Source organism: Thermobia domestica, chromosome 11, assembly GCF_964235325.1.
Source record: "Thermobia domestica chromosome 11, izTheDome1.hap1.1, whole genome shotgun sequence".
Lineage (NCBI taxonomy): Eukaryota > Metazoa > Arthropoda > Insecta > Zygentoma > Lepismatidae > Thermobia > Thermobia domestica.
The window spans coordinates 193,848,467-193,992,645 of record NC_137464.1 but is presented as its reverse complement, the minus strand read 5'-3'; the positions used below and the strand labels follow the sequence as shown (position 1 = coordinate 193,992,645).

The 144,179-nt window shown below is 36.1% G+C and overlaps 2 protein-coding genes and 1 long non-coding RNA gene across 4 annotated transcripts; 2 read left to right on the top strand and 1 right to left on the bottom strand.

The window, feature by feature from the left end:
* Positions 1-70,712: 70,712 nt before the first annotated feature.
* Positions 70,713-128,556, bottom strand: LOC145664633 (uncharacterized). 2 transcript variants are annotated; one of them, XR_014127503.1, is made up of 7 exons: positions 128,302-128,556; positions 119,224-119,395; positions 105,776-105,884; positions 88,597-88,693; positions 77,199-77,400; positions 74,174-74,237; positions 70,713-71,047 (listed from the first exon to the last, which is right to left on the bottom strand). It is a non-coding gene; the product is annotated as an uncharacterized LOC145664633 (long non-coding RNA). The 2 variants fall into 2 exon arrangements; XR_014127502.1 differs by lacking the exon at positions 128,302-128,556 and adding an exon at positions 127,641-127,756.
* A 1,941-nt stretch (positions 128,557-130,497) lies between these two features.
* On the top strand, positions 130,498-132,003 carry LOC145665404 (uncharacterized). The gene has a single exon (XM_081732710.1). The coding sequence runs from the start codon at positions 130,498-130,500 to the stop codon at positions 132,001-132,003; it is 1,506 nt and encodes a 501-aa protein (XP_081588836.1).
* A 63-nt stretch (positions 132,004-132,066) lies between these two features.
* LOC145665403 (uncharacterized) lies at positions 132,067-134,940 on the top strand. Its single transcript, XM_081732709.1, has one exon. The coding sequence runs from the start codon at positions 132,067-132,069 to the stop codon at positions 134,938-134,940; it is 2,874 nt and encodes a 957-aa protein (XP_081588835.1).
* The last annotated feature ends 9,239 nt before the right edge of the window (positions 134,941-144,179 follow it).

Here is a 144,179-nt window from a genome sequence, read left to right as displayed (position 1 = left end):
TCGACAAAATTCACAGACCAACATTATCCGCTAAAAGCTCAAGTGACGTGAGATCGAACCAGATCTTTCATAGATTAGAAGGAAACGCTCTAAGCCTACCGAACATATTCCGCTTCTGATTTAATTCTTTCTAAGATTTTGAATTATTACTGTATTCGACTTGGACACAAACACAAAATATTTGAGGACAATAAAAATCGCCAATGCCTCTCAACGTCTCTTACATTCAATCGTATATCATCAATGGCGTAACGATAACTATGTGGGACAGCCTGCAAAAATTAATTATGGGCCTCCTAAAAATATAATTTTAAAAACTTGCAAGAGCAAAATGAGTTACAATTCTATCTCTTGAATGCCAAGTAACCTAAGTCCAAAATTGAAATTCTCCAGCAAAGAAATTTCAAGTTCAACCCTGATGGAAAATTCATATTTATATTACGTTGGAAACCAAAACCATAATTATGTATCTTATGGTCTAACGAAGTTACTGTTTAGAAAAATCTTTTAAGAAAGGTACCCATGTATAGAAGTGAATAATGGTATTGGTCGATTTTTTTCATTTTCTGGACCTTAGCCACTTGGCATCCAGGCGGCCCAATCAATTACGGTATGTTTCATCAAACAAACATGCTACCTATTGCACTATCACTACATAGTAAAATGACCTAATTCAATAGAATGGCTTTGTCACCCGAGCTGGGATATATTTTCACACATTCCTGATGCTACTTCAACTTCATTGCACTTTGGAAAAGTGTTAATATGGTAGTCGTTAAATCAACCATCTGGCATGAAGAGGAGTCATTTTAGTAACACATCATTGGTATTTTATATAAAGTTATTAAACAACTACTTTACGAAAGATATTTTCTTTTTATTAAACGGACATAATTGCTATCAGGGACAATGAAGTGTGGCGTAAATTATTTATAACTGATTACGAGGAACCAACTATATTTAGTGACGAAAAGGAACATAGTGAACATAAGAACAACAGATGGCAGCACAGATCACAGAAAATACATAGTATCACAAAACTATTTTCGTGACAGGTTACAGGACTTAATAATACGTTGTTCGTTACTTGGTATCTATATCTAATATAGCTTGTAAAGTTTAAATTACAACAAAAAGTAAAAAGTAATACAAATTCTCAATATCAGTTACTAGAAATGTATGATATCCTTGGAAATCAATGTGCACGTTTAAAATTACAGTATCTGATATACAGGATTTGACAGTGGCTATGGTGCCTTTGTAAATCACTATTCTTAGCACATGAAAGGTTTCACTGACCATTGACAAATAATATAGTTATTAATATTGGCATTTCAATGGCTTCTGTTCGTCATGCTAGCTGAAGTGTTACTAACAACACTGGTTATGTATAGAAAGCTCATCGTAACAATTCCTGTATCTGCATTGCTTCGTTCTATCGGCTAGTTCTGTAACACCAGACTCTTGGCGTTAAATGAGGAGATGAAATGATAGTTATGCTTGAACCACTGGACTGTGCTAAAAATGACTTGGTTTAGCACCATCATTTTTTACTGTGTAATACGTTGCAATATTTGACGGAATTGTTCACTATTTAACACATAAATTAATAATATTTTTTATGAATATATAGGACAAAAATTCAATTTTCAGTGGTCATGTACGTATTTTTGTCTGTTGTTCTACGAAAAAAAAGAGCATGAAATATAAATATTTTTCTCCCTTCAAGATAGAATTTAATAAGTATTAATATTTGAAATGATTTATCGGTTTTCAATGAATGGAAATTGGCGTGACTTGGGAAATTACATTTGACGCTCAAACACTTTGAATATAGAAGTTTCTCTATCGCGGTTCCAATATATATATATATATATATATATATATATATATATGAGATATGATGCTATGAAAGTTTATTTTGTGCCTATTGAGTCCTATTCATTTCAGTGCTACAGGATAACTATTTTTAAAATGAAAAATTGAAAGAAAACGAAGTAAAGCACAAATTAAGCATAAAAAGTATGAACGTAGGCAGATGGTGAGGTTTTGGAATTTGGATCAGCGAAATCCGACTTTTCTGTAAATTTATTCTAATTTTAGGGGTGATTTTACAAAGTATAATATAATTTATCCTCCTATTGAACTTTGATCTCTACGAAATAAATTCCTGTGTATGTGCCTGAAAAAAGAATGTGTAGACTTCTGTATATGGAAAGATTGTTTTTTTTTTTTTAAAAAAAAAAAAGAATCCATTGTCATTTTTTCACTGTCACAAATTATTTCCGAAATTAGATTACAAGTTACTCTTACGACAGTGAAAAATATTGACGAGAGGCTAAGTCCAAACTTCTTTGGATACGAAGGAATATCATAAATGTTGAATTTCTTATAATTTTGGGCATCGTTAGGTCTATTTTTATTTCAGTTTTTTCACAATAGACATATTTCCTGCTTCTTCATGTTGGAATGTCCTGATTTCACAGATGGTACCCATATGATATTACTAAAAGAAAGGAAACTCTTTTGCTTACGAGAAAGTCGATATACCATCGACAAAATAGGTCAGATTTTGAAACGGTGAACAAATGAAGATCCTTAATAATTGCATTGCATAAAATACCGAATTATTCTTGATACTGTAATAATTCTCTTTTCTTCCCATAATGAACACCAAGTACTATCCTAGAAAAGCGTAGCACAGATAAGATATACTATAATCGGACTTTTCTTGTTTAGAAAACTAGAAAGTCCACTGGGCCCCAAGCCTTGACGGGCCTGCCTATATTGCAGGCCCTAAGGTTTTGTCCTGGGTAGCATATTCTCACTGTCATCCCTATTAAACAATGAGGAATCTATCAATAACTTCCTAGTCAAACGGTATTCAGAGCTTTGCATTCTTTAAACTTACTTACTGTCCATATCCACTTTGTATTTGGCTTCATTGCAGTCGGGTAATTAAATAAACACACAATGAAACCATTAATTAATGGACTTTCAGAATTTCAAATAATATTGTGCAAAATTATGGGGAGTCTTATGGAACAGCCATGTCAGCATGTCTGTCTGTCCACGGGTACCAGAGTATAAACGGCAAGAGTTACAGAAAAAAACACTTTTAAATATACGTATAAATTAGGCTGCTCACGAAACAAGAGTTGAGGCTGTCTCGTCTCCAAAAGGTGTGGTAAAATATGTATATGTCTCGTCTCGGAAATTTAAAGTAAATGTTATCATATGATCCCACATTTTCTCTAGCAGCCGTTTCTTTATGATCCTCTTCCAAGCCCCACTTCTTAATTTCCAATGTGATTTTCATGTTTTATCCTAATTCTTAAGAAACGTTTGTTTGTTTAATAAATTTCCAAATACAGCCTGAAAAATACTACTGGAATCATTGAAAATCATTATACGTAAGAATATTATAAAAATGGAAAAGGAAGATGAAGAGAGTCGTTAAGCTCTATATTTAAAGGTACTATGATGGCATTTCACGACAGAACTTATAAAAACCCATTGTAAACTGCAGTTATGATGAGTTACTGGAGTTGAGGCCGGAACCTCTCAGTTGTAAAATAAGAACCATAAACACAAACCTACGTTTGCACAAATAAAAATTAACTTTATAAATTGTTCGTGTGGAGTTTAAGGCTCCTTTTTGAGTACAAACACTACATGAGACGTGAATCTGCAGCGAAACAGAATCCGAGCCATAATGTGCTCCGACTGAAGACAAACGAAACATTTAATCACGAGAGACCTTTTAAGAGACATGCTACAATGAAAATTATATTTTTATAAGGGGCCTAAAAAGTGTGTCTTTTGGGATTATTATTATTATTATTATTATTATTATTATTATTATTATTATTATTATTATTATTATTATTATTATTACTGTTGTTAAAATTTCGCCTTTAGGGAAAATAGAGAAAGATTTTTTACTTCTTCTTGTTATATACATTTTCTGCATTATGCAATCAACTATAATTCTCGATTTGATTGTTAGATCACAAAACTTAGAAAATTGTGAGATAATTTTCACAATACGTTTCGATAATTTAGAACACCCCAAAATTTAGTATGGACGAGACAGCTTTATGGGTAATGCTGAAGCTATAAGTTCGAACATTTATACAACATAATTTTTGAGATATGGAACTACTACCAAATATAAATGGGAGCAAGGTGGCTCAATGATAAAGTGCTTATCTATGATGAGAAGGAAGATCATTGGTACGATTCCAGGACAAACGAGTTGATGGTGGTCCACATTGTATCTGTGACTCTTTCAGAATTTTTATGCTTACTTCCACTTCTTTGTCATTCCTTCCAGTTCTTCCCTCATAGTACACTTGCACTATCATCAGTACCCTTCACTCTACAAGGTATAAGCGTGGAACTTTAATTATTAAATATATAGTGCTTAAGCCTGGAGGGTAGAATCCCTGTTTCGATCCCCGGTCAAGTAAGTTTGTGGTGGACATCGTGTCCGTCTGATTTCTCAGAGTTCTCCTGTTTCTTTCCACATTCTCATTCCACCAATTCTTCCATCATCAATCAATTGCCTTAATCATCCATATCTCTTAGCCTAAAGGACGTAATCGAAGATCGTAAAACTGAAATATCTCATTTTCCAATAAATACATAGCAAACCATTAACAAATACCAAACATTTGCAGGAAGCAACGGTGGCTCAGTGATAGAGCGCTCACTTCCGCCACAAACTCACATGTCCTGGCATCGAAACAATAATAGTGTTAGTGTTATTGGTTCGAAGCCAAGGCATATGAGTTTATGGCAGACAACGTAGTCCATATATATTTCATCGAAGTTCTTCCGTTTGCTTCCATGTTCTCATTTACATTTACTTTCAATTAAGCATTTGTTTCCTTTTAGTAAAGGGTATATAACCATGGAAACATTCACACTTTTCATGCCGCAAAGACTGAAAGGTTAAAGCAAACGTTAATTGATGTTGAAGTTTCAATGAATACTCGGTATGCTTGAAAGTTTAAGGGAAAAACATGGCGTCTGACTGCTTGATTACATTGCCAAGTAACTGATTCTATGAAGCATAAAAATTTCACTAAATTGTTACGTATATATCGCAAATACTACAGAAATATCACGAGTAAGACGGCGCCAGCGATGAAACAATGAATAACACTGCCTGTACAAGTCAAAACTAAATGCTATTGATTTTTACCATAAAGGAAAGGGGAAGCGAAGCACAATCAATACCCATGAAAGCCTTCAAGTATTTCGTGCTTTGTGTTGGCTTTAAGAATCATTAAAACTTTTGTTTAAGTTTATGCGTGGGAAAGAGGAACAAGGCATGGAACTACGATGACCCTTTCATAACTTCGGAAATGATTGTTATCTTCTGACACAAGTATTTGTACAGATATATAAGATCAGTTTGTTACAACTTTAAAATACTCATACTGTATATTTAATATAATATTAAATAGTCTTTGAGAGTTGCAGTAGCATAATCGTTAAAGTTTATACCTGTCAGATGGGCGACTCAGGTTTGATCCTTGGTCGTATCAGGAATTTTATCTTGCTCTATCCTTATTCCAATGCGGTAACCCGGCTGTTTAGAATGAGCACTTGGGTAAATAAAGCGGGTAGAAGTGTGATGTTGATTATATTACCTGACAAATAATTTACATAGGAAAATACAAACAAATATCAATCATTTAGTGGGGTCAACGGTGGCTCAGTGGTATAGCGCTCACTTCTGGTGTTACAGATCACTGGTTCGATCCCAGAGTATGTCATTTTGTGATGGATAAGATCGTAAATGGGTCTTCTCGTGGTTTTCTGTTTCCCTAAGTCAAGTAAGTGTGGAGCCTTTTCCTCCATATAGAATCCTAGGTGACCTTTACCTTTTTCAGTTAATATCCTTTCTAAGAGATTATAACAAGAACCCAAAATTTTCGTTGAACACTTACTTTTTCAAAGACACGAGAATAAAATTGATGCAGTTACATTTGTATCATTCATTACTTGATAACATGTCTAGTGACATTTTCTTAAAACGTTTCTTTCATTAACTCTGTTATTAGACAAGAAAATGAATTCAAAATTAATATTGGGATTAATACAATGGTGCTCAGTGTTTCTTCCAGACATGCTTTTGGGGGACACTGCTCCCCCCTGGAGCTCTGAGAGTATCCCCGGAGGAGACCAAAATAATACGTCTATAATATAATAATAAATAGTATAGTACAGCAGTGCCCACCGAAAAACTAAGTGTGCCTCCCCCCCCCCCCCGGAACATTCTTTCTGAAAGAAACTCTGATCGTGCATGATGTTACACAGCACAGCAGGCATTACTAGTCTCCAATTTCTTTCAACATAAACTTCTGTAATCTTACAGTGGTCCATAAATAAGAAAACAATGATACAAGTGTAAACGCATCTAACCAAATCAGTAACATAATTTCTGCATGTTAGAAGATAGGATAGATAAAAGAAAAACTATTATGGAATTACACAAAAATCGTAAACGCTCTCGTCTTTGGTGCAAGCGGTCCCGGGTTCGATTCCCGGTAGTCACACTCGGTCGAAAAAGAGTAAAGGCCTTTTCAGGCCAACCACCCTAGGTGAGGTTTTCTTGGGATTTCCTCATTCCCACCAGGCAAATGCCGGGATGGTATCTAACATACAAGTCCCAGGCCATTTCCTTCTTTCCCCAATCCTTTCTTCCTTTCCTTTCCTCGGATAGTGTGATCGCCAAGGGACATCATCCTTGATATTTGACGGGCTAACATGGCCATAGATGCGGAAAGCCCAGAAATCGAATTCCTATCTAATTCCCAGAATTATTAATTGAATTACCTAATTTGTTCTAATTTGGCTAGATTTCTTTCTATAAATTTACATAATCGTATGTATTTGTGGTACCACTAAGAAATCTAAAGAAACTTAAAATAACGATGCTAACAAGCAAGACATTTAGTGTATTTGAAAACATAATAAGCCTAAACTTAATTTATTGTGCGCAAAACTACAATGCTTCCAAAATCAAATCCTAAGGTAGAATTAGTTGATTTTATTTCGAACCAAAGAAATGATAACAAAAGTGCTCTCTCAGCTTTACTAATGTACACCCAGCCACAAAAGTATCCCCCCCCCCCTAAGTGCTCTAATTCCATTACTTGGGGTTCAGGTCATTTGCAGTTGTGAGAACGCCTAGACAGATGCAACCCAACTTCCACGTAACTTTTCTCGGCACTGTCAGCAGTTGGTAGCACTGAGTATGTATGAAAGTAAAATTGTGAGTAGATGACGCACGAAACATATCTCCATTCAGAGATCAATCTCTCTGGTTCAGAGCGTTTTGTCCAATGAACATCATATGTTAATTTCAATATTGCTGTATATTTAATGTATTATTTCATTACATAGGGGTCTACTATAGTTCAAAGAAACAAAAACACTGATCACATACCCATCAGAAACTGCTTGAAAGTAGCTTAAAATATCAAATCAAGAACAACTGTTTAAAATAACTTTGTAAATGATTGCCTTCATTGAGAGACCTTCTCCAATTCTCCTCATTCCAACATCTTTTTTCTTTCTGGAGGAGAGAAGATCTTGTTTCTCACACTGAGTATGCATAGAAATTGAAATTGAAGCAGAAACACTTGAAAAAGTTTCAGCCTGACCGGAATTTGAACCCGGGTCCACCAAATAGAAGTTCAATGCGCTAACCACTCACCTACCACGCCATTTAAGCTTACGCCCAAACTAATACCTAGTCAAAGTCGTTTCATGGAAAAATATAAACAAGATACTCAAATATAACAAAAACAAACAAATATAAACAACATATAAATAAAAATATAAATAAGAAAATATAAGCAACTTCTGTGAGTGTCTTAATGACTTACTCGAGATTTCCTTGTTTAACTCAAAAGCAAGTTATATAAACGTTGCTCAATGAGGAAAATATCACGAAATGTTCTTTAAGTGAGCCTACATCATCGGCAGAGCCGTAGCTCCGCGCCGTTCGAGAGGGCCCATTTTGAGACAAAATCCATAGAAAATTAGACATGAAATTAGAAATGAAGCATCAAATAGGGTCACTATATTACATAAACAAAACAGCACACAAAAGGAAAATAGAACAGAAATGAGTCGTGGACCAATTTCAGTAATATTGATTCGTATGGATTTGAGATTTATCAATATTGTCCCCTTAATAACTTTGTCATGTATGGAATAGGCCCAGGAGGTAAGTAGGGGAATGGCAGATCTTGCAGCGCGGGAAGGACAACAGGCTCCGGGGGGGCATAAAGATTAAGAGAAAGTTGGAGAGGGGACAATAATTAGAAAATCAACTTTTTCTAGGGGGCCCAAATAAGTTTATTAATGCTTGCTACTAAAAAAATAACAAAAGAAGAATGTTTTTAATATATGTAAAGAAATATGCATTATTGTATAATTCGTTGCTATGTAGTTGTTTATAGATACCTAGTCAACATGTATGTTTGCAAGACAGTTTGAGTGAAAATACGTTAAAGGAGTATCAACTAATAAACCATTTAATACCGATCATCGACTTGTAATTTCGATAGAAAAGGTGAGAATAATAGTGTATATAATTATTGAAGATATTTTTATGTGTAAACAATTACTACCACTCAAGATTTACTTATATCATTAGCCGAACCAGGTTGACGACTACCTTTGGTGAGTCGTTGTAAAATTTTTGGTGCCGAAACCCGGGAACTTTGTAAATTCTTATCCTGAAGTATAAAGTAAGGGTGAATTTACTTCTGTAATAAGGTTCATGACTACGAACTTTACTATACTTCGAAGTGGTAAAATAATCACAAGAAAAATGATGATCGGTGAGGCAATGGAGAAAGAAACTGGTGACAGTGATAACGAAGAACAAAGTACAGCTCCTGTTGTACCTGAAGTGTTGACCTTTGAAGATAAAATCTTAATGGCTCTACAACGACAAGAACAAAATCTGGCTCAGATGTCCAATGAACTAAAACAGACGATGGAGCGGAAATCTGAAGAATCCAGCAAACAGTATGAGGAATTAAAACAGACGATGGAGCAGAAATCCGAAGAATCCAGCAAACAGTATGAGGAATTAAAACAGACGGTGGAGCGAAAATCCGAGGAATCCGGCAAACAGTATCAGGAATTAAGTAAACGATTGGAGCAGACATCCGAAGAGACCAAACAATCTATTATCCAGGCGATAAGTGACATCACCTCACAGTTCGATGAAAAGCTTAGAAGGGTATCTGAAGATTGCCAGGATAATTACAACCATACAATTCAAGAAGTCAACTGTGTAAAAAAGGATTTGGAAGTAATAGAATCTTCTGTACGGCAACAAAAGATTCAGGTCACGGATAATTCTACCAAAATACGTGCGAATACTCAGTTGATATCTGTATTACAAGAGGAAATCAGGATGCTACAGATTAAGGACAACGCATACCACAACAACATGGTTAATGATCATTTGGAGTTCCCTTGTTCACAGGAGATGACCTCGCGTTCACCCGTAGCAGATCAACGTGAACCTCACATTATCTCATCGTTAAGTAACCCATCCGATGAGGACATTATTTTGGAAGAAATTCATCCAAGGAATACAGATGGGCGTAAAAGAGATGGTAGAACTACACATCATGCAGTAGATAGGAATTGTCACTCAACACGAACACGGAAAGGTGAAAGAAAGGTAAAGTTAAGTGTAAAGATGAGTGAAATACGTGCTATGAGTAAGTTCAGTGGTAAATGTAACGAAAATGCTACCTCTTTCCTAGAAAAATTTCAGGATGAGTGCAATATAATGTGTATAGATAAATCGCAATATATGAAACTAATCCCTCATTTATTACTCCCACCATGTTCTTTATGGTTTAAAGCAGTACAAGATCACGTCAATACATATGATGAATTTAAAGCTGCGCTGATTGCAAATTACGAAAATGACTTTTTGCTTGCAAACAGAGATGCCACGATTAGAAATCAACCTTTCAATCCTCGTTTGCACAAATCTGTTGTCGATTTTGTTGTAAATACATATAATGAATTAAAAGTCGTAAATCCATTGCAATCGGAATCTAGAGTAATTGCATCAATTCGAAATTTGCTACCGTTTAAACTACAACAGATCCTGTTTTCTACCCAGTGTATGAGTTTTAATCATTTATTAATGCTTGTACAATGTTATGAAACTCAATACCACGCTCAGAATCATCAAGCAGGAGTAGGCAAAATTAAAAACAATTCAGATCACTTTGTACCTGTTCGTAATCTAAATATCCGTAATGCGAACGATACGGAACACAATCTAAATCAAGTGAATTTAAGCAATCTGAACGAGCAAAATAGGCAAAGATATGTTGGGAATCCACCTAACCTAATCAACCGTGGCAATCCCTATGTTAAACCGTATAACCAAAAGAGATTTAAAAATAGACGTAATACATGGCGAAATTCAAGGAATACAGTAAACTACATGGATAGACATAACCGTAGTTCAAGAGATGGCACTTCATATCAAAATCAAAGTCATGACGCAATTCATGTACAAAATAGTGTGAGACATAATAACGATTTGTGCAGTACAATGTACTTTATTAGAATCATATGCAAGTACGAATGTAAACTGACTGCAGTTGATGAAATAAGAGTTAAACCCATATCAGCTACTGATTCTTATGAATATGTTTGTGTAAAAATAGATTTATTTTCTTTCTTTTGTTCGTCTGAACGTAGGTTACGTTTAATTTTTGATTTTTACTTAATTTAATTTTCTTTAATTCTCATTAACCAATGATAATTTTCAAATGATTTTAATTCTCTCTTGTTAATGTGAAGAATTATAATTCGATTTATAATTGATCAAAGGCAAAGGTTATTTATATTATATGGATTTGTGTTGAGAATTCGTTGTCAAAGATTATGTTAAGAATAAGGTTCATTCTATTAAGCTATTTATCCGACGACTGTCTTTATGCGCTACTTTATAGGTTACCCGAATAAGATTCTTCTATATTCTGATGCCTTATGGATACAATGTATATTTTAAAACATCATCTAACGTAGTTATCATATAATGCGCCCTGGAAAGATCAAATATTATTTCCATAACTTAACCGTTTTAATAATGATTGAAACTGCTAATCATTGTGACTTATGTTTTTAAAAAGTAATTTGCCTCTTACGATTTTGACTTCGCACCCTTCATTAATTATATTATTAAGCGACGACGTTTTTTTGTAATAAAAGATAAATGAGAATGGATTAAAAGATTTATTATAAATGTATTTATATATATGAAGCTTAATGAAGATATATATATACGAGGGGCGATCAAAATGTAAAGGACATAAGTAATGTAACATCATTATTGTAAACGGACCAGTGGTTCTTAAATAAAAAAGCCCAGCTCGCTTATAACTTTTATATTCAGTCCCATCGTCGGGCGACATTTTTATACAACGAGATACTTTGTATCGTTTAATAATTACCTGTACCTTGGGCAGAAAGTGCTTATACTCAAGTACTATACTTGATATAATGTTAATTTAAAAAAATAACAAAAGAAGAATGTTTTTAATATATGTAAAGAAATATGCATTATTGTATAATTCGTTGCTATGTAGTTGTTTATAGATACCTAGTCAACATGTATGTTTGCAAGACAGTTTGAGTGAAAATACGTTAAAGGAGTATCAACTAATAAACCATTTAATACCGATCATCGACTTGTAATTTCGATAGAAAAGGTGAGAATAATAGTGTATATAATTATTGAAGATATTTTTATGTGTAAACAATTACTACCACTCAAGATTTACTTATATCATTAGCCGAACCAGGTTGACGACTACTTTGGTGAGTCGTTGTACCACCGCCCTCCCCCCAGAAAAGAATCTAAGTTACGGGGCTGGTCATCGATTGCGGGGATAGTCACGATTTACATTACATTACAATAACTTTTAATTTCCAAAGAAGAAAAAACATCTTTCCACATTATTTGAATTGTATCAACACATATAGAAATAGACAGTTGTATGATTATGTTCCATAACTACTAGTGTCTTTTCTTATATTCATATGAGGAGTTTGTGGCAAATTGAACCGGTGGCACTAACCGAGATCCCGGGCGTTCCGCTTCTGATCATGAGGCGCAATCCACTAGGGGTTCGAATTCTTCTGAGCAAGGTCGGAATTTTAATTGTCTTCAGCATTTCTGTGTTCGTGTTCCTGTAGTGTTTGGAAAACGTCGAAAGGACATGAGGTGGCAGTGGCGAGCAATACTCCGGTTGGGGCATTTGTTTTTAAAAAAATGTGAAAGCAGGAAACTCCTATCGCGGCTACTTGGGTTCAAATCCGGTCGTGGTAATTAGTAATTTTTCTGAATAAGAAGGTAATGTTTATGTAATTGGTATTTTAATTATGTTATTCCTTTATTATTATTATTATTATTATTATTATTATTATTATTATTATTACCAGAATGGAAAGAAAAAGTAACATAGTCGAAGGTATTCATAGTAACAGAAAAGATATAGAGTATGTAAGATGTTTCTTAGGTTTACACATGAACGCAGTAATATTATTTCGTTTATGGATTTACAGATAGAATTATCATTTTATGACAAGAAATGTAATATAAAGATTTGTTAGCTGATAACAATAATGCATTTTGTTTCGCCCTTCTTCTAAGTAGAAAGGTGAGGTGACATCTTAAATAGGATTATTCTCGTGACTAGCGGTCCCTATTGTAAGTTCGAACACTATTTGCAATTTGTGCACAGCTAGGAATAATTCCTTGGAACTCATTTTTGGCCCATACTACAGCAGTAAGAACGTGTTTAGCCCTTATGTGTTCATCAATTCTTGTCCAAACACGTTAATTGCCAGACAGTTACGAAGGTTGATACGGATGACGTAATTTTGTGTTGTTGGCCTTTCACCTGTAAAGGAAGTAGTCTCAATTCTTAGACCCAGAGAAATGGAATATTTTCATGTTAGTATAATCAGAAGTATCAGTTTTGTAGAATATAAAAAACTTCCTGAATTGCCACGGCCGGAATCGAACTCGCGTTCCCAAGATTGTGAACCTAACGTTTAAGCCACTACTCTAAGACATCACTGTTCTGGGAGAAGGAATAAATTGAGCTGCAGTGAATTCAGTAAAGACACACTTTTACGATTCCAATTCAATAATGCTGAAACCTTCTGATTTCAGTCATGATGGAATAGTAAAGTATTATGCAGAAAGAATAGTCCGGAGAAGTCAACTTTAAATTGACAACCAATATGTACGGAGGCGATGCCGTATGCTCTTGCCTCGGGCCCTGATTTTTCACGGCACCGCATTGGACAAATACTTATATTGATTGGAATCTGGTGTTTCAGGGCACTGGATTATTTTTTAATTAATTTAACTAACCTTCCTCAGTACCTTGTATAATATTTTGACTCGTTTTACTCACTTTTACAGTTTTTCCACTAACTCTTTAAGAACAGGGACAAAAACACAGAAACATGGAGGACAGTAAAAATCACAAACTCTATTCGTGCGTTCTTCCCTTGCCTGAAGTAAAACAATAAAATAAAGTGAACTTGCAATTTTTGGTCTTCCATTTCCTATAAGCTTTCAAATCCAAAGTTGGAGTAGTTCAATGGGTCAAATTGATCGAGCTTTCTGAGTGGGTCAGTGGGTCAACAGCATGAAACCACTGCGACCCATCATCCACCGTTACCCACTGCAATGCACCACCCACCGTGACCCACCGACCCTCTCTGCTCACTTCATTGTAGACAGTATTTTCTGACGCAACAAAACGCCAATGAACCACAAAATTACTCCCCCAAAATATGTTAAATCGCCTATATGTATGATTTGTTTACATTAAGTTCAGTCTGAAAATCACTTTAAAAAGTACCAAAAAAGTACCCCGGAGGGGGATCGAACCACCAACCTTATGATTACTGGGCGAGTGTTCTTCCGACTTCGCCACGGAGGCGATGAAGGAGACGTCGCTTGTAAAGTGATAAATGTTGAGATCTTTTTAATTTGGTCAATCAGAGTGCTCTTTCAACCGTATATATGAGACGATAACTGTTTGTGATAAGATAAAATGCGTTCGCCATGTTATTTTATAACAAAATTACGCGTGTCTATTTACTTTATTTCATAGCTCTCCCATACTCACTTTCTAATGATCGACGACAGTTACCATCTAAATTCATACAATTATCGCACTCAAGATTTGTCACTTCATAATGTTGAGGCAGAGGTTATTCTTAACCCCCGGGCTCACTTTAGGAACAATTCGTCATGAAAAATAATATATAATAATAATCGCATGCACATGACTGGCGATAGTTCGTGTTGGTCCCTTCGCGATTCTCTGCGACGAATCGAAGGAGCGCGGACCAAAACGTAGTCATCGCTGCTATGCAGTGATAGCTTCAACACCCTGACACGAAATATCTGTTTCGATTCAACTAAACCCTGCCGGCAGTGGGACACTAGCGGCAATCCTTAGACTCGTCTCTATATTGACGATCGACGTTTACACGCAAGTGGGCCACTAGGTGTTGGCGACGTTTACGGCATGGGGTAGGTGCATGCTTCATATAGCCTCGCTGCTGAAAGGAACGTTAAACTCAAAATCAACTCAACTCAACAAAAATACAGAGCCTCGCATCATATATCCATACATGCTTACCATGCGCTTTATAATAATTGCTGAAGCTTGTTTATTATATGGAGCGCTTAGAGCACACGGCAATCAACTAATAAAGTTGTGAGAGAAATAGACACAAAATATGTAATGTAAGCTTCTGTATGTTGATCTACGTATCTTGATTTGAAACTTTCAAATTTCATATGTTTTTTCCACTGAAAAGTATCAATAATTCAACAAGGAAATAATTAGACCATGATAATTTAATTGAAATTCATCGTAATTTTGCCCATGACGAACACCTTACCATTTTATATCGTAAAGGTCAGATCCATCGTTATTGTAACAGAGCGGAACTTTAGGGATTGACCGTAGAAATTCAAACTCAGATTAGTTAGAATTTGACAACCTGGTTTTATTACAAGTATAAACTCTTTAATCTGCAGAAAAGAGGACGTGAATTATGTGTGAGAGTTGATGACGAGGTGTTTTGGTGGGTCAGTGGTACATGGTGGGTGGTGAGTCGGAGTGGGTCATGGTGGGTAGTGGGTCAGAGTGGGCCAAGGTGGGTAGTGGATCATGGGTCAGAGTGGATCGCGGTGGGTGGTGGCTCAACTTTTCATTGACCCACGTCATCTCTGATCAAATCTGTAAAACCAAACAGAACAAAGAGCAATATTACTGCACAAAACGTTCAACATTATAGCTATTCAAGACAAACTATTGCATGATTCGAATAACTCTAGTATAATCACAAACCATCATTTGTCATATTTTACCGAAATACGTAATGACTTTTCTTTCAACCTGAAACTTTAAATGTTGTTAATATGCAAAGTTCATTCATCTGATTACTTATTCACTTATTCTCTTATGATCGTCACAACATTTGGGCTACTTCCCATATATATAGAAAGGTGAAATATAGTATTGAGGCTTGGTGTAGCGTGCAAGTAAACCAACGAAAAGCAACAGGATAATATTTCCCTCCTCCAAACCCCCTAAAGTGGAATGTTTTGATTATTCAACAAAAAGACTTGAAATCCAATCTGAAAATTCATAAAATATTAAATATGTAGCCAAGTCTCGAGTTTGCAATAATAATAATAATAATAATAATAATAATAATAATAATAATAATAATAATAATAATAATAATAATAATAAAGGAATAACAGAATTACAAAATCAATTACGTAAACAACACCTTCCAATTAAGAAAAAATGATTGCCACGACGCAGGGCCGTAACTTGTGGAGGCAGGAGGGCTACTGCCCCCCCAGGTGGCCACTGCCGTTCGACGGGTTCCGATTTTGAGACAAAATTGTCTTACTATATATATGATACGAAAATGAAATTATAAGTGAAGCATCAAACAGATTCACTACATTACCTAAACAGAACAGCACATTAAAGGTAAATAAAACAATAATGAGTCGTGGGCCCATTTCAGTAAAAAAAAAATGTGTACGTACTATTAGGGGCACTAGAAATAATATATATTCGTATATTATTGTCAGATTTGTCAATATTGCCGCCTTAATTAATTTGTCGTGAATGGAACGGGCCCAGAGGCGTAACTAACGACCCCGCAGACCTTGGTGTTCTGGAGATTCCAAAAGTTTCAGATATCCTCTGATCTTATTGGCCGATACAGATAGAACATCAAGAGTCATGACCTACATATAGCGGAAATTAATACCAACTGCTGTCGGCCCTCGTGACCTAGCGTTCTAGGGCAACGTTCTACTAATGAAAATTGTTTTTGACGTGGGTTCAAACCTTGCACAAGGATTTTCTAAAATTTTCATAACACTTTTTTCATTAAAATAAGCTTGCAGGTTTACTATACGGATCCATAGTAAAAGTAATAATAATAATAATAATAATAATAATAATAATAATAATAATAATAATAATAATAATAATAATAGTAATAGTAATAATAACAACAATAATAATAGTAGTAGTAGGAACGGGTTTGAAGCCCCGCAGTGATTGGTTAGGTTCTGTTTTCTTGCTCAAATTTTTCTGTACATTTTACATGACCAACTTTAAACAGCTGCCTAGAGTAGCCCGCGAATACTGAAACTCTTGGGATCGGCTTAAATGCTGCTGGCTCTTCTTCTTTGGAAATTAGAAGTTACGATGAGGAAAAATAGTAGTAATGTAAATCGGGAGCAGTTAAAAACAATGAGGTAGCCTCAACTTGAATAACGTTTCGTTACATTTTCCTCATTGACGAAGGTCTATATAACTTGCTTTTGAGTTAAAGAAGGAAATCTCGAGTGTCATTGTGACACTCATAAGGAACGTCTTCTCATACGAGCATTAGTGGTGTGTATAGTCTTGCATGTAACGATTTTAACTAGCTAAGAGTTTAAATAAAGGGTTAAGTGACGCGGTACGTAAATGGTTAGCATTTTGAACTTCTGTTCGGCGGCCCCTGGTTCGAATCCCGGCCAGGTTGAAACTTTTTCAAACGTTTGAATTTGAATTTTAATACATACTCAGTGCAACAAGATAGATTTTCTCTCCTCCAGAAAGGAAAGAGTGTTGGAATGAGAAGAATTGGAGAAGGTCTCTCAATGAAGGCAATCATTTACTAACTTATTTCCAGCAAGTTGTTCTAGATTTGATATTTTCAGCTACTTTCAAGCATTTTCTGATTCATGCGTGGTCAGTATTTTTATTTCTCTAAACATACAGTATATAAAGAAATATTACATTACATACACAGCAATATTAAGATAAATATATGGTGTTCTTTGGAAAACACGATCCGAACCATAGAGATTCATCTTAGAATGGAGAACTGTTTCGTTAGTGACCTACTTTACAATTTTACCTGGATAAATACGTGGATCAGAGCTACCAACTGCTGTCAGTGTCGAGAAAAGTTACGTGTAATTTCGGTTGCATCTGTCTAGGCGTTCTGTCAACTACAAATGACCTGGACCGCAAGTAATGGAATTAGAGCACTTAGGGGGGAGATACTTTTGTGGCTGGCTGTAGTTTCTTAAGCGTTAGTCTCATAATCTTGGGGACGCAAGTTCGATTCCGGCTGTGGCAATTCAGGAAGTTTTTTTTATATTCTACAAAACTGATACTTCTGATTATACTAACATGAAAATATTCCATTTCTCTGGGTCTAAGAATTGAGACTACTTCCTTTACAGGTGAAAGGCCAACAACACAAAATTACTCATCCGTATCAATCTTCGTAACTGTCTGGCAATTAACGTTTTTGGACAAGAATTGATGAACACATAAGGGCTAAACACGTTCTTACTGCTGTAGTATGGGCCAAAAATGAGTTCCAAGGAATTATTCCTAGCTGTGCACAAATTGCAAATAGTGATCGAACTTACAATAGGGACCGCTAGTCACGAGAATAATCCTATTTAAGATGTCACCTCACCTTTCTACTTAGAAGAAGGGCGAAACAAAATGCATTATTGTTATCAGCTAACAAATCTTTATATTACATTTCTTGTCATAAAATGACAATTCTATCTGTAAATCCATAAACGAAATAATATTACTGCGTTCATGTGTAAACCTAAGAAACATCTGACATTCTCTATCCCTTTCGGGTACCTGGGTTTTGGGGGTATTTTTTATACTTTCAGTAAAGCAGCTACTGCATGGTCACTATTTATCCTAGGATCATGGTTCATACCTCATTCCCTTCACAATGGAGATGGCTTTCAAATGGTTCCACTCGCATGCCCATACCATATACCAGGAGAGGGAAAAGTGATGTCAAAAGGAAAATTTCTGGGGGTAAATTTTTTTCAGACATTAGACCCCTCTGGAACGGCCCTGTGTGAACGTAGAGATCTCAAAAAATCTGATTAATAGTAATTGGAAGACTGAATGTGTGTGCCAAATTTCAAGTTTCTATCTTGAATAGTAATGGCGGGAGAAATTTTATCAAGAATCCCCACAATGCCGCAAATTAACGCAAAAGACCATGATCTCAGGTAAAAAAAAAAAAAAAGAAAATCCTGAGATATATCTATTTACCCTAGGACTATAATCCGCCAATCATTCTCTTGAGAATAGAACTGCCTTTCAGACTGTAATATTCACACGTCTCCATCATGTATCGAAGGCGGGAAAATCCCGAAAAAGGGATTTTTTGGTCAAATAGCCTCCTTTTTTAACTTTTTGCCCCTCTGGACCCTTCTGTTTTAACACAGAAATCTGAAAAAAATCTGTTAAACACTACTCGGTGGACTAAATGTTTGTGCACAATTTCTATCTTCTACGAGCAAAAATAAGCCCGCCAAAACATAATGAACATAGGGTTAATAAAAGAAAATATATATTTTAAAATTCTGACATCATCACCTCCTATGTCTCGACGCAGGAAGGTGTGAAACCATACGTGAGGTCTTCTACAATGCCTCTGGACTTGAAGAACAAAAAAAAACGGACGAAAAGCTCAAATAGAAGAGTTATATCGGAATGTACCATGAAACACCCGTATGGTACAAACTGTACCATGAGTTCCCCAAAGGGCTATATCTTATCAGTTCCTATGAATACCTTCTACTATGTTACTTTTTCTTTCCATTCTGGTAATAATAATAATAATAATAAAGGAATAACATAATTATAATACCAATTACATAAACATTATCTTCTCATTCAGAAAAATTACTAATTACCACGACCGGATTTGAACCCAAGTAGCTGCAATGGAAGTTTCCTGCTTTCACATTTTTTTTTTAAACAAATCGCCCCAACCGGAGTATTGTTCGCCACTGGCACCTCATGTCCTTTCGACGTATTCCAAACACTACAGGAACACGAACACAGAAATGCTGACGACAATTAAAATTCCGACCTTGCTCTTCAGAAGAATTCGAATCCCTAATTGATTGCGCCTCATGATCAGAAGCAGAACGCCCGGGATCACTCGGCTAGTGCCACCGGTTCAATTTGCCACAAACTCCTCATATGAATATAAGAAAAGACACTAGTAGTTATGGAACATAATCATACAACTGTCTATTTCTATATGTGTTGATACAATTCAAATAATGTGGAAAGATGTTTTTTCTTCTTTGGAAATTAAAAGTTATTGTAATGTAATGTAAATCGGGACCATCCCTGCAACCGATGACCAGCACCGTAACTTAGATTCTTTTCGGGGGGTGGCAAGCATTAATAAGCTTATTTGGGCCCCCTAGAAAAAGTTGATTTTCTAATTATTGGACCCCCTCTCTCCAACTTTCTCTTAATCTTTATGGCCTCTCGGAGCCTGTGGGCCCTCCGGCACGGCAAGGTCTGCTGTTCCCTTAGTTACTCCCTGGACCCATTCCATGACATGACAAAATTATTAAGGGGACAATATTGATAAATCTCAAAGCCATACGAATAAATCATATATCATTTTTGTTTTATTTACCTTTTGTGTGCTATTTTGTTTATGTAATATAGCGACCCTATTTGATGCTTCATTTCTAATTTCATGTTCGTATCGTATATGGAGTAGGAAAATTTTGTCTTAAAATGGGCCCCCGCGAACGGCAGGGAGCTTCTCTGAGGGGCAATTGCCCCCCAAATTACGGCTCTGCCGATGACGTAGGCTCACTTAAAGAAATATTTCGTGATATTTTCCTCATTGAGCAACGTTTACATAACTTGCTTTTGAGTTAAACAAGGAAATCTCGAGTAAGTCATTAACCCCTTGCCATATTTTGACGCGCTGGACGCGTTGATTTTCACTTTTCACTTAAGTATTTTGACGCGTTTCACGCGTTCCGATTTTTGAGCGGCTGTTTTCGCTTGCTGTCAATAGACGGCAGAAGGGTACAGGTTTCCTGTGTTTTGTGAATCTCTATTAGTTTAAGTAAGCGCCAGAAGAGGCACAGTTGTTTGTTTTTGTTATTTACGAGACAAATTAAACAAGTGAATGTGTCAAGTGGAATTTAAAGATGGCTACGCGCAAGAGACCATACAATAAATCATACAGCATTGCAAAGAAATTCCGAAAAAAGTCATATGTGAAGGGGTTAAGACACTCACAGAAGTTGCTTATATTTTTTATTTATATTTTTATTTATATTTTGTTTATATTTGTTTGTTTTTGTTATATTTGAGTATCTTGTTTATATTTTTCCATGAAACGACTTTGACTACGTATTAGTTTGGGCGGAAGTTTAAATGGCGCATTGAACTTCTATTTGGTGGACCCAGGTTCAAATTCTGGTCAGGCTGAAACTTTTTCAAATATTTCTGCTTCAATTTCAATTTCGATGCATACTCTGTGTGACAAGCAAGATCTTCTCCCCTCCAGAAAGAAAAAGATGTTGGAATGAGGAGAATTGGAGAAGGTCTCTCAATGGAAGCAATAATTTACAAAATTATTTCCTACAGTTGTTCTAGATTTGATATGTTCAGCTACTTTCAAGTATTTTGATTCATATATGATCAGTGTTTTTATATCTTTGAATATACAGTATATAATGAAAAATACACGACATACACAACAATATTGAAAGTAACATATGATGTTCATTGGGCAACACGCTCTGAACCAGAGAGATCGATCTCTCAATGGAGATATGTTTCGTGCGTCATCTACTCACAATTTTACTTGCATACAGAGTTGACTCAGTTCTACCAACTGCTGTCAGTGCCGAGAAAAGTTACGTGTAAGTTGGGTTGCATCGGTCTAGGAATTTTCACAACTGCAAATGACCTGGACCGCAAGTAATGGAATTAGAGCACTTAGGGTGGGAGATACTTTTGTGGTTGTGTGTACACGCCTCTTGACGATGAAAACGTGATTTTGACGAAATACTGAGTGGTTTGTTCACTAATTCTGATTCCTTTAATAATAAACTGTTTTGCATAAGTATTCATTGTGTTTTCACGCTCGTAAAACTTCTCTCATGGACAGGGCTTGGAGAGGATATGGACATGGAGAGAGAGAGAGACTGTTCCATAATTCGTGTAATTTTCTACAGCACTGGAAGAAGATGAAGTTTTCATATTAATGTGAAATTTGGCATTCTTATTGAAAATTTTCTGAAGTTTTACAATTTCGAAAATAAATTAGAGAAAATCACTGTTTAGCCCCCTTTTGGAAGTGTAAACACAAAAGTTCATTTTACGTATGGGAGATTCAATGTTAAATTTTGGAAGCGATTTTCTCCAATAATAATTATTCCTTAGGATTTTAGGGCAAATGAGTATTACGTGTTACAAAATGCAATAGCAATCATCCACAATACAAGTGCAGTCATCTCAAACATAATTCTGGGTAAAGCTCTCTCTCTCTGGGGGACAAAAGGCGTAAAAAGGAGGTGAGTGGAGGGTTACCAAAATCCCAAATTTAATTTTGGGAACGCCAGTAAGCATCAGATTATTCACAAATGTCACACAATTAATATTCCGATGCTCCTTGCATGTGTCAGTGACTGATATGGGGCTACAACCTCCTTCCAAAAACACATTAAAAATTCGCCATAAATATCCTTAGCAGTTGCATACCAGAAGAAGCTATTTTTTTTAATCAATAAGGTCTAAATTTGTTGTTATTCTGTTAAAAAGGTACATGTTTTTAATTTGGGATGTTACTTTGGTAACGCACCGCCTTAGGGGGCCACATATAGCGAAACGTAAGATGATGGATGTTTATATAAATTTCAATTTTTATTCTCGAAATGCCAGTGAGCGTCAAATTAATCATAAATTTCGCAGAATTAACATTCCGATGCTCCTTGCATGTGCCAGCGATTGATATGGAGCTACAGCCCCCTTCCTAAATATCACATAAAAATTCTCCATAAATATCTTAGCAGTGACATACGAAAAATCTATTTTTTCTCAATTAATGTGAAATTTGTTGTTATTGTAGTAAAAAGACATGTGGCTTTGAAATCTAGTTCAGTAGAGCGTTGATTATCCGAAGTAATTGGGGGACATGGGTGTTCGGAAAACTGGTTTGTTCGGATAATCGAACTGTACTGTACTGTACTGTACTGTACTGTACTTCTACAGCCAGTGCCAAACCGACAGAAGTGTGCTGATTGTTGAAACATAGCGACTGGCGGCTTGGCCGGTCAGCAGCGCCTTATGAAGGCCCCATTAGAAGCAATGTTCCGCCAACGGTGGCTCAGTGCGGCGACTACTGTGGGAAACTTGGTTTGGGAGTGAGGGGGATGATGGACGGTAGGGTGGGAGAGTAACAGGTGCGAGCGAGTACACAGTTCGGTTAAGCGGTCGTTCGGTTGACCGACGTTCGGATAATCGACGCTCTACTGTATGTTATTTGGTAACACACCGCCTTAGGGGTGCACAGAGGGCGTAGCATAAGTATTTGGATCTTTATAAAAAATCCAAATTATATTCTGAAAATGCCAATGAGCGTGAAAATAATCACAAATGTCACAGAATTAGTGCTCCAATGCTCGTTGCATGTCCCAGTGATTGTTATGGGGCTACAGCCCCCTTCCAAAAATCACAAATATTTACGGTAAATATCCTTAGCAGGAACGTACGGAAAGAAGATAAATATGTCATAATATGTAATTTGTCATTATTACAAAATAGAAAAATAAATAAATCTCGAATCTATTGTAAATGAATATCTTTTGACAGTGTAACTGATTATTCGTATAGTTTTGCTGTTAGAGGGTCACTGGAAAAAATGAAATCTTTTAGATTTACGTCCCACGCTTATGCCGGTTAGGCTAAAGGAGACGGCGATTATGAGAAATGAATGAAATGGTGGAATGAAGAAAGCGGGAGAACCCCAAGAAAACCCAATCACACGGTGTTTGTCCACCACAAAGTTCACTTGGCGGGAGCAGGGTTTGAACCCGGGACTCCATACACCATACATTGAACGCTCTACCACTGAGCCACCGCGTCCCCATAGTGTCACAGGAATATAATCAAAGAATTGAGTCGCCTAGTGTCAAAAGCCGCCAAATCCATTTTTTACCGAAATTGAGTTATATATCGCTTGTTATATGTTTGATCTAAAGGAATTCAATGGAAACAGAATTTTGTTTAAAAGCTTAATATTTCACACTAAAAAAGCGAGTTCAAATATGGGACTTTGTACGAGTGTATATGGAACTTCACTGCATGTTTTACGAGATTACTCGAAACTAAGCAAAATGGATGTCGGGGATTTTGATACTAGGCACCTCAATTTTGTATTTTTAAAGATCCGTTGGGAGTCTTTTTATAGCAGAAAACTGGGGGCGGATCCAGGACGGATTTCTCGGGGGACGGTGGGTTGTAGTTAGAGCTACTTTTAAGAGCTCCAAACTCTGGGCTGGGTTTTATTTATATATAAAATAAGTTTCCTCTCTGGAGGCGATTGCCCTGGATCCGCCCCTGGCAGAAAATCACACACACAAATCACCCATGTATTTTCTACACACTTACGCAGAACTAGCTTCAACTAGAACACAAAATGACAATAGACCATCTCTATTCCTGTTGATTTCTTTAAATGTAAAATAACCTATCACACACAAGGCAAGATATTTTCTTTGTCTTTTGTTCGTATATAACTATCGTGTTTCAATTTTGGACAAACATTAAATATATATATATATATATATGATAAATTCCGCCAACTAAGCAAATATCACTTCCAATCGCCTCGAGCTGTTTCTAGCGCTTAACCTTCTTAACCTGCATCGTACGTTTCATGACAAATTAGTTTTTTTTTTAATCTCTTCTCAGAGAATATACAACAGCAAACGTACAATTGGACAATTACATTAGTTTGTGGAAATAACATATTTGATGTTGAGCATGAAACTGAGCGTGTTTTAAGCTCAAACTCAGCTAGGCCCTATATTTCGAGTTAGACTCATCTCATGCTCACATTTTTCAAAACAGTTAGCTCATGATAAAACTCACGTAAACCGAGCATTCTAGTGAACACTGGTTATAACCTATACTTACAACTAGTGAACACTTACAATACTGGTTATAACCTATCACCTTTATTACAATATAGTGTAATAATCACCGTATTACAGCATTATTATTATTATTATTATTATTATTATTATTATTATTATTATTATTATTATTATTATTATTATTATTATTATTGAAGTGAAATCCGACGAAGACAGGTAGTCCTTAATTAGAAATATAGGGCCTTATGCAGAGTCGTTCTGACAAGTGATTAGTGCAATACTAAAAAGCTCGACTAACATATGTTTCCTGCAGTAGTCAAACCTTTAGTATGACGCTAATCATAAGTCAAAACGACTCTGTATAAGGCGGATAGTGACTAATAATATGGAACGATGTAACCAATGTAAAGTAAAGGTTCGCTAAAACTTTTGTATTCAATGAATCAATATAAGACTAAATTTCCTAGTTTCTAATATCAGATTTGTGAAATATTGACGCTTCGAAAAGTATGGTATACTACAGGACGCAAAATGTCCGGTCGCCATTGGCGACTAGAAATTTAGAGCTGGCGGCCAGTGTTCAGTAGGCATGATTTCTGCCTAAGCTCAGTTCAGTTTCTGTTTGCCACGAAAATAATTGTCCCTAAAGAAAAGTCCTTGAATTTGGTGTGGAAGAAATAACATTGCTTTTTAAGTACTTGCAACCAGATTTATACAGTGAAAAAGTGGACCTTGTCTTAGGAGAGTGAGCAGAATACAAACTTTTGTTTTCTACATTGACGTTGAATCAGACACTGTAAAAGGTTTAGAGTGAAAACTTCATTACGAGATTCCCAAATTTGCTTCCAATTGTCATATTTTGTGCAGTTTTACCTGCGAGTACTGCTTCATGTGACACAGGCTTCAGCACTCTCAAGAGAGTTAAGTCTACCCTGAATGATTTGCTGACAATTTCCATCAATGGCCCTTCACTTAAAGACTTCGATCCAAAAACTGTAATCGACAACTGGTACTTCAGTGCAGAGAGAGAAAGCGTTACAGAAACGTGAAGTCTTGAGGTATTTTCTAACATCAATATGAATTATCTAATTCAAAATTGATTTCCTTAATCTAGTTGTCGGTTTTTAAATTTTATGCCCTGATCTCTTTCTTTGTCTAACCAAAGGCTGTGTGTGGGGGGGAAACGACCTCTAACAGACACGTAGCCAGAATTTCGTAAAGGGGGGGTCCGTGACATGAAGTGCTGTAGTCATCACACCAGGGGCTCGATTATTCTAATTGGTTCGTTTAGCCAGAATTCCGTAATGCGGGGGGGGGGGGGAATAACATGAAATACTGAAGGCCCAGAAGCTCCATCAATCTAAACTACTTTACTGGAAACATGTATTCGTTTGTTAGAACAATAAAATGAGGATATGTTAGTAAGTATTTTAATAAGAAACTATGAAGAAGTCTCGAGTAAAGGAATAAAAAACATTGAAAAAGATTTTACGATATTTACGTTCCTTCCTTTGTTCATTCAAATATAATTTTTTTCTTTCATTATGACGTCAACTATTATAAAAAGTACATATTCACTATTATAAAAAGTACATGTTCAATAATGTCTTGCAAAATATTTTACAATATTTGCGTTCCCTTTTCTGCTGAATCAAATGTTAACAGAACTTTCTTTCCACATTTTTTTTTTTTTTTTTTTCATTATTCCGTCAACTACTATCTGCTCCAAATGACAGGTTGAAGGAGCAGTAGAGAACTGTTTCTGAAATAACATGTTTGATACTGCAGAGAAGCAATGGCGAAACATTATGATTAATAAATGTCTAAGCTGTTACAGAATGGTATTATGCTTTCGAAAGCTTGAAATTTCCCTGACTAGTAGTAGGAATTCTGAAAATTCCGTAACTTTTCTAGAAATTTCAAATTCCCTGACTTTTACAGGACACGTTCATTAGCCACCATGTATTGCGAGTAATACAAATCTCTTCATAAGAAAGAGATTGCTTGGTCTATCTTTTTATTTTTAACGTTTATTCTTCTTTTTCTCCTTTCTTTTTGTTTCATCCTTCCTTAATTTTTTGCATTTATAGTCTCGAAAAGGAAGGTCCGGACCCCCGGACCCCCCCCCCCCTTGGCTACCTGCCTGCCTCTAATAATTTGTACGTGAGAAATACTGGCGACTGTCATTTTTGGATTGGCGAGTGCGTCTGACTTGGAAATTTTGAGCCCTGGTAAACCGTACATACTATTTCCAACAATGAACAACCAGACTTGAATTATAGTGTGGCAATTACAGTTACAAAATTGACTCAAAGTGACACTAACAATCTCCCATACAGATCGAACACTGAGAATCTAAATCTAATACTTTTGTATAACGTATATGCGATACAAAATACTTGTTTACTATGGACAGACTATTATATGGTTATGTCCAAGGAGAAGAATAGATACCTTATGCTGTTTTGTTCGAACCATTTTGTAGTTTCATTCTTTCACAAAATATCGTATAATACATATAAGAATGGTAAATAGATTTTATTGAAGCTGGAAGCATTCTCGTCCTTTCCACATTTATTGACAATAAAAGTCGAATGTTTACAACCACTTTTTTCTTCATCTTGAAGCAACGAAGTAGCTTAGCTATAAAGAGATAGTGCTATATAACAGATAGAAGAAAATAGTAATAGTCAATAGATCAGCACTGTGTAGTTACTGAAAACATTATCCAGCTTTTCTTTTTGTCTCATCTCTTTTGAGTGATATATATACAGCAGCTATCTTCACACAATAGAAATGGCATACTATATAACTTTATTCGATTGCTTCCAGCTCTCGCCGATGGAAAAGTGGATTTTCAAGGGAACTGAACCTTCATTTTTCTTTTTCCTTTTCATATCTGTTATGTGTATGCCAAAATGTAACTTTTTGCGCTTCAGAATTGTTGATTTTCCTTTTTTTTCGTAGTCCCGTAGGAGCGTATATATACTGCGTATCTATTCGAGGTACTGCCATCTCGCGGCACATTCCGGAAACAATAATAATCGTTTATAGTTTTTCCCGTTGTTCTTCTTCCATCTACACCTTTTCTGTCTCCTTTTTTTTCTTTTCTTTTCTTTCTTCTGAAGAACCAATTTTCTCTCCATCTTAACTTGAATTCGATGTTCGCATGAATGTTTTCAGCCAGCGAAGACGAAATATAAAACCCTAAAGAACTGAAAGAACATTAAATGGATTTAGATTTCACTCACTTTTCTTTTCTATTAAAATAAAAATAAGCCGGGAAAATCATAACCATTACAATGCATGTTATCTCTCCTTTTTTTGAAAGCTGTCATGTTTATTGTTTTTCCTTTAGTGAAAAGTAAGAATTAAGACCCGAAATAGATAAATAATGACTAGCACTATTTGTGGACGATTTTGGAATTGAATTGAAATATTTCAGTTTAACGTCTAACGTCTTATGCCATTTAGACTAAGCGATACGGACGATTAAAACAAGTGAATGATAACACTATGTAACACACATTTTGTACTTGAAGTCTAATTGTTATTTTCTATTAGCGTGTGTTGAAAGAAGACAGAAATGCTATATTATTTTGAATAAACTTTGGTTTTATGACGTATAGGAGAAAATATGTGCTAAAATTACCTCTATGAACTATGTAATTTCTGGGGTATTTGAAGTTCGTTTTCAGATTACTTCCCTATCCCACCTGCCAACATTGCGAGGTTCTCGTACGTCTCTTATGTTACAAATCACATGGAAAAATCCGGAGCGACAAGAACTCTCGGAAATATTGATAAAGAGGTAAGTGTATATTATTTTTTTTTATGTCTGATGCTATTGTGAGTTAGCCAGCTATATGTTTTGTATTTGATCCTCATTACTATAAATATACTAGTACAGTAAATTAATTGTACAGTATTAATTGTAAATTACTTGTACTATAAATATACCGTGTATGATTTCTTCGTTCGGTGCTTTTATTTTGTTTCTCTTTATTGACAGGATGGTACAGAGAGAAAAAAGATCAACGAATTTTCAATACCACGAATTTGGAGGGAACCAACTTACTACAGCACCAATTGCTATTTCTGCACAGTGAACCCATCGAAACGACGAAGTGGTAAAAATGCACATAAAGTCATATATCCCGACCTGCCTTCGTCGATGGCCCCAGTTATACACAGCCTCCAGTATCCCGTTCCGCCTCCCCCCGACAAACCGAAACTGATTTTCCGCCAACAGAAAAGTACTATCCAAATCAGGAAGATCTTAACGATTTGATCAGAGATCTTGCTCTCACTAAAGCCAATGGCGAGCTTTTAACTTCAAGACAAACACTGGAATTTAGTAGACGAGTCCCTGAATATATCGTTTCAGAGGTCACTTCACAAGCCTGTTTGCTGTTTTTCCCGACGAAATATGCGTTGTGTTTCTGTAACAATGTCATCGAGTTGTTCGAGTGAATTGGTATCCTCTGTAACCCTCATGAGTGACGGCTTTTCATTGTTAGTTACTTTAAGAGTTTGAAAGCAGTGCTTCTCCACGATGGAAACACGTATCCATCTCTTCCCTTGGCTCACTCTGTACATCTGAAAGGGGAACACAATAGTGTGAAGATCCTATTGCAGGTCTGTATCATGAGAAATATCAATCGGATATAACAGGAAACTTTAAAGTTATCTCAATCCTAAAGGATCTTCAAAGCGGTTTTACAAAGTTCCCGTGCTACCTTTGCCTCTGAGATAGTAGAGACACTGGTGCGCATTACTACAAGGACTGGGCACTACGGACAGAGTTTTCGGTGGGAGAGCAAAATGTGAAATTTGAGCCATTGGTAGACCCACGAAAGATACTAATGCTCCCATTGAATATCAGGTTAGGGTAGGGTGACCAACCGTCCCGTAAAAACGGTATTGTCCCGTATTTTCACTACTATTCCCGGTGTCCCGAAAAATTCTCCCGGGACGCCAAAATATCCCGTATTTACGTACATTCGGTACAAAAAACCTTTCGAATCGCTAAAATTTCCTAATTTATATTATTTTTTCTAAGCTATGTGATTATATTGGAATATGTCTAATTACTGAGCAACGTCATTACGACGTTTGCGATATTGGAAGTAGTAGCTGCACTGTTTTCCCTCCTAGGCCTCCCCAGTCCGCAGACGGCAGTGCAAGGGGCTGAAAGTCTTATGAAGAACAATGTAGCCTGTTTTTACTCTCTGTTTTGGCCCATTGAGGCGTTGTTATCAGTACAGTATAGTGTTTCCGTGATTTGACTCACACCGCTGTAAGATGTAACACTACGAAAAGAGAACAAAGGTATAGAACTATAAAAGTAAAAGTAAAAAGAAAATCAGTTGTAAGTGAAATAATGTTTAAAAGTAAGAAAATGCAAATAAAAGGAGTTGGAATCCGATGCTGAGAGTAATTATAAATCCTGTCGGTGACAGATTTGAGCGCTCATATATTTTTAGTAATGTTTTCAAATATTTCATTTTTTGTTAGCTGCTGATAATTACTTATCTAATTAATTCCACGACCTTTTCAATAGGTTTTAAAACGAAAAAGTGTAAATTTGCCCTTTTTGTGAGAGATACAAAGAGAGACATAGAGAGAGGGAACGGAGAGGATAAAAAATATATTTAGGGGAGCAATCTATCCAGAAATAAAAGGTGTCCCGTTTTTTCTAGTTGACGATTTGGTCACCCTAGGTTAGGGTTAACTAAAGAGTTTACTAAAACTCTTAATAAGAACCCGCAGCATTCACATATTTAAAAGGCATGTTTCCCCAACTGTCAAATGCAAAGATAACAGCCGGAGTTTTCACAGGCCCACAAGCAAAAATGATTGTTCAGTGTGAAATATTTCCTCAGATACTCACCAAAATTGAAAGGGATCTTCAGAAAAGTTGTGTAGAAGTGATTCGAGGATTTCTTGGCAATTATAAAGCACAACATTGTGCGGAGCTGATATACAATCTGGTGGAAACCTATAGTAAAATGGGATGCAGGATGTCCCTCAAAATTCATGTTCTGCATTCACATCTGGAAAAACTTAAGGAAAATGGAAACGTATTCGAAGAGCATGGGGAGTGCTTCCACCAGGATATTTTAAACTTTGATCGCCGGAATCAGGATTGGTACAATGAAAAAATGATTGAGAACTACATCTTTGTTCATGAGAGTGATGCACCATATAAACGTCAAATTAGAAAACACAGAAGATTTTCAAAATGATTGTGTTTAAGCTACGAAAATGTTTTGCGTTAAAACATTTATTAGAAAGCAATAAAATATGGTTTTCTTGCAAGCCAGTCAGGAACAGCAGTTTTTACTGAAAATGAAGTAAATTGTTCAATCTCTTTGAAAAGCATATATACAATATATGTGAAAAGAAAACTTGTTTCATTTTGCTGCTTAAAAATTATGTTTTTTATTTACAATTTAGATACGGTAATAAATTTTGTATTTGAACAAGGATTGAAAAATATTTCCATCATACTTATTACTTACATTGCAATCAAACTTGGCAGAGAAATTACTTATAGAGCATAAGTAATTTCTAAAGTAGTGTTCCTTTGGGTACCTATGTACAGCGTCACTTCGGAACGCCTCGAGATTTTATATTTTTATTTTTGTAGATAAATTTTCCCAAAATTCCGAAATTTCCCTTTTAGGATACACCATGTATGCGCATGCGTAGTACTATTTGAAAACCTGCTTTATTCTAAAGAGAAAGACGTATGAACCACGATTATCAGATGAATAGTGCTGAGGTACTAGCTACTTAACCAAAGTTCGTGTTAAATGCACGAATTTAACGGGTTAAAAAAACAATAATCCAACGTACGCACTACAAAAACAAAGTTTGAAGAATATAAAAACCGATTTCCATCATATTTTTGGAAAATAACAATATCATCCCAAGGACAAAACAAAAGTTAAATTTTCTTACATAGTGTAATTGAATAATTAGTGGAATGAGAATGTAGGCGGAAATGGAGTACCACGGAAAACCTTACGGACACGATATTGTCCACCACAAGCTTACTTGGCCGAGGATAGAACCAGAGACCCCAAGCACCAGAGGTAAGTGTTCTATCAGTGAGCCACCTTGCATCCTGGTAAGTTTATTTTAATTAACCTTATGACTAATGAATCCCGAACGGTGATAGCAGCAAAAATGGAAGATTAAGAATCTCATTCTGTGTCGATCCTTGCAAATTTTGTGGATCGCAAGGGAACGCACAGCCGCTATGACAATTATAAAAATGAAATTTAATAATCGTAAAAAAAAAAAAAAAAAAATGATAAAACACAAATTTTGCGTTGTGTTGACGTAAACCTCTGTAGTGATGCCCTGAATTCTATTCTGTATCAAAGCCAATGTATTCAAGATTTAGGGGCGTACCTTGTGGGAGCAGAGGAGCAACTGCCTCCGAGAGAAGTCAAAATATTCTTACTCCATATACGATACGTACATGAAATTATGAATGAAACATCAAACAGGTTCACCACATTACACAAACAAAACAGGACACAAAAGGTAAATAAAACAAAAATGAGTCGTGGGCCCATTTCAATAAAAAATGTCTACTATTAACAGCCCTAGAAATAATATTTATTCGTATGGCTTTGAGATTTGTCCTCTTAATTGTCATGTATGTGACGGGCCCAGAGGTGTGCGGGAGGGCCCACAGATCCCGGGGGTCCCAAAATGAGTAAGAGAGAGATGGAAAGAAGGAGCCAATTTTCGAATTTTGCGGGGGCCCAAATATGCTTGCCTCCCTCAGAAAAAATCTAAGTTACGGCATTGTCAAGATTAATTATAGCCTCAATATCTTACTTCATATAATCCTACTTTGGGTATCTTTTTTGATTATCGGAGGCCACGGACTTAGTGGCTCAGTGCCAGAGCGCTCACTTCTAGAGCAAAGGATCCTTAGCTTGTTTCCAGATCATGTGGATATGAGTGCACAACTAGTGATGGGTAAATTCCCGGGAAGATTCCCAAAATGGGAATTTATGTTCAATCAGAAAGAAAATTGCATTCTATTACTATATTATGATTTCAAAGTTGAATTAATTTTTATATCACAGCATAATATTACTGTTGTCCACAGAGAATTCTTTAAAATGTATGTTCTGAACGGTACTGTTACTTTATTAACACTTTATTATATTTAGAGAGTACGCATAAATGTATATATATTTCACATGTAAAAGAAGTCCGAGTACCTCTTCACAAATTCGAGTCAGAGAGAGAAGGCAGACCGACGTCTATTACTAATGGTGGTTCAGGGTTTATTAATAGTACTTGACCTCTATTTCTACGTAATTCTAAATTACTTTACAAAATGGTTGCTTTTCATCATTTGTAAATTATTGCTTTACTAATTTTGGCTGTTCTTTAGCATTGGGGAACAGTTTTTGCACCTACTTTTTTGCGATATTCTATTCCGATGCGGTTGTTTTATGGTTTCATACGTTAAATTACGTTACCAACATTAAATTCAGACAGCATTGCAGAGCGAGCGTTAGCAAATGAAGGCGGGTTAGAGCCCCGTATGGCATGTTGTTTTCTATATTCGTTACCAAGAATTCACTTTCTTTTCTCACATAAATCACTTCCACTTACCTTTCCGTTTTGTATAAATCCCCTACTGCCCTAAAAACTGTGTTCGATACTTTCTTGTCTACTTGAACATCACTATCAACTCATTTCTTCCGTAAATTATCCTACTTTCTGCTAGTTTTGACCCTCAATACTAAAAAATTACCTTATTTTTTGTGCAAACGGAAATGGAACTTAAAAAATCATATTATTATTTATATAAATTACCGTCAAATAATTTTAAATTTTTTAACCTCCAAATTCTTTAAAACCTAGAAGTAAATCATAATATATTAAAATAAAGCAATTAGTCATATAGTTGTTATAATTTGGAAGATAAAATAAAAAATGGAAATAAATTCCTTCCCGGGAATTTATAGGGCAGGGAAAAAACCCGGGAATATTCCCATTTTTAAATTCCTTCCCACCGGGAATATTCCCACTGCCCATCACTATGCACAACATCATGTCTGTAGGTTATCTCGGGGTTCCGCCGTGTCCTCCCATGTTCTCATTCCACAATTTTTCACAATGATTCGCTGTAATTAATCAACCGCTTTCTTTAGCCAAAAAGGTATATCCGTGGGAAGTGAAACTAGCAGTTGCATTTCATTTGTTGGATAACCAAGGTTTTTTTTTTTTTTTTTTTTTTCGAAAACGGCTCCCAACAAGAACTCTACTTAACACTTCCGCATTTCCTGTGCATCCCGAGCCTCTCGCTCATTGCAGACATCTTCATTGTATAAGTATTGTACTTGGTACTTGTATAATTTTCTCCATCCACACTTGTTCCTCTGGTTTCTACGCCAAATATTCCCCTTTTTAGAACTTTGTTTACTAAATACGATTGTCACTGTTTCCTGTGAGACATCGTTCAACTTTTCGTCTGTGCTATCTTGTATAGTCTGCGACGCAAAAAATTTTATTGCGTCTCCAGTTTGAATATGAATATTATATTCTTTTGTCGTTGGATTGACAAATGGTATTTGGTACACAGAATTAGATCTCAGATCCTACTCCACTATTTGGGACTAGCTGGCACTTGTCTGCTTATCTCTCTGTTTCTTAATAACTTTCGTGTAAAATTTATACAGTTCTAATGATACTTAGTATGCACCTTCCACAAACCATAGGAAATAACCCTGTTAATTGAGATTCAAGTCAACCAAGAATGAGCGGAGAAAAGTAAGTAAAATCCACCTTATATTGCAGGTTTATATATCGTTAGATTCGTTAAAGCCTTCGATTTCTTTTTAGTTAGGAATTCCTAGAATGGAAATTCCCTCTATTTTTATGTTTAATTTAAAGAACAACGTGTAGAATAAAAAAAAAACATATATTTCCTTTTTATATGCAATATGAACTAAGTAAGTATTCTTTGAAAAGTTCTCTAAGCCAGCAGCGTAGACAAGATTTTTGTTTGGGGGCCTTAGTATTGATACATACATACATACATTATATATATTGTAAAACTTTGTCCCATATAGGTATAAATAAAGCATTTAATAAAAAGAGTGTCCGGAAACGATCTCCCACTACCAGTTTTATAATAAAATTTCTCCACTATAAAAGTATTTTTACAAAATACTACACTAATAATTTCTCTAATATACAGGGTTAGTTATAGGTTGTCTTTGACCGTAAGGTCGCAGACAGGATGTCCACAGAGCCCCGTAGTAGGCTAAGCAGAGGGGAATTAAGGAACCAATGCTTCGTAGCAAGCAGAGGCGGGTTAAGTGGCCAACAGAGCCCCGTTGCAGGCGCAAGCGGCTGAGGTTAGGATTCCCAGATAGAGCCCCGTAGCAGGCTAAGCCAGGGATAGGATAGGCGTAGTCCCGTAGCAGACTAGAGGCCTGGGGTTAGGTTACTCCTAAAGTCCCGTAGCAGACTAAAGGAGGGTCACCAGAAAACTGGTACTAAATTGCCTTTGCCCATCCAATTTATAGGGTTCCTTGGGTGGCGGTGGCGCTGCTGCTCCGATGTCGTCTTCTGCTCCATGGGAGGGACTAGAAGCCGTCGTCTGCAAGTGATTGTAGATCCAATTAGAGATGCAAGGGCTCGAAAAAAAACGGCTTTTTTGGAAAAAAAAACTCGGTTTTTTCTGCTTTGCTTTTTTGCTTGGGAAATTTTGGGCTTTTTTCAAAATACTGCTTTAAATTGATAAAACAGACTTTGTATAGCTTCTCTATAACACAAAAAATCATTTAATTAGTGGTTGATGCTGATAATAATATAAAACATCGAAAATAAACTATGAATTTCGAAAAAATATTTCAAACAATTTTTCTTCAACATATTTATTTGGTCTAGGAATTAATTCGTGCGGTTGGTACGCACACATTGAAGCTGTAGTACAAACACAAAATACATAAATACCTTAAGAAAAATATTGTCCATCGCTAGCCACCACTTTCGCCCATCTGTCAGGCAATGTACGGATTCCATGGCGAAAGAAGTCCTCATCCTTGGAAGCGATCCAGTCAGAGACCCATGTTTCGATATCTTCTGAAGAAGTAAACCGCTGTCCAATCAAATCGTTGTTCATGCAATCGAACAAGTAGTAGTCCGAAGGAGCAACGTCTGGTGAATACGGCGGGTGGGGTAAAACTTCCCATCCGACATTTTCTAAATAGGTTTTGACCGGTTTTGCGACATGTGGGCGAGCGTTATCATGTTGAACAATAAGTTTATCATGTCTGTTCTCCCATTCTGGTCGTGTTCTGGCCAGAGCTTGCTTCAAACGCATTAATTGTCGTCGATAACGTTCTCCATTCATAGTTTCACCCGGTTGCAGCAGCTCATAGTACACCACACCTTTCATATCCCACCATATGCACAGCATAACCTTTGCACAGTGAATATCTCGTTTTGGTTGTGATGGACCTGGTTCACCTGGTTTCACCCAGGCCTTTTTTCGTTTAGGGTTCTCGTAATGGATCCACTTCTCATCACCCGTAATAATTCGATGCAGAAACCCCTTTCTGCTCTGTCGTTGAAGCAGCAATTCGCAAATGGTTTTTCGTCTTTCAACGTCTCTGTCTTTCAATTCATGTGGAACCCAATGTGACATCTTTTGAATCATTCCCATGGCTTTCAAGCGTTTGGAGACTGTTGTTTGATCAACGCCTAATGCTGCTGCAAGTTGTTCCTGCGTTTGACACGAATCCTGCTCGAGCAATGCTGTCAATTCTTCGTCTTGAATTTTTTTGGCTCTCCAGCTCGCTCTTGGTCTGCCAAGCCGAAATCACCACTTCTAAACCGTGCAAACCACTTCTGACACGTTCACTCAGCTAGAGCATGGTCACCATACACTTCCACCAAAATACGATGACTTTCAGTCGCACTTTTCTGCATGTTAAAGTAATGCAGCAGGACACCCCGCAAAAACACTTTATCAGGCACAAATTGCGCCATGTTCACTTAACTACAAACTGGTGTTGTTGACGCTTTAATCCACTGCCCTATACTACGAACGATACGCGATGACAGGGGTTTGCAACACATGTGTGGATACACGAAACTGTGGGACGCTCCGTTCGTTGCGCCATCTCTTGTCCACCCGCACGAATTAATTCCTAGACCAAATACATTATGAATTCCACAGGATTAACCAATGTATATAATAAGAATTTTTTAACCTCCTATATACAAAAGTAAGCAGAGTTGGCAAGAACCGTGGTTGTTTTTGAAAATGCCAAAAACCCGTTTTTTGGGGGATGTTTAAATCAGGCTTTTTTGACTTAGATTTTTTGCTTTATGTATTTATATTACATATTCACAGAAATAAGTTTGTTTCGCCTTGATGTTATTATGCAACAGCGGGGTTATGCCGAAAGAACTCCCATAAGCTTAAAGAAGTGCGGTCAGTAAATTTCTTAAGTTGAGAATCTCCCGCCCTAGCCATTGGGAAAATTCCGTCATTACTTGAAATGTAAGACAATAACGGGAAAATCCTGTTATTGCTTTGCATGTAAAATTTAAAGGTCAACGTACCATAATCAGTACGCTAAAACTGAGGTATTAAATTACAAATTTAGTACCGGTACGTAGATATCATTGAAAGTTCAATCCAAGCTAATGTTGGAAGCTACGTAGGCAATCGATAAATTTTGCCAATTTCTATCAATATATTTAAGCAATCTTGGCTTCTTTATAAAACAACACGCATTTAGGCATGCAGAAATATACAATTTGGTTTGTTTCGTATATTTAGGCTTAACATCCTTACGAAATACCGAGGTTATCAAGGAGAAGACTTTCGCTTAAACTGACATTCGAACCGCTACTTGGGTTACGCATGAAAGAAGGTTTGTGGTTCGACCGAGAATTGAACATGAGACACCTTGATTAAAAGGTGAAAGGGAAATAAAACTATTGCAGGTGGTTTGATATCTGGAAACGTTACCATGAAGTTCACACGATTCGCATTTTTCATTCTTTTTATTTTTGTGGTTTAAACCAGTTATTAAAAAAAAAAAAGTTGGTGTAAACCAGCCAACCCTAAAAGTAAACACTTCTTTTTAAAGAATACACAAATAACTAGCAAAATAGTATGTAGTATTTTTACTTCAAAATATTCCATACCCTCTTTTTGAAACAAAATAAAATTAAAATAAAACATAAGAAAAATACTTAGATTTATATGATACACTTAAAGCCTGCACATCTAGAGCTTTTGGTTCTGTATATTCTTGAAATTCTAGTTAAGTTTTATAGAACCACCATCACAGTTTACCCAATCCTCAAGTTTTCTGAATTTTTAACAAGAGGAATTCAACATATCATTACGGAACTCCCCCCCCCCCCAAAAAAAAAAAGACTACGGAATATATTTAAGTTAAGCTAAATACAACTGCACAGCAAACATGACTGAGTGATTAGCTTTTGCGCTTCTATCGGGAAGTCCGGGATTCAACCAGCATTCGACCATTCTGACAAAGCTTTTCTTCATTCCATCTGTGAATGTAGAAATAGTGCGTGTACTGTGAGTTGGGCGACTTCCTTTCTTATTGTTTTTAAATCGTTATTATTACTAATTACCAGCAGTGACGGTTTTGCGAAGGTTAGGGGGGCGGTCTTTCGGACTGAAGCCCGTTCCCCAAAGTTACGGAATGTCTGCAACAAACGAAATATCATGCCTTTACTCATAAACTTTAAGCTCCCGTCAAATAAAAATTACGAATGTTTAAAAAAACTAAACATTAGTAAGAAACCCTTCCCAAAATACTTTTCTAAATCCGCCACTGATTCTCAGTATAAAATGATTTTTAAAGTTGTATCCGGAAAATTATTGCTAAACATATAAACGAAACGAAATATTAGTTATGCCTGTACTTATAAACTTCAAGCACTTCCCAAATAAAATTAGGACTTTTTAGGAAACGAAACAATCAGAAAAAACCCTCCTAAAGTACTTTTCTAAATCCGCTACTGATTATTTGTATAAATTGGTATTCAAGGTTGTGTCCGGAAAATTATTGCTAAATCACTTCACAGCTACAGTATAACAGAAATGTGGAAGTACGGTTTGACGGATATATTGAAAAACGTACGCTTTGACGGATAAATAGAAAAACGGGCAAGTTTAACTTTTGCGCTAGAAGCTAGAGTACTAAAAGCTCTTAGAAATGAAACACGGATGACAGACTAGAGAAGAAAAAAGATGTCGATAACTCAAAAGTTAAAATAAAGTTAAATAGCCTCTAAAATTACCCTCAAATACTACATTCTTCATGTTAGTATTAATTCGTAAAACATGTGCTCCATCCATCTTGATGGTGAATTTCAGAGCGAAATATCACATTCAGGTCATGGAATTCTTATCTAACTATAGAATATACTATAAGAAAGCTATTTAGATAGAAAAATCATGAAGTTGAAAAAAGCCAAAATTTCCAAAATTATCGTTTTTCCCCAAAAAAGCCGGCTTTTTATGTGAAAAAAACCATCGATTCAAAAAAGCCGGCTTTTTTGCATCTCTAAGATCCATCTGCTGTGAAATCTTCTTGCCGAATCACGTGGTGGTGTTTGTAAACACTGACATGTAGAATTGTTTGTTTACATCTCATGGGATACTACAATATATATATATATATATATATATATATATATATATATATATATATATATATATATATATATATATATATATATATATGCGTTCCAGAGCGACCCAGACACTACCGTTTTCTCGAGAACGGTACATACAATCAAGTTGAAATAAAAAATTGCATCACAAATGTGCGTCCAAAGAAACCGTAGAAATTATTTACAAAATCCCGAAAGCCCCCTTCGTGGTGTAATGTGGGAGGAGGGCACATGCCCCGTTCTTACGATTTTTAAATGGTAACGATGTTTTGAATGCACATTCGAAAAGGTCAGGAAAAAATAAGATTACCCTACGAAACATTTGTCCGTACTACTTACCGTTTTCCGTGTACCATTTTTTTTTAATGAAGGTGCGCAAAATAAAGTATACGGAATTTACTACAATAATTAAGATAATGTAAGCACCGTCACAGTTTCATAAAGTGCAAGACACACGCTTTCCAATGATATGCCACATGGTGACTCAGGATCTAAAAAAAGAAGAAACTGCGTGACCCAAAAAAGGGGGTCCAAAGTAAGGTCAGAACTCGAAATTTTCAAATGTAAAGGGAGTCGAGTAATACCTCGTTGCAAAGGTCTCTGCAAATATTAAAAGAATTCGAACACGATTTTGGAATCCACTAACCTCTTTCAATATGGCGATCATAAAAATATCTAAACCCTGAATTTCTGGTTCGTCATGAAGAAATAAAACGTACTAGTGAAGTTGCCCACTTGACCAAGAAAAGGGCGGACACGTAATAGTATCACAAAGAAGCAAGTTCCATTTGACTGCCCGTAAACTTTTCACACTGCCCGGTTCAACGCAAGTTATGTCGCACAGGTAGAGGTGTGCTTAGCTCTTCAGCCAGTTCTAGTGTGCTTCCACTGATGACATGAACACCCCCACTCCAATCTTGGTCTGATGCAAGACATTGCGTCGTCGAAGGGATTGTGTGAAAAATCTGGATTTGTTAACGTACATTCCTCGTGGTCGTGGGCCCATGGTGTTGGATGAGTGCCAACGAAATAGTTCCGCTGCTGCTCGTGTGTATGCTGCTAGATATCCCGATCGGGAATCGTTCGAGACATGTGTTTCGCAACCTTGCCGAACGTCTACGCAGAAGTGGAAATGTTCAGCCTTCTAGCAGTCACAGGAAGGAACGCATTGCTCGGCCTGTTCGAGATAATAGGTCTGCTGATGCACTTGCAGCCTTCAATGTTAATCCTCACACGAGTATCAGGCAAATTGCTCGCGATTCTGGTGTCAGCGCAACTACGGTGTCAAGGATTTTGAAGGCTAACACATTTCATCCATAGCATATGGCCTTGCATCAAGAGCTACATGGCACTGATTTTGAAAGCAGGCTCGACTTTTGCATGTGGTCTCAAACTCAAGTGCATTCAAATGCTCGATTCTTTGACGAAATAATATTGTGGTTTGATAAGGCTACATTTAAAAGTGATGGTAAGGTAACTCGTCATATATGCATTATTGGGCCGCCGTAAACCCACAGTGGATGCAGAAGGTTGATCAGCAACATAGATGGTCTGTGAATGTGTGGTGTGAAATCATCGGCGGAAGAATAATTGGACCTTTTTTTTTTTTAAGCAAGTCTTACGGGTGCTGTTTACCGTACATTTCTGCAAGAACAATTGCCCATTCTTCTCGAAGACGTCCCCCTACACATCAGGACACACATGTGGCTACAACAAGATGGTTGCCCAGCACATTTTGAACTGACAGTGAGGAATCAGGTGAATGCAATGTTTCATGGTCGCTTGGTAGCTAGGTGGACCTGTGCCCTGGCCGCCTAGGTCACTAGACTTAACATGTTTAGATTATTATCTATGGGGACGACTTAAAGAAATCGTTTATCAACATCGCCCCACAACAAGGGACAACATGATGGAGCGCATAGTTGCTGCATGCAGGCAGATTAGTGAGGAGGAAATTATTGCGGCGCAGAATCATTTCAGTTACCGTGTGCAGAAATGCATTGAGGCACAGGTATTTCCAACATCTACTAAGTTGGTAAATGTGCATCGAAGTCGGTGACTCCAAATATGACATTTTCAATCTAAAGTGAATGAATTTTTTAAATCAGAGAACCGTTTGGGCTGTACACTCTTTATGCGCCCAATGTTAAATGAAAATGAAACGTTGCCATTTACCTGAATCCACAAGATAAATGAATGAAGTTAGTGTGTGTTATACTAACGTGTCGATGGTCAGCCTCCATTTCAAACATGCCCCTATTCACCATACTCTTCCAAAATTTGTCCACCTTTCGTCCCTTTCTTCCCTCCTCCAGCCCCACTTAAATTGCAACATTGTATTTTCATTTAACATTGAGCGCATAAAGAGTGTAGCCCAAACGGCTCGTCAATTTTTTTAAAAAATTCCTCCACTTTAGATAGAAAATATTATATTTGGAGACAATTTCTACTCTTACATTTTATTGTTACTCTGATAATGACATAGTTAATCTGTGTCAGGGGACTTTTGAGACACCCTATATATATTTATAGATACCCTATATATATTGTTACGCTCTCCCTGCTAGTCTAGCGGTTAGGGCGTGCACCTGTGGTATAAGTTCACTGGGTGGGGAAATGCCTTGTCGGGGGATATGCCCACCCCTATGGGTCTCGCACACGACGTAAGACCTGGCAACGATGAAGCTGCCAACTGAAGCGTCTTCAGTGTGAGAGACGAATTATACTGAGACACTGGTTTCTGATCGCATCGGAAGCCAATGGTCGTGGATTATTTGAGGTAAGTTGACAAATATTTGCATGAAACTTTTTTTAGTAGTTTCAAAATATTGTTGCAAAATGACAATACTCGATATGAATATTAATATATAATAATTTTATCAATGACAGAATCCCATTGAATGTATTTCTCCATGTGCGCTTCCTCAATGTGTACGGGGTAGGAAGCTTCTTGTTTTTTAACTTCATAGACAAGTTAGGGGTAATATGAGTCTTGTAATGCGGTGTTATATGTCCATGGGCATTGCACCCCAAGATATTTTCTCAAGACATCTCTTTTGTTCTGTATAAGTACGGAATTCATATTGATGTTTGTATTGATTTGTTATGTGTCCTTTATAGTGAACAATATTGTTTTATGTGAATGCCTGTAAAATTTGTATAGTGTTTTGCTTAAATCTTATTGAAATTTGAACTATTAATTAGGAGCGAATTTTTTGAAGAGGAATCATTACCTTCAGTTTTTATATTTGTTAGATACTGCTGACACGGACTATATACATTAATTTACATCTTCGCAGGCACGTAGCCAAGGGGTGGGGGGTCCGGACCCCCTTCGAGACCAGAAATGAAAAAAATAGGGAAGGATGAAACAAAATGAAATGAGCGGGTCGGGTCAAGCGGGTCAGCCCGGGTCAGGTTATCGGGTCGGGTCAGTCGGGTCAGCTCACTTTGGTCAACTGAGTTTAGGTTGAGCTTAAACTCGGCTGGAGTCGAAAGCTGCTGTTTTTCACTAGCTGCCTAATTAAAAATATAGCAATTTTCAATTGATTTTATAGAAGCCATAAATCTATTTTGAACACTTGCAGCTAGTGTTTTTATGGTAAATGCTTATTTTTGTACTTGTGTGTACTTTAATTTGTAAATGTGGAAGATTGATTTTACCAATCGACTGTAATATTAATATCTACGCCAATATGGAGTCTGGATTTAGAACAAAACTAGAAGTTGTTTAAGCAAGGTTAAAAGAAAGATTGGATATGGACGACCAAGCCCAAGCAGGGCTGCGGAGGCTCAGTGGTAGAGAATTCATCTCTGCTGCATGGTGTCCATGGTTCGATCCCAGCTTGTGCTAAGTAGGCTTTGTGGTGGAGAAACGCCGTGTAGTGGGTTTTCTCGGGGTTCTGTTTCCTCCCACTTTCTTCATTCCACCATTTCATTCATTTCTCATGGTCACCGTATCCCTTAGCCTCGGTGCAGAATCGAGGGACAAACTGAATATTTCATTTTATTTCACCAAGCCCAAGGACATCGATACAAAAACAAGATAAAGATTGGATATGCAAGACGAATTGCATAGTAGTCTTGCTCTTGGCCTTGTTTTGATGATCACCAAGTAGCAATGAGCATATTTTCTTGCTTTCCGTATAGTATGAAAGACCATAATCAAAATCACACTTGGTCTTCATTTGTACCGATGAGGCGAGCATTCTTGGCTCTTGTATAGCATGAAAGACCACCAAAACTACGAAATGCAGGACCAAGACTTGACTGCAAGACAAAGAATAAGACGCAGTATTGATGACCAAGACCAAGGGAGCGAATTGTTTGAATTTCATTTGTTGGACTGAAAGTGATGAAATAAAATTAGTACTTTGTAATTAAATATCATACTGTATTTTTAAATTTTAAATTACAAAATTCATATTATGTATCTTCTTACGTGCAACTATATATACTGTAAAATATGTTTTAATTACCAAGAAAGAAAAATCAAAGTGGCACGGGTCCCGGAATCATAAGAACCTATTTTGGAATGAAAGTTGAAGGCTTGGAAAAAATCACAGGTGTTCTCCTGTTTCCTCAACCCTTATCATTGTAGTTAAACGATTTCCTTTTGTCTCCGCCAAGAGACTCTTGCTATTGCCTTCCGAGAAGACCCCCTGCCGTCCAAGCAGGTGAGAACACTGACCTTGAATAAAATTTCGTCACATAGAACTAAAGCAAGAAAAAAAATAAACTTCTCCCACGTCGGACATTGGTATCAGTTATAAAAAGAAATAACCAAACCTCAAAAGTGCCAAATATTCATTAAGATGCATATACAAATCCCCCGCTTGATCTAGCTAGTGGTTAACGTGTAAGACTTCGGTACACGTGGTCTGGGTTTAATTCCCAATGGGAGTGCATTTTGGCGTTCACCCAGTGTCGTGACCATAGTGCTCTCAAACGGATCGGGTTGTCGGGTCGGGTCAACTCGGGTCAGGCTAGTCGGGTCGGGTTGTCAGGTCGGGTTGTCGGGTCAGGTCAATGAGGTCGGGTCACGGTTCGGGTCGGGTCGATCTTCAACCCGACCCGACCCGACCCGTTGAGAGCACTAGTTGCGAGGTGAGCGATATATCCTGGAAGAGTCAGGGAATTTGAAATTTCTAGAAAAGTTCTCAGAATTTCTGCTACTACTCAGGGAGATTTCAAGCTTCCGAAAGCATAGTGCCGTTGTGTAACAGCGTGGATATTTTTTATCATAAGTTTTCGTCCTTGCAATATCAAACATGTTATTTCAAAAACAATTTTCTACTGCTCCTTTAATCTGTCATTTGAAACAGACAGTAGTTGGCGGAGTAATATAAACAAAAATATATGTGGAAAGAAAGTTCTGTTAACATTTGCTTCAACAGAAAAAGGAACGCAGATATTGCAAAATATTTTACAAGACATTATTGAGTATGTACTTTTTATAATAGTGAATATGTACTTTTTATAATAGTTGAGGTCATAATGAACGGAAAACTGTTATATTTGAATAAACAGAGGAAGGATGTAAATATTGTATAATCTTTTTCAATACGTTTTTTTTTCTTCTAGATTTCTTCATAGTTTATTAAAATACTTACCAACATATCCTCACAAACCTATATATGTTATAATAAAGTAGTTTAGATTGATCGAGCTCCTGGGCTCTCAGAATTTCATGTCACGCCCCTCCTCCCCCCATTATGAAATCCTGGCTAAACGAACCAATATATGTTCCAGTAAAATTGTTTAGAATGATCGATCCCCTGGTGTGATGACCACAGTATTTCATGTCACGGACCCCCCCCTTCACGAAGTCCTGGCTACGTGCCTGATCTTAGTCACACGAATTTCAATATAACATTACTAATTTCTAGCATCTGTCAAGTTGGACTTTCCTTGTGCTAATGCAGAAGGAAAGTTTCTTCCTCCAGTGTGTATTTTTAAAGGCAAGAACAAAAAGACCGAATCTGTAGATCACATGCCTTCTGGTAGTGTAGTGAATATCCCCCAAATCAGCATATGTTACCGGTGAATTATTCTTTATATGGCTCCAGGAACATTTTACTCCAGGAAAAGAACAGGGTAAAGTACTACTAATCTTAGATGGACACTTCGCTCACTTTAATAGCATCGAAATGCTTGATTATACATCAGAAAAATACATTATTTTATTGTGTTTACACGGAAAAAACAGGTTGGGTTGCACGTACAATAAAAATATAGTTGAAAATTGGATTATAATAAGAACAAGAATAAAGTTGTGCAAATCATATTTTTTTGTTGTAACTACTATACTGAATTTTGCATTGTAATCATAATCATAACGAGTTAGTTGTGGGAAACAAAATATAGTTAATTATTTTATGGTTATACAAATATTAAGTATTGCTCTTGTAACAATAAATTGCTTACAATACTTAGTATTGTGAAATGAATCATATATTTATAGTCATGCATACGATATGCGCATAGTCTAGTGTTGCCACGAGACGAGACACACACACACACACACATAAAAACACACTTTTACCGTTTTACCAATCGCTCACTTACAGCAGTCATGTTGTAAAATTCACCTCTTCGTTTGGAAGGCGGGCGAAGGACAAAGAAAGCAAAGATATTGTCGACGAACCCTTCAAATTGTTTGCTTTCAGCAAATTTATGATACTAACAATAACACTGGAGGTGAAGAAGTTTTACAGTGAGGCCTTCGTTTTGTTACGCGGAAATGTTTGATCGGACCAGAGTACGAAATTGCCCTCTGCTTCCATGTTGAGAGGAGGGGAACACTTCCCTTTCCTAGTGAATAATATTCATTAGGACCTGAATTATCTTCAGAAATGGTTTCTTACAGGCGCATAAAACCTTTCGAACTTGATAAGTGTAAAGAACATTTGGTTTAATATTCTTGGAACTCCGTTGAAAGCAGAAAATATCATGAGAATGATCAAAATTCGAACATTGAAGAACATAATTAACAGAAAAGAAATAGGATACCCAAACCATATTTTTAACCCTGCTATAAAATGTATATCCTATATTTTTACTAATTCCTTACTCCCATGAAAGTAACTTGGGGAGGATATTCTCTCCAAATTTTTCAGACTGAAATCCTTTTATCCCGTACGATTTCGCCCCCTGACACAATACGAAAAAACAAATGCTGTTAAAATCCATACACATGATCCTTCCGGGACTCAACCCGGAGCCTTCAAGCCGATGGTCTATCGCCGCAGACCGCTCGGCTTGGTATGAAGATGTACGTTGTATGATTACGAATAGATCACAATATAAGAAACTTTAATCCAAAATGGCCATCCAAAATCAATTTTTTTAGACCACTAGCTAATCTGGGTATACTGTCATGAGTTTGTTACACAAACGGGACAACCACCATATAGGGGCACACACCTCGCGGGTATGGGAACAGATTTGTATAGTGCGCCACAGATGACAAGTTCGACGGAAAATATGCGAACTAAAAACAGTGTTGCAAATTTATGAACTCTAGTAGTTACTGTTGTTATAAGAACTATATTGTGCTATTAATGCAGAAAGAAAAAAATGTTCAATTTTGTTGTTCATGTTATTCCCTTCCGATTCATTGTCGAGTCGTACTCGAGAAATATATCCTTTTACTTTTCGGTTGAACGATCTGCAGGTCCATATGTCATATAAGGAGTATAAATAGAGCGGATTATGAATAAAATTAATTACTTCTCTATTTAAAATCTCTCGATCTATTAATGACTTTGTTTAAATTTCGCTTAGTATGTTTCAACAAGATTTCATTCGTAACTCAGTTGCTAGAGAGGGAACTGAGCGAGCGTTGGCGACGTAAGGCAGTTTAACTTAGAAGTAGAAAACATAAGCTCCCACTGGAAATCGAACCCAGGCCTCACAGAAATGCGAGAAGACAGAACCATATAACCATGATGGAGTATGTTACTTCTCTGAAAGAATTATTTCAGTTACCGCATCTCTCGTATGTGGAGTTCCTAGTTCGATTCGAACTCGCACCAAGTCTGTTTTGTGTAGGACGCACACAAAACACCATATGCGGGATTTTCTCATGGTTCTTCTGCTTCCTCCCCCTTTCTTTATTTGATCATTTTCTTAATTTTTATCAATGTCTTCCTTAGTCTCGGACCATAATCGTGGAACGTTAAACTAAAAAATAAAAAAAACTGATGCAGCTAAATAGATATAAAATAACCTGTTTATTATAATTATTTTTTCTGACTAGAGTAATATATTATTTTCAGCTTTATGTCAGGAGGTGCACGGTGGATCAGTGATAGAGCGTTTACCTCTGAATCATGGGGTCCCTTTTCCGATCCTCGGCCAAGTAAGTTTGTGGTGGACAACATCGTGTCCGTGGGTTTTGTCGGAGTACTTCCGTTTCCTCCCAGATTCTCGTTCCACCAATTCTTCTATCGTTATTCACTTGCCTAAACCACCGTTTCCTATATATATTAGCATTCTTGGTTCTTTATCTGATGATCCCATGTTCAAGTCCGTTTATCGTGTCTGAGGTTTTTCAGGATGTTTTCTTCAAGCTTCATTAGACGAATGAAACGTTTCAGTGTAAGTAGTGACCAACTTTCTTCCATGTTGTTTTATGCTGTTGATTGTTGCTTTTTTTCAGTATAAATGACCGTCTCAGAATGTATCAGGAACTTCTGTATAAATAAACATTAGTGTTCAGTAGGTATATTGGCTTATGTATCCTAAACGGGGGGAGCTAAAAAGACAATGGGTAGAGAGTTGACAATAACATGTAGTAAATAAGAGAGAGAGATCAGGTGGTGGGGGAGAATACTAAACAAAAGAAAAAGGATAATAGAGGATAAAAGAGAAATTGTATATACAATGTTATACAGTTGTATGTGTTTAAAAAGATTTTGGAGGCTGGTTTGGGAAAAGACTTGTTGTTAATGTACGTACGTTGAATAGTAAACAAAAGGATAATAGAGGATAAAAGAGAAATTGTATATACAATGCTATGCAGGTGTATGTTTTTAAAAAGAATAATTGCGAGGGTAAGAATGTTTTTTTTTTTTCGAAAGATGAATTGTAAACAAGAAAGAAAAGAATAGTACCAGATGTTGATAGCGTGGGAAAATAATATGTATACGATGGTTTTCCAGCTGGTATGTTTATGAAAAATAATAATTTTAAGAAAAATGTTAGAACAATTGGTGCGCGGTGGCGGAAACGCGGCGCGGCGCGGGCGCGGGAAGGTGGGCGGAGGCGTGCGCGACGGGAAAACACCCGCGTGTGCGGACGCGACAGCGACTAAAGATGAAATGAGAGTATATTGAAAAAAAAAGAGAAAAGTATTAACCTTGAGTTTATTCATGTGAACATATGAATAAAAGAAAATAAATGATGTTTACGAATGTTAAGCCACACATTGACTTTTTCAAGAAAAGAAAACGTAATGGACATATGAAAAGAATTTTGGGGGAGAATTTCTTTTTGTAAAGATTTGTTTTGTTTCTTGTATATGGGTAGTATGATTTGTTTTGGTGGAAAAAATATATATGCTTGGTATGAAAAAATAAAAATAATAATTTTGTCCTTGAACGGGATATGAGAGTTGTGGTGTGGTTAGAACACCATTTTGTTTGACGTAAACGTTTAAATACTGAGTGTTAGTAAAATGTTGTATGTATTAGCTGCTATGGCTCCCATACGTAAGCTAGTTTTTGAGAAGGACGAAGACTACTGTGTCCACCATCACCAGCGAGAAAGAAGATGAAGATAGGAAATAGTGATTTACCGAGGAAACAGCCAACGCACAGACCGGATTCCCCGGACTGTGTTGAAGTTGTGTATTTATCGTCATCTTCGGATGATGAAACTGATTTTGAAGAAGAGCGCCAAACACCATCACCAACACTCACCGTCACCACCTTCATCGCCATCGTTATTAAGGAGAACAAGAAGATTTTGGAGATTGGATTGTACATGTGAAAACTTGAAAGTGGACCCAAAGTGTATTTTGAAATCAATTAAAGACTGGGAAACGAGCAAAATTTTAATCTGCGAGGGCTGTTCTGAAGGGGTTGAGAACCAAAATGGAGACGACTGTTTATTTATGTCTGAAGAAGAATTGGTGGAAAGGGCACTGCGAAATCTAATAGAAATAGATATCGATGAACTATTTTATACGTACGCAAAATCCCACATGATCGGAATATGCACACAAGAGATCTTTTATGAAACATATTACGATCTAATCGAAGAACGGGACAAAAATTTTTTGACCGAAGTGGTTAAAATTTTTAAAACTAAGGACAGGCAGAAAACATATTCCAAGTGTTTACCAATGTGAAAATAAACTAAACATTCGTGAATTGTGTGTTTGTGTATATAGTTTACCAGAAAGTGAGACGTGAATGTGTAATTACTTTGAACTACAACACGAAAAAATCATATTTAAACTATTTGATTATGATTAATCATGAATTTGTTTTACTTATTAATGGATGAAGAAGACATTAGTGAAGTTTATGTTTTAAAAACTATAAGTTTATACTTACGTTTAAACATTATTTCTCGTGAACATTGCGTGTTGAACATTACTGCTTATTTTTTTATGATATCAGAACTTTTGCGGTAATCCAACGAAATAACTCTTATTGATTTGTTTGAAGAACGATATAGTGAAATTTTAAGTATAAACTTTATACGAAAAGTGCGTGAATACGTAATTTGTTGATCCATGTTTTTATTGGAACGTAATCGTGAAATTCCAACATATGATAATGACATACAAGATCATGAATTTATTATTTGTGAATTTTGTTTAACTGCATACAGTAAATTTGCATTGTTTAATTATTTAATTTGTAGAATACAATTTATTTGGGTTAAAAACAAATTGAATTAAAAATATTTTTCCAATAACTAATATTATTAATTTGCAAAATAAAGAACCTGTAGTATGACACACACTGTATGAACAAAGATCATGTTTGCTGAGATTGTTTAATCACAGTAACTATTACAATGTGTTTGCTGTAATTTCAATTGTTGTAAATGTATGATAAAATGAAAAAAATATAGAATCAAATAAACTTTTCATTATACTAAAAAAAGTGTTGTGTTTTCTTTTGCAAAAAAATAACAATGAAATAAATAGAAAAAAACTTTACGAAGGAAAATGTTTAAAGTAATACTTGTATTATATTTATATTCTTCTGCATTTACATTTATTATTTGATGATTAGTATTATTTCACATGTCTGCATTATTTTAATTTTTCGTTATATCGTTTTACACTTTAAGGAACTATTTTAAACTTGAATAAAAATAATCTTGAAGAGAAAACCAACTAAGTATTTACTAAAGTATTACAACTTGAAATATAAATATTTCCTGCTTTAGAGAACGATAGAGTATATAACATGAAATAAATGTTTTATGGCAACACTTGTAGGGAAAAAGAAACAAACTTTCGAGACTATTTGTTAGTTATTGAGTTTATTTTCTTGTTAGAAGACGTGTTTCTGCATTAGCAAAAGTATGAATTGCGTATGCAAGAAATCACTTATTGACATTAATTGTATTACGTCCGCTTTAATTAATTGGATACCAAACAAATTTTTTCTCTGCAATGAATGTTATATCGGTTTGAAAGATAATAATAGACATAGCTGTATCTTAAAAAAGTAAACATGTGTTGGACCTAGAAGCTTTTAGTATTTTATCAGAATACGATACGTACAAGGAAATTTTGAAAATATATATAAAATCACATAATATTCATAGTAAGAAGGATTATATTCTTACTCAATATATTTTTAACAAACATTATGAAAACGTTCTATTTTATTTGATATTATCCAATTCTGATTTTCCAAGACAGATATTTTTGCACAAAGATTTTTTACATGGCATGAATATGATTGGAGAAAAATAATGGTAACTTTTGTAGGACGCATGCGCATTCGTTGAAAGTTTTGTGCGCTTGCGTCATACAAATTCTCAAAATGAATTTGTATGAGATATGGGAGTGCTCTTGGGATGATAAAGTACGCACAGATGTGGACTTGCAAAAGTTCCTTAAAGAACATTGCAGTACTACCGCCGACTTTCTTATTCCTAAGAGTTGCGACAACGGCGGACGAACAGAAGTTTTCCGTTCATATGTGAATTGTGCGGACGATAAAGAAATAAAATATTTTGATATCAGATCGTTATATCCATGGGTAATGGCAAGGAAACCTCTTCTGGTGGGACCGCCTAAGGTACATAATGGGCCAGTTTTCCCAGATGTGGGAAAAATTCATGAGATTGTAAAATGTACCGTATTGGCTCCAAAACAACTCTTTTTTCCCGTTTTGCCGTACGTAGCGCAAGGCCGTTTACTTTTCGGACTTTGCAGGTTATGTATGGAAGAAGAAACTAATGACAATTGCACACATAGCGATTCTGAACGCGCATTAACTGGAACATTTTGTACACCAGAGCTTCACCGTGCTCTTGCAAACGGTTATAAGATATGAAATATGGGAATTCGAACTCATGGGTTCTGAAGATCGGAATTCACCTAGTTTATTCCGGGACTATGTGAATGCGTTTCTTCAAATGAAGCAGGAAGCCTCAGGCTATCCTGCCTCGTGTAAAATTTAAGAAGACAAGCAAAAATACATTGACGATTATTATGCTCATGAAGGCATAAGATTAAATAAAGATAATATTAGGTCGAACCCTGGACTTAGACATTGCGCGAAGTTGTACCTCAATTCCCTATATGGAAAATGGTGGCAACGTACAGATATGACGCAGTGTGTGTGATTGTTGATAGTGGGACACAGTTTCATAGGTACCTTACTACACTGCGGTATGAGGTTCATAGTGTTATTCCAAATGGTGAAGATCATCTCATTCTCACATATAAAGACCTGGAAACTGAGAATGTACCTCTGGAATTTTCCAGCGTCATACTTGCTGGTTTTATTACCTCATGGGCCAGGCTACAATTATATGATTTACTTGTGACTGTAGGACCTAATGACGTAATTTATTGTGATACAGACAGTATTATGTTTACGTGTAAAAAAGATAGAGAACCTCCGTTGAAGATTGGAAACTATTTGGGTGATTTGACTGATGAAATAGAACAAGGGTGGGAGTTTGTAACGTTTATAGGCTTAGGGTAAAAAAAAATATAGTATGAGGCTTAAAAATGCCTCAGGGTAATTTCGTTATATTCACAAAATTCGGGGAATTTCACTATCTCATCTTATTCATTGGATCGCTTGCTAAGCAAGGTCCGAGGAACTATGTTCCCTGTTGGAATTTTAGTTGGATCATTGGAATTGCAATGTTTTATTGGATTAGGTTTAAAAATTAAGCATATAGGATGAAACCTTGATTATGTAATTTAAAATTAGAGGACGTTGAATGAAAATTAATTATGATTATTTTTAAGACGTAACAAAATAGAGTTAAACAACCCAGGGAGGATTGTACGAAAGCCAGGTTTTGTCATCGTGTCCAAGTCTGAAGCTAAAACACATCAAAAAGTTGAAAATAAAAGACGACGATTAAATCATGATAGTGTTACGGACATTAACATACGGTTATCAAGTATTAAACCGTGTTAAAATAATTAAAATTGAAGAAACTAGAACCGTGAAGCCATGCATCTGTACCTCAATACTAAGAATATTCAAAGACTTTACTGTAAATCAACATAGCAAGCGCAGAAAGATACGAAAAACCAAAAAATGAAAAACTAGAACCGTGAAGCCAGGCATCTATACCTCAATACTATACTGAAAATCAACATAGCAAGCACAGAAAGATACGCAAAAACCAGAACCGTGAATCCATGCACTTGTAGCTCAATACTAAGAGTATACTGCAAATCAACATAGCAAGCCCAGAAAGATACGAAAAAACCAGAAATGAGAACAGTGAATCCATGCATTTGTAGCTCAATACTAAGATTATACTGCAAATCAACATAGCAAGCACAGAAAGATACGAAAAACCAGAAATGAGAACAGTCAAGACATACATCTATACTTCAATACTAAGACTATACTGCAAATCAGCATAGGAAGCACAGAAAGATACGAAAAAAACCAGAAATGAGAACAGTCAAGACATGCATCTATACTTCAATTACTAAGGATATTCAAAGAGTATACTGCAAAAGATACGAAAAACCAAAAAAGAGAACACTCAAGACATGCATCTATACTTCAATACTAAGACTATACTGCAAATCAGCATAGGAAGCACAGAAGCACAGAAAGATACGAAAAAACCAGAAATGAGAACAGCCAAGACATGCATCTATACTTCAAAAATAAGGATATTCAAAGAGTATACTGCAAAAGATACGAAAAACCAGAAAAGAGAACAGTCAAGACATGCATCAATACTTCAAAAATAAGGATATTCAAAGACTATATCGCAAATCAGCATAGCAATCACAGAAAGATATGAAAAACCAGAAATGAGAACAGTCAAGACATGCATCTATACTTCAAAATAAGAATATTCAAAGAGTATACTGAAAATTAACATAGGAAGCACAGAAAGATAGGAAAAAACCAGAAAAGAGAACAGTCAAGACATCCATGTGTACCTCAATACTATACTGCAAATCAATATACCAAGTCCAGAAAAATATGAAAAAGCGGCAAATTTTTATGTTCTGCCTAATGTATGTGTTTACCAAATGTCCAGCAGGAATTGTTTACATTTACTAAGTCTTATCTACTACCTATTCCGTTCACCATGCATTTAGTACCTTTATATAGCATATACTAAATGCTAGCCACTGCATAGCATAGGAAAAGTCAGCCATATTTTTTTCAACTTTGGTAAGCCTGGTGGATGCAAGTTTAAGATTGTACTACCATGAGCAAAATAAATGACGCGTCTCTTTATTCTGAAGTTTTCTGAAAATATCTCCATTTTCTTTATATGTTCGAAATTTCGGAAGGTTTCCCCAGCAGGACAGGTTAATAACAAACCCGTTTTTAATATTTGTGTTAGATATTAGCTTAAAATAAATAAATTAGAAGCAAAAAACATTAAATCGACAGAAATCTCGAGAACTACCAACTCTGCTAAAATGGGAAATTTTCAAGAACGCGAGAGAATTCTGCAGTTCAACACGAAGCAGCGACATCTATGTCATTGAGAGAGACGTGGATTAGATCTACAAACGAAACTTTTAACGAAACATTTCTAATGTGCCTTATTACATGCATTATCAGCGAACTCCAAATATATGAATCTATGCTAAGTATTAACGTATAGATAGAGCAAATAGTGGAAATTACCTATGAAAAAGACGAATTCTTAGCACAATCGTAATGAAAAATCGTCTTTACCGTAGAACAGGGTCAGCTCAGGTAAGAAAACAAGTAGCTCAGTTAATTAAAGCAACTAGTCTGTATGCCGAAGTTATTGGGTTCGAACCCCATGGAAGTACCGTTGTAATTTTTATTACTGTGGTTATTTTATTTATTTTTATGTGGGAAAAAATCAAATTGTAACATATGTGTAAAACTCATGACGATACCAAAAAAAAATGCCGTTCTCGCACTTGCATTAGTGTCTCTAATTTTTGTTTGCAAACAGTTTCGTAATAATTTCCCCTGTGCTCACTACTCACTACATGCTCACTGGTGCATAACGAATGTTTTCCAGTAAATGTTAATTCTAATTTGGAGAATTTTATAAAGTTTCACAATGTTTCTCGCTTGATAGTCTTCTATCTACTTTTTTGGACACTTTGATAACAGATTTCCCTATTAAATGTTTAATTTCCCCTATATATATTTAATTACAGAAAAGTTTTACATGTATTAGTCTTAAAATGAAATTGTTTTGAATTTACCACATGAGGTAAGTAGCCCGAAGGAGGAGAACTGAAGTGGCTGATATTCTACGTAAACGCAGCCTATTGTAGAATTATTATGCTTCTTAACTTCAGCACATAATCTTTACGTTGATCAGACAGAGAAAAACCCTGTTTTTTCCTCTCCTATGACCACTCATCTTAAAGCTCGACATGTAATGATTCGTGTCACATAATTTCGGCTCTCCAAAGACATTTATTATTATTATTATTATTATTATTATTATTATTATTATTATTATTATTATTATTATTATTCCTGAATATGCCACCCTTACATAATGTAACTTTAGATATCTTGGTTTAAAGTGCTTTCTTTAGTAATAATTTGAGCAACCATGTAACAAAATTTAAAATGTATGAGGGGGCACGAAGTTTTATTCCCCCCCCCCCTCTCTTTCCAGCACCGTCCCAACAGAAAGTATATAATTTCTGACAAGCAGAGTAGACAAAATGAATAAGAAATATATTTAAAGTAACCTTTCTTCCTTCGTGAATGGAATATCACGTAACATTTTTTATTCTACTGAAGACGACCCTAGGCCGTTATGGTTAGATAACAAAAGTTGCTGTGACCAACTGAGTTTCGATTTCTTACGCGAAAGAAGTATGTTATATTACGAGGCATGCTTTTCATTAGCAAAACTGTTCGAAGTAATACGAACATGGCTCAAGAACAGAGACGGAACTGAATTACCACTCGATTAGTGATGGGTAGTTCCGGAAGGATGCGTTCCGAAAGAACGAATCCTTCAGAGGAATGAAAGGATTGAATCCCTGAAAGGAATCGGATTCATTTGGGCGGATTCACTCACGGGGTGGATTCACTCAGGAAGTTAACGAATTGAATCAGTGGATTCGGTTGGTGGAACCAAACAACAGACGAGTGCATTGATATGAATGGAGTCGGATTGATATGGATGGGACAAAAACAGTAGTAAAGAATAGACCGACACTGCACAACAAGGAAGCAAATAATGAACGTACTGTGCATGTCTGGAAACAAGCAATCTTACGCGCTCTCGTGTCACTTTTCTGCAATATTCTGACCATCGCAACTGCTGTCCCAAGTGGAGGAGAGGGGGAGATCGGTTTCTAGCCTTATCACTATTTTTTTCTTTCTTTCTTTTTGTTTTTACTTTTTCACAGGTGTTCAGCGTTACCAGGTCTATAGATTTTTATTGCAAATGGATAATAAAACTATTTGCTGTAACACACAAACTCTTATTCAATATATTCTGGTGTAATGTCAATATAACACTATACAAATATAAAATTTGCAATTGGTTGTTTGATTAGGTTTTAGCCTAAAGGGCATAATAGTGGATATTAAACTGAAATGAAATTTTTTTATCAGATAATTCAAGATAAGGGCACTCATCTATTAAGATGCTGAACGAATCCAATTGTTGTTGCGCTTGTTGTCATGAAAGAGGGCCTTGTTGTTTCACAATCAACATTAAAAATGGAATGAAATTTTAAACCAGACTAGGGAATGATATGTCATCTGTATTTAGCAAATACGAGCTATATATATATATATATATATAAATGGAACCTAAACCTTACAGATTCTCCCCCTTCTGGCATTCATCCAGAAAATTTTCTCCAAAAGGATAAGATCAAAATGTGACTATTTCCTAAAGGTCATGCCCTGCACAAGAATGATAAAATATAGTGATTTACTTACCTTATCCCTTTCCCTCTTGAGCTCCTTCGTGACTAAGCGGTTATCGTACGCTCCTTTGGCGTGGAAAACCCAGGTTCGATTCCGGGCGGAAGCTTATGTGGTTCGAATTCCACATTAATCAGTAGGTCCCGTCTCATATAACCTAGCTACTGAAAGGGACGATAAACTAAACAAACTCAACTCCCTTCCCCTCTCCCTGAGAAATATGTGTGAAAGAAACTCTGCTTATGAGTTCCCATAATTCACCACACTTCTTTCATACTTTTGCAGAAAGGGAGTTTAGCTTCTCTTTCAGCGTCGAAGATATTAACGTATGTGATGTGAGTCTACAACCTAATGACAAATTCGAAACACACGAAAAAATGAAAATGAAATCTTTCAGTTTTACGTCCCACGATTATGCCGGTTAGGCTAAAGGAGATGGTGATTATAAGAAATGAATAAAATGATGGAATGAAGTGGGAGGAAACGGGGGAACACCCGAAAAAAACCACGAGCATGGTGTTTGTGCACCACAAAGTCCACACGGCGCGAGCTGGGATCGAACCAGGAACCCCAAACACCGGAGGTGAACGCTCTACCACTGAGCCACCCCCCTCGAACCACACGACTTGCTACTGGAAATACAACTCGAGCCTCCCGCGAGGAGAACCAAAATTACGCGTAACGTTTATTATTATTATGATTACTATTATGATTATTATTATTATTATTATACAGTTTTTTTAAAAAAATGTGTAATTCTCAAAATCAGGATAGACAATTGCCCCTTGCCCTCCCCAAATGACACTCCTACACAAGGAAGCCCGAGACTTCGTTTGATGTTGCTGGTATTACGTATTTAAATAAATAGTAACAATGAAAATAACAAACATTTATTTTTTTGGCGTTTAATAGTCATGTAAAAAATAGAAGAAAAAGACAACTTGTTTCTCTTTAACAGTTTCAACGTGAACTCTTAGCAAAACGCTTTAATAAAGCAGAAAAATTCAAAGAAACAAACAATATCTGTATCTGTTCTTGTTCTATGTGCAATATTATCTCTGCCTTATCAGAAAAAAATGGAACCTTGTGAACATGTTTCAAAACACGGCAATCCTTTCTTTTGCTTCTACTCATTCCAATTTCCCACACCACCACACTGCAGCAACTTCTCAGGCGATAAGAGTGGTTTGACGACTTTAGGTGAAAGGAGGAATTGAATTGGAGAGCCATATAAGAACTCACAATTATTCCAACTCATCGGAACCAAAGGATTCGATCCAGAGAGGAGCGAATCCTTGTTTGGGGGAATCAAATCGAAAAAACTATGGAATCATTTAACTTTGCGGAACCAAAGGATTCGGTCCGGAGGAACGAATCCTTCTTCGGAACGGATTCAAAGGAATTGATTCCGGAAAAGGAACCAAACTGCCCATCACTACACTCGATTGACCTTGAGGCCAAATCACCAAAGAGTAGCTATAAACGTAAGTTCAGCATGCATTTCTGTGGAGTTCTGCTCAGTATTCCTATCTGCCAATCACGCTTGTTTGTAAGAGTAATATTTTACAAACCTAACCTTTCGATAGAGCACAATAGCAAAAGAATAAAAGGGAAGGAATTCTTGCCCTTGTGAACGTTGGATACCACCATGTGCAATAAAACTGTCGCGTCTCCTTGAAGTGATATTTTATCGAAAATAACTCTTTTCCCTTTATATATCCGAAGTTTTTGAGGGTTTCAAAATGAGGAAACGTTACTGACAAACAAGGATGCATTTAGGGGTGGGTACAGGGGGTCCGGACCCCCTCTGAAATCCCAACTTTTCTGTAAATTTAGCCTAATTTTTGGGATTATCTTTTAAAAATTTATTATAATTTATCCTAATATTGAAGTCGGGCCCCTTCCGAAATAAATTACTGTATACGTGCCTGCTGACAATTTTCAATATATTCGTTAAATAATAAAGTAAAATAATTAAATTAGGAGCAAAAAGCTTCAACACGGGCTAACTTTTGTCCACTGCCAATATTGTTAGAAGGGATATTAATAGCAAAAACTGCTAGTCAATGCTGAACCTTGAAACTTCACCCCGAACAGCAAGCCTATTATTGAGAACTACATATGAAACATTTTATCAAAACTTATCTAGCTTTTATCTGGCATGAAATTATTATATACACTAAAATGCACTATCCTAAAATGTGTATCTAAACATTGCTCTACGTATCTACGAAGCAATGAAAATTTTTTATCGAAATATTTGGGCAGGAAACTCTAACAGCCAGCCATTTTATTTAAATCGTAATAAACCCTGTAACCGTGCGTTAACGTGAAGACAAAGCTTGGTCCATTGGTAATGTGTTGGAAGAATGAAAACTCAATGTTCGTAGGTTCGAATTTATCCACTCACCAGAACATTTTATTCTTATGTGTAACGATGAAATAAGAAAGAAAAAATGTATAACCGTTAAGACAAAACTTCAACCAAGTCTGAAGAGAACAATACTAAAATAGTAACACAATGACGTCAACCAAGAATTATTTCATGTAGCGTTTGGACGAAATTACAACTGTCAACAATTGCAGAAGTAAAAACAGGCTGATAGGCGTAATGTAGTCTAGACTTCTGAATGCATTTACTTCCTCAAAACTTCCGTCTCGTCATTGGTATGCCGTTAGTCATGGTAAAACCTTTCAATTGGAAGTGAAATGACAAACTAAAACAGTTTTAAATCAATAAATGTCTATGTGTAAAAGTAGGTGTCTCTTATCTGTAGTTCTGAGTTTCTTTTACTTTGAAGTGACAAATGAGAGAAGAAAGTATGGTGATCGAAAAAAAAATCAAATTTGAGATTTCAACGAATTTACACGTATTATAGCCCCTAATACCGAAAAAATTATTTTTTGATACATGTCCATCTGTTCGTCAGTCCGTTCGCTACACTTTTCTGTGCACTCGCCTAGAGGCCAACCGTTCAACTTATCTGCACCAAATTTTAGTTTAAGATTTTCATAGTATTTCCTATAGTTTATTTTATTTCCCTCCTACTCCCAAAACAAGGGTAGTTTCCTGTACGATGAAAATAGAAAAAATATATTTTCTAATAACTGGCTCTAACGATCTTGTTTTCTTTCTTTTTTTATAAATCAATATTTAATTAGCAACCCTATTTTGTGGTATAAGGCATTTATCTGAGAAAAATCTACAAGGGGTAGTTTATACTTAGGGGTGAGTTTTTTCTCAGTGATTTTCTCAAAATGGACTCAAGTGTTTTCGTTCATATTTCATAAATAAATATTTCATTAATAACTTAACAATATGGCATAAATAACTCGTTTGTCCTAAAAAAAATGCGAGGGGTAGTTTATTCTTGGTGGAGTGTGTTGTCTGGGTGATTTTCTCAAAAATGACTCAAAAGAGTTTGTTCGTATTTCAAAAATACATATTTCGTTAATAACCGAACAATATGGCAAAACTCGTTTGTCCTGAAAAAAAATATACGAGGGGTAGTTTACTCTTGGGGGTGTTTTTCCTCCACGGTTTTCTCTAAAATGAATCAAGCAATTTTGTTCGTACTCAGAAATAAATATTTGATTAAAAACCTAATAATATGTAATAACTCGCTTGCCCTGAAAGAATCCTCAAGAGATAGTTTATTCGGGGAGTTATTTTTCCCTCACGATTTTCTCAAAACTTACGTGGACAATTTTATTGATAATTCATAAATAAATATTTCATTAATAACCCTATATTTTATTATAAGTCATTTCTATGAAAAACAATTACGACGGATAGATTATCTTGGGGGTCAAGGTTTTTCCCAACAATTTTCTCGAACGACAGGCGATTTTGTTCAAATTTCGCAAATAAATATTTAATTAATAAGCAAAAGTATATCTTAACTCATTGTTCGAAACAATTCACAGGAGGTAGGTTACTTATGACGTGTTCTTTTTGAACGACTTTCTCGAAAATGACTCATTTGATTTTTTCATATTTCATAAACAATTATTGCATTAATTGCTCTATTATATGTCTAATGAAAATGTGCTCAAAGTGTGAGTTAGTTTTGTAGTGTGGATTTTCTTCAATCGAAGTTTTTTATTCGATAATCTGACATTCGATGTATTTGAATAATACGATATGTTTTTTTCGTATTATCCAAATACACACTTCAGTAACAACTGCGGCCTAACACAGTTAAGAAATTGAATTCAAAAAGTTTAGTGCGGTGGCCCTGTAATTGAATATTTTTTGGTAAACACCCTAGCTTTTTGTGGTAAACTCAGGCTTTTCTTTTTCGAGCGACAAAAGAGAGAAGAAAATATGGTGATTGTGAAAATAGTATATCAAATTCAGATTTCAACGAATTTACATACTTCATGGCGTCTACATACCGGAAATGTGATTTTTCGATACCCGTCCTTCCGGTCCGTCCGTTCGTACACTTTTCTGTGCACTCGTCTAGAGGCCATACCGTTCAACGTATCTACACCAAATTTTAAACTTAGGGTTTACATAGTATTCCTACAGGAGATTTTCCCATTATTTCCTACCGCCTAAAATAAGTGTGGTTTACTAACAGCCGAAAATCGAAAAAAGCTATTTTCTCCAAAATGGTTTTAACAATTTTGTTTTTCATTAATCAATATTTAATTAACAACCCTATATTGCAGTATCAGATATTTCTCTTAGAAAAATTTACGAGGGGTAGTTTATTCTTGGAGGTGACCTTTTCTCGACGATGTTCTCAGAAAGGACACTGGCAAATTTTGTACACACTTCATAAACAAATATTTAACCTTGCAGCATGGTATAAGTCAATTGACCTGTAGTAGCTTATTCTTGGAGTTGAATTTATTTCCAGTGAGTTTCTCAAACACGACCAGTTGGCAACCCTGTATCTCGACAACGAAGCTGAACTCGAAAACTGCAAGAGGGCTATTTGTCTCCTTTTGATGTCACGAATCATCTCCCGAAGTTTGTGGACATCTTTCAGGTTCACCCTTAATGAAGCTTCTTTTCGAAAAGTTAACTATTAACTTTAGACATTATTTTTTTAAAAAAAATCACAAATGCCGTTATTAATTTTAAGGCAGAGAGCTACTTTTGAGAGAATAGATCTTTAAAAATAATTTTAAAACTTAGACTTTTGTTTTCGAGACATTCCAGACAAGACGAGACATTTTAAAAGCTATCTCGTATCCAAAACATTTGTTACGTCTTCTTTTGGATGTCACAAAGCGCGTCTCGTCTCTTTCTCGAGACATGTCTTATCTCGTGCGCATTCGTTAACACTTGGGAAGGATTATCTTCTACTCAAAGCATTGTTTTTATAATGGTTGCATATTTATGATAATTGCCGTCAACATAAATTACAGTTCTCTCAGTTGAATTAATTGTTTATTATTATTATTGAAATTAAAATTAAATGGAATATCTAGTTTAACGTTGCACGATTATACACCTACGGTAAGGGAGAATGATGATGAATGAAATGATGAAATGAAGAAAGTGGGAGGAAAATGGAAAATTCCAAGAAAACCCATACCCATGCACACGGTATTTGTCTACCTCAAATTTCACTTGGCGCGAAGTGGAGTCGAGCCACGGACCCCATGAATGCTCTATTATTATATTATTATTATTATTATTATTATTAATAATAATAATAATAATAATAATAATAATATAATAATAATAATAATAATAATAATTGAAGTGAGCTTAACGAGTTTCAACCGTCCGACTCAACCAATGTTTGGGTGCCTGTTCGTTCGTCTACTCCATGACAACTTTTCATAAAAGACATTTCCTTTTAATGAAACTAGTAAGTGCCTTTTAGCTTTGAGAAGTAACTATGCTTGGAATTTGAAATCTGCAAAATATAAGAGGTAAAATTAACCAAATGGTGCAAGTTTACACTAATGTATACAAAACAATTTTGCAATATCAATTACGTGAATCTTGTCCCATAAAGAAGCCGAAACCCCTACACCAAAGAGCCCTCCGAGATTTGATAATTGTCCACAAGGACTGAAATTGTCATTTGAAGCCAAGACTTTAATATGAAGCCAATAATTTCTTTAAAATAGACGAAAAATTCGAAAGTTATAAGCATTTTCATATTTTTGCCTATTCCCATAATGGAGCCGTAGCATACTATACTGATGAGCCCCTCCGACTCCAGGATTTGATCATTCTCCATCGGACTGAAATTGCCGTTTGGAACCAACACTTTAATACGAAGCCCAACATTTTTTTTAAAATAGACGAAAAATTCGAACGTTAGAAACATTTTAATATTTTTGCCTTTTCTCATAAGAGCCCCACGAGATTTGATCCTTGACCACTGGGACTGAAATTTTCATTTGAAACCAAAACTTTAATATGAAGCCAAAAATTAAACTTTTACATTAATTTAAACTGACTGGGTTCCAGTTCACCCCACTATTATGTTTAGTTTAGTTAAGTGGTAATTTGTGACAGCTTCACATCATCAAAAGAATCTTTCACTACCCCCCCTCCCAGAAGTTTGTGCTGGATCCGCCACTGGATTCAATAGACATTTTTCCTATTCTTTTTATCACCTTGTTGGGGCTCCCTCGTACAAATAAAGAAGCGGTAATATTACAATCAAGGGGCACTATATATTAGGTATTTCTTTATTTACCTACCCCTAACCGCACAGGGCCATCTTTGGTAGAATAAAAAAATGCTACATGATATTCCAATCATGAAAGGGGAGAGGATGCTGTAAATATATTTCTTATTCATTTTGTCTACCCTGCTTATGAGAAATTACTTTCTGTTGGAAGGGTACTGAAATGAGGGGGGCAAAATAAAACGCCGTACCCCCTCCTACATGGTTGTTCAAATAATTACTAAAGAAAGCACTTTAGACTAAGACATCTAAGATTTAAACTAAGAAACTAAGATATCCTTACATTATGTAAGGATGGCATATTCAGGATTATTGTTATTATTATTATTATATGAATGTTTTTGGAGCACCGAAATTTTGTGAGACGAACAATGGAATGTAGAGGTTTAAGATGGGTGGTCATAGGGAGGAAAAACCAGAATTTTTTTCTGTCTGACTCTCTAACGTGAAGATTATGTGCTGATGGCAAGAAGTATCATCATTCTACAATAGGTAGCTTTTACGTAGAATATCAATTACTTGAGTTTTCCTCCTTCGAGCTACTTATCTCATGTGGTAAATTCAAAACAATTTCAATTTAATACAAATACATTGTAAAACTTTTCCGTAATTAAACATCTAGGGAAAATTAAACATTTAATAGTGAAATCTGTTATCAAAATATCCAAACAAGTAGATAGAAGACTATCTAGTGAGAAATATTGTGAAACTTTATAAAATTCTCCAAATTAGGATTAACATTTACTGGGAAACAACGCGCCAGCGAGCATTACGTATAGTGAGCAGTGAGCACAGGGGAAATAATTACTAAACTTTTTGCAAACAAAGTTAGGGATGCTAATGCAAGTGCGACGACATTTTTTCTTTTTTTGGTATCGTCATGAATTTTACACATATGTTACAATTTGATTCTTTCCCACATAAAAAATAAATAAAATAACCATAATAATAAAAATGACGTCACTTCCATCTGGATTCGAACCCGCTACCTTCGGCATACAGACTAGTTGCTTTAATTAACTGAGCTATTTTGTTTCCTTACGTGAACTGACCCTGTTCTACGGTAAAGACGATTTTTCATTACGGTCGCGCTACCAATTCGTCCTTTTCCATGGACAATTTCCACTTTTTGCTCTATCTTTACGTTAATACTTGGCATATATTCATATATTTGGAGTTTGCAGATAATGCACGAAATAAGACATATTAGAAATATTTCGTTAAAAGTTTCGTTTGTAGATTTTATCCACATTTCTCTCAGTGACATAGATGTCGCTGCTTCGTGTTGAACTGCAGAATTCCCTCGCGTTCTTGAAAATTTCCCACTTTAGCAGAGTTGGTAATTCTCGATATTTCTGTCGATTTAATGTTTTTTGCTTCTAATTTCATTATTTTAAGCTAATATCTAACACAAATATTAAAAACGGGTTTGTTATTAACCTGTCCTGCTGAGGAAACCTTCCGAAATTTCGAACATATAAAGAAAACAGAGATATTTTCAAAAAAATTCAAAATAAAGAGACGCGCCATTTATTTTGCTCATGGTAGTACGTTTATTCATCATTAGTAACCATATAGGGGAATGGGGGAAGTCGGTATTAGTATCATATCCCTAACAACACAATTACATCGAATGTTTCCTTCCGTACATTGGAATTGTCACCCATTTTAAAATATTATTCGTTGGACATGTACAATATGATCCGTCTATATGTATAAGATATAAGGGTACCACTGATAATATATGAATTATGCAGAAAAAAGTTGGTAATATCTACCATAGTTAGCGCCATTTTTATTTTTGTCCAGGTAGCGCCATCTGTTTTCTAGTTGACGTACCACTACCGCCATTAGTTTGCCCGCGCGCCGCATCCGTGTGCCATCTTACTTGCGCGGTGTTGTTACTCCCGGGTAGCGGAAGTAGCCCGCCCAATTGCCGTTAATGTTTTTCGCTCCGTCTCGATCGCGGTTTTTCCCGTGCGCGACAAAATGGCGGACAATACGGATTCACATTTACATTCCCCCGCCATATTTAATTTTCGCACATTGATATTCAGATGTTTCCTGAAAAAAGTAAAACGACATTTGGTAAGTCCAACTTTATAAGAATTATAGAGAACAATATATATATATATATATATATATATATATATATATATATATATATATATATATATATATATATGGAAAATATAAATAAATGAAGACAAAATGTCTATCGATAAATGTTTATATTATTATACATATATCCTGTACTTGAAATTCTAGTCATATATCTTATTTTTAGTTCGTAGTAGTGATATCATTTGTACGTATGACAAGTTAACACGATATAACCTGTGTATTTAAATATGTATATTTTAAAGTATTATGTGTCCTGTCCATACATTTCAGGGTTTTATACTAAAAGTAAATTTTCAGTTTTGGAATCTTTTTTCCCGTAGACATCATTTTGACCCCTATATGTGTACATATGTATATTCAAGTATTGCACTACTAGTACAATTTACTTCCTTCATATCAGTCTGATGAATAAGTAACTTTTACATAGATATCTTCGGATAGCAACAATATGAGCTAACTGTTGTGTTTTTCAAGAGAACACTTTTAAAATATTCTAATGTTGCACCTTAAGAAGCAAACTTCATGGCCACACAAGCCTAAAGATAGAATTAAAAAAAAAAGGTCAGTTTTATCTGTTTACGAGGGCTATCCAGAAAGTAGATTACGTTTTGGAATAAAAAATCAACAAAGTATATGAAACAAATTTTATTATATACAGATGAAAGCCACACACAAATACTACTTTTCGACATAGTCACCATTCAAATTAAGGCATTTATCGTAGCGATGTACGAGCTTGGAAATTCCTTCGTCGAAAAATTCGGCCGCCTGCGATTCAACCACTTCGTTACCTCTTCTTGCAGCTGTTCGTCGTCATCAAAACGCTGCATAGCCAGCCACTTCTTCATTGCTGGGAATAGGTGGAAGTCGCTCGGTGCCAGGTCGGGACTGTACGGCGGATGAGGAAACAACTCCCACTGAAAAGATTCAAGAACTTCACGCGTGACATTTGCCGTGTGGGGCCGGGCGTTGTCGTGAATCAACAAGATCTTCGAGCTCAACATTCCTCTGCGCTTGTTTTGAATTGCTCTTCTGAGGTTTTGCAGAGTTTGGCAATACCTTTGAGCGTTTATTGTAGTGCCTCTTTCCAGGAAGTCCACCAAAATCACACCTTTTCTGTCCCAAAAAACAGTCGCCATCATCTTCCTTGCCGACATTGTTTGCATGCATTTCTTGGGTTTTTGGGGAGAACCTGTGTGCCCCCACTGCATTGATTGCAATTTCGTTTCACAGTTCACGTGTTTCACCCATGTTTCGTCACCAGTAACGATGCGATCGAGTAAAGAGTCACCATCCTTATTGTAGGCGTCCAAAAAGTGCAACGCTGCAGCCATTCGCTGATTTTTGTGGTCCTCTGTCAAGATTTTTGGAATCCATCTTGCACAAAACTTGTGGTAACCAAGCTTTTCGCTGATGATTTCGTGCAACAAACTTCGCGAAATTTGTGGAAAACTCAAAGAAAGTTCCGTTATTGTGAACTTTCGATTTTCACGGACTTTAACATCGACTTTTTCGACAAGTTCGGCAGTCACTTTGCTGGGTCTCCCACTTCGATCTTCGTCGTGAACATTGGTTCGGCCATTTTTAAATCTTATGACCCACTGTCGCACTCCACCTTCAGTGATAATGTTGTCCCCATACACTTCACACAGCTGCCGATAGATTTCTATCGGTTTACAGTTTTTTGCTGTCAGAAACCTTATTACTGCACGCACCTCGCAGGATTTTCAATTAACGCAGACATTTCAAACCGTCACAGTATCTTAACGGAGCACAGCACGAACCTCTCACTAGCACGGCTAGATGCCGACTGAGCTGCGCAACGCTCTGACCCCAAGATGGCCGCGCTAGCCCCGCCCCTAGCGGACACAGACGAAAACGTAATCTACTTTCTGGATAGCCCTCGTATATTTTTCTCTCCATCTAACATACATTTTCTCTCTCTCTCTCTATCTCTGTGTGTTTCTTTGATTGTTAGATCTCAGTATTTTCCTTTCTTATTTACATTGACTGCCTACTTTTCCCCTAAAATTTCAAAAGCTCTATCTGAAATTCATTTTACTCCCATTTGTGTCGGGGTTTCCCTAATGAAACTCAATTTAATATTACCCTCTCATTTATCTCTAGGGCATCTAAAATTTATTTTGGTTTAATCCATGATACCTCTTCACACATTTGAAAACAGATACGATTTTAAACTTCAAATTCCATGACAGACAATAAGAAATTTCTGTCTGATTATAGTTTATCTTCTGGTGTATGGGTGCAATGGAAGAGTGTTTACTTCTGCTAGTTAAGGTTCATTATAGCACTCACCAAATATTTCGTCATTTTCATAAAGCGTATGTTTGAATTATTTTATAAAATGTAGTAAACAAAACACTGTGGTGTTCTCCCCTTTCCTCCTACTTTCTTCATTCCACCATTTCATGAGAGCAACGTCTCTCCTTTAGCCTAGCCAGCATAATCTTGAGACGTAAAACTCAAGATTTGATTGTAGTTCTACTGGTTGGGGTCGATCCCAGCCCCCCCCCTTACCAATCAAGATGTACGTGAGCTTTCTCGGGTTACTCCCGTTTCCTCCCAATTCCAACACCTGCCAAGTAAACTTTCTGGTAGACAATATTTCATCATTTTCATGACAAACCTCAGGTTTGAATTATATTATAAATTGTAGTAAACAAAACACTGTGGTGTTCTCCCGTTTCCTACCACTTTCTATATACTCTTTCAAGAGCTTTCTGTGTAAAGCGAAGCAATATAAAAGATTCATTTCTCATCATCACCATCTCCTTTAGCTTTGCAGGCATAATCGTGGGACGTAAAACTCAAGATTACATTTCACCTACAGCAACTTTAAATGATTGTACTATAGGAATCCTTCGCTATAGCCCTCCCTCAAAAAAAAAAAAAAAAAAAAAAAAAAAAGCTACCGTTCATAAAAACAACGTAACCAAATTGCAAAAATATTACCATTTACCAATACATTTTCTATTAAGATATTTCTCAAAATAACATGAACCCGTAAAAATATTCTTATACTTATCATCATACCTATATATGCTGATACACATTTAAGATGAAAGCTGACCCCCTCCATGGCTAAGCGGTTAGCGTACGCACCTTTTGATGTGAAAACCCAGGTTCATTTCCCGGCGGAACGGTTCGGATTCCATGACAATAACTAGGTCTTCGTCTTATATAGCCTCGCTGCTCAAAAGGCGTGCTAAACTAAATTCAACTCAATTAAAATGAAGGCACTGTCTTATCGTAATTTTATGAAAAAATTACTACCTCCGAAGATTACTTTATAATGCAAGCCCGAATTCTCCATGACATCAATCAATAAACCCCAACTCATAGAATATATATCTTTTATATACATTTACATAGTTATTATTAAAAAAAACAGCACCACTGTGGGGATCAGCTTGTACTAATCAAAATTTGTATTTATGCAACACGAAGGTTATGGCTTTTTTCTTTTCATTATTCATATCTCTCCGTGTTCTTTTAACAAAAAATAGACCTTATTTTCTAATAAGACAGCTTATGTTCCATTTGCTTTTTGTACACCAAGCTATCTCTAAAAACCAGTGTAATCTTCCGTTTTAAAATGTACAGCTATAATATAACAACGAACGATATGTTGGGTGGTAAATTTCAGAGCGCGGTCTTCAGTAATCTCATAAGATTGCTTGTTCCCCTACTCAAAAAGACTATTTTTTTAAATGTTCACTTTCCTTTTCGTCAAAAAGAATGAATGAACCATTGTAATATACTTACTGAGTTCTGAAAACCTTGTCCACCCCCCTCTCCGTTGGTCACTCTGCACGAGGTGGGGTAAAGGTTCATAATTCTTTTCAGGTAGAAACCAGTGTTGCCTCTATTCCTTGGCTTTTTTCATAGTTGAAACATATATATATATTTGTTAACTGGGGATAGGAAGAACGAAAATCTTTCTCATGTTACTGGAATTTAAATACCCAAGTGGTTTGTGGGTGGGAAATGCACGGAGTTGTACCAGCTCTGACAACAATTTGTGGGCATGCTCTCTCTCTCTCTCTCTCTCTCTTTGTAAAAGAACATGAATCAGTCACCCGTTCAGGTAAAGGATTATTTAAGTAAGAAGGAGTAAAACCTGTTTCAGACTTACCACAAAAGATATTTCCAATACCAGCCATTTTTTATTTATTTATTTAAAAAGAAATAGATTATACTTTTACGTAAGATGATCAATTGTTATCCAAATTCTACAATTTTCATCACCTTTAAAAAAAAAAAAGATATTCATTTTAGTTGATAAATCATAATCCTATCTTATGTCTGGATTCAATTTTTCAGTATTAAACTTCTAACTGAAATCATCGTGTCTTTCTCTACATATCATTAACTAGACATTTAACGTATATTAGCAAAAATTCTCTGTGTTGAGTGAAAAATCAAAATTACCTATAATTCAACTCAGGTTTCATATGTATGCAAATCAAAACAGCAATAATAATAATAATAATAATAATAATAATAATAATAATAATAATAATAATAATAATAATAATAATAATAATAATAATAATTTTGGAATGAAAAATCTAACTTCAACGGTTCAAATTCTATGTTAGCTGTAAGGCAACGTGTTTTATAGTTCAATCATTATAATTGGTCCTCCTTCTCCTCCTGTTCTTCTGCATATATCTGTTGATTCTATTACAGGATTTTCAAAATTACTTACCTTTACGTTCTGTTAGAGGCTGTAAATAAAAATATTTTCTTCTCACTTTTTTTTTCTCTCTTAATGTCTGTGTTAGACAAACTACTTTTTTTCAATGTACATTGTAAGTGGTTCACGATCAAAGAATATTATTTGAATAATAATAATAATAATAATAATAATAATAATAATAATGTGAGTATTGTAAATATAGGTTCATGTCTCAAATAGCAATGCTCTTGCTAAAAATCACAATTTGAAAAAATAACTTAGTCATATATTAGAATAAAAAAGGAGAAAAAATACACTTCGCTTTTACTTTGTCCACACAACTTTAATTATATATTTATATATATGTGAATATATATTACATTTTTTTTACTCAACTAGAGTTTTCGTTTTTTTAACCGAAGGCGCTCCATGGCCTCGATTCTTTTTATAGTAATAATAATTCTCTCGGCCTCCTCTTCTAAGGGGAAGAGAGCCCACAACGCTTCTTCTTCCTCTTCCCTTTTTCTTTTTTCCCTCTCTGTTTGTTCTTTTGCTTCCTCTCCTTTCATTTTCTTCTTCTTCTTCCTCATTTTCAATATCGATTAAAATGCAATCCATGTCGTCGAACATTTCAATCGCATTCATTGAACCGGCCATCCTATAAGGAAAAAAGAAGAAAATTTTTACTAATTGAAATTTTACAAGTCTATAGAATCTAAGTTAAGTATCCTTATGGCTAACCAATTATTACAATGAAGTAAATCCGATTCTCAACAATAGTATACTCCAAGTTTTAATCCAGCCTAAAAATCAAAACAGTTTTTTTTTTTTTTTTTCGTTTTCTTATATATTATATCCTAACTTTTTACAAATAGTAATAATGACATAATCGTTCAATGGTACATTGTTCACCTCCGGTGTCTGAGTTTAATCCCCGCTAGCGCTGTGTGGTGTACAAACATTTTGCTCGTGGTCTTTGGCGTGGGAGACCCGGGTTCGATTCCGGCGGGACGGTTCGGATTCAACGTTAATCCATAGGGCCACGTCTCGCTGCTGAAAGGGACGCTAAACTAAAAATCAACAATCATTTTGCCCGTGAATTTTTCAGCTTTTATAATACAACTTTCATGAACACGATGGATAGCCTAAACTTAAAATATATATCCATGGTTTATTTCTACAATATATATTAGCACTGCTGTACTATAAATCTAGTTCGCACCTAACCAAATAACGTATATGTCTTTCATACCATCGTCAACGGAAACGTATATGTTTTTGTAACTCAAGTGAACAATTTTAAAAATATCATCAGCTTTTCAGATAGCAAAGCTTATGTTAGAGGAATCAAATAATAATAATAAACATTTTACTTATAGTGTATTCAAATGATTTCTTTCTAGTGGATGTTCTCCTTCAGATTAGATAGTACAACGCACTGAAGCATATTGGGTTGCCTACCACTTAGGGACTATGCAGATTTCAACCTTTTCTCTGCTTTTTCCCCGATTCTGTGTGGAATAATATTCTTCAAACCGTAAATCTTAAATTTTGTTTAACTGTGTTTCAATTTACATTAATAAGAATTTGATTTTAACAACCAGAATAAAATAATAATATTTCCCATCGATAAAAACTCCGATATTCAGTATCCCAAGTAAATAAATTTCAGTATAGCCAACCAAAATAAAGTGATCTAATTTCTATCCTTTTCAGAATTTTCTGTAATCTAATTTCTCCATATATACACATTTATTATGCCCCCCGACAAAAATTTTCTGAGTGTGTCCCTCAGTCTTTTCTTATTCACAAGTTTTGTTCCTATACCCTTTATTTCAATACTAAAAGTATAAATAATAATAATAATAGTTGAAGCTACATATGTATCAACAGTATAAAAATAGTTTAAATCGCTTTTACAAAAAAAATCCTACAAAAAAAATTCAAAGTATATTCCAAAAATTAACCCAAGCGTATGTCTAACCAACACTTCTATTTAAAACTTGACAATATCATAGGACAATTGTTAATATCACAGCATAATACTTTTCAACTCATATGTTTAATCAAGTTACTTATTAGTCTAACTAAATCATTATGTTAATAGAGGAAACAATTCCAAAGAAATTCAGCAAAATTATTGTATTTTGAGTAAATTAGTTGATGTATTCGATAACGTTCTCGCCTTTTCTGTGAACGGTCTCTTGTTCAAGTCCTGACAGGCATACTCATTCAAAAAATAATTCTTAAAGCTTTTTATGGAATAAAATCGTGCTGGTGCCCCACCAAAAATTAACTTCTAAACATATTAATAAAATTTCGTAAAATGTATATAGCATTTCTCTTCAAGTTACAAGAAAACATGTCACAAAGTTCAGCATTATCATATCTCTCTCTCTTTGGCTATCAACTGTATATGTTTTTCGATACCGTACTACTTTAGTGATACAGTGGCTACCTTTGATGGTTCATAGTTTGATCACGAGCAAGTAAGTTTGTGATAACCAATATTATGTACATGAATTTTCTAATGCTACTCCCGTCTCCTCCCACTTTTTAAAAACTATAAAAAACATCTATATGTCTTTTCGTAACGAAAATTGAAAGATATTCATTTTAGCTCTGATAATTGGGGTCCCGGGTTCGATCCCAGCTCGCGCCAATTATTTAAACAAATTCATAAGAAACCTCAGGTTTGGATTATTTTATAAAATGTGATCGGTTCCCCCCATCTTTTCGCGCATAATTAATCTACCGTTTTTACTCATCTTAAAAGTTCTGACATAAAAATAGCATAACACGTATAAGGGCTGTACGGCCAGACTACGGCCACAATTACATACACAGCTACAGAAATAAATCCAGTCATATACATATGTACCCAGAGCTGATCGGTTATATATCTTCAAACTTTATACAGAATACGATACTAACTTCACACCGTTCTTTAGTCATTCCTAAACTTATCATTTAGTCTAGTAAGCTACAAATATATCAATTCCCATAAAAATGTCTTGCTACGCCATTACAACATTCCTACTCGTTTCTTTTCTTGTAGTATCCAAGAAACAGAAATACCTTCTATGTGACCCCATTGTTTCTAAGATCAAAAAAAATCCCATATATATTTTGAAATCTCATTCTGTTCTAATAAGACTTATATTTATAAAATTTTCCGTGTATGTAACAAATAAATCTCCAATACTAAAGTTCGGACATCGACACCCGCAACATGCATATTCCACTTCGTATCTTTTCCCTCGTTTACTAAAACAAAAATCAATTTCAAACAGTATACTTTACGAAATCTAATTCCCCAACCCTATCACTCTTATCCAATGTAAAACATTAACTTTCGCTCAGTTATATTCGTGAGTTAGCGGTTTGCTGTGTAAACTCCTTATTTATTTAACCTCTCGTAACAATCTATGATTGTGATCCGTCAAATAATTCGTTTTCTACGAAAAATAAAATTCTGAAATAGTAAAAACTCCTGGTAGGAAGGTTCGGATATAGCGAGGTCCACGTCTCATATGGACTCGCTGCTAAACAAACAAAAAGCAAAACAAATTTAAATTCCGTTTAAAACCATCTTTCGTGTAATCACCTTGCTCAAAGCACTGCTACACTTGATAAATTTATATGTCCTTTCATATAATACGACATTTATCTTCAAATGTCCGCAGATTAACGAAACGAAACAAACATTCCAACTAAATGATTTGTTTATCTACATATTTTTATTGTCCTAATAAATTAATCGAAAGAGCAAATATTTCCTTACCTGATAATTTTCAAACTTCACTGTCCAAAACAAACACACAGGATAGTCCACCGTGGGAAGTAATCTAAAAAAAGAAACACAATTTATTATTATATTTGAATAAAAAATATTAAATAATAACAAAAGAAATGTTGCACTGTGATACAATGTTGATAATATTCATATTTTGTAGGCAGTACTTTTTTGTCTTAAAAACTCAACTATCAATAATTCTCACGTTAAAGTTATCATTTCGCAAAAATAAATTAAATAGCGTTGTACTAAAATGATTATTTAACATTTTTTTAATAATATAAATTAAATCTCGTGTTACTAAAATGAATATTTATCATTTTTCTCGATAATATAACTTAAATCTCATGTTACTAAAATGAATATTTATCATTTCTCAATAATATAAATTAAATCTCATGTTACTAAAATGAATATTAAACATTTTAAAAAGACAAGCAGAGTTTTATTTCCATATGTATATAATTAAGGAAAACAGAAATCAACGAACCTTTCAATATAAGTAATGCTGAAAATTTGCAGATACACCGCTGTTTTGTAAACTATTCAAATACACTCAACAACTCTGAATACTCCACTTCTTTAAACGTGGTTTTTATATATATAACATAACCCACGCTAACTTCGAGGAGAAAGTATCTTCTCTTTTCTCTTAAAATTTTGTTTAAAATCCTCTTAAAATTAAGTACAAGAAATTTTTACAAAAATACACCCTTTACCTTGTGCAAATAACCATACCTGTTCCTTTAAAAGACAGTAATTGTTAAACCCCATCCAACTACATACAGTAAAAGAAAAAATATCTGTTACCCTTTCTGTAAATCCATACCATTGTCAAACCATAAAAAAAAAAAAAAACATGATTTTTCTCTAAATACATTACCGTCTATACCCACATATGAGTAAACAAAGATCTTCCTTCACAACAATAGAATTCGCAGTTGCAATCTGTTAGTGGATGCCTCAACTGCATTCGTTCTAAACATCAGCTGTCTATACAGACGGTAAACAAGTTTGATTTTTTTTTCAAGTTTTCATTTTAGATCTTATACAAAATTATTTCTATACCTTACATCAATGATACAACACTTAGCTATCAAGCGTGAGATCAATACTTCAATTCCCGTTAACAAACAACATTCACTCCTTGATTTTCGTTGCTTATACTCCAGTGGTTTATAATACATGCCTCAAAAATTGTGATATTCCATTTCATTTATTAAATAAGTAAAAGTTTCACGAAAACTATTCTTACGCATGTTAATAAAACTAATTATCCCTCTTGTTTCACAATTCTATGATTAGTCATTATCCATTCGAGTGTTTCGTACATCATAATGTTTATCTTTTCATAGGATGGATCACAAACTTCTTATACAATAAAAGACAAAATTCATTTTCATTCAATCATATATGTAACTCTAATATAAACGTTCCATGTTTCGTTTGCTAGCATATGATTTGTATTCCACTCAACATTTAAAAATCGTTATGGGTTACCTTCATAACAAAGTGCGTTCACTCCGTTCAGCTACAATACGTTGGTTCGATTCCAGCGTTCGTCAATATAGTTTATTCATATTCTCTTTTTTTCAAGATTAATTTAATAATTAACTAAATGCATCATTGCAATTTACACGGAGGTTCCCACACCCCTCCTCTCCTCATCCCTCTTTCAAGTTAAAAGCATTGTGGGTGAATGTTCCACAGCTGGTAAAAGAAATCCTTTCTCTTGGGCAAATTACCAATCTTTTAGAATTACAAGACATATGCTCTCCCTCTTTTTAAAGCAGAAAAAAGGATTATCTTTTCCTAAAAGTAGAAAAATATATCAATCATTCAAGTTACTCAGTTTCACAAACCTTAAACAGCTGCCCTCTCTCTCAAACAACGTACATTGTACTCTTTTTTTCTCACGGTTTTCAACAAACATATATATGTATATACAAAATCGATGGGGCTTCAACATAATGGAAGGATTCTCATTCTTAGAAGGGTTACACAAAATAGTTCATTTTCAGCTTGCACTTTATATATATATATATATATATATATATATATATATTCTCTACGAAAATCTGTCTCCCAATGCCTTGTGAAATTATCCGTATAATTGGAGGCTCTCTTTTCTTAGACCGATACACATCCGCATCACAACCCACAATTAGTAAACTTTAAAAACATCTGGGGTACCCCAAACACAGACACAGACAGACACACACACACACACACACACACACACACACACACAATGTACAAAGCTTCTCTCACTCTCTCTTCCAACATCAACATCACCTGTTCTCTCTTATTTACTACATGTCATTGTCAACATCATTATAGTATTTAATACAGGATGTTTACTATTAACCCCAGTACTCCCACCCCTCTGCAGCTGAGCCATTCAATTGAATATAGTGCAGCTGAGGTTTTTTTTCGACTTGATCTCTGTTTACGTACCACACACACACACACACACACTATAGCCAGGTGTTTTCGAGTCATGATTTCAGCATAAGTCTACTGACCTAACACACCACCACCAGTGGTCCGGCGCTGCGGGCGCCACGACACCACTGCCAACCCATACATCTGACGTGTTGCCAACTACAGGTGTTTCCATTTTTCTGATCACCATCTGTAGTTTTCAGTCTATATCATATGAAAGTTCTTGACATTGTTATTGGTAAGTCCTTTAGTGTGCAAGCACCATAACATGATAGCGAACACACACTATAAATTCAGTTGTTTCACATTATCTTTTCTTGTACTACTTAGTTTTTCTTTTTTCTCTTCCTGCTGCTTTGTCGTGATAAACACAGCTCATCACTTTTTATTGGAAAACAACAGAAACAAGTTATTTTATCTAAAATTGTAAGTGATAAAACTATCAGAATTTCTAACTTTCTCCTTACCGAAGAGACAAGACGAAAATTTTAATGTAATGAAAATAATATATATATGTGAAAGCTAACATGTCAACGTATAGCAAGAAACAATGTTACTGGATATTTACCCATCGTATTTTCCTTGTCTTTCTCACCGACTACTACCTCTTGTGGCACTGCGATCATTACTAAGGGAAGAACTTCTTTTCTGATGACCGGGTAGTGAAAGCTATGGTTCATAACTTCTTCGTATCGCAGCCCTGTCTTCTTCTGTCATGAAATCCACTGCCTGAACGATAGCGAAAGCATATTGCCGAACCCGGAGACTACCTGAAATAACAAGGTCCTTTTAAGTTCTTTTGCAATTTTAATAGCTATAATCCAATATTACTAAAATGTATAGATTACAAATTAAGTTTTCCGTAAATTAGATGGAACAATGCTAACCTGTAAGTTCTTTACGTTCTCTATCAGCCTAATAGAATCACGTTACGACAAAGTCAAAACGCAGGGGATCGACCATTATCCTTTCTCTATACACAGAAGATACGATATTACGTATGTTACGCTAACAGGAAAGTTACTTAACTAGAACAACCAACATTTTCGCAGTACTTAAACGATACTTTCTTTCATAATACAGAAGGAGGAGGAGGTGATAATAATATACTAATAACAGCGTAGAGCAACTACATAAACGAGATACATAGAAGAAATCTTGTACATGTATATGACAAAGGAGAAGTCACTTTGGAAATTCCACCACTATGCAAAAACTACTTCTGCAAAGAGAAATTATTTTTAGTACGATGGCGATCATTATTTAGCACAGTTTTTTACTACTGTCCAATCTTCATAAATTCAACCCGTAAAGAACGAGAGGTAAAACCAATTACTATCCTATTGTGTTTCTTCGAAATTAAAAATGAAATCTTTCAGTTTGGCTAAAGGAGACGAATGATTATCGAAAAATTGTTTGAATGAGAATGTGGGAGGTACCAGAATATACAGAGAAAACCCAGATACAATGTTGGCTAGGGATCGAACCAGGGACCCCAAGCACCGAAGCAAACGCTGTCACTGAACCACCATGCCCGCCAAAAATTAGTTTTCAAATTAAACACTTTCATAATTCAAATTAGTATTAGGTGAACTATGTATTTACTATTACTACCTACAGAAACCATACACAAATATGACCATCATTTTGGAAATCCAGGCCACTAAATTAAATAATAATAATAGCAGATTAGGTGATGAATAATTTTCAGAGAGTGAGAAGTTGAACTTTAGTTGCTCTTGGACTCACAAGGGAGGTTTGTGAGATGAATTTTGTAATCAAGCTACACTACAGTTCATTCATAATCTATATATATAAAAATGAAAGTGACTATGTTTGTGACTTAGTAATTCTTGAACCACCCGACCGATCTCGATAACATTTTCAACATACATGAGGTTCATGCCTGGAAGTGTTTCTACCATTTCACTTTGACGGTACAGCGTAGGGGAGGGGGAAAGCGGGATATTAAAAATGATCGAAAATTGACCGATATTTGTGCCGAATCTATAATATTCGGGGTCGCTGAGATGATGAGTAACACTTCCGATGCAGTTAAGTGCAAATTTAGCCCCGCTACTTGGGATATTATATATATATATATATATATATATATATATATATATATATATACAAATGATCAAAAATGACCGACATTAGTGTCTAACCGATAGCTTTCGGGGGCGCTGAGGCGAACAGTGACAATTCTGATGAAGTTCAAATCCAAATTCAGCCCTTTATATCCAAAATAAAACGTATTTTCCCCGTGCGAAGAACGAGTATTCTGCTAGTATAACCTAAAAGATGAACTGTAATGTGTAACTGATGACAGTTCGTTAAGTGAAAATGAGCAGTAGTTAAGAAAATTATGGGAGTATTATTTCATGATACTGAATTAATACGAAGATTCTTCAATAAAGACATTATTATTATTATTATGACTAGCAACTGTCCCCACGTGCTGGTGAGCGCAATATTTTGCGTTTCTTCTTTTGGTCTTTAACCTATTCGCGCAGACTTACGGAAAGTTCCGTATGTTCGTAGAGGGACAAAAGGCAGATTTACAGACATTTTCCATTTTACCTCCTTCCATCCTGTTTTTCCCCTATTAACTCAAATATTAGTGCGTATGTTAAATTCTTCGTCACTATGTATTCTGATTGTTCAATAGTAGTTTTTGTCATTCACATACAAACATTACAGGAATATTCCTAACATTTCCAGTAAATGATTATAAAATATAATGTACAGTGTGTCAATTTTTCTGAAAAATTACTTTAAAACTGCTTGAACGCATTTTAAGTTACAGAAAAAGTATGTGTCAATGGGATAATATAAAATTTGTTTGAAATGGAAGTCTCGCATGAATTCGAACACACGAACTCTAATTATGTCGAATGAAGAGTCCAAATACTACATTTCATGTGTCTAACTAAGGAATTTGGAGATATAGAGAAAAATTGCAACCTCCATTTTACCTCCTCCATGTCGAATTGCTGGAAGTCCTTCCTCAGCCGTACTTTAATTTATAAATTCTATGTTGGCTCTTTTTTGATTAGTTTCTGTCTCATGGTATTTACATTTTAAATCCCTGGCTAACTGGAGGCTGTACTGTTATTTAGATGCCAGGCATAATTAAATGCACGACTGGGAAACTGTTTGTCAATATCGCAAGATGTAAAGTCTTTGCGTCTCAGAGCTCAAAAAAAAAAAACAAAAAACAAAAAAAAACGACCAATGGTGTTTGTTTATTTATAAGTTCAACCAAGAATACGAGAAATATATCTCGGGTCCTTATGCAAAGAATGCTTTTTAAGTTCATTTTTAAGTCTAAAGTCCACTCAGAAGATATTTTTTCTACACGTGTCTATAGTAGTGTGGTATGTTAGCGTAAGTATCCTGCATTTCCGGTTACCAGCATGAAATTTCGCTATTTTGTTACATATCCAATGAAGGTTGGAAAATTACCGGGAGACAGTTCGTAGGATCATTATGGTCGACACTGGACGCCATATTGGAAAATGGCTAACGTCTAGCAACTTAATCTAAATATTTACATGAAAGCTTTAGAAAACACTTTTCTTCTTCTCCAATCCTCTGCCAAACAGAATAAGAAACAGATAATAGCAAACTTTTTCCGATTTTAATCATTTAACCCTTTGGGGACCGATGGATCAGATCTGTACCATAGGGTCGACCTTTGGAATTTGCCTTATAAATCTCTGGTTAAGCTTTCCACACCGGTTTTTTTTTTTTTTTTTTTTTCATTTATTCGTGTGTGGAAGCATCGAAAAACGTGTTTCATGGGCATTTTACAGTCACGCGGTGGTGACATCACGAACATTGAAGAAGAAAAAATTGGGTACATTTTTGAGAATTTTTGGATTTTTTTTTGACACGTTCCTATTTATTCTAGGATCATGGTTCATAGCTCGTTGTGTTCGTAATGAAGCACTGTTTCCAACTGTACTATTACGACTTCCCTATTGTGTATCAGAAGCGAGAAAATCGCGTCCAAATTTTTTAAAAAAAATGAGATTTTTCCAGGAAAAATTTCCCTTTTTCGGGATTTCTCCCCCTCAAGAACACGATAGGGACATTGAGTGGTACCATTTGAAAGCTACTCTAATTTGATATGAAATCGTTTGCGAATTATGATTCTCGGATAAATAGGGACGTGTCAGGGATGTTTTTTCTCTCTTAAAGTAGTACGAGTTATGCTTTCCACGTGGTTGAATTTTCTTTACCGCCCTTAGTTTTCAAGATATGAGATTGATATTTTCCACAGATATTACATACACCATGTAGTATGTTTTAGGTGACTGAGTTCCAAGCGTTAAAACAGGGGGGAGAGGGACCCAAACTTGAAAAAGAGTTTTTTTTTCTGACAAAATTTCCCTTTGGAGGTAATTTTCCGTCCACAGGCACATAGTACCCACATGCGAGTGGTGCCACTCGAAAGGTTGATTCATTATAAAGACAACAAGGTACGATTCATGTTCCTACGAAGAATAGTCTTTATGCTGAAGCTCATTGAAAAACAATTGACTGACAATGTATCATTGGGGGAAATTGGTAAATCGGCTAGAGCATCTTCACTAATTTTTGGGGGACCATTCTTCATACTGACAATGTATTATTGGGGAAAATTGGTACATCGGCTAGAGCATCTACACTAATTTTGGGGGGACTATTCTTCATACCTCATTCTATTCACTATAAATCAAAGTTCTTTTTGGTACCACTTGCATGTTCATGTTAAGTACTACTTGCATGTTCGAGGGAACAATTTTTTTCTGTAATTTCCGTTTTTCCCCAGGTGCCATTTTTTTTTTTGTAATTTCCGTTTTTCCCACTTTGGGCGGGAAATTCCCGCCTTAGGTACCAAATAAGGAAATTTGACTAGTACAGTTGGAAACGCCGCTTCATTACAAAAAAACGAGGTATGAACCATAATCCTACGATAAATAGTCTCGTTGAAATAGCTGCTTGACTAAAACTCTAAAATTTACCTAAAAAGGTCCAATAAAGGTTAACTGCATGAATGGTCTCCCCGGTCACCCGACCTCACTGTGAGTTTTTATTGTAGAGGTGTTGTATATCAAGTACAAACTAATACAGTTCATCATTCTACAACTTTAATATGTTTGCTACAATGTTACATATCTACATAACTCATATACACTTTCACATTAAAAAAAAATGTTCAGCTGCTGTGTTCGTAGTGATATCACTGTGAGCATTGCCCTTCACATTCGCAAAGCAACGTACAGACGAGTCCGTTCTTAATACAAGTACTTTTTCCAGTACAGCGCAGTTTGCAACGGCGTGTCACCAGTTGTCGACTGTTATCAGACATACTCCTCAACGTAGTCCACACACGTTGGTAACAGAGTCCGTCATCTGTTTCCTTTCAACTCCATTTCAGGGGTTCAACATCATGCACATCCTTTTCGAGGCACTGTCGCCAGATCTTGCGCTGAAGAGTTCCTCTTCTTGTATGGAGATTCAATACGTCTTCGGTTGGAGGTATTCTGTCTATTGTGCGATTTTTCTTGCTGAATAGAATATGTCTGGTTTCGTTGTCTTCCTCGCAAGTACTTGATCTGTCGTACATGAGCGTCACAAATCGCTGGATTAGCATGCGAGATTGGTAGCTTACAACATCGTGAGAATGAACGACTGACAGTTACCGGAAAGCTGCATCCACTTTTCTAAACGCCATCCACATATTCCATGCACTTGTCTTGCCAACGCCAAGGAAGGCTGACACTGTGTCACAGCCCGTAAAACTGTGAAAAAACGGCAGCAAATCTATCATTCCAGAAGGAAAGTTCGTGCACATGGTGTGTATAGGAATGAAACGTCGTATTTTTGCAGAGTCCCAATCAATCCATAGTTTCTCCAGAGTGGGTGACAGATGCAAAAACGCTAAGAGAGCGATAACAACAACATCGGAGTCAACTGTGCGAACTAAATATTTTTGTGTCCCTTCTTGGCGGCATGACGGACGTGCAGAAGGATTCCATCAGCTTCTATGTGAGATGAGGGAGAAATCCTAGTAATATCTAAGTCTGAAGAAGAGGATAAGACTTGATTTCCTCTTGTGCAGAATATTTCTTTCTGAAATACCAGCTGCAGTTATTGTTTCGGCGAGGTAATGAAATAACCTTTCCTTGTTGTCATCGTTTGCAAGGAACTTCTGAATTTTTTTTGTAAGCGGTTCCGTTGGCTTGACAACAAAGCGGTCGCCCTGCCCACGCTTCTGACGAGTCTGTGTTTTCAAGCTCTTTTCGATGTAGTGATCAAAGACCACGTCTAAGCTTTTAGTGTCTCGAAGTGTGAAAGAAAGCCAGTTATTCACAACTGCGGCATATTCTGCAAATGTTTTTGCTGCTCCTGGTTGCAGTTGGTGTAACAGCATCGCTCTATCAATGACAAGACAAGAGGAATGGGGGATGATAGTACTTGTACACCAATCACATTTTTCAAAACATTTCAAAATATCTGATTTAGAGGTAGGAAGTCTGACATCTCCAAATTCAGATATTGATGGAGGATAAGTTGTGTTCTTATGAGAAAAGAATTCTCTGATGTCGCCTCCCTTTCTTGACATGCTATGAACATCTTGCAGAACAGGTTAGAATCTTTGTGTACTAGTAAGTTTCATCTTATCTTTGCAACAAACTTTCAACGAGCTACAGTTGAAAAGCTGCATATTAACTTTCTTTTATAACATGGTGTATGGACTGCTTGCATGTCATTAGACGGTTATAAACGAAGTCCTCATACATTTTGGTTCCTGTGGTAGCTGCGATGCAGACAGACTGGCACGAATCTTCTGGCTATTTCCAACGAAATACTACTGAATGCAGTAGAAACATATATTAATAGTCGATACATGTTGCAAATAATGGCAGCATTGTGAAAACGGTAGATGGAAAGAAGGGGGCAAGTGCCCTCTGGTGGCATCGTGAGCCAGGCTCGTAGCCATCGCAAAAATGTAGGAGGAGGACGGAGAAGTTAGGGGGCCCGATCCAACCATATTAACTGTAATATCTGTTCTTGCAAGCCTACCGTGAAAACTTTACGGGGCAGTAGGAATTTAGGTTGTGGCCCCCCATGACTCCTGTGGATACGGGCCTGTCGTAAGCCCCCTTCCCAGAGATGTTGACTTGATATATAGGTCAAGTAACAATAGTCTTATTTTTGGTGTACACAAAATAACTGCCTCTCCCCCAGAATACCTGTGCCCTTTCACTAGCCCCCTCAAGAAATTAAAGCTATTGCCGTTATTGTCTAGCAGTTCACAGTCTTTTATAGACGTTTTGCCTGTGAATTTGAGCCCAAAGACGGTGTAAATCGGAGAAAATTTGGAGAACTTTGAAAAGTAGGCCATTTTTCAAGATGGCGCCCAGAGTCACACGAAACATATTGAGAAGCTGTCTCCCGGCTTTTTTCTCATTTACATGTCGCGTTAAACGCTCTGACCAAATTTCGTGCTGGTAACCGGAAATGCACGATCCATACAAATTATTGCACTTACGGACCGCACTATAGGGGCTAGGTTAAATTCAAATTTGTATCGAAGTCATGAACTTGTGTATTATGAGGTATCTCAAGAAATCACCAATATGCTTAAACTTTCAATTTAATTTTTCCACAAAATGTATCTTTTGACTTAACATATTTTTATACAAGCACCCGAGAAATATGCGTCGTATGGAAGGTTTTATCACGCATAATAATAATAATAATAATAATAATAATAATAATAATAATAATAATAATAATAATAATAATAATAATGTTTTCAAGAGCAATATTGTGTATAAACGTGTTACTTCTCTTTTCACTATGTTGTCCGCCGGTAACAAACTATCCATCTATCAATGTAATTTGAAAGTGCATTTCATTCGGAGAAGAACCCAGCACCAATAGCCGTACCCTGAATGGTTTGGTACCGATAGGTTGTAGACAATATGTGATTTGTACGAAAAATTAGGTATGTTGAGCCATCACTAGTGTTTGAAATACTTATCTGTTCCGTTCATTGTGTACGTGTCACGAGAATGCACTACATCGCAACCATAGCGTATTGTAGTGTAACCGATCCTACTTATGCTTGAGGAGCAGTGTCGAAAATGGCCGGACTATTGGAAACACGGACAAAGATTAAGGTTTATAATGTGATCGGATTTCTTCATTCATAAGGCACCAGGCCTACTGAAATCCATCGAAAATTGTAGTGTATTTATGGAAATACAGTGATGTCCCTTAAGGAAGTGTGTACGTGGTGCAAATTACGTATTGCATGAATTATTGGGATACATGAGAAGTGTGTTCAACATGGGTACAGAAATCACTATCAAAAGACAAAAAAAACACGAAGGAGCTTGTCTCTAACCCACCTCTAGCGCTATCATGTAAAAGGGAACGAATACTTCAAACCCATCACCACCTGTTGTGAAACAATAGTTTACTTCATGGTCAGGGAACACTGACAAATGGGTTTGTTAAAGTGCTATACAACGTATAGTTGAGTAGTTGCTTTGAATTACTTTCTAATACTTTCAACTTTACTAACTTTCTAAAAGCATTTTCAGCGTTTTTCCAGACTTAAAAGCTGATAATGAAAACAGTGATCCTCGAATAATTTCTTAGTTTTCGTTAGGATTGCAGGTGATTATGAAGCAATTTCTTCTGCATACTATTGTAACTTTTCGCAATCTATATTGTTATACATACAATTCTTAAATCAATCCATAATGTATTCAAAATCTTTTCCGTGAAATATTTATTACATTTGATACTTTCAACTTCGAGATCGATCTGTCACTTAGCTTGAAGAGATGCGCTTTCGTTATATAGTTGATCATTGCAACTGAGCACAATGCTCGTCTGCCTAAAAGGGGTGAAGATGTTCAACGATTTGAAACAGTTTTTAAAGCTGTTTTTCACTATAATGGCTTAGTCTACATCATTCAAGTATTCTCTTTAGCTGGAGTTAACGTCCCATTGAACACCGAGAATACATGAGACGGACTCTACTGACCCGAACCACATGAGCTCCCACCGGGAGTCAAACCACGGGCCTCACGCGCCGAAAAGAATACATTAACTATACAGTCACGAGGGAGTTTTATCTCACTATTCTGCACAGGACTAAAATCACCTTATTATAGTAAGCCCATGTAATTAGCTTCGAACATGAGTGAGCTTCCCTTATACCAGTGCTAGTTCGATAATGTTTATTTTATTATGCTACAAGTGTTATGTGCTTAAGTTACTATTATGATTACCAATCGTTAACTTTGAAATAAGGAATTCTGAGTGAACCGAAGGAACCCTAACGAACCCGGAGGGATTTCTCTCAAATACTAATAAAGTGCTGATGATTTTTCTTCTCTTCTACATAGTAAACCATTTTTTACAAAAAAAAAAAATCAATATTTAATTTAATTAAACAAGCTTCAGAGGTTTCACACCGCAGTGACGATGATAGAAGCCGACCATCGAAACAGTATACCAGCATATATATATTTCATTCAAGGATGATTCAAGAGATTCTTTTCAACTATTTAATTATTATTAAGTATTCTGCTTGTTGGTAGATCCTGGGACGTTTTCTAAAACTGGCCTGGTAACTTTTTCCACACTTGTCGAGCTTCATTTCTCTTTTAACTCCCATTATTTTCTTTTATTTTTCAAATAATCAATCAGTTGTATTTTTCATCTTCCTACTCCTCATTTTCCTTCCATCTTTTCCTCAATGGTGGTACGAAGAAGACAATTTCTTTGGAAGGTGTGTCCAATCCAATTGGCCTTCCTATAAAAGCTGCTGGCTATTAAAAAAAAAAAAAAAAAAAAAATTCTCTTCTCTTCTTCCCGTTTTAAAATAATCTTTGTCACTCTGTTCGTCCATTTTATCTTCATCTTCCTCCAACTCACTATTTAATATGCGTCCAATTTTGTCATGAAGTATTTCGTCATTATTGCTTTTTCGTTACTTAAGAAATGTTGGTTGGTTGACTTGGAGTTTAGTGGCCCTTTCACCACCGAGGCTACATGGACCTAAAACTTAACGTGCAATCAGAACAACATGAGCTCCCAATAGGAATTGAACTGGGTCTCTCGCAACAGAACATCTTAAGAATTGTGTTTCTATTGTGAATACTAGTATATTAAAATACATATACCAGACATTCATCTTTAGACAATATTATTAGTCTTGACTGACACTTGGACACTAGTAATTCCGTGTACAAGCAACACTAAGACTTCATTATTAATGAACTCTTGTATTAACAATTGACTATCTTCTTTTTTAAAAAACAAAGAAAGAAAAGAAAAGAAAATCCTCTTACTGGAAATTCCTGGAGTTTAATATTACCGCAAACATTAATATAAACTTTCCCTATTCTTTGACGAATGACAAGCTAAGAAAATTTTACAAGCAAATGATTGAAATACGGAAGAATTAGGATTTTGCTTCATGTCCTCACGCAGATATATTAAGGAATAAGGAAACTATTACTAAAAAGAATCCCAACCACTACTGGAGTTTGTATCCAAGATCTCGTTTCAGCAATTTTGTTCGTTAAACCAATCTTTTATAAATTATTTAGAATCTTATTGAATCACAATATTTTCGTTTATTTTATTTTATTTTTTTTTATTTATTTTCAATGGGAGTAGAATAAGAACAACTACTACCGGTACTTTTCATATAGCAAGTTATCAGCAAGGTTTTGGTGATTTCTACATTTCAATTTACTATTGCAGATATTGCAACCCAAGCAACTGGAAACTGAGATTACAAGCACTAAAAGCATGCGCTATACTCCATGAAGAAGCGCAAAATGGTAAGATTAACTTCTCGTTTTCCGGTTTTTAAGTCTTTCTTTAGTTTTTCCTTATCACCAGATGAATTGTACAATACAAAAACACGAGTTTGAGATAATTGCTAAATTACAGCAGTTTTCAAAGCAAGCATGATATTTTTCTCTGTGCGTATCATTGGCTAAAGTCAAAGTTTGTCGTTGAACTCCTTCAGATCCCTTAAAGACAGAAACTGACGCATTGTTCATTAAATTATTAGAAAATAATTGAGACACTTATAAGACGGTAAGAGTTTTCTTGTACGGATTCGACCGTTTATTCTGTAGACTAGTTCACCAGATTCTAAACAATCATCATTTTCACAGCTATCTTCCATCCAGGTACTCTTTTCTGGACTTAAAACGTAGAATTAAATGTTGTATAAAGTTGTATCTTGTTAATTATAGCTTTGGAAATATTCAATAGTATAACAAAATTGATCAAAGTACCAAATATGTATTAATAATACTTGTGTAACAAAGGAAATATTCCACAGTATTAATAAAACGAAACTGATTGAAGAACCAAATATACAGTTTCGGCAAGTAACATCGCCTTAACCTTCAGATGTGTCTGATGAAGGTATGTTACATTGCCGAAACTGTATTATCTGGTGATTTTGTCAGTTTTGTTTCAATAATACTCTTTTTTGTCAAGATTTGGTGATACTCCTAAATCGTCTTCTATTTCAGCTTGATCTAGTAAAAACCAGGATAAAACGATTACGGAAGTTGTGGCCACATACAACCTACCACATAAGAATTAAGTTTTCTGTTCTTTCATGAAGCATTCGTCGTACAATGTCTTTTTACGTCAACAATTAGTTTAATGTTAGAATCTTTGCATCAATAGTGGAAAATATCTTTATAAAATGATTCAATCTGCCATGTGAGTGACTTAATCTGGTGAACAAGAGCACTGAATAAACGGTCAAAACTGTACAGATAAACTCTCTAACAAAACAAACGAAGCAAGAGTTTCATTTCAACTTGTAATACTGTCTTTTTGACCTCCGAATATTAAAATTAAAATAATTCTATTTATCAGCAGGCAATCAACGTTTCACATTACGCTCTTTACATTACCTGTATTTAGTCATAACCATCCTATTCTGCAATCAATCCAAAATAAGGAACACCAACAATGTGTATAGCTTCTATCATTCAGTATATCTGCATATATCTGCAACGAAAAGTTATGAGATTAATTCAAACTTCATGCAAAAGAATATTTGCTGATAGTTGATACATAACTCAAATAACAACAGTCTTACCTTGTTACAATGTCCACTAATAACCCAGTCAATGAAGGTAAAAATAAGCTAGATGTCGGAAGTAATTCCCGGAGAGCTGAATTTTTTCCTGTTGATAGACTATAATGAGACATGTAATTTCCCAAAAGTCCCCGGTTCTCCCCCTTGTGCTTCCCCCCCCAACCCCCCTTAAAGGTGAATTTGCCGTCTCTCAGAAAATTAGCCATAACTCCGAAACCAGTGGAGCAAATGCTTTGCAACTTCTTTTATTTTCTTTGACTAATGTTAAGCTACAAAAAAAGGTGTCTTTCATTTTTCTCGAGAAACTTATAGTTTCGTGGCAATTGTGTCTTAAAGAGAAAACAATAGTTTTTTTGGCGGGAAAAATTCTCTTTAATTTTTTTCTACGAGATAAAGTAAAAAAAGGTTTCAAATGAAAGTTTTAGATCGAAGTTAAGAAAACGAGGTATATTATGATAGTATTTATTTGGCACATAACGAAAAAAATAACAAAAATGTGCTCCACCGGGTCAGCGAGCCTCAGTACTTGTGTAATCCGACGAAATAGTACATCTGCACTACAACAGATGGCTGTGCTACTGCCTGAAATTATTTTGCTTATGTATTGCATCAGTTGTAATTAGGACTATTTTTTTTTCTTTTTTGTAAAATTACTGAAATGTTGCTTATCCGCTGTTGTATCTCAGAGACGCTTTATCTTTTGTGTAAAAAAGAAAAAATATTTCCATCACAATAAGCGAAGAAGGAAGAATGTAATCATTTCTTAAATAATTTTAATATATTTTCGTCAGTCGAACTGGCCACCTGGAGCTCTAACCAGGTTAAAAAATAGGGTATCCGTAGCTGGTGGAGAAAAATAAGCGAGTCCTTGGATTTCCATCCCCATTGTGTGAATCGTAATCGCGATCTTCTCATATACGGTTGGATTACTTGCCTCTCTGAGGTTAAGGAAACAACCGTCGAATTGATTATAAGCCTCCACGGAGGTAAATAGACGAAATTGATCCTAAGTTGACGACCTTGCTATTCCTTTGGCTTTTCGATTTATTTGGTTCTCTCCTCTTCGGAGGCAGAGCTACCGAAAATCAGTTGACGACCTTGGCATCTCTACCGGCTCACTAATGCCTATTCCTTTAGTAGAAAAGGTGTAGAAGTGTTGGAGTTGTTCAAAATGGATCATTATAATTTAACATGCATTTTTTGTAAGACCTCTTTACAAGGAAATTTGCCCACAGTCACAGTGAAAAAAGGAATCGGAAAAATTATTCATTGCAGTTTAGAGCGTAAAGATAATTTACATACAGAACTTGAGGGCAAACATTCCATTACTGTTCATATCCAGTGTAGACAGAACTATACAAGGCCTTCCAGTGTAAAGGCATCGTTGACTTCAAATCAACCTTCAACATCAGTACAGTCACATTCTGTTGTAAGTCTCAGAAGTGCTGAAAACAAGTTTGATTTCAAAACTAACTTTCATTTGTGGAGAAAAATGCACTATAGACTTAAAGTACCCATGTCATCGCAAAAAATCGGTGTACAATGTTGTAACTTCAGAAATAAGAGAAACAATATTAAGACAATGCAGCTTAAGAAATGATGAATGGGGAGACCATGTTAAAAGTAGAATTTTAAGTGTTAGTGATCTTGTAGCGCCTGAAGCTCGTTATCATGGCGAATGCTATAAGGATTTCTTTTATAAAAAATCTGAGAAATCTGTCGGACGGCCTAAAAGTATAATAGAAAAAGCTTTTGTAGCTATGTGCGAATATATTGAAAACAGTGACGAATGCCAATTTACTCTTAGAGAATTACGAGACATTATGGCCACATTTCTCCCCGAAGAATGCAAGGACGAAGAAAACACACTTTATAGTGACATATTTAAAAGACCGACTATTAACACACTTTGGAGACCGGATTCTTATTTCAAATATTTCCGGTAGAAAGAATGTATGTTGCTTATCCGAAACAGTTCACAAAATAATTGACAAGTGGTATAAGGATCGAGACTCCGATCAAAACGCTGAAAGAATAAGAATTGTACAGGCAGCTGCCGATGTTTTAAAAGAGGATATTCAAAAAATGGCTTATGATTCAAATACATATCCCGATATTAAAGCCCTCACTAATGAAGAAATCCTCGTACCACAGTCCCTTAAATTATTTATGGACAGAGTTACGAGTAAAAAGAATGTGTCAGAATCGGAAAAAGTGAAGAGGAAAGCAACTGTTATCAACCATGTCATAATCGCAAGCGTCCGGCCAAGATCTTTTATTTCTCCGATTCAAACAGGATTAGCTCTAACTCTTCATCGACTTTTCGGCTCTAAATATCTTATCAATTTGTTGTCATCACTAGGGTTATGTGCCACTTATTACGAAACAACTCTGTATTTATCTTCTCTGATAAGTGCTGGAACACCTAATATCGGGACTGAAGGGTTCATCCAGTTTGCATTTGACAACGCAGATGTAAATGTAAGGACTTTGGATGGGTTGAATACCTTCAATGCTATGAGTGGTGTTCAGTGTATAACTCCTGAGACATGTGTTGATACCAAAAGAAGAGTTAAAGGAGTTCTATCAGGATCATTCAATCAAAACACTATTGGAATACGTATCATGGCTTATCCTAATAAAAGAAAACCCTTATCTAGTATTTTTGTAGAAGATTACAGTGAGCTCAAAAATCTTAGTAAGAGCACAGAAGAGTTATGTACATTTTTTTTACCCGATAAACTTAATTTGGATGGGAGGTATAAAGAAGCAACCTGGCTGGAATGGGCTTATGAACATTATTTGCAGCACCAAGCATTCTTCTGAATCTACATGTGTTATGGCAGTACCATTTATAAACTTAGACCCAAATAATATGTCTACCATCTATTCTGCTTTATCTTTTGCTGCAGATCAATATAGAAAAAGAAATCAATCTTGCATTGCTACTTTTGACCAACCATTGTATCTGAAAGCAACAGAAATCGTAGAAAGGTCAGATCCTAATAGTGACTTATCAAAGGTTATTCTTAGGTTAGGTGGATTTCACCTTTTAATGTCTTATATGGGATCAGTGGGCCGCATAATGGAAGGACGTGGCTTACAAAATCTATGGGAAACTGTTTATGGTTCGGCAACTGTTAATCACATGTTAAGTGGGCATGCATATTCTAGAGGAATAAGAGCTTATTGTTTAACTGCAGCGTCTCTCATTAAGGTAATGAGAGAAGAATATCCGAAGATTGAAGAGAACTGCAAGAAATTAGAAGACATATGTCAGCAGCTTATTGACAAGGAACTGGATTTCGAGCAAATTAACCTGGACGATGAAGTTACAGAAACTGTTTTAAACATTGAAACAAATTTTGAGGAGATAAAAAAATCTAGCAGAACAGCAAAACTTTGGATAAATCTAATTAAGTGCATAGATCTTATGTTGCAATTTATATTTGCAGAAAGAACTGGCAACTGGAACATGCACTTGAGTACAGTAGTAGACATGCTTCCATACTTCCATGCTGCAAGCCACTTGCCCTATGCTAAATCCGTGCATTTATATGCTCAGCAAATGTTGAAACTCGAATCTAAACTATCAAAAGAAGAATACGAATTATTTACTAAACAAGGTTATTTTACCGTTCGCAGGAATGGGGAATATTGGTCAGGAACTTGGACAGACATGATAATAGAATAATGCCTAATGCGTCCAATGAAAGCGGTGGGAGGTCTGACGCATGGAAGAGGAATAACAGATAGTACTTTGTCAAAATGGATTCATGGAACACCGTACTGTTTAAAGATACAAGAAGCCTTAGATAAATTTGCAGGAACAGCCTTAAATTTTACTGAACAGCATGTTGACCTGCGGGAATCAAGGAAAGAAAAAGATAACAAGGATACTGAGAAATTTACATTTTGGCTGAGACAGCACAACCCTTTTACCAAGCTTTCAGGGGATCTCGTGTCTTTACATTCCGGTTTTGTGTCAAATGATAGCGTTAACAGTGATAAAGCTTATGAAGTGGGTTTGGCAGCTATGGAAAAAATGAAAGGTAAGAGTTTTGGAGAGCTAAAATTGAAAAGAAAAGACATGGTAATTACTCAAGCCAGTCATAAGTCTGTATCGTCGATCATTAAAAGTAAACATAAACCCACAACAGCTTTTTAATAGAATTTTATGTGTATGTGACAGCCCCAATAAACTGAAAATGTATTTAAAATATGAATTGTCTTCTGTACCTCCATCGATTTTTGATGATACTTATCTTCGGAAAGGAACTAAATCGTCTATAGTTAAAGCATTTTCAGAAGGAATCGTTGAGCAACCATGCTTAAAAGATGCTGGGATAGTTATCGATGGAGGTTTCCTTCTTCATTATGTTTCATGGCCTAAGGATGCTACATATGGAGATATTGTTAGGAACTATTGCTCATTTGTACTGTCCAAGTATGGAAATAATTGTACGGTGGTGTTCGATGGTTATCCAGAAGAGGCAACTACGAAAGATGAACACCAAAGGAGGACACTGAAATATTCCTCATGCGAAATACAGTTCGACGAAAATACTAAATGTGTCGTAAAAAAAAAGAACCTTTTCTTTCTAACAGAAAGAACAAAAAGAAATTGATTGAATGCACATGTAAAGAGTTGGAAAAGGTTGGATTAGCAGCAGTTATAGCTGAAGAAGATGCTGATGCTGAAATTGTAAGGACTGGAATTGACAAACTTGCTACCTTTTCCAGAGTAATTGTTGTTGGAAATGACACAGACATTTTAATATTGCTAGTTGCATTAGCACCAGAGAAGAGACCCATTTTCTTTCGAAAAGATGTTGGAGGAAAGAACCCGTCAAGCACTTGTTTTGATATCGATAAATTGAAAAGATCCAACTAAAATATAGACAAACTTCTCCTTTTTGCCCATGCTATTTCTGGCTGTAATACAACTTCGTCATTTTTTGGAATTAGGAAAACAAAAGCAGTTGAATTAAAAAAAAAAAAAAAAAAAAACAGAGGCAAAATGTGAGGCAGAAAGTTTCCTGCAACAAGATGCATCAAAAGATACTCTTGTCGAGGAATGGAGAAAAGTTTGTTCTTTCAATGTACGGGCTAAGTAAATATTCAACTTTAAACGAAGCTCGTTATTTCAGATTTACAAGACTAACTACAAAGACTTCTTTGAAGTCAAACTTTGATTTAGTTAAATTACCACCGACCTCAGAAGCGTGTCGTCAGCACCTCTTCAGAGTGTACTTACAGGTGCAATTGTGGTTAGGGAACAAACTTAATCCTACTGATTGGGGTTGGAAACATGAATATATCAAAGAAAGTGATGGAAAAAGAAGAGTCTTAAGACCGATACTAAGTATGAAATCTTTTGCTCCTGATGACCTCCTAGCAATAATTTCATGCTCTTGCAAGGCAGCGTGTGGAGATTATTGTCGCTGCAGAATATCTGACTTTACCTGTTCAGCTATGTGTGAGCACTGTAATGGGTTATCATGCAACGATGTACCTCAATACAATGAAGATTTTGAAGATCAATTACACGAATAATCTGGCTTCATTTTAAAATGAATATTAGAAAACATTGCACACAGTATTCTTAGGTTATAGTGGTGGGTGGGTGGTCCGTGATGCTGTTCTTGTTACGAATTTATTTAAAAGCATAGAAATTAAAATAAACTCATAATATAAGAAAACTGCCGGTTGTTGCCAGTCCGGGACACGGCAGGTCCATAGATGGTGGATAATGGAAAGCCCAATATGAGGGTAGGGAATAGTCCCCCCGAACCAAAACTGACATTTTCTGATCTTATTCCTATGAGGCTTGAAGCATATTCTTATTATGTTCAAAGCTACATTACTCAGCTCTGGCTTTACGTACCGTGACAATATATACCTCGTTTTAAAGCTTAGACTTCGGTCTAAAACTTTCATTTGAAACATTTTTTTTACTTTACGTCGCAGAAAAAAATTAAAGAGAATTTTTCCCGCCAAAAAACTGTTGTTTTCTCTTTAAGACACAATTGCCACGAAACTATAAGTTTCTCGAGAAAAATGAAAGACGCCTTTTTTGTAGCTTAACATTAGTCAAAGAAAATAAAAGAAGTTGCAAAGCATTTGCTCCACTGGTTTCGGAGTTATGGCTAATTTTCTGAGAGACGGCAAATTCACCTTTAAGGTGGGCTGGGGGGAAAGCACAAGGGGGAGAACCGGGGACTTTTGGGAAATTACATCTCTCATCATAGTCTATCAACAGGAAAAAATTCAGCTCTCCGGGAATTTGTTCCGACACAAAACCTATTTTGACTGGGCTATAAATAAAGTGTCAACACAACACAAACTGGATGAGTGGATCACAACAATTCGAGATACAAGAATGTTCTTATTTACAAAAAGAGACTTTACTGTAAAATTTTCAACTATAAATAAAATAAAATAAACTCATTTCTTTTAGTTCCCTTCCCAATAACAAGTGATCAACAATAAAACCTAAGCCCGAACGACTTAGACAGTGTGAAATGTTTGCACATCCTCTGCTCGAGTGTAACTTGGGAATTCACCATATTATTTCAAGTGTTAAGGTATGTTTATCAGGAAATAAAAGTGAAAAAAATAAATAAATTAATAAAGGGAAAAAAATGCTTTATGTAGCAGCAAGACAGGAACAAATAAAAATTAAAATTTAAAACTAATGACTACCATGCAAATTTATTAAACTAGCGTGCTATGTTGTCAACGCAAGAACAACACGACAATGAATATTCACTATAAAGCGATTTGTTACAATTTTTTTTTTTTTTTTTTCAGAATTACTACTGCTGTATGAGGAGTGATCCAAAAGTAATGATGAGTACGTAGATCAATGGTTATTGTTTCAAATTATATTTATTTTTTACATACTGTCCTAGCAAGTCGATACATTTAGCCCATTTTCCTAAATCTTGAATACCCTTAAAAAAAACTAACTTAACCCCTTCAAAATACTTCCCACAGCGACCATCACCTAGCTATTATAAGTTAAAAAGTTTGTAAACAGAACGCTGCAGCCTAGCTGTTGCGCACCTAATCCTACATTTCCCCACTCCCTTCTCCGCGACGATGAAATTTTGCAGTGTTGCAATCTGCAAGGAGAGGAATGGTCTAAGGATTTTCTACGACATTTGAAAAAATGAAATCTTTGAGTTTTACGTCCCATAGTTATGTCGGTTAGGCTAAAGGAGACGGTGATGATGAATAATGAATGAAATGGTGGAATGAAGAAAGTGGGAGGAAACGGGAGAACCCCGAGAAAACCCACGCACACGGTGTTTGTCCACCACAAAGTTCACTTGGCGGGGGCTGGAATCGAACCCGGGACCCTAAGCACCAGAGGTGAACGCTCTACCACTGAGCCACCGCGGCCCCCTCTACGACATTTGAGTGTAAATGCTGTATATTGACTGTGCCAGTTCGTACCAATGAAAAAATAATAACAAAAAGAGAAATTTTCCTTTCAGAAGGCGTGAAGGGATCGCCCCGTCGGAAAGCGTCACTGCTTACAGTGTATCCATGAGGTAGTCTGCACGGGCCCGGCCCGTGAATTAATAATATAAGGCCCGACCCGAGTAAGAAATATGTTTTAGCATTTAGGTTCGACCCTATGTGATAATCAAATGAGCCCGAAATAAGCCCGAATTACAAAAACTTAACAATTAAGGCAAAATTGTATTTTTTATTTGCAAGAATTAGATGTTTAATTTTGCAGTTTAAAAGCTTTCATGATTCAGAGACAACAAGGAAATAAAGGTTATCCTTTACATTTAGTTAACTATGAATTCTCTCTCTATATATAAAAAAGTCATTATATAAATTCTCATTTAATATAAACTGACATTGTTTTGAAGAAAAAACCAAGACACGTTGTTCCCAATGCTCTTGTTCCTTTAATTCAGTGTAAGAAGCAGTATTTTCACTCAGACAAGCTAAGCATATTTATTTCTGTTACTTTTAGTTTTTTTTCTCTATTACACAGCTTTTCTCTCAATTGCACAGTGATTTTAAGTGTGGGCGTCTTAAGTTACAAATTTAGGCGTGCGTTAAAAGTTCTCCAGAAAATATCGTTGTATTATGCCCGAAAAGGTCCCGAGAAATATGATTGTTTATTTAAAAATTTACGGCCCCGACCCGGCCCTAGGCCCGAGCTTGTGCAGACCTCTACCATGAGGTTGCTTACCTACTAAAAAAAGTAAGATTCGGACTTTAAACATTTTAGCAGGTGATATTTGTTGTAACATAAGTTTGCTGAGTTAGTATCACTGCAACTTTCAAAGCCAGACAAGTGGATGGAAGAGTAGTGGGGAGGATGGCGGAATACGAAGTGCTCCGCAGCGATCTGCGCATCTTGGTTTGAAACTTGTCGAGTTATATCTTCAAATTTCTTGCCCCTAAGCTTTTTCTTGAGCCGGATAAAGGGGTAAAACTCACTGAAGGCTAGATCTGGGGAAGAGGTCGGATATACGGACAATTTGAAATTTCGGCAAGGGTTTTTCAAGTAAAGATATACTTAATGACAGTTATTCCTTCGTTTTTCTGTTTTCTGTTCTTCGTTTATCCCCTCGACTCCATGTATTCAACTCAACTGAATGTATCTCCCAGAAATGATTTTCTTTTCAACACAAAACTATTGAGGATACAGAGAAGTGAAATTATTTTAGATTTGAAGTGTATTACAAATCAGGACCTTGGAAGCGAAAGGACGAACTCAAAAAATCAATCTTTTATTCCCCTCGCATCAAACAGGTCTGGACAACATGTAGATACCGTATTTTGCCCTGGTTCCCCATTAGTATTCTCATAGTTTCTCGATAAACAAAGATTCGCCCTTGCTATCTTAAGGAACTTGGAAAACTTTCAGCTTGATTTCTCAACAGGATACGCCTTCTCTTCCAAAGTCTTGGAATGTCCGATTATCAGTACTCTTGGATCACTTCTCGTACATTTACCAGGAACAAATGACTTTATTCTAGTCTGCTGGTCGCATGGTAAGGGCGTTACATGGAAATAAAAATTTGTAACCTTCATATTGTAAAAATACTCTGTTAGTGCGATAGGAAAAGCAATCAGCTTACGGTATTTTGGACTTTCTCCCACAACCTTTTATTATAAAAATCCTGTTATATACAAATACAACACAAATCACTACAATTGAGGTCCGAAGACCAATACAATGTTCTCTATGTACGTTCTTGTTTGGTAAACAGATAGTCCCTGGGGCCAGGCAGTCAAGGAAAGGATACTGCAGAGCTCCAGGCAAGCTAAGTGGTACGGCTGGATCTATTGCTCCAGGTAAGTTAAGTGAGCAAGAAACCTCAGAGTTCCAGGCAAGATAAGAGGCTTGGATTAGGTTAGATCTCTCAGAACTCCTAGCAAGGTTAACAAAGGAAAGCTGACCAGTCGAAACTGATGCCGTTGGAGTTCCTGCGCGACTTTTATATCTTCTTGTTGGGTGGCAGCGGCGGCGTCTCTTCGGTCACGTGTCCCATCGGTGGTAATGATATCTATCGTCTGCTTGCTTGTACTAACAGTAGCGATAAATGTGGCTTTGTTTATAAATACGAGACGTATAGGATATAATAATATTTTTTTCAAAAATCAGTTTTAGTCCAAAACACAAACATTTAGATACTCGTGTTATTACCAAACAATGAAACGTTAGCCAACACTGAATCTTAATTCACTGTCGGTAATTTTGAAGTAGCACGACTCAAGGTAACCTACTGCATTGGTATGATTCAATTGTAGGATTTCAAAACTGATGAACCCCCACCCCACCCTTCTGTAATACACCTAATGGATAGACCGAAATCAGGCATCAGATTCTACACATGTTCAGAAAACAGTCTTCGGCGTTCAATCAGTCAAGAGCGCGAGTTAGGCATACATAATACCACTGTCATCTAGCGTCTTCGTGCAATTGGTAAGGTGAAAAAGATGGGATTCATGGGTGCCACACGTATTGACATCGGCCGACAAGGATCACCGTCTGGTGGTGTGCAATTGTGTATGTGTACAGAATAACAGCTAAGGTTTCCTGTATCGGATTGTAACTTCAGATGAAATGGTTCTGCAACGACAATCATACAAGGTCGAGAAAATAGTTGGATCACAATCAACATCCAGGAAGGGTCTCAAAAACTACCCTTCCACCCATACTTCTTTAGCAACCCATACTCATGGACCAAAGATAAGAAACTGTGAAAATGAGATTGAGATAATAATGATACAAAGGAAGTTGGACAAAACAGGATAACTCCAAGAACCCCCTCCCCTCCCACACGGTGTATCCATCACAAATCGCACCTGACAGAAGCTGGAGTCGAATCAGGGGCGCCATACACCAGAGGTGAGCGCTGTATCCACTTTAAGGTGGTCTATGGTGGTGTACGATGGCATAGTCTATCATGTTTTTCTCAGTAGTGGCGAAACATTACACCACAAACCTGTCAGCAAACATCCAGCAATTATCAACACACTACACAACATTGAACACGCACACATCGCTGAAAACTCGGTTCTGACTGTCAGTGGATTATAGTATTAAATCTACCCTCACCTAACACCTTACGTCTATCCCACCGACTGTTACCTCATCTGATATCTCTATTACTTGGTGACAGGGAAGACTTTCCGTGATAACCAAGCAGTGCAACGTGCTGTTGGTAACTACTTCACAGTGTAGACTCTAAATTTCTTTCGCCATGGAATCCAAACGTTGGCCGAGCAATGGCAAAAGTGTATGGATGTAACCAGGCTTTTAAGTACCCAGATGTTACTTTCTATTAATTTGGTTTTTGAAAGTTACATAAGTCAGTCTGATATTTCAACTGCACCAACGCAATACTAACAATATATATAGCTTATAACTTTTTTTTTTTTTTTTTTCCGCAAGCATGACCATTTAATAGGTTTTCGCAGTCTCTTTCAGTCAGGTAGAACTCCGAAGACCAAAAATGTTACAGGTTCAGAGATCGAGTGTTCCTCTTTTCGAGACCGACATTACACGATGTTTATGTTATGCTCATAGCAACCAAAACACCCATATTTACACTGTACTTCCACTGAAAACAACCAGAATAATCCTAATAAAAGGTAAACATCTTAGCCTGCGCGTCACGGTAACTGCTAATAGTAAAATTACGTTCATAGGTGTTGCTATCTGCGCTGCCTAATGTCAAATGATGTCGCTAACACGCAAGAAATTTGATAATTTAAAACTATTGTTTCGATGTAACAGCAACTTCACAACTGCATTGTTTCAATTTAATTGCATTAAAATGCGAAAAAATCCGTAACCATATTTACAACTGAATATTTGTGTAATCACATGTTGGTTCGTGAGCAAACTAAAACAAAAGTTAAATGTATATTATTAGAGTTTTTAACACATTGAGACAAGTTTTCTGAAAATTAAAACGCGTTCAGGCATGAGTTTTATTTAACCCTACATTGCATATTGTTACTTCCAGGTAGCAAAATGTGTTTTTGTTTCTAATTATCCGGTATCAATCAAATATTGTCATTATTGCATGTTATTACTCTCGGGTAACTTTTGTGATTACATTTTCCGTCACTAGATGTCAACTGAAACTGCGTTGATGGAATATGACGTGTTGTTCTTGCTAGCGCGTAAGGCTCTGTTTGCCATTGGAAGACATGTGTAGTGGACCTTGGTTAGTTTCTATGAATTTGAAGAAGACAAACTGTCATTTGATATAGATTTATATTTATCTAACTATATTAAACCAATAAGAGAAGAAATCACGTCATTTTGTTAAAAAATTAATTGCGTAGTTACTATTATTGCATGATGTTACCTGGAAGTCACAACCCCCTTTCCCGTGACATATGAGGAAGAACAATTTTTCCAATGCTAGTTATTTTAGACCATAAATATGGATATTTTGAGCCACCTTTTTGACTTTCTCTTAAGTACGTTAATTCATGCAATGTAGGATTAATAGAAAAACTGACACACTATTAATCATTTAAGATTAATAGGGAGGTTCTGCATAGTGGTACCATATATTAATAAATAACCAAAGTATACAGTGATGAACCATTCAGGAGGGGAGGGGAAGAAACGGGATGGAGGAATGTGAAAGTGGAAATTTGTACAATCTGTCTTTTTGCTCTTTTACTAAAATATGAAAGTTTTCTGTAAGTCTACGCCAATAGTTCAGTTAAAAGGATCTTTAGTGCACAGTGAGCTGATGACTCAGGCAAAGAAACCTAGTATATAATAAATATTTGAGTCTCCGGCTATTCCTATTAATAACGTGTCACGCTAATAGACGTTACCTGCGTTATCGCTTGTTCAAATAGAACACGAATCGTGACCATATTTAGACTTCTATTTTAATATTGTATGGATTTCGCGATGATAGTGAGCAAACTTTAAAAGAATATTACACGTAACTAATTAGAGATTTAATTAACATTAACATAGTATACAGTGGGTTGAAGATCAAGCGAAGCTAATAATAGTAAATGTTAAAGAAGAGAAATTTTAATACGTAGGAAAATCTTGTGTATGAATATGGAGTCACTTTGGAAGATGTACCATGCAAAAATTACTTTCCCTATTATTTTTGAGTGTCCAATTTTGTCATCAAGCAATAAGTGTTTAATCTTCATTGATTTTCATTAATTAAATGTGTTCCTAACTGTGACTACTAGTACATTAAAATACATATACCAGACATTCACCTTTAGATATTGCTATTAGTCTCGTCAGACACTTGTACACTATCCAATTCCGTGTACAAGCAACCCTGAGACTTCAAAAATTATGAATCAACCCCTGCTTCCAAAAACTGACTATCCGATGAAGAATCTGTCCTCACAATGCGATGATTCCTGTCCTCTTTCTCTTCTAGGTATTTTTTCTGTTCCTCTTCTGGGTTTTCCCCCCTGGTTTCTTCAAAAATCTTCTATTTAACTTCTACTTTGAATCACCCGCTCAAGTTAGTCATAATTGAAATAATAGACCTACAGTATGTGAACGATGATGGTGGTGATGATGGCAGTAGTATCTAATCTTTTGCATGCTTGTAAGCTATTATTATTACTATTATTATTTCATTGCAATTTGTATCCCTAAGCAACATTACGCTTAAAAATACATTAATGGTTGACTTAAGCTTCACACCATGAAATATGACATTTTCTATACCGAATGTAACATGCACTACATTCACGCATCTATAACAAGCATATGAAAGCAGATACTTTAATGAAACTACTCATGATTTTCATTCTACTTACCGATTTCCGCAATTCCTGAATATTATTTGTACTTCCGAACTTTCGACTCTTCCCGGAAGCCTTGATTACGGAGGATAAAAACCGGAAGAAGGAATATAAAAACATCAGTGAATAAAATGAAAGTGATTTACCAAGGAAAGAGCGCTACTGGAACGCATTTGTGAAGTTCATCGATTACACATAATGATCGTGATGCAAATTGTAATATGATGGGAGTCGATATGTGTGAGCTTTTCTTCTTTAGTCAAAAATTGCCATTTCGTGCTGGTATTTTCGTTGTTATGCCAATGCTTGCGAATTTCGTAATTACTGCATCACTCATCACTTAATCATACCTCGTCTTTTTCTTCTTCCTTCTTTCTTTTCTTAATACGAGGCTCTCTACTTTATTTCTGTCCTCCAACAACATTTTTGAATCTTCGACTGTGTTCTATTCCTTTCAGATGTTTCGACTGACCTGACATCGGGCTTTCTGCTTTTGAATCACTAATATATAATATTCCCTGACAGGAACCTTTAGGTTTCTTTTGGTTTTTCTATGTAACCTATGGCAACTGCATTTTATTTCGTAAATACCCGATTTTTTAATCCGTGTAATAATTCAGAGTGGGTAAGATTCTTGTCTAAAGTTTTGGAGAATTTCAAAGCTGTACGAAATCCATATTGCGTATGTATCTTATTCAATGCAGTCGCCAATTTGGAAAAATTGACAATCTTACTCATTTTATGTCTTTCGTGTCGGTTGCAGGTCTATCGAAACGTAAATACCTTTTAAACTGGTGATACCAATTAATTAATAACGGAACTGAATACCCATTCATACTAACTTCAATAAATGGTCAATCTCTTTGTAAATCTGTTTTCGGAGATAAGTCGAATGGCATGTAAAAAGAAATTCTTCCAAATATTTGCTTTCGTACTTGCAGAATGAGCAGATTTATGTATGTACTGTAAACTGGCTGTAGGTTTGTGGTGAACACTAGTAATGAACTTATTACTTTATCATCTTAAATTGCGATCTAAAGTCAGTCTATCTTGCTTTTCTTTCTCAACTGTAAACCTCAAATTACTATGGACACAATTCAATTTTTTCAGTAAACGATCTAGCTGTGAGTTATCCTTATACGGGAAAAGTACGTCGTCCATATATCCATAATAGCGTACCATACCCAGTATCTGCTGTTTCAAAATCATGCTTTCAACCAAGTGAAGTATCAAATAAAACAATGTTGACAATGAATGGACCTAGACCTTCCACTTGGTAAATATTACCTTCAAAGGAGAAAAAAAATGAAAATGAAATTTTTGAGTTTTACGTCCCACGGTTATACCGGTTAGGCTAAAGGAGACGGTGATGATGAGAGATGAATGAAATGGTGGAATGAAGAAAGTAGGAGGAAACGGGAGAACCCCGAGAAAACCCACGCACACGGTGTTTGTCCACCACAAAGACCTTTAAAGGAGAATGAATTATATTTAAGTAACATTCCAGAAGCCTGAATATTTCGTTCACTTCATTACTAAGATTTTTACTGTGTAGGATGGTTGTAACTGGTTCAAAAATTCATTGAAAAGGGATGGACAGGTACATACAGTCTATGAACGCCATTTTTATGTTATTAGCATTAACTAAATTCCATATGTTGTTGTTTTACTTCAAATCTATTCTTCACGTACTCAGTACGGGAAATATTCAAATTCTTGAAACTGTTAGCAAGTCATTTCGTTAATTTGTCGTAGAATGAAGTTGTTCAGAGAGAATAGGTCTAACAGACGTTTGCTTTATATATCTTTGACAGGCCATAAATTATTGGTAATCCAGGATCAAAGTTTTTTTAGGGCTTTACTACTGGAACTGCCTGAAATATCTGATTTGTAAATGGTTATATTTGTATTGGCCTTAACTTTTCGCAAAGGGTTGGATTCTAACTAATCTAATACATGAATTCCTTTTAACTTTAACCAACTTCTTTTCTTGTATATTTTCTTTGGTATGGTGACATTTGTTCCCTGTGTCAGCCTTTATACACCAATTGCTGTGTTGTGACAACTATTTCTTGAAATCATTTATGAGTCTAGTGAAGAAAGGAGCAAGGTATTGCAAAGGTCCGTGAAAAGGAGCATATTACGTTTAAAAGCGGAAAGCTCAGTGCCAGGTCTGTCGAAACATCTAAAAGAGAAACAATACAATGTAGAAGATTCAAGGTTTTTATTAGGTGAAAGTAAAGAGACTCGTATTTGAACATTTATTTACTCATTTCAGAAAAAAAAAAAAAAAAAAATGACAAGGAATGGTTAAATGATGAATGGGACGCAGTAACTACAATATTTGCACAGCATTGTTATAACAACGAAACTACCAGCACGAGCTGGCAACCTTTCACTAAAGAAAAACGAGCACAACCGACTAAGCCATACTGAAGTTTGCATCACCACCATTTCATGTGTGATCGTTGAACTTAACAAAGTGAGTTCCAGCACCGCTCTTCCCTTGGTAAGTCCGTTCCATTTTATTTCCTTATGTTTTTATGTTTCTTCTACCTGTTTTTATCCTCCGTGACAGACTTCAGGGGCAAGTCGAAGGAATTACAAAAATTTATAAATACAATGATAGAATTCCTGAGCTGGTTTTACATATTCATGATTTTGTTTCACTGTAACTGTTGCATCACCCATTTTACTTAACAAAAGGAAGAAAGTGTCTCCAAGATGAATCTCATTGTAAAAATGGCCGGTACTCTTTTACAGGTTAAAGTATGTGTGTGTCACTAATAAGAACCATAGTCAATGACAGTTAGTTGTACCTGTTGCCGGTCACTTCACAAAACTCCTCAAATCTTAACTCAGACTAAATTCCTTCTCATAACTCTTCGCAACGAGGAGAAATTGTGTTCCAACCTATCCCTGTTGTAACTAGCCTCCGGCAACCTTGTGTAATACACATCTTAACATCATCAAGAAATTAAGCTATTCATTTCCAAGGAGCTAGTCCAGTATTCATTCGGATTAAATTAGACTAGCTGCACGTCATATGCTCTCCAAATGAAAATCGTTGTGGACAAGGCAGTTCACGTAAACTTTCAATTTTATCACTACTACCTGGCCTTCACTGTTTCAACAAAATTTTCGCATTTCTTCATATTTCGTTAGTTTACGTTTACCTTTATTAGACAAAAAGTAACTCACATACTCAAATTTCAAAGATGTTAAAACTATTACGGAACAAGTAACCGATTTCTATCGTTATTTACAATATTATTTTCATTTTTGAAACTAATTATGCGTATTTATAGTATTCAAGGGACTTACGAAATATTGAAAAATCAATATTTAGGTATAAGATGAAAAATCGGAGTCGGAAAGATTATCAATTTTCTGTAAAAACACGCATGTTGTCAAGTTGAAGGAAGAGACTGGAAGAGTACTCACTCCCCTCACATCGACGCTCGCATTTGTGCAGATGAATGTTTTCTATCTCGTAGGTCTATAATAAATGCCTCTTTAAAGGATATCTAGGTGCAAGTATTGGTTCTACCTCAGTGATTCGATAGCTCGTTCACATTCTTTTGATCATCAAAATTACTCTCAAATGTTTGACAACTCAGAATACTAGTAAATTGGGTTATCTACGTAGTTAAACTATGTAGATTATGCTACACATAATACAGTAAGATTTGGCTCACCTGAGGCGACTCTTCACTCAATCAAAAGCATATGGACAGAAGATCTATCATGCTGAAAGTGGATTACTTCATCGGGATAGAGGAAGCGAACAGATGGCAGCCTTACTTCCTGGAATTAAACAAGTACATAATTCACTGAAAAACGTTAAGTAATGCCACAATGAACATACTGTACAAATAAAATGCTAAGTATAGTAGAGGGTGGTTCGAAAGTAGATATACACCCCTGCATTGATAACCTAGTTTGTAGGTTTATTTGTTTCGGCTGTTCCGAGCTTAATAAGTGAAAGGACATTAAGAACAAATAATAAAGAAACAGTCTACCTGATGGATAACAATGAGAAATGATATAAAATGCAATGAGCTGATCAGTACGGTACTGTATACCTACTTTTGGGCCACCCTGTATAATTCATTTGCATGTTATATCCTGACCAGGATAGCAATAGTTTCTGGCGGAGGGCGCTGCTGTTGTGTTTACCTCATAGTGTATCCATCTGTTTTGAAAAGTTGCCGTTTAGATGTTAAGTAGCCTAATCTGTTTGCGCTTAATAAAGAATGCCATAAATTATATAGTTGTTATTGAATGCAGAAATGGTTCACCACTCCTGTAGTAATGCTGATGTATTGTTGATAATGACATATGCATGGAGATTACCAATTTAAGAACAATATAGCACAATTGACAATTCAGTGAGCTTCTACCGTGTATTAAGCAGATTGTATTACCGTGCTTGCATGTATTAGTCTATACCTCAAGGGCAGTGGAGCTTTAGAAATTCTTCCTCAGGCTGAAACCATGGGTCCACACACTGCTGGAAGCGATTTAAAAGGAAACCACTATAGCAGGGGGAGTTAGAGTAATAGGAATGCTTTGTGAAGCAATGAAACATTGGAGTGGAAGGCGTTCATGGAACAGATTAATATAAGTATTCAGAATTGTTCTCACCAGTTAAACGCATACAGTTATCAGCGTATGAAGAACAAAGTTTATCTAAATCGAAAACAAGAGTGCCATCAGAATGGACTTTGAGAAATTTAGAGAAAGTGGAGCACAAAGAAGTGAAGTGTTTGCTTATTGGGAGCATTTTGTCTCCACACTGGCTGCTCTTCGAGATTTAATTTGACTGAACAGAGCAAATAACTGGGACTTGCATGTGTGCAGCCTAAGAGAAAGCTGGCACTTTTTTTCTCATTTGACAGAACAAATTATGCACGGTGGTGTACTCTGTATTACCACGAATGCTTAAAACTAGAGCAAGAGCATCCTCTAATATATAATTAGTTTATGAACGGTCAGTTCACAAACAACATAGTAACAATAGATTTAGCAGTGTTGCATTGCATCAAGCACTACAGAAACAGTACAATAAGCCAGCCAAAGGATATGGAGGTATAATCGGAGTAATCAGACGAAAAGAAGCCGTGAGAACACAATCTTATCAAATATGAGAAGGAAAACATAACCTACTTTCTGAGACAGTTTTGTGGCCTTAATGTACACTCATGTCCAAAATTATTGTCGCAGGTCTATAAATATCTTGTTCTAGGAATATAAATTGATAACGAATTCGCCCGGTATTTCTTACAATGTTGGTATAATCGGCAAAGACATGTGTGTGGCAAATTTCATGTCAAAAGAGCAGTAAATAAGAACAATAAAACGAAAATAAAACTTTATGTCCATTGCGCAATCTCCCCTTTTTTCCACTTGAACAACGTGAAACAAAATTAGAAAGACAGCTTATGGGACGCATATGTCATATAGGTATTCGATTTGCAAAAAGTGTCCTTGCTGTACAGTAAAGAAAGAAAATGAGTAAATATCGTTCTTACCTAAAAAGTTGTAAATGACGATTTTCGACTATATTTAGCCTCTAAGATGTCTCTTCGATATCTAATAGTAGTCGGAAAATACCTTGAGACTACACTGGCCTTGGTACCTCTCTTCCATTGCAGAAATTTGCTAATGAAATCGTTCGCCATGGGGTCAATCCATTCTAAGTGATCAAGCATGTGCCGCTCGACTATCTACAAAAAAATCTAATTTTTTCATGAATGTTTATCTTATATAAGAGTGCTTCAAAACCACCTTAATTATTTTTTTCAACATCCCATGGCGACGCAGCGGCTGCCGCCATTTTGCGTTTTCTCGATTTCAGGTGTTTACGTTGTTTTGAATATCTCAGCATGTATTTGTCCTACCAAATTGAAAATAGCTGGACGTCTCCAACTTGTGCAGAGCTAAAACTTTGATCTCTTAACATTTTTGCCTAAAACCACTTCTGAATTTGTGTGTGCATGTAGTCCGGGGTCATAAGTTTATACATTCCCCAGTCAGTGTTTGAAGCGAGTGAGTGTTCACTGACTGGGGAATGGAGATCAAACGAAAGGACAACAGTCTGCTGCAAGAGTTGACAGTTAAAGCAAGAATAAACATGATTGAATATCATTGATATAGCAAGCAGCAAGAGCAATGATTACTTACAGACTTTCTGTCAAGTGTACATTTTGACTTTTGTCGCCTTATGCTGATAGCGGCATTCTTCATTAGTGCTGCTGTGTGTGTGATAAAACAGTGAGTCACAACTAGAGGAAAGAAACGAGCTTGAGAACCTTGATTGGACTAACAATTCATCCTACTTTATTTTACGTCACAACAACGAATTTCCAGTTGAATTTGTGAACAAAACACCTCCTAGAGTATGACATCATTCCTTAATACTTTGACACCCTTCCGCTCAAAAACACAAAACGCGCTTTGTTGTGTGTTATGGTATACTAAAGGAGTAACTATTCCCAAAATTTCAGATTTTTTTATCCAGACCCATTGGAGATGTTGGACAGTGAAATATGGCAAATTGGCATAATTCCCCAACTTTACAATATTTTTTTCAGGTCTTTGGGGGCAGCTACAGGTCTGCAAATTTTTGAGTATAAACTTATGACCCCGGACTATATGCACACACAAATTCAGACCTCTACGTCAGTTGCTTCCTCTTCCCAAACATGTCTTTAATGTCCAAAAATGTTGCTACTATAGGCCCTGATTTCACCCCTTTTAAGTGGTTTTAGTCAAAAATGTTAAGAGATCAAAGTTTTAGCTCTGCACAAGTTGGAGACGTCCAGATATTTTCAATTTGGTAGGACAAATATATGCTGAGATATTCAAAACAACGTAAACGCCTGAAATCGAGAAAACACAAAATGGCGGCAGCCGCTGCGTCGCCATGCGATGTTGAAAAAAAAAAAATGAAATTTTGAAGTATTCATATATCGACTCAACATACCTGAAAAAATTAGATTTTTTTGAAAAGGTCGAGCGGCGATTTTCCTGTTTTCTGGATCACTTAGCATGGACTGATCCCATGTTCATTGCTTACTGAGCCAGACATACCTCATAGTTTGGTACGAATTCACAAAATCACTCTTTCATAAACAGTTATCTGCTTTATGTTTTCTAAGAAAACCACGTCTGATACTAACGAAGGCTTTCCACGCTTTGTCTTCCACGGGATCCAACAGTTCTACAAACCTATCATCCAACAAGAATCTCATTTGTGACCCAATAAATATTTCTTCCTTCAGTTTTATATCGCTAACTTTAGGAAATTTAGATTTCAAATGCATGAATGCAGAATTTTTATCGAGAGCTTATATAAAATTCTTCATAAGGGCCAATTTGATATGCAATGATGGTAAGTACACTTGTTTGAGATTCCCAATGGGATGTGAAACATTTTTTTCCGCTAGAAGTACGAGTTTCACGTTTAGGTCATTGTTTCTTAATGTAGTGTGCTTTCCTATCTCTGGTGTGCTATTCACATAAGAAACCGTAGAATCTAGTGTATCCACGTTACAAGCCAAGCAGTAAACTATGACCTTTAAATCACCTCAGATATATTTTGTGTACTGGAGTTCATCTAACAGCAATTTCATATTCTCATGTGTCATGTCAGCTGGATGCTCACGGTATTGATGGTAATTCATTGCCATTATGCAGAAATACCGCCTTCAAACTAATTTTAGAGGAGTCTTATGTGAACAATCGCCATTTATATGGATGTCAAAGCCTGCAGAACTACACTAACATTTTACAAAACACATCATCCTCTGTAGAAATCACTATCGCAACTACGATACATGCATATCCTTGTAGCTTTGTGTAATGAATTCCAACCTTTGACCCTCGAATCTAGAAGTATGGCTTAGTATTCAAACAACTGTGAATCCCGAACAAAATCACTGAAATCTGCTTGAGTTATTAAGTGCGATTCTCACGAAGAAGCGTTGAATGTAGCATTCTTCCATCTTGCCTTTCTTCCATCATATGCACTATGTCAGACTCAAAGTTATCAAATAAGGTAAAGAAATCTGGACACTTTGACAAAGAATATTCGTCACTATGTAATATATGACTCATAGCAGATAGCAAATTTGAGCATGTAATGGAATGTTTATTTTTAGATGTGATTCCTGTTGGCGCAGAATGCTGCGCATATCATGGACCGAAAGGAAAAGGAATGAAGACGCACTAAAAGAAGCTAATGAAGGACGACAGATCACGAAGATAATAGGAAAGAGAAGAAACAGCATGCCTGACCATCTTATTCGTTACTCCGATTGGATCACCGTGTTGATAGAAAGGTAGAAGGAAAACCAGGAAGACGACGACCAAGGATAGAATATCTAGATGCAGTTATGAAGAAGAGATCTTATCCGATTATAAAACAGCTCTCCCAAGAGAGAGAAAAGTTTTAAAATGTCCATGTTGGCCACCAACCTATGGTTGAGGTGAGAAAGAAGAAGAAAACAAAAATAGCTGAATCATGAATGGTCTTTTTGTTCCCTCCACATAATGGGAATTCCAAAAGGCATATAGCGTGTGCTATTTTTCCACCCTGTGAGAAGCTGCACACTTCACACACAACGTATATTCGGAATATATATGTTTTATCAAAATCACCAGCTTTAGAGCCCAAGTAAAGTTCATAACAGTTTTTTTTTACAACTGGTGTAAAACTTCGCATCAGAGATTTAAAGGTTAGTTCACAAACGTAGCAAAATTTGTCCGGATGATACGAACACTTTCTTCGCATCATGAAAGCTTCTTCACAAGACGAGGAATGAAACAAAAAATACTCCACTTACACAGAAACAAAATCAGATGGGCTCATTGCACAATCAATACTAGCTGCCTGCTAAACATGTATGACATTTAGACATTTATCTACGGTGTTATTAAACCTTAGAAAGGAAGAAAACTATTAGTTTCCGCTTTTTTTATTTTTATTTTATTTTATTTTAATTATTATTATTAACGATTTGCCAGACACCTTCGTCAAATCGAATACCTATATGACATTTGAGTCCTATAAGCTATCTTTATAATTTTGTCGCCCGTTGTTAAGGTGTGGCATGGAAGGAGGGAGATTGCACAATTGTAAATATACAATTTCCACAATATTTTGCCGAAATTCAATGCCCCTTCCACCTTCCTATGGGATCGATAACGACAAACTCCCTACTACGTGAAAGCATTATCGATTCATAATACCTACATCATCCTTCTACGTTAATAACTACCTGGGCTATATCGCTCCAAACACATGTACGGCACGAAAATACGATCCCTTTCGCGCGTAAGGTTGGGGAAAAAATGTATCAAAACAAAATCTTGCCTGATAGAAAGATTCTGATTACAGTTTTGAATTTAAGACGACAAAGCGTATCAGACTAAGCATTCCCTACATTTATATTAAAAAAAAAAAAAAAAATCAGACCTACAGGTCTTTCAGCAGGACACTGAAAACCTTTGGTTTATACAATAGAATATTATGTTCTGAAGCTCAGAAAAAAAATATTAATGTATTTTAATAAAAGGCCGCCCTTCACACCAAAGGGCAACTGGAAACAAGATTTAGATTAATACAGAATAAGAGTATATATAACCTTTTACTTCGTAAATTTAGTAGAGTTGCTGTATTGTTTTAGAAATAAAGACACTGAAATAAATGACTTGATTTACTGATTGAAAGAAAAATTCTTGTGGCTCGAGTTGCCCATACCTTTCCCTCGATACACCACTATTATATATTTTAAAGGTACAATAATGAACTATAAAACACAAGAACACGTGTTACTTTTGCAACACCTTTGTTGTGGCATTTTTAAGTCTTTTGGTTCCAGCTTCAATAAGGACTTGTGCAGTTGACACGTCATCTATAAGTGGATGCTTTATTACTTTCTGAAGCCAAATGTTTCCCTCTGAAATTAATTTTTCAGCTTCACGAACTTCAACATACATGTTTTCCTCCAGTTCTTTTCTGGCACTCACTTTTGTCTTTTCCCATATGCCCACTTTCTTGCTGTTCTAAGTTTTTTTTTTTCTACCCATATCTTCACGATACTTATGTGATTCTTTGCAATACATTAACATTTCTTTAGTGATATTAACTTCATTTATATTCTTATCTACTGCGTCTTTAATCATTCGTAGCCCATTGATGGTTTCTTCATTCAGTCCTTGTCTCACGGATGGCATTATGTTCATATTTGTCTAGAAACTACGTTCAACAGATACCTGCTCGTGTACAAGGGTTAACACTGCTTTCACAAGTTTAGTAATTGTTGGATAATTTGGTTTCCTTATATTGTTCTCCAGCAGCATTACTTTGTTCCACTACACGTCAAACACTACAATAAATAATAATAATAATAATAATAAAAAAGGGCATCGCGTATACTCTGAGCACTCAAATTTGCTACTACAGCCTTGTCAATTCCCTGATTGGCCAACACATATGGCACACAAGACGCTAATCGTTTCAAAGATGACAATATCTTATCTTCCACTTACTTTGTATGTCTAACAGCAGGATACAAAATATGGCTATTTCAAAACCCGGTTGTTTAACGTCAGTCTTTGTTGAAGGTAACTTGTTACTGTTATGAAGAATTTATTTGCATTTAATGTGAATAACTGTTATTGCACTTTATCGACTTCCTTCGATGCCAACCGTGCGCCATCACCGATATCAATTTTATCTGGCAGTAGATTTTTCTTCTTTCACTTTTATATTCAGAAGATCAGATCCAATTTTTTCATTGTACCGATCAAATACTGCAACTCTTGCCATTATTCTTGAAGTAGCTCAACTAATTCATCAAGCAAAATGTGGATAAGTGGTTCCTGTTTTTGCATAATCACAAGGAATTTATCAAAGAGCCTACACTAATAAGAAAGTGTAAGTATGCCAATGCAACAGGAGATCTCAAGTTCTGACGGATTCTCTTGTAGCGTTCTGACTATAATGAAATTTGATTCTGCTTGGGAAGGAAATTAAATAAATGTTCTGTCAGTGCTGGCCACAGAGATACAATTCTAAAGCAACCAGGATTTTCACAATTTTTCTCCTTCCCATGACGCGTGGGAACCCTGCCCCTGCATATTATGTACAGCAATATTGGAAGGCAATACCAACACACCTCAATGCCTAGCCAATACTGCTGCACACACTGCTGAAAGAAAATAACACAGCTTGCGTTATAGGAAACTGGAGCATGGCAAGGTTCCTCAGCTAAGTTTCACTGGGGAAACATAAGCACATAGGAAACAAAACAAACAAAAAAAGAAGAATGACATGGGAGGTTAGGAAAAAGCAAAAAAAAAATAAAATAAATAATAATAATAATAATAATAATAATAATAATAATAATAATAGTGGGGATTAGTGACTAATCCTCTTAGCATACTGTTAATATGCAGCAATTTAAATCATTACTGGAACTGACCTTGGCTTGTATTTTTAATAATTCAATCACTGAAAAATATAGGAAATAAAGGACAAGATCGAAATATAGGACAAATATACACACATTTCTGAAATACAGGAAAAAATAGAAAAATATGACAACTGGGAGCCCTGGAGTTATCTATCACGTAGCTATACACTGACAGGCCAGTATTATGCAGAACTTATACCAAAAGTACGTGAAGTTATTAGATCAAAGACACTCGGAAAATTGCGGTATGATCTTTTGCTTGTTCTGACGTAGCCCGTTTTGCCATCGGTCAAGTAGAATTCCAAATACTGAATGCTCGCTATATTCAACTGATCTGACCCGAAGTGACTATCATCTACATAACTCTGTATCTTCATGGCCACAAATTTCTCAGTGATGAAAAACTCATGGATGATCTTGACAAATAGTTACAGAAAGCAGTAAAAAACGTCCTTCACTACAGGCGATCAACTATTACTGAAGTGATGGCAAAAGTGCGTTTACGACTATGAAAATTCGTGGAAAAGTAACGCTAGAAACACAGTTGTACGTAATTTGCAAGTAGATTGAGACACGAAACTTTTGGACGTCTTTCGTATACTGAACTAAAATTACAATGTATAAAATAGCAAGATCTCGTAGAAGTGTGTCAGTAGAATGAACCACGTACGACTATCACGATAGCCAAAGTATGGAAATCTACTGTTATTTTTCCTCTCACACTACCAACAAAGACATGAGTAAAATCTCTGCTGGGGTAAGAGAGAGGGTAATATTAAATACAAACCAAACATTATGGGCAGTTTTATATCCAATATAATTACTGATCACAATTATTTGTGTTGCTTATTGAATATCAACTATAAATTCTCTGCAGGTCTTATAAAATGACATGTTAAGGAACTGTACTTCCTTTACTAACCGAACTTCAGAAAGGATACACATTGATTTCATATATACTTATAAAAAATAAAGTTGTTTCTATTGGCTTCTTTAAAGTGTTAATTTTATTCTTATTCACTAACTTACTTAAATTAATATATCAACAACAGAAAAGAATAAATTCAACAGCTGCTCCTTCTCCACTTCGGCTATATTGCACATTTAACACGTTCGCTGCGGCAGTGTACAACTGAGTTTGGATCTCTGTACTATACGAGTCACCGTGTGAGGGTTTGTCCGTCGATGCTATTAATGTTAAAAATTTGTACAAACGAAAATACCACAGACGCACAGAGGCAACACAATGCATAAAACGGCACCGCACAGAAATGAAGTATCGTACGAGCCACCGGTGACCCGTAACGCAGAGAACGTGTTAATCTAAACGTTATCATTCGAATGTTAAGAAAGGAAAGGAAAAAAAAACACATTATTGGTCAATTTGACGGAAGTATACCTGAACAAGCTACAGACACGTCCATATACGAGTTCATAATAGTTCCTTGATTAAAAACATGTTTACAGTTACAGCTTATGAAAAAAAGGAAAATTTAATAATTAGATAAGCAACATAGAAATTACTAGCAATATGTATACGGCAACTCCATTAAAAAAAATGTAAATTCTAATTGCATTGACGATCAATACCTAAGAAATATCAACACGATATAGGATGTCAAATGGCAGTGGTAACTACAATATGCAAGTTGTTTCAGGAAATCTTGAAGAAAAATATGCTTGTATAGGACCACCACCTAAATTATTGCAACTTATCTAAACATCGAATTCCAATAAAATATCTCCTTTTCTTGATTTCATTTCGTTCATTTAAGATGCTAAAAACTATGTGTACGTACTCTGTATCAATCTCTCTGCTGTTGTGTAGCAGAATGAAGTTCTGCAGTGGGCAAAATGATGGGGAAAAAAAAAAGGAAAAAAATCAGGAAAAGTACGTCATCATTCTTTCGTATGGTATCTTTAGCGTTTCCCACACAATTGAACAATGTCAGAACAATGTGGTTCTGCGGTACGACAGCCCACTGTTACTGTTATAATTGTTATAATTCTACGTTATGCACAGAAGTTTCATCCACAAACCACATTATCAACGAAATTGGATCCGGACACACCGTCAGGTAGGTGAAATTCACAAGACCTATGCTAAACAAGATCCAGGATATGTTGGTATGTGACAATGTATTACCACAGCGTGTTATAGCCAAACTATTTAATACCAAAAAATATGCCCTTTACCCAGTATACACAGACGAAATACCAGCAAGACTGACAAGGAGGGTGTCGGAAGTGTGAATCTCAGATTTAAAAAAATGTTTGTGCAGATCGTTAGGGAGGCTCATGGAATAAAGATCGGCACAACAAATTTCGGCGGAACCCCATATTTGGGTGGTACAGTGCCCCATTTCGATTTTCGGCTTTCGTAGTAAAAATAGGCCTTTGATTTGAAAATTGACTTATTGTTGTCGACAATCGTTATCATTCGTCTTCATTTGCGTAAATATACTTCAATTGTGGGTCGAGGATCCCTGTGTGGGGGGTCCCCAGTGGCGAATCTAGAAGGTAAAAACTGGTGAAGGCCTACTCCAGGCTATGATACTATATCATGAGTTTACTTTCAAGAAGATATAAACAATAGCTTCAATTATTTTTGTCACTAAAAAAATGGGGGCTTCCTCCCGGCCCCGGGCTAGATCCGCCACTTGGGCCCCCCTCATAAGTGTGATACAGGTTGCTTATTCATTTTGACGAGCTGAATTCAAATATGTCAATTCAAAGTTTTTTGAGGAGCACATGTGCGGCATAGGTCTCTACGTAGTTTCTGTCATCTACAGGCATGAAATCTCTTTTGGCTTCAATCCATACAGTAAGTACTGATTCTGCTAAACTTTTATTTCAAGCCCTTCAGTTCTCTTTCAACTTGTGATTCAGCATCCCAAAAACTAGGTAGAGACCTGTGCCGCACATGAGCTCCACAAAGAACTTTTAATGACATATTTGAATTCAGCTCATCAAAATGAATCGGGAACATGTATCACATTTGTGAAGCGGACCCTCCCCCCCCCCCCCACACACACACCTAGGGATTCCTGACCCACAATTGTAGTATCTTGAAGCAAATGAAAACGAATGATAACGATTGTCGACAACAATAAGTCAATTTTCAAACCAAAGACCTATTTTTACTACGAAAGCCGAAAATCGAAAAGGGGCACTGCCCCATCCAAATATGGGATTCCGCCGAAATTTGTTGTGCTGATCTTTATTCTATGAGCCCCCCTAACGATCTGGACAAACATTTTTTTTAAATCTAAGATTTACACTTCGGACACCCTCCTTGTGAGACCAACCGTGTGGAACTGTACCAGGTCAAAGGCCCAAAACACCGCGGCCTTCTACCGACGCATGGTACCTGAAACTAGTATTCATGCTATTCCGTTCGAGAATATTTCTGTTAAGAATCTATATGCTAATCCCATGGATACTGTGCTTTTGGACTTCTTAAATGACTTATCACATCAGGTTAGCAGCAAACAAAATGTAGTCTGGTAAGGCTGCACGCAGGAATTGAACAACATATTCCTGGTACACCTGTAACGAAGTCTGCTGCACTGAAAACTGCCATTTTGTACAAATGGCCCATACTGGTGTTCGCTGCATCAAGCATAATCGATGGTGGCAGGGTGCAATATCTTATTCGGAAGGAACCGGATCAACCTCTGTACTGCAGAAAATGTCAAACGAACCTGGCCATGCAAATAACGAGCGTATTACGATTGTTAAAGGAGATGCAAAAACATTTTTTAGCAGTAGCACGAAACAACTACGTTATAGCTAAAACATCTGTACAAGAATGTTGAACGTTTTATTATCTACTTTCCTCCTTTGATCCGTGTATTACTGTACCGCTGCTGATACTGTAGCTACACTTTGAAGTACAATACGTATTTTTACACTTTCTCTATAGCGCTCATTTATTTATCTGAAGCGATGTGAATCACGCCACTGTGAAAATATAAAATAGGGGATCTAATATTCCAATATGACCTAAGTATTACTCACTTCTTTCCAAGGTTGTATGTTTCACCGGGGACTGAAGCTGGCATCATGTATTGGAAATACGTGATAATCGATATGCTATACAGAAGAGAAGCTGCATATTATAACGAAGATACAGCAATTTTAAAGTGTTGTATTTTAAAGAAATAAATAAAAAATGAAATGAAATCTTGAAGTTTTACGTCCCACGATTTTGCCGGCTAGGGTAAAGGAAACGGTGATGCTGAGAAATGAATGAAATGATGGAATGAAGAAAGTGGGAGGAAACGAGAGGACCCCGAGAAAACCCACTCACACGGTGTTTATCCACCACAAAGTTCACTGGCGTAAGCTGCAATCGAACCAAGGAACCCATGCACCAGAAGTGAACGCACTACCACTGAGAGACGTCCCCCTCCCTCCCATAATAATAATAATAATAATAATAATAATAATAATAAGAGAGAAAATCTATTGTATATCACGACACACAATACTACTGATTCGAATATAAATTTCTAATATACTATGCCTTGAAAAGCGCATCATCGTAGTTTATTTTTTATAATCATTTACGTAATTCTTCTTTGTTTTCACTAATACTATTCTCAGTTGGATATCTTATGCACAGTAAAAAATATTACGCTATTAAAGGATGTCTACTAAAATTCCAAAATGAAATTTCGTGACTTTTTCGTGACCGATACACCCTGTATACGCTGTCTCAAAACCAGTTTCAGAACCGTGGTCACCAACGTTCAGAAAAGAGCAATTTTCTCGGTTGAAATTAGGTGTCTCGATATCTTTGGTCTTTTACTCACCACACACAAAACATCTCTACATGTGTTTGTGATCCTCGGGTCACGGTTCGATCAAATTCTGTTCACCTATCAAGTCATCTTAAGCGCACTAATTTGTGCAGTTCATAATAAATATTCTAAGGTCGTGTCTAAGATAATTACTGCATATACAAAAGTCCTATCAGGGCAAAAAATCATCATCCTTAAACCTATTTACCAAACGAAGTGCCAATGAGAAAGAAACGTCTGTGAAGCATTAGTTAATCTCTCTGAAACTGAACTTCAGTAGTCCAAGGAGACATGCCATGATCAGTACGTTATTTTTCAGAAAAATAAAAGTGACAGACTCAAATTATAGAAACAAACAAGGAACTGATACCTAGTTGAAATGCCAAGACAGAAAAATATATAAACTGACCACAAAATAAACAAATGGTTACAAAGGTCAGGTCTGGTGAGAAGCGACGTTATAGCCTGTATTCTCAGTATCGTCAAATTAGTTGACTGACTAATTATTAAGTAGTCATAATGGTTGACACTGTACCTAAACCTTCATTAATCCCGTAAGTAGAAACCTTTTGACTTCAGTTACGTAAAGAGGCAATATACAAAAAGTTCGTGTCTTCCTCCTAGACAGGCTTTAATTCATAATTCTGATTTGTATCAATGACTTAATTAAAATACAATGAAACTTTATGTCAATAATATAAGATAGATGCATCTAACTTAGTATTTTAATTTACTACCTATATTTTCAACGACCTATCTATATTTTACTGTTTAGTTATTCTAAAAAACTATGCACATCTGAAAAAAAATCTCACCCTCAAGATTAACTGTATTTATATCTAAAGAATCATTCCTTACCTGATGTACTTCCTCAGGCATCAGAAGGCTGACGAAAGCATATACGGTACTGGCCACTTCCATGCTGCTCTGATCGTTACCAGGCCAGCTAACTAACACGACTAGGGGTAGCTTCCTTATATAGTTCGCATAATACACGTTCTGCATCCTTCCATTTAACCTCTGGCTTGACCTGGATATTTGAAAAAACATTCACTAAGTTCCCTCTTTCCATTAAACAAATAATAATAATAATAAAAATTCAGCAGAATCTCATCGCGGTATAGTTTCGTTATGGTTATTCTAATGGTAATAGAAACGTTCATACCCAAACTCACAACGGGCTGTGAATACTAAATCTCAAACACTTCTACTTCCTTCTTCATGACACTTGTGCTAATATTGACAAACTGAATAAAACTTTAAAATTATTTTCCTACACCCCGTGTAACACTCCATCCCTCTAACCTTACACTTCCTTCCTAAGAATCCCTAAAGCAGTCTTTGATGCAGTTCCTGCTACTAAATGATGGCAGATGACACCATGGGCAGATAGATGTCCAGTGGACCAATTCCCAAAGCCGTTCGGATATTTAATCACTTCTGCAGATAAGAATGTTCATCGCCGCAGACAACCACCTCCGGTTGCAATTGAGGCATGCTGTCCAGTTCTTCACTCCTGCTGACAAAAGAATGTCAATCACTGCAAACACAACCACATCCGGTAGCGCCTTTGAGGCTAAGGGGTTAGCGTAAGCGCCTTTGGCGTGGGAGACCCGGGTTCGATTCCCGGCGTAAGTTCATCTGGTTTGGATTCCACGTCTCAAACAGCCTCGCTGTTGAACGGGACGATAAACTCAAAAATAATAACTACCACCTCCGGATGAAATTGAGGCCCGCTGTCCAGTTCATCACTCCTGTGGACCACAAGCCAATGTTCATCACCGCACAAGCATCCACCCTGCATTTCTGTGATTTCATCACCTCCCGTCCTGGCTCTTTCTATCAAATCGAAACTAGCAGCTGCCTGTCTCGAAGACAGCTGCTAACAGCCACCAGACCTCCCAGAATGATGATGATCTCTGGTACGAGAACATAAATGAATCATTTCCTTAAATTCAGCCCTTTGTTTTCAAATTTCTATAATCTGCATATGTTCACAAACGTTCAGATTTTTGTGCAAGGTACACAATTAATAAAGTCATCAAGGGCAAGGTTCTCAAACACAGGTCCCCCCTCCAGATCCACCACCCAGAGTCCAAGTTAGGTGAAGACAAAGTAAAGTATTTCAAACCATGAACTAACCAAATACACCTGCATAAAAGGATTTCTTCCAATAATCGACATGATATACTAACAGAGGCAGAACTTCCCCACCCCAAACGTATATTATTTTAGAATACCCAGGCTTCTGTATGTTATTAGAAGATGTCCTTCAATTGAAGTGGAATTTTGGGTGATTACTAATTTCGAATAATTTAGTTTAACGTAATTCACCCAACTTGCCCAAAAAAAAAAAAAAAAAAAATGAAAGTATTGTATGTGTAAGTGTGCTCTTCCACTAACCCCGCGCTGACGCGCCTGCTCCCCACGGACGCATCCCCTCTACCGCTCAGGACCCCTACTGGGCTCCTCCCCTGATACAGTTACCATTTGTTCTTTTTGATGGCCACCTAGCACATGTTAGTTCGTGTTTTACGCATTGTAGCTTTTATGCCTTACTTCCACACTGTATTTATACTGAGCCCTTCTGAAGTCAAGCTGCAAATAATAATGGAGCTTCTCATTCAGTACATGCTCTGCTAAAAGAAATACAATGCTCTAACGTGACTTGAAAATGTTAGAAATGTGTCAAATTTGGTAGAACCGTCTGCTCGAGCAATGCTTCTTTAAGATACGAAACAGTACAGGATGATTATAAAAGAAAGTGATAGCGATAATGGTAATAAGTAATCGATTTCTTACAAATCCGTTATACGTGTAGAACTAAACACTTTCTAGCTCTATCAGTGCTATTAACTAACAAATTATTACTCAGTTCAAGTTTTCTTCCTTTCAATGAACATGTGAGGTGCGTTGCGTATTGTGAAATAACAATAATATCCAAATATGGGATTTAATATTAAAACCTAAAGTGCTAGATCTATAACTTTCGGTTGCATCAGAGGGATAAAATCGAAAGTAGAGCCTACTCTTCAGATGCTGAATCCATGCGAAAATATTCTCCCTATATATTACACTTTTTGATCCAAGATGATCAGAATTGGAACTGGAAATTCTAGATTTCTACAGCTCACAATCATCAAGATAAGGGAGGAAATAGAACCTATTATTACGAAAACAAATCCTTATAAAGTAACTACTTCTAGCTATTTATTATCGTGTTTCTAACTCGAAAAAGAAAGAAAAAAAAAAGAAAAACAAGTATTAGCCGTTAAGTTAGAATAGAGAGATAAAAGTGAGGACAAACTTTATTCTTGTAACTCGGTATTAATTTCGAGAAGCACCTTTTCCTGACCTATTAAAGTTTTTGTTCTATGGTAATCAATGCTCAAACCGAAAATGGTTTATTTATGCTATTTTCGTTATAAATATACGCTTACGGAAGAAGCCTTTTGAAGGATGGCTTTATTATCTCTCCTAAATCCATCGACGGCTTACGAAATGGTACTAGAACTCATACTGAACCCTAGTAAACGACCTTGTTTATGAGGTCGTTTATGCGTATCCTCATCTTCGCTTGTGCGTCTGTTCCCTATGGAGGCACCCCTTGATAACGCTTGGGACCCCGAGCCGAGACTCTGTTACATACCTTTAGTGCTTTTTATTGGCCACCTAGCACAAGTTGATTCGTGTTTTATGCACTGAAGTTTTTATGCCATACGTGCACACTATATTTATACTCATCACAATTACAAATAACAAACCATAATCACCACTAAGTGAGAAAGAGTCACTAACATGTAATTTGGGGAGAAACTAAATAATAACCGAAGATTAATCTATTCTTGAAATACTGGGCACATAAAAAAATCTTTCCGTGTTGTGTAAGTTACGAGACAAAAGGTCATAAATATCAGTTTTATTCTTCACTCCAATGGTCGGCAATAAAAAGAAAAAAAACTTTAATTCTTCCAATCCACGATTTACTTTCAACTATCAGTCTAAAAACTATTCATACAACTAATATGCCCTCTGAGATTGTTAAATGTCATGTAAGTCTCACGTGAAATTGACCTTCTTGATATTATGCCTGTAACTGATCTTAGATTTTGCTACTATACCTATCGATAGATAAGACGGATGGGCGAGCATATATACTCGGTCTAGTACTTCCCATTCTTAGAAAAAGCATAAATTTGGGAGCTTAAAGAGGCAGATAATAAGCTACTCCTATAAAGGATGAATTTTAACCTAATTTGAATGGATTTGATGTCATACGAAAGGCAGCGAATGCTGTTTAACGGGAAGGTCCTAGAACACAGGTTCTCCTTTATAAAACTAGTGAAATATATTTTACGTATCTTCTTTTGGTTCCTTTTTGTTCCTTATTCTTTTTGTGTTCTTTTCTTCCAGTTTTTGGACTTATTTTTATCGTTGAAATATATCATTACCCAAACTAAGAACACTGAACTTCAATCTTTGAACAATCCACTACCATGTTTGTTTCCTTAACCACACTAGCGACATGTAGGTCTATTATTTCATAAAGTAATAATGTTTTAGTTAATTATAATTTTAGATAAATAAAGTTCTACTTTTTGTTATTTCCTTAATGTTTTACATGCAATAAATTATATTTTAGTTTGCTATTATTCGAAAGTTTCGTTTTCGTATTCAGAGTAGATGTTGAATTCTTCGTTGGTGGTAGACGACGTGGTATGTGATAGTAAAGTATGAATCTGTCGAAAATGAAATTAAGTTTTACGACCCACGATTATACCAGTTAGGCTAAAGGAGACTGTGATCATAAATGAATGAAATGGTGGAATGAAGAAAGTGGGAGGAAACGGAAGAAACCCGAGAAACCTACGCACACAGATTTGTCTACCACGAAGTTCACTTGGCGCGAGCTGGGATCAAACCAGGGACCCTATGCACCAGACGAGAAAGCTCTACCACTGAGCCACCGCGGGTGAATCTGTCGAAGTATTTATATACCGGTACTGCAATATATTGCTTTACACCTCGTGTGTTCTGTGTATATTTTATGGTCTGGGGTCAAGTGTTGTATCGGCGGACCAATTTTAGGAAATTTGTCGGGTGAATTGGAGAACTTAAATCTGTAAGGAAGAATGAATGAAAGTCAGGTAAGGGGAATAGTAGAAGTTAAGAAAGTGGTTGTTTTTGATGTAAGCGGTACTGTATGTGAAGGCGGATGGACTTTTTCGTGGAGGTACACTTTTACTATACGTATCCATTGATTGTAAAATGTACAGAAAAATTTGGGCAAGTCTTTAATTTGCCCATTTCATGTCGAGATCAGAACCCAACCAACGGCATTAGTGCTGTATCGCTGGACCAATTTGAAAATCGAAAAAAAAAAGTGCCAAAATGTACTGGATTTGGTTGGTTAGATTAAGTTGCGTTACATTAGACGTGCAATTTTACTATACGGATCTATAGTAGTTGTAGTAACTGGTTAGAAGCGACGCAGGGGTTGGTTGGGTTCTGTTCTCGACATAAAATGGAATATTCAAGACTTGCCCGAATTTTTCTGTATCTCGACACTGTCTTTCGCGCCACTATATCATAACAAGTATACCTCTCCGCCTAATAGTCCATCCGCCTCCACATACAGTGCCGCTTACATCAAAAACAACCAACAAATACAACCACTTTCTTAACTTTTACTATTCCCCTTACTTGACTTTCACTCATTTTTCCTCAGAAACTTACATAAATTCACCAAGTGACCCGGTAAATTACCTAAAAATAGTCCGACGATACAGCACTTAGCCCCAACCACCTCCTACGGGGATTCTAACCCTTTCCTACTACTACTTATACTATGGATCCGTATAGTAATACTGCACGCCTAATGTAATATAATTTAACGTAACTTAATGTAATCCAACCAAATATAACCGAATGCACTACGTTTTCGTGTTTTTTTCGATTTTCAAATTGGTCCGGCGATACAGTACTAATGCCATGGTGTGTTTCAGTGATCTATTTGTGTTTGTATGTGTGTTAGGGTTTTATGGGTTTACAAAATGTTTTTTTGTGGCATACGTCTGGTGTTCTTTGAAGGTCATTTGTTTGGAATGGGTATACTGTTTTGCAATGACTGATGTTATTGTTGTTCCCGGTTACTTTTTTTTTTTTTTTTTTTTTTTTTTTAAGTTGGGTCAAGAGTTTTTCAAGTTTACAAGCGAAATAAATTATTCGAAATTATTAATTAACCAAAATTCCACCTGCATTGAAGAATTTCTTCTAATAACAAATATTGTAAAATAATATACGTTTGGGGGTGTGGGGGCTACTGTTACTTTATAATATACAGTTCGTCACAAAAAAAATAGCACCACTCAGAGCAACCGCAAGGGTTTCAATATATTTACTATTTAAATAAGCTATTCCGTGACATACTGGCATCTACTTGGTGTTTCCAACAACCTTTAATTTTGGAAAGTATCAGAGCAGTGTTCTGCGTTACAGTCATTCAGATGCTCTCCGTTTGGTGTCTGTACTCAATATGTGGTTGAGACTGAAAATTCTTGTTTTGTTTGCTTTTCTGGAGCGGTGTACAGTGCAAATTTTAATGAAAATGATGTATTATTGAATGTTCGTTTTGTTTACGTTCTAACGGAAGTACTTCACGTATATTGTAAGACGCTAAAGAATCTCATTCCCTAGAAACTTGAAATATGAGAAAAGTGTGTGACACAAGCCTTGAAATCTTGGAGTTTTACGTCCCACGTTTATGCCGGTTAGGCTAAAGGAGACGGTGACGAAAAGTAGTGAATGAAATGGTGGAATGAAGAAAGTGGGAGGAAACGGGAGAACCCCGAGAAAACCCACACACACGGTGTTTGTCCACCACAAAGTTCAATTGGTGGGGGCTGGGATCGAACCCGGGACTCCAAGCACCAGAGGTGAACGCTCTACCACTAAGCCACCGCGGTCCGACACAAGCCTTTTCCAAACAAAGACGAATTCTGGCACTGCGAAGTGACGGCTACTCAAATAGACAATATCGCCAAAATTGTTGGTATACATCATACTTTCTTTGGTAGAATAATACAGAAGCAAGGAGAGCATAGTATGTCTTCTGAATGAGAACGATGTGGCAGAAAATGAAACCAACTGCGAGATTGAATCGAGAGATTTTTCGCTTGGCTATTTATTCTAATGCAGGTTATAAAATGACTTGTCTGACGATTTAATGAAAAAGGGTTACATAAGAAATCTCTAGGAAAGAACTCACTTTTAACTGATAAACATGTAAACGCGAAAAGAGAGGGTGCATGGAGTGATGAACAATGGTGCACGTAACTTTCTTGGAGGAAGAGAAATTTATGATTGTTGGATACGACAGTGGAATGAAATTTTGGATGAGAAAAGGAGAAAATGTGAAGCAAAGTACGTTTCCGAAAGAAGAAAATTTGATGAAAGTGTCATGTTGTGGGATGCTTTACTTCAAATGGAGTAGGATGAATTACAATCTGGAATAAACAAGTTAATGCAGCATATTACATTGATATTCTGACCCGAAAGTTACTACGGCCATCTGTTGACTATTTCCCAGGTCCTAATTTGAAAATGAAATGAAATGAAATCTTAAATTTTACGTCCAACGGTTATGCCGGTTAGGCTAAAGGAGACGATGATGATGAGAGATGAGTAAAGTGGTGGAATGAACAAAGTGGACAAGATTCTAGATTATTGGGTAATAGTTAAGAACAGCTACTTCTCATCTCCCGTGCACGAGGATACATCTTACTGTTGCACTACCTAAACACCCTAAGTACATGGGCAAGAACTCAGTCTATTACCTACTTTTTAATATCCTAGATAGTCAATGAATAATTCCTGAAAGTATGGCGTTTCTCGTCCTTCCCTAAATGGGAAGTACGGCTCCTTAACTATAACCGATTATTGGTCCCCCTTCCCATTGAGCAATAATAAAGACAAAAAAAAACGTGCCATGCGGGGCTCTAATCCGCCTTCACTCGCTAACGCTCGCTCGGCAATACTGTGTAAATTAAATGTATAAACTTTAGTACCGAAAGAAACCAACCCAGCTACTAACCTACATGGGGGACCAGTAATCTAGAACATTTCCAAGAAAGTGGAAGGAAACGGGAAAACCCACGAGCAAAATAATAAAAAAAAAAAACTACAAAATAAGTTACGTTTTGTGACGAAACGAATTGTTGAAATCGAGCAGACAATGTGATACGTATAGGGCCTAGGTCGACCATAAAAGTAAGAAATGGAGAAACACTAACCGAGAATATCAATGATGGGAAGGTATTTGCAGTCAATGCATTATAAAAGCAACGTGAATATTGTGCTGATGGGGTGAAAAAAATAATTTAGCACACATCAAGTTACTTATCAGAGTGCTTTCTCAATTATTCTACCACAATGTAATCGTAATGAATGTGTTAAGAAAGCAACTAGCTAAATGTAACCTAGCTGTTTTAGCGACATCCTCGTTTACGCCTATATTCATCTTCGCTGACGCGCCTGCTGCCTACAGACGCAACCCTTTGCTAACCGCTCGGGCCTGGTGATGCACTTCTGCTCTGACTGTTAGATAGCGGCCATCTAAACGGCGAGACAAACATCTTGTCATTTAAAGGCGGCACTCCTTTAAGTTCCCTTTAAATTCTGCTAGCAAATGAGAGACCAGCGGTATTGCCACGTTTATTTGGCACACATCCATTTCTATCCCCTGCCACCTGATCGCACTGTAGTTTGTCTGCTTACCCACAGCTACACCCATTTACCACTTGGCACCGTCGCGCCAGAGCTTCCGTTTTATTAGTTTAGCTGAAATCCCAAGATGTTTGTCACAGGCCTGTGTACAGGTTGCTTTGTGTCCTTTGCCCTGTAGTTTTACTGGCGTATTTCCTGACGCAGTGTTTACGCGCAAAATGGTAAAGTCTTCTTAAAGTGAATGTGCACCAAAGAATTATTAAGAATCACTTTCTTTGTGACTTTCCTGATAAATGACAAAATTTTCGTTTCTAAACATGAAATACTGGACCTACTCTGTGGCACTAACACTTTGGCGCAACACGTATTAGTTTACAGAATAAATACATAAGGATTAGTTGTTACCGGCAAAAGTAGTTTAGCAAAACCACGTGGGAATGACTCCGTTCATTTTTTTTTTTTTTAAAGAAGGAGAGTTTTGAACCTCCTTCTTTATTTTTTTGTAAACAATCTGTTCAAGTACTAAAATTTAAAACTAATTCTTTTCTTACCAGTGCCTCTTTCATATGAATTATTTTACCCACTCGCAAATGCTTCTACCAAGCGTCAAGTCTCAACGTTTCCACCATCATACAGGAAAGAACGGCAGGCAGCGCAAGCAGTGTTGCCAACGAGTTTGCACAAAATCACGCTAAATTGAAAACCAAAACCGCCAGAATTCCACCAAAAAATATCGCGATCTACAAATATAGCAAAAAATCCCGCTACACCTAAAAAAGCTGCATATTGTAATTAATTCCAATCTATGCACTAAAAAAAGGTAATAGTATACATGAGAACCCCCTGATCTGCGTTCTTCTGTGTTCTATTACCGCTTCTACATGAAATATCATAAATTTTCTACGTAGAGCAATAGTAAGAAGTATCCATGTGCACAAGACATGCGATATGCGTTAAATTCCCCCTCCCCCCCATACACATAGTCATAGATAAAGTACAAGGGCACTACACATGCAGATATAAAGTACAGGTACGTTCTTTTCTATTTTCGTATCAGTCGATAAGTAAATAAAAGTTGCTTTGTTACCCCCTGTGTAAGTTCGTACATACTCAATGAATAATCCCTAAGGATGAGCATCCTACTCCTTCGGGAACTGATGCAGCTTCATGTATACTATATCCTTTAAAAAAATGCAGCACAGAAGTACTTACCACTAATTCATTAATGGAGCTAATTCATCCTCCGATTCGTCGTCTCCAACTTGTACATTGGAGTAACTTGCTCTTGTTATAGTATGAATGTTTTGTAATATGGAAATGGTAAACCGAAATCATAGCAGCACTTCCCGAGTCGTCTCAACCCTGCACAAGTAGTAAGAATAGCGTCAACCCTCTCTCTTCCCATTTGCACAGAATGACAAACACAACGAACACGAGATGATTGATTTCTTTTTTAATATTTGGTACACATCATTATTAACTCCCACCATGACATTAGTGTTGTCAGTCCCTAAACCGCGTAGTTTCTTCAAATCAAGCCCGAAATCTTTCAAAGCTATTTTTAGTACCTTCACAGTTGAATTAGCATCAGCCCAGGGGTGTAGCCAAAGGGGGCCCATCGGGGCCACGCACTTCTAAAGTATTTACTGCTCCCACCCAAACGACCGACTTTGAAAACATCATCGTAAGATTGCCTAGTTTCAATCACTTTAAAATAACAAAGTTTACAAATAATTAATAATGTACAGTAAAATGGTATGAAAAAATACTATTTTACCATATCAATCGAAAAATAGTATGGTATATCTTCCTTACACCGATCGGAAAATAGTATGGTATACCGGTACTTTTTATTTTCACAGCAGATTACACAATTTACTGCGAATTATATTTGACAGTTTGAAAACAAATGTTTTAACAAGGTACTATAAATACTACCATACAACAATGGTACTAAATTGATTTGTAAGTAGGCCTGCATTGCCTTTTTTGTATGCTGTAACTAATTTTTAAAAAAACATATTTATCTCAGATGGAAAATTTGGTGAAAACAACGTTATTCGGTTTTTCAGATTGGATTCCAATTAATCGGTAATTTTCAATTATTTTTACGTCACCATCCCGCTTAGGAGTACTAATGGGGACTAAAATTTGGATTTAAATGACATCGGAAGTGTCATTGTGCATATCAACCACCCCGAAAGCTATGGATTCGACATTAATATTGGTCATTTTCGATCATTTTTACGTATCTTTCCCTTCTCTTCAAAGTGCACCTTCAAAGTGAAGCAATAAAATCCATCCCAGGCCCAAAACTCATCTATGTTGAAAATTTGATCGTGATCAGTCGGGTGGTTCGCAAGAGTTAACTTACAAATGTAGTGACTTTCTGTGTATGTATATATATATATATATATATATATATATATATATATATATATATAGATAGATAGATAGATAGATAGATAGATAGATAGATAGATAGATAGATAGATATAGATATATATAGATATAGATATATAGATATAGATAGATAGATAGATAGATAGATAGATAGATAGATAGATAGATAGATAGATAGATAGATAGATAGATAGATAGATAGATAGATAGATAGATAGATAGATAGATAGATAGATAGATAAATGTTTCCATTATTTTGGAAAGTTGTGAACTATAGCCTATATAAATTGAATCATACAGTACGGATTCGCAGATGCACTAGACACCAGCATGACTGGTGATGAACTCTGTGTGTATTGCAATACAATAAAAATCCGTTTTGTGGCTATCGCAGCATTGCCACACGCTTTTCTGGAGTTAGTTGTTAGTGATAGTAACCACCGCTTTAAAATTCCTTCGCGTTGCTACTCGTATTGTGTGACAGGACACGCTGCCCCATCAGCATTTGTATACGTTTTCGCGAGTTTTGCGTTTCGCTCACTTCGAGCGGTGTGACTGAGCGCTCCGCTCAGTAACCTTCTGAACACCACTGTTGTCTAAACTTCACTGGCAACATTGTCAAGACATGACGGGGAGCAGCATGATGAATCGACAGCAAGTGGGCAGGTTGAAGGAGAATAGTAAAAGGAGAATGCAACTGTGGAGTTTGTATCTGGCAACATTGTGAAAAGTTCAAAAACATTTGACTGTAATGGAACGTAGTAGTTGCGGCAGAAGCTATAGAAAAGGTTGAAGTAATGTGTACCGGTAACATTTGTAATTTTTGAGGACATTCAGTCAATATGTATGGTTTTGGTCTTGTTTGTAGAATGATATAGTAATGTGTGATGTTTAATGGAAAATAGACAAAAGATAGAAAGTTGTGTTTTGATTCTTAAACACGAATTGCTTTTATAGACTGTAACATTTTGGCGCCCAGCGTGGGGCGGGAAAAAAGGACGAATCATGGATAAATTAGTAAAGGCTAGGAAACCGGTGCAGATATCGTTTTCAAAGGCTTATAATAGCTTAGTGGCTGAATGTGAAAAGGACAATGTAAATGTGGAAAGTGTCAAGTTATATTTTACGAAGTTGGAGAGACTTATAACCGAATTATCAACCTATGATGAAAATATTCTTGTACTGTTGCTTAGTGATACAAGCAAAAAAAGTGAAGCACGTTACAATGAAGAATACAACAACGTGGAAAGTTACCGGGAAATGTTCGACGAAGCGCGTGTAAAACATGAGAACATGAAAAAAGTAGCTCCTTCTAGCAGTTCAGGTGGCCATACAGGTAAAAAGAGACTTAAATTACCGAAAATTGAGTTGAAAACTTTCAGTGGGGAAATAAGTGAGTGGATAAGTTTCTGGAGCCAGTTCAAACTAATTCATAACGATGATGAAATCGAGAAAGAGGACAAGTTCCAATACCTGCTACAAGCAATTAGTACCGGTAACAGAGCATGGGACGTAGTGAACAGTTATCCACCCACAGCCGATAATTACGATAAAGCTGTGGAAAGTTTATGCAATCGTTTTGGTCGAGAAGAATTGTTGATAGAGTACTACATACGTGAACTGTTAGGACTTGTTATACAGAATGTTTCGAACGACAAAAATAAGTTAAAATTGTATTCCTTATATGATAACCTTGAGTCATATTTACGTGTGCTAGAATCAATAGGTATGACTAGTGAAAAATATGCAGCTATGTTATTCCCCTTGGTAGAATCTTGTTTGCCTGATGAAATTTTGAGGGTTTGGTTAAGGCATACAGCGACTGCCAGTGTAAGTGACAGTAATGCAAATACGTATAGTGAGAAACTAAAACAGTTGTTACAGTTTCTGAGAAATGAAGTGGAGGGAGAAGAACGCATTGCGTTAGCTCAAGCAGGGTTTAAAGTGAAACAAACTTCCATGGTGAATTTTAAAAAGAATAAAGAAGAAAAAAGGGTGCCTACTGTTAATAATCTGTTTTCTGGACAAAATCAGGTAAAAGAGGACAAACAGTGTGTTTTTTGTGAAGCGTATCATTTACCACAAAAGTGTGAAAAGGCCAAGAGTATGAACCTGGAAGAGAAAAAGAAACTTTTAATGCAGCAAAAGTGTTGTTTTCGGTGTTTGAAACCTCAAAAACACACTGCCAAGAACTGTACGTTTAATGTTTGTTTTTTGTGTAAGGAAAAACATTTTTCGGTTTTGTGCTCGGAAAAATTAGAAAACAAAACAAAACAAAATTCAGAACAGCATAACGTAACACTTACGAATCAAAATGGTAGGGATGAGTTTCTCCTACAAACACTTAAGTTAAAATTGATAACAAACGGGAAAGAATGTGTAGTGCGTGCACTTTATGACAGTGGTTCACAGAGATCATATGTCTCTAAGCGAGTAGTGGAAGTGCTCGGTTGTCAACCAATATGTACTGAAACTTTAGAACATAGTTTGTTTGGTGGTGTCAAAACATAAAAGGAGTCCCTTAACAAATATAGTATACTTGTAGCTGATGTTAATGACAATCATTCGTGTAGGATGGAAGTTTTAGAGAAACCAGTAATTTGCGGTGAGATACCTTCTCTTAAACGTGGACCTTGGTTAAAAGAAATGAAGAAGAGAAAAATTTGGTTGTCCGATTTAGATAGTACAGGAGAAATAGAACTGTTAATCGGTGCGGATATGGCTAGTGAATTTTTAACAGTAGATATGTTAGAGTCAGGACTATTTGCTGTTAGAACAATGTTTGGATGGACGATAATGGGTAAGTTACCGTCCAAAAGATGTTATGGTATGTCTGCCAATGTTGTGATCACTTTATTGTCAATCAGTGACCGTATTGCGGATTTGTGGAAATTAGATACGTTAGGCATCACTGACCCAATAGAAGTTAAGACTAAGAACGAAAACCATGAAGTAATTTTAAGACATTTTGAAGAAACTTTGTGTGTGAATTCAGATGGCCGTTACGAAGTTAAATTGCCGTGGAAGGAAGAACCTATGGAACTACATGACAACAAGGAAATAGCTGAAAAGAAATGTGTGAAGATGACCGAGAAGCTGTGGCAAGAAGGAAGATACGAAGACTATGATAACGTTTTTCGAAACTGGTTGGAAGAAGGAATCATAGAAGAAGTACCGGAGGAGGAGCTGGACAATCGAAGTTACTATTTACCACATAGGGCAGTGATAAAAGAGAATTTCACTACCCCAATCAGGCCAGTTTTTGATGCGTCTTCGAAAACGAAGGGTGCATATTCATTGAATGACTGTTTAGAGAAGGGTCCAAACTTAATTGAAGAAATTCCGGCACTTATGCATAGGTTTAGAGAGAAAAAAGTAGGGGTTATATCGGACATTAGAAAAGCTTTCCTGCAAATTTCGGTAAATAAAAACGATCGTGATTATTTAAGATTTCTTTGGTGGGAGAATTTTGACGAAAGGAAGTTTAAAACATTTAGACATATGCGAGTTGTTTTTGGTGTGAATTGCAGTCCCTTTCTGTTGGGGGCCGTACTTAATTACCATTTAGAAAATGGTCCCCGTGAATATGAAGAAATAGCTAGTAAACTGAAACAATCCCTTTATGTCGATAATTGTATCACGTCTGTTGACAATGAAGACGAAATGTTTGCTTTAATCGAAAAATCAAAGACGCTGCTCAGTGAAGGTAAATTCGATTTACGAGGATGGGTATATAGTGGTTCTTCTATAGGCAGTAATGATGTTTACACTTCAGTTCTAGGTATGTTATGGGACACATGTACAGACACTTTATTGTGTGATACAAAGAATTTAGGCAGAGTAGAAGGACCAGTGTCAAAACGAGTTATTTTATCTACTGCTCATAGGTTATTTGACCCTCTAGGATTTCTGTCACCAGTGACGTTGATTCCAAAATTGTTACTTCAAGAAAGCTGGGAAAATAACAACTCTTGGGACACACCAGTTTCTTCAGAAATTTCCAGGAAATTCGACAGGTGGTATAAAGAACTGGCGATGTTGACCGAAATAAAGATTCCTAGACAGTTTGCACAAGATGTTACAAGGAACTCTTGGACGTTACATGTTTTTTGTGATTCTAGTAAAAATGCATATGCTTCTGTCGTGTTTTTGAGAAGTGAATGCAATGGAGAAGTTAATGTCCAGTTGTTATTCAGCAAAGCACGTGTTGCGCCATTGAAAAAGTCAACTATTCCACGTTTAGAATTAATGGCCTGTTGTATCGGAGTTAGACTTGCTGTGTCTGTGATTGAGAGTTTAAATTTAGACATTCCTGTGTTCTATTGGACTGATTCTTTGGTGGCGCTTTACTGGATAAAAAATGATGAACCTTGGGGAGTGTTTGTAATGAATAGAGTGAAGGAAATTCGAGCTCTCTCCGATGTAAAGTGTTGGAGACATGTACCGGGAAATTTGAACGCAGCTGACCTACCCTCAAGAGGCTGCAATGCTGCAGCGTTACTGAAAAGTAAATGGTGGGAAGGACCTGACTGGTTACGGCAGACGGAAGAATTCTGGCCGAAAACTGATATGAAACCAAATGCGCTTGAAGTAAATAATGAAAAACTGAAAACAGTTGTTTCATTAAGTGTTGCAAATGAGCCAAAGTGGTATATGCAGTATTTTTCAAATTATGAGAAATTAATACGTATGGTTGCATGGATCTTGCGTTTTATCCATAATTGTCGTTCAAAGGAAAGTAAAAGATTAACGGGTGAGCTATTGGTATTTGAAATAGAATCAGATGAGAAGGTTATAACGAGAACTATTCAGAAAGAATGTTTTGTGAGTGAACCAGATCGTTTGAAACAATTGTGTACTTTTGTTGATGGTGAAGGTTTCATTAGGTTAAAGACTAAAATTGCACGTAGACTCGATGAAGATGATTTTCGGAGTCCTATTGTATTACCACCTGAGCATGAAGTTGTGAAGATGTTGATATTGAAGGAACATTTGAAATCATCTCATGCTGGAGTTCAAGTATTATTGACAAAGTTACGTGAAAGGTTTTGGATTCTTCGTGGGAGAAAAACTATAAGTTCTGTTGTTCGAAGATGTGTTAAATGTAAACGGTACGATGCAAAAAATATTAATGTTACACCAGCTTCCTTGCCAGAAGACAGAGTTAAAGATGCATTAGTTTTCGAAACAACCGGAGTAGATTTAGCTGGGCCTCTCTTCCTTCAAGATGGGAAAAGATGTTGGATTGTCTTGTTTACTTGTGCCGTTTATCGTGCAGTGCATTTAGAACTAGTACTGTCTTTATCGACCTCTAGTTTTTTATCAGCTTTTAGGAGATTTATTGACAGGCGCGGAAGGCCAAAGGTAATTTATTCTGATAATGGAACGAATTTTGTCGGTGCAGATAATCTCTTTAAGTTAATCGACTGGGAACAAATTTCTTTGTAGTCATCAGTAGAAAGAATACAGTGGAAGTTCATTCCACCTACCGCTGCCTGGTGGGGTGGATGGTGGGAGCGAATTATACAAATGATCAAGAAACTTCTTCGTAGAACGTTGGGTAGAACATCTCTAAGTTATGAAGAATTGAGTACAGTGTTGTGTGACATAGAAGCAGTTATCAATGCACGTCCGTTGACTTATTTGTCAGAAGATTCAAGCGATCTCACACCCATTACTCCAGCTATGTTTTTACAAGATAATTTGGAGATAGGAGTACCTGATCTGGATCATATAGAGACAGTTGACAAGTCAAAAAGATTTAGAAGATTGCAGCACATAAGAACACAATTGAGAGATAGATTTCGTAGTGAGTATTTAAGTCAGTACTGAAGCAAACCGGAAAGAAAACTTGTCGAGAAATAAAAGAAGGAGACGTTGTACTTGTTGGAAGTGACAATAAGAGAAGACTAGACTGGCCTTTAGGAAAAGTTACAAAGGTGTTCCCTGGGAAGGATGATATTGTACGAGTAGCTAGGATTAAGACTGAGAGTGGAGAAATTATAAGACCTGTTCAGCGGTTGTACCCCTTGGAAGTGAGTTTTGTTCAAACCGAAGAAGGTGTTGTGCAAGCGAAAAATGAAGAGGAATGTCCGTCTAAAACCTTGACTTTAGGTAAAATTGAAGAAAAGGGTGAACGTGTTGTCACAACAAGAAAAGGTCGAAAGGTGAAGATACCTGTACGATACTTAGTGTAATTTTGTTTTGATTTATTTGCCATAAATCAAAAGGTGGGAGGATGTGGAGTTTGTATCTGGCAACATTGTGAAAAGTTCAAAAACATTTGACTGTAATGGAACGTAGTAGTTGCGGCAGAAGCTATAGAAAAGGTTGAAGTAATGTGTACCGGTAACATTTGTAATTTTTGAGGACATTCAGTCAATTTGTATGGTTTTGGTCTTGTTTGTAGAATGATATAGTAATGTGTGATGTTTAATGGAAAATAGACAAAAGATAGAAAGTTGTGTTTTGATTCTTAAACACGAATTGCTTTTATAGACTGTAACAGCAACTATGAAGAAGTATTTGTAAGTGAATTAATAGAACAAAAATTGTTAAAGGACTTGTTTTGTTTTAACCTGCTGGTAAAGGTAAGAAAACTGAATGTGCTCGAAAAATAACGAGTAAGCCATATTCGTGAAGAAGCCAGCCACTACAAGTAAACATCGCATGTCACGTACTAATGTCAACGAAAAGAATTAAGACAAGTGATATGTGTATACGGTATACGACACACTAAAGCATGCTTAGCATTCGTAACATTATAGAATTCTTTTGATATTACCGTAAAAACATTTGCGCATATAAAAGGTAAATCTACAATATTGATACATTATTTATGTAAGCCGATATAATATTATTCATTTCAAATACCTCACTCATAACCTAATCTATTTTATTGGATACTGCATATCAGTGCTACAAAAAGTAAATATAAAGTTTCTTGCGCCAGTCAATATTAGTAGAGGTTGATAATTTGTATACACTCTAAAGGATCAGTAAATATAGAACGTCGTGCATATAATGAGCGCACAATATGAACGCATTACTTTGCATTGAATTCTTTTAACCTTAAGCTCAAGATTGAAACATATATCCATAAAAAGCGCTTGAAAGAAAATCAATCTATATTTGATATAGGCCTATATAATAGCGGAATATTACTTCAAATTATAGCTATAAAAGTATCTAACAACCACTGTATTTATATAAAATCGTTACATAACTGTATTATTTCTGAAAACTGTGCTAGCTAACACATTTATCTGTGGAGAATGTTTAAAGTATCAGTACTAAGTTAAATTCAATTTAAATAAAAGTTCGCCAGCCGCGACTATCAAGTGTCAGTTAGTTAGTCACTTTGCATTCAAATTAGTATTTCACTAGTGAATCATCTGTTCGGACAAAGACAGAACTGAAGATAGAAACAATTATATCAAGTGGCAAGTATAATATAATAGTTCATTGCATCCGTAAAAAGGAAATAATTAAAAATAATAAATGAATAATAAATACAAATATAAATAAGAGATCAAACTTCTTTCTAGACATTTGAAATAATATAATTTGCTACTGTCGTCTGGACTTTCATTTACTCTGAAAAGACTTTTAGAAATGTAGTAGAGAAACCTTATTGCATGTATAATTATTATTTTTGTAGTATATAGTATTTTGTGATTCATTGTTCTAAATATCATGCTTCTTTTAATTACTTGTCAATCTCAGTTTTATGTTGAACGGTATCAATAATTAAAGTGAGTGACGTTACCAAGTCATTATTGAAGCGACTATTTACGTCAAAAGATTGTTTATTTGTGGCAAGTATTATCTGTTGTGTATATGAGTACTATTTTGTGATAGAATGTGGTATTATAGAAACAAATATAGTAAATAAATACGTATGGTTTTTAATAACAAGTTTACGCAATTGTATTCTGAGAATTCTGAGTCTAGATTGCATCATCTCTCTACGTCCACGCTACGTCTTACAACTTCGTGAATAACTTCAGTGTGGAGAGTTATATTGAAGGCTCGAATGGTAAGTTGTCGATTACGACCCAAGAGTGTAGTAGTATTAATATTGGTATTCCTCTTTGAGTTCATTATTTCTTGATGCACTTTGTTTTCAAAGCGTGCGCTCCTGCTACCGAGATTCCGGATAACGGGAGGTTATTAAAGATTTGTTTCATATTTTAAACATTAATACCCTCCACCGTTACCGTCACCGTCACAATTGCTATTTTTGAGAATATTACTTAAAAGTTTTGATTCGAATCGTTACCCACTCTTTTCTTCTGAGAGGTTTCGCATGAAACAGAACAATGAAACAGAAGAAACTCTTTTTCGTGAAATAATATTTTCCGTGACGGAACGATCCACGATTTGCAGACCAAAAGATATTATAATTAGTCAGATATTAATATCGTACTTTTTTTTTCAATTTTTGGATTTAAATATTTCTGAAGAAATCGAATTTATTCGCATTCTCGCACTGCTTTAGGACAAGAAGAATTTGTAAAGTGGTAAACTGAAGTCCAAAGTCCAAAGAAGATGCTCGAAAAATTGTTCACAAACGTGATGTCCCTGCTCCTTCACGTGTGCAGCCACTTCTAATCTGTGGTCGACGAGGAACAGAACTTTGCGTCGTTGACACTGGCGAACTTCAAATGCACGAAGCATCCTGGATCTCGGAAGAAGAGGTCGATGCTTTAGATCCTGTTTTAACTGCATCTTCCGCAGTACTTTCTCCTTGCCAATCACCAGTGACCTAAAATGATGGGTGCCATTCCTTTAGGGAAACTACAGTAGTTTTGAAGAATTAGGATTGGTTAATTAAACAACCTTATGGGGTTAAAATATTATTACGGGTCTACCATTTTTTAATACTTTGATTTGTTGGCGAAAAACGCTACAAATATATTCACAATAATATAAGCATTTTGTAATAAAAAGTTATACCATTAAAAATAGTTTTTTTTATTGTAATAACCCTCAAAATAATCAAAATTGGTGAAAAACAAAAATCAAAAAGTGTTACGTAACAAAGTTGAAGAGGTTCGGTCTTGCGTTACGAAGTGTGACAAGGAGGAGAAGAGGGTAAAAATTGGTCTAAAATATCGTTACGAAATATGTGGACCGCTCCTAAAACAGGAAATGAGATATAGCTTTTAATATATATATATTTTTTTTTTTTTAGTGACGAATAATAAATAAATATTTTTGTCATGAAAGTTTAAAGAAATTAAGTGAAATTTCAAAGAAAATCAGTCTTATGAAGATACAAGGGCTTAAACTAAAATAGTTATGCAGAAAGGTATAACGTTTGGCGGGGACAGTAGTTATTGGTTAAACATAATAAGAAAAACTACCTGGAATATAATTTATGGAGAAAAAACGAATAATAATAATAAGAAGAAGAAGAAGAAAAAGAAGAAGAGGCTAAAAACCAGCTTTTTAGATTTCCGGAAGGAAACTAAAATTTTCCGTTTTTTCCAGACCTCAAGAGCACTAGCTGCAACACAATTTCTTTGGCTTTGAACATTGTAGCTGCCTCCCCCTAAAAAACGACGGGCCCCTTCTACATAAAACTGCTGGCTACACACCTGCATGAGCCGATTGTAATTCGTACATTCCTAAGTAAGTAGACACGACAATAGAACGTGCGTCAGAATAGTAAATGATACATAACCTAGCTGTTTGACTACACCAATATCCAGTGGTGCCCACCCCCCTTAAGTCCATGACGCACCCCCCCGCAATTGTCTATCCATTTGGTGTTCTTCCATGAAAAAAATCTTTTCGATTAATTTTTACACCCCCTCAAACATATTTATATAGATTTTAACCCCCCCAAATATTTCAATGACGAAGTTTGCGTCATAGCCCCCCCCCCTTGTGGGCACCTTTGCCAATATCTGTTGATTCATCAAGAAGAATGCTATAGTCACTGTCACCAATGTCTTTCCGGAAGGCTCTCAAAGTATGGAGATAAAATATTTTTGATCATAGCATATATTTATTACGGTGTAAGTGTACCTCTTTCATTTGGAAATAATGTTTGCACAATTCATTAAGATGGCCAATGCTTCTAATAGAACAATGACACGCGGTAAATAAAGACAACCCTGCCTCGTCTCGAGCAGTGTCGAAAGAAACGTTTGTCACCGGGAATTCTATTTTCTTTTGTATTTGAACTAAAAGGTTCAGCTGCACTTACATGCTTTTAGTTTTGCTATGTGCTATAAGATCACAAAATTTTGCTTTCAAATTGCACTTGCAGTATTTGCACCGAGCTACCGTACGATCTTCCTCAACTTCCAATACCCAGTCTTTCAAATTTGAATCATTTTGCCAGTCTTTTCAAAATTTTTGAGAATAACTTGCTCTTGTTCGTCCCATTGTTACACCACTCAATGACTATTGTAGTCAAGAAACACTAAAAGTAAAACAAGTCCGCATAAACCGGAAAGAGAAACGACCGACCACAGAACTGTCAATTAACAGCTATTAATTGACGGGAAGTGGTAGCGGGAACAGAGTCCTCATTCGAACCAAATTAGGAGGGCCGCGGTGGCTCAGTGGTAGAGCGTTCACCTCTGGTGCTAGGATCTCGGGTTCAAACCCTGCTCCCGCCAAGTGAACTTTGTGGTGGACAAACATCGTATGCGTGGGTTTTCTCGGGGTTCTCAAGTTTCCTCCCACTTTCTTCATTCCACCATTTCATTCATCTCTCATCATCACCTTCTCCTTTTAGTCTAACCGGCATAATCGTGGGACCTAAAACTCAAAAATTTCATTTCATTTCATTTTTTGAACAAAATTAGGCCGTCTGTGATACTAAATTCGGAACAATCATATCCAGTGAAGGAACGAAAGGGACGAGCATACGTCTCGATTAAACGGGATTGTCCCGTTGATTTCGAAAAAAGAGAACGTTGCCAACATACCACGTCCCGAGAGCAATATTGCCACGGACAACTTCTATAGTATACAGGTAACTCGTAAGCATCGGTAATACACTTGTCCAATACCTAGATAAGAAAAAATACAACAGTAACACATTTTATAAAAAAGTAACATGTTTTGAAATTCGTTGCAAATATTTTTTTTTTAAAAAAAGCTAGATTTCCCGCTGCCAGCCAATTTTCACCGCTAGACACGATCGTAAAACCACCAGATATAGCGGGAATCCGCTGCCGTTGGCAACACTGATGGGAAGGAACTAAGAAATAGGAACTAGAGAAACGGCAGTTTTGCCAAGGGCAGGGAACTCACTCAAAATTCTACAAGATTCGTAGACTAAATAACCAGAATTTGAATAGAATGTTGCCGGCCGGCAGGGCCTAAAATTGAGTGGAGTACTCCACACTTTGTGGAACTGTAGGAAAGGAGTGTGGAACTGTAATTCTTAAAGTGTGGATTGGTATTAATGTGACTACCTTACTTTTCTCGGATTATGTATTTAAATGCGTTTAGTGTGTCAAACTAAGTCTTACTAATTCAATACATTCATTATGCAATTGGTTACTCAATTCCATATAACTGCCAGCATTTGACATTAAGCCAGAATTAATACGTATAGTTGTCTCCTAAATGGCAGGGAAAACCATTGCCAATTTTCAGGTGAAGAAACTTTTTAACTATATTTAGTTTTCAAACGTTTTCGGTTGCATTCATATAGTTTTAAAATATGCAACTAACTGCACGATTATCTGTTGTTTCAATAGGACATTACACTTTTCCAACATAATGAAATGTGTTTTTTGTAGATAAAAATTACACGATCCTTTGAATCCATTATAGAAATATGTACTACCAGAGATAAAATACATCAATAACCGCCAAAAATTTAGCCGAAGCACCGTAGACTCTCAACAACCAATCATAACCCAGGAAATATTATCCGTTCGTTAGTTTCATGGGAAAAAATCTCGCTAGCCGGCCCGGGTTAATTCTTTTGTCTATAGATCAGTGGTCGCTGTTTGGTGACGATGCATTCTTGTCTTTGATAAAGTAATTTCATTACTTTAGAAACAATAACGAAAATGGAACAGAGGAAGGAAATAAAGAAACTAAAGGTAAGCCAATGTTCCTTTAGTTCGTCTTTATGCCAGCAGACATGAAACCTGACACATGGTTCTCATCTAGTTGATTTACCGGTACTTTGTGCCTACAAGCAGCATAGGGTATTCAATTTTCCATGTTGCTGGGCGTTGGACATTAGGTCTATTTATTTTTATATGGAACATTGGAATTCAAACCCTCAGTAAAATTATACAGGGATCCGTCCAGAAATTTCTTAGTGTCGGCACCCACTACTGACTAAATATTACCCGGTTTTGAGAAATCACGCTCACAGTCAACAGTATGAACAGGTACAGTAGGCAGTAGCCTATAACGCAGTAAATTTGAGCCAAGTTGGGCATGTTGGAGAAAAGAATATATGGTCTTGTCAGTGGAGAAGTACTTCACCAACTCGGAGTATTTTTATTCGTTTCATGTATTAACGCGGCAATTTTAAGTGTGGGTAAGGTGCAGGTTGGAATTTTAGTGTGGGGCGGCGTCCCGGCAATGCTAGGTGTGGAAAACGACGCCCCACGTGAAGAGATCCCTGAAAATAGGTACGCCTACTAATATAAGAAACGTAACATCTGTTTCTGTTTCTTCGTCATTACTTTCTATCGTTTTGTGTATGCTGCAGTGATAATGGGGAGTAAGTAGAATGCTGTAGACTAGTCCCCCCGTATCGCTTTTGTGAACCTACTATAGGGTAATTCAATAAGAACGTACCAGGCCTATATCGCAGCTAATACTGCACGCAGAGCCTTCAAACAAAAAATTGCATTACCAAATCGGATGTGTAGAATAGTAGAGAGACCAGTGGCGTCTCGAGAATACCTTCAACGGGGGGCAAATTCAAAATTTGCAATGGAAAGTGGTATAAGTGTTGGAACCGTTCGAAAGGACATTAAATGTAAGGCAACTTTTAGAGGACAAATTTTGTCATATCCTTTCCCATTTAGCCGCTAGAAGCGTTGTTGCAGACTTGTATCTGACTACCCGTAGCAAGGCATTATCTCAGCTAATAATGCACATAGAGCCGTCAAACAAGCAATTGAACTACCAAATCGTATGTGTAGAATGAATATAAATAGTAGCGACACCAGTGGCGTATCGTGAATATCTACAACGGGGGTCATCTGGAAAATTTGACATAGAAACAGGGGTTGGTTGTGCCTCCATTGAAACAAGCGCAGTATGGGAGAAACGTCGAGAGGAAACATCCTCGCACCATCTGACTTTCACCTAATAATGCGACCGTGTTGCTGCCAACGAGGAAGAAATATGCCAAGGTGTTTCCTCTCTACGTCCTTTCCTGTATTTTAAGGTTTAATACAATACAATTAAATATGTATCCTAATGTGCCTTTAATTTTGTTTGCTCTGGATGCCAAAATTTTCCTACATAATAATAATAATAATAATAATAATAATAATAATAATAATAATAATAATAATAATATTTTTAGTCGCAGGTAAACATGATGTACTGGGCAGAACACTGATTATGTGTCAAATGCTGACCAAACTAGTTTTTCTATACTATATAAAATTTTTATCAGTGTGGAACTGTGATTTCGTTGAATTTTAGGCCCTGCCGGCCGGAGTTCCGGTTTGAAAGCATTGCGATAGGGGTTTCAGTATCAGTCTTCACAAACTTCTGCGTAGAGCAATACAACCCAAGTAATACAAAGATTATTACAAACTAAGTCACAAATTTGGTGTTGCGTTGATGGAAGCTGTTACAGAATGTGCTCGAGAGTCGTACGTTGCCAAGAAAAATAATTATCTGCAATAACTGGTTTTATTATTATATTTATTTCTGTTTATTCAATTATAACCAGGGATAAAAGTGAGGGGGGGAATGCAGGGGACGTCGTTACTCCACTTTCAAAAAATATCTATAGCATCCTCCACTTCCCAGTGGTGCTATTCCAATTTTTTAACAACCGATTCTGTATATATATATATATATATATATATATATATATATATATATATATATATATATATATATATATATATATATATATATATATATATATATATATATTATATATATATATAAGTGGTCCAAAAGTAGGGATACTGATCAACTCATTGCTTTTTATACCATTTCTTACTGTTATCCATCAGATAGGCTTAATTTCTTTATTATTTGTTCTTAATGTTTTTTTACTAATATCTTAAGCTCCGAACAGCCGAAGCAAATAAACCTACATTATAAGCTAGAATGTTATACTTGATCAATGCAGGGGTGTATGCCTACTTTTGGGCCACCCTGTATATATATATATATATATATATATATATATATATATATATACCGATGCGTATCCCAACAAAGGTGATACGTCCATTTTCCTTCGAAAATCAACTCTTAACTAATATATATAATGTCCGAAGTGTTTGCATTGTAGCATATTGCATGAAAACAAAAGAACCTCCAGTAAATATTCCGTTAGACCCTCTAATAAAAACAAAGTTTTGCATGAACCTCTGATTTGTGAGACAGATGCGTCATTTAGGGAGCGCAGGAGGAAATTGCCTCCCCCTCCCAGAGTTTGAGGAAAACATATACTTTAGTCAATTGTCTAAAAATATACTAGTACAAAACGGCAAATTCTT

Bases quoted from the DNA above. Each gene is read 5' to 3' on its own strand.
- LOC145665404 (XM_081732710.1), top strand. From the start codon at position 130,498: ATGGATAAATTAGTAAAGGCTAGGAAACCGGTGCAGATATCGTTTTCA.
- LOC145665403 (XM_081732709.1), top strand. From the start codon at position 132,067: ATGGAAGTTTTAGAGAAACCAGTAATTTGCGGTGAGATACCTTCTCTT.